This window comes from Phascolarctos cinereus, unplaced genomic scaffold (assembly GCF_003287225.1).
Source record: "Phascolarctos cinereus isolate Bilbo 61053 unplaced genomic scaffold, phaCin_HiC Scaffold_2;HRSCAF=192, whole genome shotgun sequence".
Taxonomy (NCBI): Eukaryota; Metazoa; Chordata; class Mammalia; order Diprotodontia; family Phascolarctidae; genus Phascolarctos; species Phascolarctos cinereus.
This window is the reverse complement of record NW_027555625.1, coordinates 350,499,944-350,621,839: the sequence shown is the minus strand read 5'-3', so window position 1 is coordinate 350,621,839 and position 121,896 is coordinate 350,499,944. Positions and strand designations below refer to the sequence as shown.

General features: G+C 42.1%; 1 protein-coding gene across 2 annotated transcripts; it reads right to left on the bottom strand.

Annotated features, from left to right (window-relative positions):
• Window positions 1-589: 589 nt before the first annotated feature.
• PDLIM4 (PDZ and LIM domain 4) lies at window positions 590-104,237 on the bottom strand. Of its 2 annotated transcripts, none has more exons than XM_020991146.2 (7): window positions 104,010-104,237; window positions 72,902-73,053; window positions 44,530-44,614; window positions 10,437-10,606; window positions 6,539-6,696; window positions 1,786-1,906; window positions 590-1,104 (listed from the first exon to the last, which is right to left on the bottom strand). In XM_020991146.2, exons 1-7 carry the CDS (start codon window positions 104,217-104,219, stop codon window positions 900-902), a joined length of 1,101 nt encoding a protein of 366 aa, XP_020846805.1. In that variant the 5' UTR covers window positions 104,220-104,237; the 3' UTR covers window positions 590-899. The 2 variants fall into 2 exon arrangements, with proteins under 2 accessions (XP_020846805.1, XP_020846804.1); XM_020991145.2 differs by having other exon boundaries at window positions 6,539-6,699; window positions 104,010-104,236.
• Between the last annotated feature and the right edge of the window lie 17,659 nt (window positions 104,238-121,896).

Genomic DNA, 121,896 nt, shown 5'->3' with positions numbered 1-121,896 from the left:
TTTTACAGATGAGAAAGCAGATCTCAAGAAGTTAAATGACTTGCCCAAGGTCTCACAAGAAGGAATTAACAAAGATGAGTCTTGCGTCCCGCTCCTCTGGTTTCAGAGACAGCACTCCTTCCAAAGACTCCCATGTTTTATGACAGATAGAAAGACTTCAGAGAAGCATGAGAAGACTTGTATAAACTGACACAGAGTGAAGGAAGCAGAACCAGAAAAACAATAAGATGATTGTAACAATGTAAGTGGAAAGAATAAGGAAACAAAATGGAAAGGTGTGTAATTATAGTGACCAAGAAAGTTGGCCCTTTCTTTTCAAAGGTGAAGTCTGTGGGTGTGAAATATTGTGAATATGGTCAGACTTATTTTTTTGTGTTGGCTTTCTTTACAAGGAATGATAGGAATGAGGAGGGGAGGAAGATATTTGGTAAAAGGGTGGTATAAATACAAAAGATATGAATAAAATAAAAATAAGATAAAATCATGTTTTAAAATTCAGTGTCATTCATTTAAGCTGTTTCAAGCAGCTCATCTTCTCTTCCTAGGAGCTCTTGAACATGTTCACCATGTCATGAAAAGGAACTCAAAATACAGAACGCTGGTTTTATTGGCGACAAGGTAGAAAAGGCTTCCTATATTTACAGAGAGTCTGGATAAGGCCAGGGCAGAAATGTTAACAAAAGCAGAAATTACAATATAGACAGAGAGCAGCGAGAGGAGCAGGAAATAGCTCTTCAAAATTTGATGCGTTTCCTTCTCCTGAGGGAAAAGGTGTTTTACTGTGAATGTGTCATCTACAAGGTTTGAGCTGTGTTACAAAGGGTGTAGTGTGTATGTGTGCATGGCCAGGGCAAGCCACCCTGTCAATGCCCCTAGGTCTGGGGATGGCTGGGCTGCTCTCAGACAAGTTCAACTTTGGCATTGGGGTAGACAGCTACAACATCATAGCCCTCTGGGGGCTTCACACGGGCCTTGGCATGGGTCTCACAATACAGACACTCCTCAATAAAGAAGTATCCTCTCTGCTTGAGGTTCAGGCCACAGTCACTGCACATGAAGCACTCAGGATGGTAGAGTTTGTCCCGTGCCTTCACAATTGTGCCCCTAGGGAGAGAGGGAAAGGCAAGAAGAGAAATCATGACAGATGTTTTGTAAAAAGATCACCACCTAGCACCAGCTTTCACCTGTTGGCCCTCCCCTGTTTTTTATTTTTACCTCTATTAAGTACATTAAGACTTCAACAATGAAAATGGAAAGAAAGATAACAGAACTCAAAACTGAATGCTTTAAAATTAGAATGACCAAACTTGTCCCTGAAGAGGGACGGGAAAATGCACCTCCTTCTTTTCTTTGTAGAGGTGGAGGACTATGGGTATGGAACACTGCATAGCCAATCAGATTTGTCTGACATGATGGCTAGTCTTGCCAAACTGCTATTTATTCCTCTTTTTAAAAATTCTTTGTTACAAGGGATGGTTTGTTGGGTAGGGGAGATAGAAATGGTTTTGCAAAGTAAGGTAACATTAAAAGACCATATGTCCTACCCCTAAATCTCCCGCAAAGTCAAAGCCTTTGGTGCCTGCATTACAAACCACTGCTCATGTGCCCAATGGTCACAAGCTAGCTGTGGCGTGAATCCTTTCATGGGAGTTCTTAGAATTAAAGAAACATAGATGTCCTTCATGGGAACAGCATCATTGCAAGGGAACCTGGCCTGCATTATCTCCCCCAGCCCCAGACACAGAGAGAGTAGAGGGAGGAAGGAAACTGCATGCATATACTCACACAATGCCATTCCCACATCTGGTGCACTCAGGGAGCAGCTGCAGGCTGCCCATGGGGCCACCTAGCTTGGAGACAGGAGACTTGAGGCTTCTGGGGCCACTTGCCCGATCTGGTTTCTCACCTGCCAAGGGAAGGCACACACGTTGGAAATGGACCAGGCTTGAACTCTGTCCTGACCATCAAGCTGGAGTTTAGGGAGCTGGGCACTTTGGGACAGCAGCCCAGAAGAGAGAGACAAACACAAATCCCATGTAGTCATTTGTACCACAGATGAGAACGCAGGAAAGATGGGGAACATGTGTGTGTCACTTGGGGACAGGTGTATGCCACAGGTCCAGATGGGTCCCATCTGCATCTGTAGGGGCTCAGAGCCACTGGACTCTGAAAAGTCACCAGCTTCTTTTTGAAAACCAAATTATAGCTCCTTTATGGCAAATTTGTGTCTCAGAGACATGAGGCTTTGGGATCCTTGGCTTGGTTTCTGGTACCACAGAGATAACCATGCCTGTGTTCAGGGACTTCACTGTCTGTTCCACCCATCATGTGACCCTGAGAGAGAACCGTACCCATAGGACCCCGTCTTGCTCTTATTCTTCTCAGCCCCCCACCCTTTCCAGCTCCCCATCCTGTCCCACACTCTATGAGAGTCCCAACAGATTCCTCCAACCAATGGACTATGTAATGATAGGAATGATGATTCACCCAGTCTGAGATCACTGTGTATTTTTTTTGCATATATTCTGTTCTCACTTATCTGTAAACAAATTGTGTCCCCCTAGAAGAAGGTAAGCTCCTTGAGGTCAGGTATTGGTTGTCTTACTTTCATCTTTTTATCTCCAACACCTAACCCACTATCTAGCGCACAGCAAGTATCTAATAAATGCTTGTTGCTTGACTGATTAACCTCCCAGTTCTATTCCTATGTGATGAAGAATGAATGAGAACCATTATAAAAAATTAGGGACACAGTGACCTGACCTCCTTGCCTACAGCAGTCAAGCCCTCTCCTCCATGCCCCTTTCTCATCCACATCCTTGGTCTCCCCTCCCCCCTTCTAAGTCATAAACCTGTACTCTAGTGTGAGGCCAGTACACTTGTGATAGACACTACATGTGGACATACCTTCACAAACATGTATATGCCCAGGCATTTTAAATGACACCCCTAAGCCTTGCCTTGCGCATACTATCATGCGTGTAAATGTCATATTTTTGCACATGGGCAAAAATATAGACACAAGATCATAGTTTTAGAACAGAAAGGGACCTTGGAGGTCATCCAGTCCAACAGTCTAATTTTGTAGATGAAGAAACTGAGGTCCTGAGAAGTTAGATGACTTCTCCAAAGTTACTCATAAACATCACAACTATTGGTTTAGGTTTATATCCCAAAGAGATCATAAAAATGGGAAGAGGACCCACATGTACAAAAATATTTACAGCAACTCTATGTGGTGGCAAAGAATTGCAAATTGAGGGGATGCCCATGAATGTAATGGAATACTATTGTGCTATAAGAAATGATGAGCAGGCAGATTTCAGAAAAACCTGGAAAGGCTTATATGAACTGATGCAGAGTGAAATGAGCAGAACCAGGAGAACATTGTACACAGTAACAGCCACATTGTATGATGAATGATTTTGATAGACTTGGCTCTTCTCTCAAGGATCTAAGACAACTCCACAAGACTCATGATGGAAAATGCTCTCCACATCCAGGGAAAGAACTATGGAGTCTGAATGCAGATGGAAACATACTATCTGCTCTCTTTTTCTTTTGTTGTTTTGTTTCTTCTTTCTCATGGTTCTTACAACATGATTAATGTGAAAAATATGCTGAATATGAATGTGTAAGTAGAGCCCGTATCAGATTGCACACCATCTTGGGGAGGGGGGAGAAGTGGGAGGGAGAGAAAATTTAAAACTCAAAATCTTATGGAAGTGAATGCTGAAAACTGAAAATAAATAAATTAATAATTTTAAAAAAGAGGAGGATTCAAACCCTCTAAAAAGGCATTGCTTTTTCCATTGGTTTTCTCCTGTTCCTTTCTAATTGCTAGTATCAGTTGTGATGCTGCCCACCCATTCTGGACTGAGACCTAGAAATGGGATAATTTTAAAATATATCCCAGAGTGGAGGGGCCTCCAGGATGTAGTTATGTGCATCTTTATCCCCACCCCTTACTTCTATTGGTAAACATGGACCCTCAGGTTCATCTTTTTGTGGGTAAAACAAACAAACAAAAAAACCCCATACTCTACTGCCACAAACTTTGGCTTTGGGAGGCAGGGATTTTAAGCTGATTAGTTTGGCTGATTTGGGCCAATAACCCAAGCCAAGGCATGTGGGAAGACAAAGACTGCCTGGATGACCTTTGGCTATTTCCAGGGAACATCTATCTATCCAACTCCTCTGCTTCCTGCCAACTCAGTGCTGGCACTGGCTGTGGGACTCTGTCATCCTTGGCAGAGATCTCAAGGTCTCAGAGACCGTACCTGGCAATCTGATGCTGCCTGACGCAGGAGAGAGGGAAGAAGAACTTTCAGATGCTACATTTAAGGCTGCGATAGCTTTTACTGAGGACATCAGAGCTGGGGCATAGGGGTCTCATTCCCTCACATATTCTGGCAAAGATGTAGAGACACAGAGTCATAAAGGTGATAATCTCAAAATCCTGGCATAAATATGGTAAATGTCCAGTTCTTGGGGTTGTGGTGGCAGAATTTACCAGGGCAAATGCCAGGTTAGGGCATGACCTTGCATAGACTCTCAAAATCACAAGAGTGAAGTCTAATTAGTTCTCAGCCCAGGTGCTTAGAATGTCCTGTACATATAGATTTCTAATCTGCCCTATAGGATATATAGTTTGGGATGTCCAAAAGGCAGTTTGTGATTCGACTGCCTTTAGAAAGATTAAGGCTGGATAAACAGATCTGAGGATCATCTGTATTAAGATGAAAATTTGAACCCATGGGAGCTGATGAGATCACCAAGTGAGAGAATATATAGAGAAAAGAAAACCCAGAACACAGCATTGAGGGACACTCACCATTTTCAAGCAAAAAAAAAAAAAAGACTGAAAAGGAGAAGTAAAACAGATAGAAAGAGCACCAAGTGAGAGCAGACTCATGAGAACTCAGAGAGGAGGTAGCATCCAGGAGATGGTCAATAGGGTTAAATGCTTTATAGAGAGGTTAAGGATGAGGGTTGAAAAGAGGACATTAGAGTTGTCAATTAAGAGATTACTGAGGAGCAGCTAGGTGGTGCAGTGGATACAGCACCAGCCCTGGAGTCAAGAGACCTGAGTTCAAATCCAGCCTCAGACACTTACTAGATCTTACTTAACTGACTGCCTCCAAAAATACCCAAAAACCAAAAACAAGAAGGAGAGAGAGAATAGGGTAAAACATATCCTTTGAAAAAAACCCCAGAGGGGTCTCATCTCAGCCCCAGAGCTCTTGATCACCCACACAGATAAGGTTAGCTCTCTCTGATGAAATAATCAGCCCAGTCAAGTACTACAAGTCCTAGTGTCTGACCTGCACTGTCTAGTCTTACAGTCAGTCTGTCCTGTCTCAGATGGATTACTGTTTAACTAAATCTGGGCCAGGAGTCTTGTCTATCCCCCCTCCCCTGAATGTGAGCTCTCTGAGGGCAGAGTCCAAGGCTGTGCCTCAGTCTCAAAAGGAGAATAATGTCTGGGTCAGGAATCCCTTGGGCAGTTCAAAATAATAGCCCAGGGTTGGCTTGGTGGTGAAGTGGATAGAGCTCCAGCCTTGGAGTCAGGAGGACCCGAGTTCAAATCCAGCCTCAGATACTTGACACTTACTAGCTGTATGACCCTGGGCAAGTCACTTAACCCCAATTGCCTCACTGGAAAAAAGAAAAAAAAAAGGAAGAGGAACCTTTTTACAATTCCTCTGTACCAGAAAGTCACTCACACCCTGTACTCCAAAAAACAAAACAAAACAAAACAAAAAAACAAACAAACCAATACCCCAAATGCTCACAGTCTCTCTCTTAAGTGCTCAGCATCTTTTAGTTTTTCTTAAACTCCCATCAGTGGCACACAGAGAGCCATTTTATCGGTGATGACACTGTGTGATATCGATTTCATATACAACCCTTTTAAAAAAAAAGTTTTGTGTATTGAAATGCTTACATTTGCTCATGATTGTTAGGTTCATGATTTAAAAAAACATTTTTACAGGCTTAAAAAAAGAGAAAAAAGAATGATAGGGTGTCACTTCAGACAGGTTACTTAATCTCTCTGGGCCTAAGAGTGAGGAAATGAGCTCAGAGGAGAACCCAAGGTTCCTGGCTCTCTGTCCAATGCTGACCGCATCAGATCGTGGAACTCCTAGCTCAGAAATGAGCAATCCACAAGTGTTAACTAGATGTCTACAGGGCAGCATTTTTTTTTGAAAGCTGTATTTTGAGCCCCACCCCTTCCAGCCCCTACCTTACTGCTAATGAGTGACTGTAGGCACTCAATTCATTTAGCCCACCCTTATGAGGACACTGAGACCCAGAGAGGTTATTAACTATACTAAGGTCACACAGCCAGTCAGTAAGGGGCAGAGACAGGTTCTGAAGGCAGGTCATCTGATTCCACAGTTTGGACTTTTCCTGTTATGTCATACTTTGTCCTAGGCAAACATAAGACTGGGTAGAGGGAAGGGTAGGGAAGGTGGGACATAGAGCAAGAAGGGAGGTATAAGTGGAGAACCCTGGGTACATGAAGACTTCTTACCATTCTCTCCAGCTTCTAGCATGCCCTGTAGGTATCTGAAGGACCCAGACTGCTTGGGCTCTGAGGCAGGTTCTCCATATTCCTGGAGCATCTTATACACATCAGATTCCATGTCAATGCCATTCCTGCTTCGTGGGAGGGATCTTGTAGAGTCGGCACTGCTGGGAGTGAAAGAGAGAAAAAGCACAGGTTCCATGTGGGAACTTTCTGGCTGCTACCTGCAATGGACCCTCATACTCTGGCAAGATGGCTCAGCCCAACTGGAGGAGCTGTCTGTGGTCTGATAGAGAGACCCAACTCCTCATGTGTTTGTATCAGAGCTCAGCCTGGTTTGGGCCAGATGGAGGAGTGGGGAGGTGGTTGGTGGTGGGGGCAGAGTGGCCTGCTCTGCTCTCTCTCCTAGAGAGACTGCTCTCCTTCTAGGCCCTAGTAATGCTTCGTCATACCTCTAGAGGGAAAGAGAGCCTTCCCTCTGCTATCCTGACTGGAAGGAATCCAAGCTGTTTAGAGATCAGGAGAAAGGATCGTTATCTATGAAGGGTTATGGATTTGGAGCTGGACAGGAAGGTAGGGGTTATAGAATCTCACTCCCTTATTTTAAAGATGAAGATACTAAGGCTAGTCAGATAAAAAGTGCTGAAGTTCCGAGATCTGAGCTCGGGTTCTCTGCCTCCACGTTTAACATTCTTTCCAGCGTATCATGATACTGAAATGGGAGTGTCCTGGCTACGTGCTGTTTAGGAGAGAGACCTCCCAATGTGCACTTCTGGCCCTTCCCTCCCTCACTGGGGACCCGGAGGAGATCAGGGCTCCCCCTTAGGTGATACAGTCATCAACTTCATGGAGTTCCTTCCTTTCCCATGTCTGTGTGTCTTCCATCCTATTCAAATCCTACATGAAATCATGGCTAAGAGCTCCCCATGGTTTAAGGAGTGGAGAGCCAGGATCTTTACGAGTTTCACAAAATCCCTCGGGCATCCTGGGGGAGAAGCCAAAGTAAAGCAGAATGATTTAAGTGCAGTATTTGCAAGCCTATCCTATGACTGAGGCACTGTGGCACAGTGTAAAGTGCACTTGCTTGGGAGTCAGAGAATCTGCGTTCCATCTCCCAGTGTAACCTTGAGCAAAGCACTTCAGGTCTGTTTCCTCTTCTGGAAAATGAGGCGATTAGAGCAGATGGCCTCTAAGACCCTTTGTAGCCCTAAATCAATCACTTACTACCTTTGTGACCTTGATCAAGTTACTGCACCTCTGGGCCTCAGTTTCTTCAACTGTAAAATGGGAGTGGCGGGGGGAAGTTGGACTAATGCAGTATTGTCAGACTCTTATAGTAATGGAACAGCCACATATTGACTTAGAAAATCAGAAATTAACACTTTCTATATTGTATTGTAATTTTATTTATTTTGTTAAACAGTTCCCAATTACATTTTAATGTGGTCCAGCCAGAGGAGTTTTGAAGGCCTTAACAACTCTGGATTAGAAAAACTCAAAGGTCCCTTCTAGCCCTAAATCTATTTTGCAAGCTGGCAAATTATCTAAATTTTTTAATAGATTCAGCAGGGTGGCTCTCAGAGATTCAACACTATGACCCAGTGCTGCTGAGAAGGAGGCCTCATTGAGTCATAGAGTTGGAACTGACCTCAGAGGTCATCTTTTTATTTTTCAGATGAGGAAACTGAGGTCGAGGAGATTGGGGAGGAAAAGGATATTCTAACTATAGTTTTTAAAGTTTTTGATAGTGCAAGTCTTGGGACAAAAAAAAAAGCTAATAAAAATTAGTTCTGACTGGTAGTGAGGAAACACTGTCTTGTTTGAAGTGGAAGGGCTGGGTGCCTAGCAGAGGGTAGGGTCACAACCCCAAGTCCTGGGTGGAAACCCAGACCCAAAACTACCCATGTCTCTGGTTATCTTTAGGTCCCCCAGAAACTCCGACCCAGTGCACACCTGCCCCGTGTACCTGTAGCAGAAGAAAGTGGATGACTGGAGCTGTGCTTTCAGCGTCACCAACAAAATCTGAGCAATTGCTTGGGACTACCCTTGATGCCTCTTGTCCAAAGAGAGATCTGCTTCTGCCATGCCCAGAGGAAGTTGGAAAGGGTTGCTTTTGTTGCCAACCTGTGGTCAGGAATTGGAGGGGGGTCCAAAAAGCCCCACCTATCCTGTTTTTATGGCTAAATTAGCATTTAGATTAAATGAACCCTTCCTCGAAGAAGTGGGGGATGATAAATGCAGAACATTGCATACACTGTCCAATTAGTTTTATGTGTTGGGTATTTTTGCTGAACCACCTTTTTTTTTTCTTCTTTCCTTTTTATTTTTGTTATAGGAGTGGTTCTCTGGGTAGGGGAATAGGGAAGGAATTATTTAGAAATGAAAGTGATGCAAAAATAAAAGATATCAGTACAATTTTTTTTAATAAAGAAAACAATGTGTCTAAGAGCTGATGAGAGATGAAATAGCGCCTGGCAAGACCTTGCCTTAGACCCAGACCTCTATCCTAGACCTCACAGGACAGCTGGAATCCTGGGCAGAAAAAAATGAACAATGAGGAGACCAGTTAAAAATCAAGTCTGGAAAAAGGGAGATAAGTCCCAGGAGGGGCTAAAGAACATGGAATTCTAGAAAACATAATCAGAGCTGGAGAGAGAGGCAGATGATTGTGTCTTTGATGGCTAAGTCTGTTGGTTGATTTATTGAACATTTAGCACCTGTTTCTTTCTGTCTGAAAATCAAAATGCAGCAAGTTTTTGCTTTTCTGCTCCACTGGAGGTTTCTCTCCTCCCTGAGCTTGGCCTAGGATGTATATTTTATTGTTTGACAGGCAGCATGGTGTAGTAGATAGAGAACAGTTTCAGAACCAGGAAGTCCTGAGTTCAAGTCCCATCTTTAACACATACTGGCTGTGTGGCCTTGGGCAAGTCATTTCATCTGTCAGTAACCTAGACTGTTGAACTGTGGAAGACTATAAATTGCAGGGAAAGTGCTGACTTGCTTTGGTGGAGGGAGTTCTTCACTAGGAGCCAATAGTCAAGCCAATGAAGTCACAGGTCTGATCCCTATTCCTCCTTTCTAGGAGAAAGGTCCCAAAGGACAAATGCTCATTTATGGACTCTCAAGGTACCATGAAAAATGGGTCCACTCATAGCTATGCCCCACTAATTTGTTGTTGTTGTTAACTGGATGTTTAGCATCTATTTCTTCTAGCCCCAACCTGCTTCTCAATGTCTGCCTGACTGGGATGGGGGCACCAGCTTCTGTATTATATCTGAGATAACAGGCTTCTCAGAGGAGAAAGTGTCTAGGGCTGCCCCTTCTCAGGAGGGTGTCCTTTCCTTGCTTCTGAATGACCAAAGGGATTCACTTGAGACTAAAGCTCTACAATTGAAGAGGTAGAGTCAATAAAAGCTAGGGTAGGATAATAGAAGCCCCAGGAAGGCACAAAAGTAGGGCTAGAACTGTGGAGTTTTGAAGGAGAAATGAGAAGCAGCCCAAAAAAAAATCATTCCTACAGGCCCAATTTGGGTTTGGGCAGGGGTGGGGAACCTGTGGCCCTCTAGGTCCTCAAGTGCTGCCCTTTGACTGAATCCAAACTTCGCAGAACAAATCCCCTTAATAAAAGGATTTGTTCTACAAAACTTTGACTCAGTGAAAAGGCTGCACCCAAAGACCTAGAAGGCCTCAAGGCCCCAGGTTCCCCACCCCTAGCTCAGAGGATAGAGTAGGGAGGAGCTGAGACTAGGACTATATTCCTGGAGAAGGGGAAACTTATCTTGGAGAGCATCTACCCCAAAGGGTAGAAGTACTCATGGCGGACCCTGAGACATTATGGCATGTCGGCACCAGCACTTTTTAGGGAAGTGTTAGGGGAGTAGCAAGGGTCAGCAGTACCACTTACCTGTGGGGTGGAGACACATGGAGATTGCTCATCTGTGCCTGCAAACTGGCCTCACTGTTGTGGGGATAGAGGCGGGAGGGCGTCCCATATTGGAGGCCCAAGCTAGTCTTGCTGTCAGCCAGGCTCCCTCCTGAGGCTGAAGACCTTCTACTGTGAGTGAATCCATTGTCCTACAGGTAAGAAAATGTTGTGAGGCTGAGGACGCTCAGGAGAGTGGGGGTAAACTGAGGCAACAGCAAAGCACACATCTACTCTAACACAGACACCTGAAAGAGACTGCTGCTTTTGCCGGCATCTACTTGGCCACTGGTTTTTTGGGTCACTGTTTTCTGTCCAATTCGATTTTGACAAGTGGTTATTAAGCATTTGCTAGAAGCCAGGCACTGGATGAGAAACACAAAAATGTGAAACAGTCCCTGCCCTCAACAAATACACATTCTGCTGGGGATAACAATATCATCAGAATATGTTTCTGGGACTAAAGGGGCTTCACAGAAGCATTTGATGAACCTAATTAGGTTGCTGGAGTGGTAGACACTTTCATGACTAAGACCCTTTATTCCTCTTTCATGTACTTGTTCACCTAGCACTGCGGAGTAATTACTGCAACTAGGCCCTTTAAAAGGCCTAAGGTATGATACCATTTGTACCTCAATTGTGACCGAAGGTGTGTTGTGCCTTCTTGCTTCGGAGGCAGTGAGGTGTTGGTAAATGTTTTACAAATTGCTCCAGGCAGGGGGAGAAGGTAAGCAGGACCTATTTTTAAGTTTAATCTGTTTTCTCCATCACTTTCTTAAGTCTAGACAATCCAAAATAATAAATCAAGCCCCACTGATTTCCAAGGTGTGAACACTCACACTGAAAATTTAACATTTGTTTAGAGCTGTTAGAGCTAGCTTAGACACACTAGGCAGTGGGCAGCTCTGCCATTCACAAAGTGTTTTCTCAGGGCAGAGATTATCCAATACTGATGGAATATAGTGAGACATAAGCACTTTCTCTGTACTGGGGATAATAAATACAAAATCGAGAGAATCTTTGCCTCCAAAGAGCTCACATTCTAATAGAGGGACACAGCATACATAGGGGAGTGGAAGCCAGAGAAAGAAGTCTTAGTGTACTGAGCCCCGGGGATTGTGGGTAGAGCCATTAGACCAAATGCCCCTTTTGGCTGTAGTGGTAGTTCTGATTTAATTATCACTCCTAGAACGGGGGCAAGCACAAGACACACGTGGGTTTGTATCCATGTGTGAGTCTATGCTCATGCTTATGTGTGCATGTGCGTGTGTGTGTGTGTGTGTGTGTGTGCATGTGTGTCCTACTGGATGAAATTAGAAGCATGGTTTGGGAATCATTGTACCTATTTTAAAGAGGAAACTGAGGCTAAGGAGGGGGAAGGGACTTACCTAGAGGCAATCTGTGGCAGAATCAGGACTAGTGTTAGCAATCCCTGAACCTTATCTGTGTTTGTCTGTGCTCTTTCCATTGGCAGTGGCCCCAGAGCAGCTGATGACCCTGTCTCCACTCTCTGAGAGCTCCCTTATAAAATTTAAAACAAGGGCATCCAAATGTGAAGCAAATTGGAAGAGGGAAGAACAGAAATGCCTAGGCTTTGCATGTGAATTAGCACCAAAGAGGTTGAACAGTTGTGTCTGACTCTTCATGACCCTAGGAACCATAGTGTCCATGGAGATTTTCTTGGTAAAGATACTGAAGTGGTTTGCTATTTGCTTCTCCAGCGGATTAAGGCAAACAGAGGTTAAGTGACTTGGCCAGGGTCACACAGCTAATAAGTGTCTAAGGCAGGATTTGAACTCAGGTCTTCCTGACTCCAGGCTCAGAGCTCTATTCATCAAATCCTCTAGCTGCCTTGAATTAACCCTACACTCCTCTAGAATCTCAGCTCCAACTCCTATGGGAGCCTAAGCCTCTAATTAATATTGATGTAATTTGTGAGCAGTCTTATTTCTTCCACTGGCTGGAGGACCAGCGTGAACCATACTTCCCTATAAGGGAACTGGGTTGGGACTCAAGTTCTGAGTCATGACATTGGACAAGTCCTCTTCATTCTTTGGGCCCTAGCTTCTCTATCTATAAAATGAAGGTCTTAGACCAGACAGTCTCTTCCATCATCAAGATTCTATGTTAAGCTTTTAGAGGGGACAAGAGGCTTGAGGTCCAGATTCCTCTGGGCCTGGGGAGGGTGGGAGGGTAGAAGTAAGAACTCAAGGCACTGTTTTGAGGATCACTCAACCTCTGCTGTTTCAGGAAGGGATAAGGCCTTCCTCCCCACCTTCCAAAGCCCTGAGTCACCAAATCCCTGTTTCCTGGATGAGGGGCACCCCAGAATTGGAAACTGGGAAGCTTTTGAAATTGGTTTGAGCCTTGAGGTTGGGGTTAGAGCAGGATTACAATGACTGGGAGGGTTACAGACAATTCAGCTGCAGCAGCTGAGAAAACAAAGCCAGCCTGGGCATGACAGCCACCTGCTCGGCCCTTTGCGATTATACTCAGTTCTGCTGTTATCCTTTATCCCCACCCATCCAGAGACTCCTGAGCACCAAGCCTGACGCCAGTGCCCTAGTGGGTTGATTAAGGGGGGAGGGGAGAGACTGGGAAGGGTGAGAGAGTACATGTGAGTACTGAGGGCTTACAGGGTAGGTGGGAGGAGAGTAGCCTATAGAAATCAAGAGGATATCTTTACATGTAACTGGAAAAAATAAAATACTATTAAGTGGGGGAAAAAAAGAAATCAAGAGGATAAAAGATTGAAGAAAAATGCCCCCAAAGAAAGCACACACTCGCTGAAATACACACACACACACACACACACACACACACACACACACACCCCACTCAAAGGTGTACATATAGATATATATACCACTCCCCACCCCACAAACACACAAAATTGTCTTGGAGATCATCCAGGTTACTGCAGTGTCCAAAAGAGAAGTTAGGATGGCAAAGGCTAACAAACACCAGGGGTTTTCCAGCTACTCGCAGCTGGCTCGCCACACACCAAATCTGCCTAAACCCTTCCTGTGGTGGGTCTGCATTTGTTTGAATGAATTACTTAAAAACAGCATTACAGGCCAGGCCAGGCTTCTTCCAGCCAACAAGAGAGCTTCTTCTGGCCAGCTGGGCCCTTGTGTACACAAGATACTTCAGTCCAGGTGCCCATGGAATACCTCTTAGGGCCTGTCTGACCGTCTGGAATGGGATTGTCTGAAGAACACTGACAAGCTGGGGACCGGGTCTCACACAAGACACTGTGGCTAATCTGCAAAGCAGATGATGATGATAGATATCTGATACATTCCCCTTATGAGCAAGGGATCTCTCTGCCCCTCTTTCTCTCTTATCCTTTATATTTTGGTATACATTTTCTTCTTATCTCTCTGCTTCCTGAAATATTTCTTTTAAATTATGGTTAAGATGGCCATGTTAAAGGTTGCAGAGGAGTCTGGCTCTCCCAGGTACACAAGTGTACCTGATGGAATGGTGTTCAAGAAATGCAAAGAGAAAATATAGTAAGCACCTTCCTCTAACCTACAACTGGGCAAAGAGACAGCCAGAAGCCTGCAGGCATGGGGACAGAGCATGTGCCAGTGGTCAAGCACAAAAGAGAGAAAGAACATGGTGAATAAAATGGGCAGGCAACTAGAAAACCAACAAATCAAAAACTCTGAACTAAACATTAAAATAGAAATTCTGAAAAATCAAAGGAGAGATTAATAAAAATGAAAGCAAAAAACTCATTTTATGAACAAATAAAACTCAGAACTGTTTCTTTTTTTAACTAATAAAAATATATTAGCTAACCTACTTTAAAAAGAGGCAAGGAAAGCAAATTGACAACTTAAAAATGAAACAAAGAAGTCACAACTAATGAAGAAGAAATAAAGGAAATTATTAAAAACCATTTGGTGAAAGGATGGAGCCAAGATGGTAGAGTGAAGGGTCTCCCAAATTTCCCTGCAGAGAACATTAAAGTAATGCCTCAAAATGAATTCGAAGTGGCACAACCAACAAAAAGAACAGGGTGGAACAATTTTCTAGTCCAAGACAACTTAGAGTTTTGTCAGGAAAGGTGCGTCTCACTGGAGTGAGAGTGGATCACAATCTAGCATAAGCCACGCCAGTGCAGGCTGTGTTAGCCAAGCAAGCAGCAGGCCTTGGGGGTGATTGAATTTGAAGCTTCTGGAGTTCTCAGCCCATGGACAGTGAGCGGGTCTGACAACTGGTCAGAAGGAGATTATGGGGGACCCTTTGCTGGCACCCCGAGCAGACCTCTGTTGCATTGCCCATACAGAGTTCCAAGTCTCAGTCCCAGGGTAAGTAGGAACACTATCAGGAGCAGGGACCCTGGACACAGTTCTAGGGTGGAAGAGAGTGCTTGTGGCTGCTCACAGACCAGAGCACAGGACAGGAGATCAGTGACCACATCTTTCTTTAGATTATACCACCTTGGAAGAACTGAAGATGTACAGATCCACCAGAACTAGCTCTGAATACAACGGTACAAAAACCTGAAGTTTGGGACAGTGCCCTCTCCACTCTGGGAGCAGGGTCCAACTTTAACATAAAGTTAAAAGTCGAGAAATAGGCTAGAAAAGTGATTAAACAACAAAAAAAGAACCTGACCATAGAAAGTTACTATGGTGACAAGGAAGATCAAATGTAAAGACAGCTACACACAAAGCCTCGAAGAAAAATATGGATTGTTCTCAGGACCCAAAAGAATTCCTCGAAGAGCTCAAAACACATTTTAAAAAATCAAATAAAAGAGATACAGAAAAAAGTGGGGGAAAAAATGAGAGTTATGCGAGAAAACCATGAAAAAAAGAGTCAACAGCTTGGTAAAGGAGGCACCAAAAAATACTGAAGAAAACAAACCCTTAAAAAAACAGAATAGACCAAATGGTAAAAGATACACAAAAATACACTGATGAGAAGAACTTCTTAAAAAATCAAAATTGGCCAAAGAGAAAAAGACATACAAAAATTCACTGAAGAGAAGAACTTAAAAAGTGGAGTTGGCCAAATGGAAAAGGATGTACAAAAGCTCACTGAAGAAAATAATTTCTTATTGGGTAAGAATTGGGCAAGTGGAAGCTAATCACTCCATAAGACATCAAGAAACAATAAAACAAAATCAAAAGAACAAAAAAAACCAGAAGAAAATGGGAAATATCTCATTTGGGAAAAACAAACTGACCTACAAAATAGGTTGAGGAGAGATAATTTAAGAATTATTGGACTAACTGAAAGCCATGATCAAAAAAAGAACCTAGACATCATATTTCAAGAAATTGTAAAGGAAAACTGTACTGATATTTTAGAACCAGACAGTAAAATGAAAATTAAAAGAATCCACTGCTTGCCTCCTGAAAGAGATCCCCAAATGAAAACTCCCAGGAACATTATATCCAAATTACAGAGTTCTCAGGACAAGGAGAAAATATTGCAAGTAGCCAGAAAGAACAAATTAAAATATCATGGATCCATAGTCAGGATAACACAAGATTTAGCACTCTATATGTGAAAGGATTAGAGAGCTTGGCATATGATATTCCAAAGGGCAAAGGAGCTAGAATTACAACCAAGAATCACCTACCTAGTAAAACAGAATACTGTCCTTCAGGAGGAAAAATGGATATTTAATGAAATAGAGGACTTTCAAACATTCTTAATTTCTGACCAGAGCTGAAAAGAAAAGTTGACTTTCAAATGCAAGACTCAAGAGAAGCATAAAAAGGTAAACAGGAAAGAAAAATCGTGATTCAATATTATTATTAGGGTAGTTAGGAGTCTATGCAGACACCACCATCCATCTTCCCCTCCACTATAAAAGCTCTTTTGTGCCTCTTTTATATGAAACAATTTACCCCATTCTACCTCTCCCCACTTCTCCCAGTGCATCCTTCTTTCTCACTTCTTAATTTTATTTTTTTTAGACATCATCCTATTATTGTTAACTCACACCTGTGACCTCTGTCTATGTAGAGTCCTTCTAACTGCCTTAATAATGATAGTTTTTAGGATTTAAAAGTATCATCTTCTCATGTAGGAATGTAAATAGCTTAATCTTATTGAATCCCTTATGCTATTAAGATATGCCAAATCCCGGTCTCACTAGGCTAAAGTGAAGATAACGGCATTTGCTCCTACCTACCTCATTTGGTTGCTGTGTGAGTGAATTGAAAAAATAAGTACACACACACACACACACATATATACCTTCACATTTATACATTTTATATAGTAGCAATAAAATTGTAAAGGAAAACAACTTTGAGGAACTGTGACAAATTCAGTGATCTACCATGACTCCAGAGGATCCATGAGGAAGCATGCCACCCATTTCCTGACAGATGAGTGATGGACTCCAGGTGCCAAATGATACATATATCTTTGGACATGGCAGATGGAGTAATTTGTTTTACTTTACTGTGCTAATATGTTAGAAGAACAGTGTTTTCCTTTTTTAAAAAAATGCATAGTTTGTTTGGGGGAAGAGGGAAGTAAGAAATAATTTTTAAAAAAGAAAAAGAAAGAAAGAAAGGAAATGAAAGCGGGTCATTGAAACATTGTTTTAAATGCACAGAAGAGAAAAGAAGGAAGTTGAGAAAGGTAGAGAAGCAAGACAGTTTTGAAAACATGCCAGTTATATTCCTTTTTTGAAAAAAGAAAAGCAAGCTGTACTTAAATAGATTTGTGAATTCCACAAAAATCTTCTTCTGTTTTCTTTAAGATGGAAATGTTCTCTCTCTCTCTCTTTCTCTCTCTCTCTCTCTCTCCCTCTCTCTCTCTCTCTCAGTGTGTTGGTTAAATTCTATGTTCACACGGGTTCTATGTCTAAGTCCTACCATGAATCCTCCTAAAAGAGTATGTTCCCAATGTATTGGAAGCTTTCCTTTAGATTTTTTTTTTAACACTTTATGAGTATCACTGCAACACTTGTCCATGCACTCCCTACTTGATTGACATTTTTCTGTCATGCAATTTCCTTGATGATAAAAATTGACTTTTTTAAAAAAAAGGCAGTCAGGGTTAAGTGACTTGCCCAGGCTCACACAGCTACTACTAAGTGTCAGAGGTCACATTTGAACTCAACTCTGCCTGACTCCAGGGCCAATGCTCTATTTATTTATTTACTTTTTAGGAAATTGGGGTTAAGAGGATATAGTTATGATAGAGTAGCAATATAATCACAATGGAAAGAATAGATGACTGGGATGCAGTAGACCTTGGTTCAAATCCCACCTCTGACTCTTATTAATTTTATGCCTGGGGTCAAATCATTCCATGCCTCTGAGTCTGTCTCCTTATCTGTATATAGAGATAGTACTTCACAGGGTTGTTATAAAGATATATTTAGAAAGGTTTTGAATTTGACTGTGATAATAGACTATGCCTGCTGTTTAAGAACCAACCTTTTAGGTCCTGGCTCTTCACTAATAGGTGGGCCACTGATCAATTCTTTGACCATTTTCCAACTCAGAAAACAAGGAAAAATTGAAACTGGTTCTTAGTTCTGGGTGGCCCCATTTACATCCACAATGAAAGTGTAGACAGGCAGAAAAGGGGACAAATGATGCTAAAAACCCCATAACTTTTAGGCTGTCTATAACCATCAATTGTTCGTATTTTAAATGCAATATCTTTGTCCAATGAGCTGATACACTACTGGGGGAACTGAACCACACCCAGATAGACGTGCCGTAAATGGAACCAGAAGGTATAAGAAAATCATGGCTAGATGGTAGGCAAGCTCATAGGTTCTTTTTGGAAAGGCAAATAAAGGAATTGGTTTCTTCAATGAGAAGAAACTGATCATTTTTCCATGCCATGATGAACACAAGCAAAAAGAGCGTCATGAACAATTTGGGTACAAAATGAGCAAATGTCATCAGAAATGATCAGAGTGTTGATTTGTTTTCTTTAACTGTACTTTATTACAACAGAAGATTCTATTTAGGAAAGGGGAAGGTACTATGAAATGACTGATGTAAAAAACAACCTATCAAAAATATTTTAAAAAACCCAAAAAGCCCAGCAAATGAAAGCAATAGCATCTTATTTGAGATCAGTTGAAGAGTATAAAAAAGTAGAGAAATTCTACCAGTATTTCTTGCAGAGTGGGAAGTAGAGAGTAATTCAATGGCAACTTGGCAAGGCAATTCAAACCAAGTCAACATGAAAAGGTGAGTTCAGGGGAGGAGATACTTAATAAAAATATTGATCTTAGATAATTATAATCTAGACCTGGTTGGGGCTTCAGAGACAGTCTGTCAATAACATATATTATATACGCACTATGTTCCAGGCATTGTGCTAAGTGCAGGGAATACAAATATAGAAAAGAAAATGATCTTTGCAGTCAAGGAGGTTTAATCTAGTGGAAGAAGATGGGAGGAAAGTAGGGGGTGGCTAGGGGTATGATGGAAAAACCCAAAGGATCATAGGCAGGTGAAAAATGAAGAGATGGCCAGCCTGGGACCCCATCTTTAAATGGAGCTTCTTGGAGGATCTTCCATCCTCCAATCAGAGTAAAGGGCAGAGGGTACTGATGAGGTGTGAATTCCAGGGCAAAAGTGAACTTGCAGGATTAAGAGGTTCCTGGGTCATGATGAAAAAGTCCAGAAGAATGAAGCTAGGTGGGAAATGACCTCTTGTTCAACCCATTCATTTTTCAGATGAGGAAACATAAACATCAGAACTGAGACTTGAATCCAGGTCATCTGACTCTAGAACTAATGGTTTTTCCATGGTCCCATAATGTCTTTCTGCAATGAATTGAATCAAAGGTGATGCTGGCTCTGCCAGCAACCCACTGTGTGACCTTGGGCTAATCATATCCCTTCTCTAGATCTCAGTTTTCTTCTCTATAAATGGAAAATAATTTGTTTATCAGCAAGAGATACCATTTTCCCTTCTAGTTATAAAACCCTGTGTTTGGCAGAGACTGGGAAATAAAGATGAGTAACTGTTAGTCCCTGCCCTGAGGAGCTCAGTCTCTTAGCAGGGTTTGGAACAAGCATAAATACATAGGATAATCTCTCCCTACTAGACTATTGTGAAAGTAAATGAGATAATGGATGGGAAGTCTTTAAACAACAGGTAGACTTGAGAAGTTAGTGGAAGAATGTGAGATCATTGTCATGGTCATCCCCCACTGCCATCTTGGGCCCCATTCTGGATGAGATCATTCATTCAAGTGCAACATGCTAATATACTGCTACTGTACCTATCGTCTCTGTGGGAGAGGCTATTGATGCTGGTGTTACACAAGGAATATTTATTATATAACTCTGGGCAGAGGAGCATGCTAGGCTCCGGAAGAGAAAACACATAGTCCTTACTCTTGTTGCATTCCCAATTATTCAGAAGCACTCTGCTCTGGACCAGTCAGGGGGTATTGTCTCTGCTGCTAGAAGCCTGGGAGCCCAAGACTGACTTGAATAATACTTTCTCAACCCAACTCAGCCAGGTTTGTAGTATCTTCATTCCTGTTTTGTGCCCCTGCTGATACTTAAGAGTCAGACAGAGGCAGCTGCTCATTCAATGACTGCATGATTGCGTGAGGAAGAATTCAACACCATGACATTCTTGTTAAATAGAGAGAAAACTTTTGTTATTTTTTGATGTATGATGCTGCCAGGATGTGCTTTGTAGCCAAAAAGGGAGTGTTCTCTTATACACACACACACACACACACACACACACACACACACACACACACACACACATGAATAATAGCTGAAATTTATACAATGCCTACAGGCTACAAACACATATGATCTCCTTTGGATCTCATGACAGCCCTATGAAGTCATCTGACAAGGTATTATTATCCCCACTTTATGGATGAGGGCTCTCAGGTTCTAAACTCTAAGTTTACAGCATACAACTAGTACGCGTCAGAACCAAGACATAAACCCAAGTCTGGTGCTCTTTCTGCTGCTGCACTGTATATGTTTCCATACACTCACATACACATGTATAGCTCCACCCCTCACACCAAGATTAAGCCAAATGCTACCTCCATGGAGAGACCTTTTTAAGGCCCCACTTCTGTTACTTAGGGAAAGGGGGAGATTAACCATGTGGTTTAAGACATGGACTTGAACTCCTCCTTACTCTTTTGTTGGGATCCCATTGTGGGATCCCAACTCCCTTATTAAGTGTCTACTATGTGCCAGACACTGTTTTAGGTAAATTGGAGATATAAGTTCCAAGTGCAAAGATGGAAATAATGCCGCTCATAAGCAGCTTATGTATTACTAATAGAGACAAGTACATATATAGTGAATAAACACACATATGTATATATATGTATGTGCATATGTGTATGTGTGTATATATGTGTGTGTATGTATATACGTATATGTGTGTGTGTATATATATGTGTATATATGTACGTGCATATATATATCTATCTATATATACATATAGATATAGATATATATATATAGTACTTAAACACGGAGTAGATTCAATGCCATACCAATCAAACTACCAGAGAATTATTTTATAGAGCTAGAAAAATAATAACAACATTCATCTGGAAGAATAAAAGGTCCAGAATATCAAGGGAATCAATTAAAAAATGTGAAGGAAGGAGGCTCAATAGTACCAGATTTCAAACTATATTAGTTTGAAGTGGTATTCATCAAAATAATCTGGTACTGGCTAAGAAATAGAGTGGTGGATCAATGGAATAGATGAGGCACACAATACATAGTAGTAAATGACCATAATAATCCAGTGTTTGATAAACCTAAAGATCCAAGCTTTTGGGACAAGAACTCACCATTTAACAACAATTGCTGGGAAAACTGCAAAGCACTTTGGCAGAAACTAGGCATAGACCAATATCTCACATCACATACTAAAATAAGGTCAAAATGGGTAAATGACTTAGACATAAAGGGTGATATCATAAATAAATTAGGGAAGCATGAAAAAATTTACCTTTCAGATCTATGGATAAGGGAAGAGTTTATGACCAAACAAGAGACAAAGAGGATCACTGGTAGTAAAATGGATAATTTTGATTACATGAAATTTAAAAAATTGCACAAACAAAACCAATGCAGCCAAAATGAGAAGAAAAGTAGAAAATGGGGGGGGGGAGCAGGGAAGATTTTTACAGCAAATTTCTCTGATAAAGGCTTTATTTCCCAAATATATATGGAACTGAGCCAAATTTATAAAAATAAGAGCCATTCGCCAATTGATAAATGGTTAAAGGATATGAATAGGCAGTTTTCAGAAAAAGAAATAAAAGCTACCAATACTCACACAAAAATGCTCTAAAAGTCACTATCAATTACCAAAATGCTAATTAAAACAACTCTGGGGTTCCTTTATATTTATCTGATGGTAACATGACAGAAGAGGAAAATATTGGAGAGGATGTGGGAAAATAAATACACTAATGTATTGTTGGTGAAGTGATCCAGTCCAACCATTTTGGAGAACCATTTGGAACTATGCCCAAAGGGCTATAAAACTATGCGTATCTTTTGACCAGAAATAGCACTATTAGATCTGTATCCCATAAAGATCAAAGAAAGTGGGAAAGGGACCACATGTACACAAATACTTATAAAAGCTCTTTTTGCAGTGTCAAAGAATTAGAAATCGAAGGGATGCCCATCAACTGGTGAATGGCTGAACATGTTGTGTATATGATTATGATGGAATATTATTGTGCTGTAAGAAATGATGAGCAGAATGGTTTCAGAAAAACCTCAGAGGTTTATATGAACTGATGCAAAGTAAAATGAGCAGAACTAAGAGAACAGCGTACACAATAACACTGTAACAACGATCGACTCTAAAATGTTATTCCCATCCAGAAAGAGAACTGATGAAATCTGAGTGCAGATTGAAGTATACTTCTTTCATTTTATTTTTCTTACTTTTTTTGCAAAATGGCTAATATGGAAATATGTTTTGCATGACTTCACATGTATAATCAATATCATATTGCTTGTCTTCTTAATGAAGAGAGGAAGAACAGAAGAGAGGGAGAGAATTTGAAACTCAAACTTTTAAAGAATAGATGTTAAAAAATAAACAAATGGAAGGTAATTATGGAGAGCACTAGCAATAGGGGGCCCTAACTTCATACAGCAGGGTGTTCTTAGGCTCCATTTTAGAGGAAGAGAGGGATTTTATGAGGTGGAAATAAGGAGGTAGTGAATTCCAGGCGTGATGGCACAGCTCACATGTCACATCCTAGAGGAAGCCCTTATGTGAACCCCGAGTTTTCTTTCTTTTGTGACTCCTCAAATCATTAAATCTATACTTAACTGGTTATATGTTATTGAAACCCCAAGTGGAAGGCAAGTTCCCTAAAGACGAGGAGTTGTTTTGCCTTTGTATCCCAGAATCTAGCACTATACTTTGATATATATATATACCTTGTAAAGTGCTTTGCAAACCTTAAAGTGCTATATGAATGCAAAGCCAATTATTGCATAGTAAGTACTTAATGCTTGCTGAATTGGATTGGAAGGGAGGTCCTCCCCAGGGTCAGACAAGCAGAGGCAGGTCAGGACAGGACTATTGAGGACTGGCCACAAAGGGCTGGGAGAGGCCAGTGCAGACATAGCCCCAAAAGTGGGGCTAATTTTCCAAGCATTCTTAATTTACTAAATCATGTAAATTCTTAACTCATTAAATTATTATTAACTCACTAAATTACGAATATAAAGCTCATTTGGGTTATAAAGTGTATTGTGTACTATAGAACTCTATACCATCCCAGGTACCATGGAATCCCATACCAGCCTCCATGTTGTGTGTGTTATCTCACCTAACACTGTAGTGTGTACTACTCTTTTCCTGCCTCCCATAGATTTTGAGCCCCTTGAATACAAGGTACAGGCCTATATTTTCACTGTCTCTCTCAGGCTATGACCTCCATGAGGGCAGGGCCTGGGTCTTCCCCTGTGTCTCTCACAGACTACTGGCCCTCGGAGGGCAGGGTCTATGGCTATTCCTTTTCTGGCGCTCTCCAGATTTCATTCTCCCCATATCACAGCAAAATCAGAGAGCAGAGTTCAAATCTGAGGATTTGGAGCTAGAAGTCATTTTCATTTAGACCAATGTTCACTTTTACAGTGAGGATTCTGACTCAGACAAGTTAAATGATGTATTCAAGGTCATACAGATAGCAAGAAGCAAAGCCAGGATTTAAACCTAGCTCCTTAGACTTCAGATCCTGGGATGCCTAATGGCCCTTCATACACTAAGAATATACTTTTTTTTTTGGCAAGAAGCTTAGCACTACAAAGAATCCACTAGAGAGACCGACTGAGATGCTTCCCCAAACCCCAGGAGAGGATATGTGGCCTGGGAGGTGGATGGGATCTATCCTGTGGAGAGTGGCCCATTCATGACAGCAGGGAAGACTGGGTCCATCCCAGAGCTAGCCATCCAGATTTCAGAAGAGGAGAGAAAAGTCATATTGGTGTGTTTGGTGGGGCCTATGAAACAGTGCAGTCACATATTTAGTCACAATGTCTAAGCAGTGAAGTCTTAACTACTTGCTGAGCACAGCAGGCACCTTGCTGTCTGCTTGGGGAGGATAGGCCGTCCACAGAGACATTCAGGGGCTTAATTAGGGCTTTGTGTCTGAGCCTTATTCTTGGCAAGATGAGGCATCCTCCTTCCTGAGACATGACTATATGGGGAGTAGATGCCAGGATGCAATTTTCTCTCTCCATGTACCTCTTGGACTTTGAAGGGGGGAGGGGAATAGAGTCTCCCTGCATTTGACTCCACATCTGAAAAGACTTCGGAAACTTCTTATTCTCTGGAATCCCAAATTCCTCCTGTATTTCAGTATCCCTCCCTTGAGGGCCTTCTCCACCTCCTCCCATTTTTTTTTTTGGCTGGAAACTATTTAAATGAAGATAAGTTGTGGAGTTCAAGAGTTCTACTGGAACCCATATTAATCTGCATTTTCATATCCTCCTTCTTACTTCCCCCGACTGCCCACTAAACTCCTACCATTATTCCAGGTGTAAAGACTGCAGATGATTCAGTGTAGGGTTTCTCAATGATGAGAGACCTTTTCAAGAAAGGCCACACAGAAACCAAGCCCCTGGCCCCCCTTTCTGGACTTCTCCCTTCTCCCACCTATCATGTCATGAGCTACCACAAAAATCCTCTGATGCCTCATTGACACTTGTCTTGGATTTTCCAAGGCTATGTATGCTGGGGGTGTGGGGGGGGCAGGGTGGGAGGTGGAAGGAGACAAACTATGGCAGGTAAAAGGGTCACAGGATCATACAGCTAGAGTTAGAAGTCATGTAGTTCAATCTTCTCATTTTACAGATGAAGAAACTAAAGTCCTGAAAAAATATGAGACTTATACAAGGTCATATAGGCAGCTAGGTGGCACAGTGGATAGAGTGCCTCCTGTATTTGGGGTCCAGGCCCAAGCTGAGGAGGTCTGGTCCTCCTTTGTTAGGCAATTGGTATAAATTGGTTAATAAATCAATACATTCAGAAGACTAGGGGGAAAAAAAGTCAGAAAGGCTCATCTTCTGAGTTCAAATCTATCCTCAGACACTTCCTAGCTGTGGGACCCTGGGCAAATCACTTAATCCCATTTGCCTCAGTTGCTCATCTGTAAAGTGAGCCGGAGAAAGAAATGGCAAACCACTCCAGTATCTTTGTCAAGAAAATCCCAAATGGGGTCATGAAGATTCGGACGCAACTGAACAACAGCAAATGTTAGAAAGTTTTCCCCGACATTGCACTGAAATTGGCCTCTCTATGACTTCTACGTGCTACGCCTGGTCCTGCTTTCAGGGACCCAAAGAACAAATCTGATTCTTCTTCCATAAGATATTTAAAGACAGCCGTCAAGTTTCCCTGAAATCTTTGAGCTCGGTGCACTAACAGACGGTGTCTGAAGTCTAGCCTAGACACATGCAGAGACTAACCAGAATATCTGCCATCAAGTGATGAGTTTTTTCAGGTACAGCAACTCAAAAAGATGCTTTAACAAGGAACAGGGGTTGGGAGGTTGCAACATCCGTCAATGGAGAGAAAACCTGCGCTAATGAAACTGGGAACTCTGAAGTTATTTTTGTTGTTATTGTTGTTTTGTTTTTTGCCCCATGAGGCTATTCCACTCAGTCGTCTCTGGCTCTGATCTCTGATTTTCCAAATAGCCTTAGATCAGCCAGTCTGTGGTTTCATAGCCATTTTAATTTTTAAAGGTTTGATGTGCCTCATGGGATTCAGTTTGCCATGAAGAGGAAAATGTTTGAGATGAACAAAACAAACAGAAGATTTCAAGAGTTATTCTGATCAATTTTCACCTAAGTGATATTAAAATTGCTAATCTGATCTATCAGAATTTAAGTGTTTCTAGTACAATTAATACACTCTGCTGATACTATGTTAAATAAAATCACAGAACTTGATATTTATGATATATTTTTCGTACATAATACTACAAAAGTCAAGCTTAACATTTAAAAGTCTATCAGAACAAAGTCAAAACAATCAGTCACATAAGAAAATTTATTAAGCAAGATTATGTTATTTTAGGTATGTAATTTATTACCTTCAACCTTCCTCCTTATATGAAAACATATAATACTTAGAAATAACTCTGTATATTTGTGATTTTATCAATGAGGCTTTGAAAGTAAGTGATACACTAACACCATAAAGCCAAGTAACTGTATCTTAGCAGAACATTATTGTTCAATAACTCAAAATATTCACATTTTGTTTGGTAGATTTTTTTCAGACTACTCCATATTAAACTGGGCAGACTGATAGTATGTGGCATGGTTCAAAAAAGACACAATACTAAGAAACCTGTCTGGTGACTTTGTTCCACAGAAAAATATACTATCAGACCAAGACATTTAAAAATTTCAAAATACAATATCAACTGCTAATGTTTTAACAAATAATCTAGATGCTTTTCCTCTTTTAACCCACCTTTTACATTCAGTCCTCACTGTCTGAAGAAACTAATTCTAACTTCTTCAAAGTCTGCCCCCTGTCCTTTAACATAACATCTCTTCAGTAACAGATTGTGTAACTTGAGAAAATTTTCTGCCAATGTCCCTCTCTGTATTTTTTCACCCCTGATTGCAGTTTCTTGTCTTCATCCAAACTCCATGCCCTCTATTTTCATCATCCAGGTCTCAGTTGTAACTGCAGCCAACTGGGAAGTCTCATTTTGGCCATTTCTACCGCCTTCCTGAAACCCTAGCCATCCCCTCAACCCCTCTATTGACTGAGCCATCTGTCATCCAGAGGTGAAACTGGCACTGATACCTAAAGGCGTAAGCCATGGGGAGCACAGGCACTTCCATACTACTCAAAACCTTCCCTTTTTTACTTTCTTGGTATCTTCAACTCTTAGCAGAGTGTCTGGCATATAATGTAAGCATCTGTTGACTGACTGACTGCTTTCTCCTTAACCCTCTGATAAAGTATCTTACAGAGCTGGAATATCTTCAAGCGGGTATGGGTAGCCCCCAAGTTTGGGCAGAGCAGGCTGACTTCTTACACGTTCAACCCAGTCATCACTAAAACACAAGCCCGCTTGAGGTTGCCTCTAAATAGGTTTTGCTGGGTTTCTCTGTATTCTCCTGTAGGGCAGCTCAGCACATACTAAGTCAGAAGCATAGTGGACTTTCTCCAAGCTCTCAGAAAAAGTTTAACTGCTTAGTCAGTGAATGATCTCAGAGTCCATGGCTCACTAGCAAATAGTAGGCCCTGGAGTCCTTTTATTCTCCTTGATCCTGACTCAGGTGGGTTATCTGAGTTCAAACAATACAGACACCCAGTCTGGATCCTTCAAGCCCCAAATGCCTTTCCCCTCAAGTCACAGCTTTTTTTTTTAAATTTTCTTAGCACATAAATATTAACATTTAACATATGCAGGTATCCTTGACTTCATTTGTATTTAGTGATTTTCACAAGATTGCATGCCCACTGTCTTCACTCCACCCCACCTTCACATCACCCCAACCTATGGTACCCAGCCCAACACAAAGCACAGAAGTATCCACAGACAGAAAGGAAAATTACCCATAATGGCCTGATCTCTGCGAGGTCTTGTACCCAAGCACTCTTCTGAACTGTTATCTTCATCCTATCTCCCACTTAGAGATCTATGCCTCACGGTGTTTTTGAAGCACAATTGCTTGAGGGTAAGAGGAAAGAATCCTAGCTTCAGAGATATTACCTGGAAGACTTCCACTTCAGGAGGTAGACCTTAGCCAAAACAATTGGTTTGGGTCTCATTTCTTATCTCTTACATTCATTTCCCCCATTTCAAGATTCACGCTCCACAGCCATTGGCCATAAAAATTGATCAAGAGGTTGAAGAAAGGTCTGGCCTAATTTGATGTGCTTTACAAGTTAACATAAACAGCACATTTATGGGGTCTTGGCATTCATTATCTCACATATTTTATCGTGTGTTTGGGAAGAGAAGAAGACAGCTTCTTATACTTTGAGACCTATTACAAAATTTAGGAATAGAATAATTAGGCAAAAATGTCATATGTGTGTATTATAACAACCTGCCCCATACCTGAGTCATTATAGACCTAAACCATGGGTGAGGGCCATCTCCAGTCATCTTAATCTATATCTGGCCACTGCAAGTCACAGCTTTTACTCTGTCCTAATGATACACCCAGGCCTACAGCATCCTGCCTTCTCTGATGGCTCCTCTGCTCCTCTCCTGACCACTGCTCCCTTTTCCTTGATAACCTGACTTCCCTCTTCTTTCTCTACCTCTGCTTCCTCCTCCCTGATTTCTCTTCCCATCCTGTTCTCAGTTCATACCACTCAGAACTTAAAGACAAGCTGAGGATTCAAGTGAATCCAGGTGTTTAGTGACATGCAATTGCCTATGGTTCTAAAACCATATGTTTCTGGGTATCTATCTTCACGAATCCAAGATTCTCATTCTCTCCCCGCCACACACACACCTTAAGGGACTAAGAGTTTTAAATCTCTCAGGGTTCACTCCTTTATGCAGCTTTGCTGAAGCTAATTAACTTTGTCCCTTAGTGAGGACTTGTTAGCCACAGAATATTGGCAGCTCAGAGTCAGGTAGGGAGTCCACAGGTGAAATGTCCATTAAAATCTTGGGAATGAGTCTCCTCTTGCTCATGTGTCTGCTATAGAGATGGATCAAAGGTTTTTTTGCACAAAATGTTGAAACCAGTGGTCTTGTATGTCTAAATTAGGTGGTGGTTGTAGGGGTTTAAGAAGTCAGAGGGATAAAGATAGTCCTGATTTGAGGGGAAAACAGGTTACAAATAGGCAAGAGCATGGAGCTGAAGCAATTACCTCTCATCCAGTCAGAAAAATGAAAGTCTAGATCAAAGTTAATCACTGCAGAGAAAGAGAAGGTTACAACGTGGTCCAGTTTGGTCCAATTCACAGTCACCCAGCCCTGAAGACGGGACCCAGGTCTGCCTCTCTTCAGTTTCTTCTTAGGCCATCCACTGTCTCTCCCAGACCATGGGCTTCCTGAGGGCAGGACCCAGGCCTATTTCTCTTCTGTCTCTTCTCACAATATGAGAATTTAAGGAATAAACACAGTGCTGGACACACAATGGGTAGATAAGGCCTTAGAACCTGATTCACTGATAAAAAAACAACAGTAGCTGCTCTGGAACTCAGTTTGAGTGTCAGGCCCCTCTGGAATAAGGTGGGGTGGCCTTTCTCTAGCCCTCCAAATCATACTACCCCTTCCTCAAGTTTCCCTGACAAATAAATCATTTTGGTCCTATGTTCAGCTTCACATTTAAGTTTGAAAGGCTTTTAATTCTTTCCTCCCCACTCCCCGCCTCCATCACCTTTTATTTTGTTAACAAAAGAGCAGGAAACCTTCCAGTGAAACTTGACTCCTCTGGAGGCTGTCACAAGTAATAGGTCTATATCTGCTCCTAATAAGGTTTGCTGGAATTCATCCTGAAAAACTTCTCCAGCTAACATGGAACAGATGGGGTCTGAGGCTGAGGAAAGGCAGAACGTCTGAGCAGGGACTCTGCTGCACATGGCTGGTCAAATGCCTTTAACTTTCTAATAGCTAGAGAGAAGGGCCAAAAGGACCTTCATTTCTGTACTGAGGGAGGGCCTAGAGCTGGCAAACAGCACAGAAGCGTGCTGGTGGAGAAAGCACCCACTGAGCTGGCCGGGAGCAATCTTTCTAGAGGAGCAAAGTGCAAAGGTGCTGGGAACTGGGTTGGCAGCCTCCAGGAAGATGATTTGGTCACCACAGAAAACATGGCTCCTGTTCCATCCGTCCCTTCCTTCTTCCTCCAAAGCTCACTGGACCTAGGTTTTCAGGCACCCCTGCATTGTCCAGTGGGGACATCATTCTTTTCACTGAGGGTCTATGATAAGAGGGCTCAGCTCAGAATTTTCCAGCTTGCCTTAGCTTTTCACCATTTTCCATTCATCTAAGTCTTCCATGGCCTGAGTGCTACCTCTGCCTTCTGACACCCAGGCAAGGCCAGTTTTTCATCCAAGGCCAGAGTTAGCACCTATAAAGACTCCATCATGGAAAGTATTAACAACCAATTTGCCTCTTCCCCCTCAAAATTCTGCTGGCTGTGTGTTTAAGTGGGTGATGGCAGTAACCCTCCCTCCCTAGCACCATCTAAGAGGGAGTTCCTGACATGAGGTTTTTATTATAATTTTTTGATGGAAATACCATGTGCTCAGTACCTCAGTCAGCAAAAGGACTGAGTGATTTTTCAAAACAGAAAAATAGCAAGTTTTCCAAACGGGGGGTGGGGAACAACAACCCCCAAACAAAACAAATCAACCTGAAATCAACTGAAACTGATTGGGTGAGAGGTACTATCTATGACTTACCAACCATCCTCAGCAAGAAGAGACTATCTCTGACAGATGAATATTCCTAGAGGAGGAAGAAATATCTCTGACTAACCCAACATCCTTAAGGAGAGAGGTACATCACTGACTGAAGACACAAGCAGTGCTGTCAGATTTGTCCCTGCCACTGAGTCCCAGCTGGCCATTGTCAAAGCATCATAGGATCATAGACTTAGATCTGGGAGGTGCATTGGAAGTCATCAGATTCACCCTTCTCATTTTACAGATGAAGGAACTGAGCCCCAAGAAAGTTAAATGATGTATATAAGGTTACCCAGGTAGAAAGCGTCAGAGTTCTCACAGGGCTGATGTCTTTTTTACATTAAGATCAAAGAGGGACATCATTCCAAGACCTCTTTGGAAGTCTGAGCCCTCGTCCAGTCTATGCCTGCCCCTGTCCCTGCTCCTGTTTCTTCTGTCTCATTTTCTTCTGATTCTCCTTGGAATTTCCTTGTTTCAACTGAGTAAACCTCCTTCAAATTCCTCTTTTCTTCTTCCTGGGTCTCCAAACAACTTCAGCTCCCTTCTTCCCTAAAATCTCCTTGTATTAGAATCTGAGGTAGGTCAGTGACAAGATATTCACTCTTGTCCACTTCAGTCTACCTTCAGTGGTACATCCTTTAAAACAGTATTTGTATAACACAAAAATATCCAAAAAAAAGACTGTGTGCCTGTCTGTGGCTGTCTTTGTGCTACTGTGTGAGTTCATCAAGGGATCCTTGGTCCATAGAGAGGCTAGCATGTAGAGAAGGGATGTTTGATAAACAAGGCTTGCCAGACAACCACAGACTTATTGCACCTCTCAATAAGTTAGAAAGTTAGACCTTCAGATACTCAGATTTTCAGACATTCCTACATTTGAACCCCCAGTCAGTCAGACAATTGGAATGTCAGAATCTCCTCTATCAGTCAGGAAACAATTCTGAGACAATGTTCCAGCCAAAAATAGATGCAATCTTTGCTCCCAAGGTGGGTTCAGGCCAAAATAAGTTTGCTCCCTTGCAAGCTTTTGCTTCTCATTCTTAAGCAGGACATTTTAAACCCTCTCTGTCCTTATCAGGTAGTAGAACACTAACCAAACATATATACACATACATATATATGTGTGTATGTGTGTATGTATGTATGTATGTATATGTATAACTTATAGAGCTGCCCTTTTAAATATGAGGTTGTCTCAAATTTAAATTCTTCTTTTTGATTCTCAACATTAGGACTTACCTGGGGCTACTCAGATAAGCAGAGAGCTTGAGGAAGCAATGGATAGAAGTGACCAGGTAGGAGGTTAAAGATTTAGGCTAGAGATAAGGAAATCTTTTGGGAGGAATACAATAAGCTTTTTTTTTAAAGAAAAAATCGTGGATGATTAAAACAACTCAATCCTGATCTATTCATGTAAGTTACTGATGATAAAAATGGGATATGACTGGAAAGAACATAAACACAGATTACAATAATTTGGTGCAGAAATTTATCAAATGATATAAGAAGAAGACCAAAAGAACCTAAAAAGCACCTTAGCAAACACTTTTTTACTTGTTTAACAAAGAGATATGATAGCCAATGGTAATTCCCATTTAGAATATTAGCTTTTTAAAAATTAACTTAAATTTTTCTTCTGAACTCTACAAACACCAAATAGAAAGGACATTAGTTATACATAGTAGAACAGAAAAAAAGCACTGCAGACTTCTATTATGTATAGCTTGGTTTTTAAAAAATATGTAATAAGCTCAGCTTATAGCTTTCAAAACTGTCCTGCTTGTCTGGAACTCACTAGTACAAATCTTATGAAGAATCATGTTGGACGATTATGAGCACAATTGTCTCATAAAATAGAGAGCAGCCATGGAAATTAAAACCAGTTTAAAAAAAGTATGGTCAAGCGGCAGCTAGGTGGCGCAGTGGATACAGCACTGGCCCTGAAGTCAGGAGTACCTGAGTTCAAATCCGACCTCAGACCAAACATTTGACACTTACTAGCTGTGTGACCCTGGGCAAGTCACTTAACCCCAATTGCCTAAAAAAAAGAAAGAAAAATTAAAAAAAAGGTCAAAACAGCAACCAAACCAAGTCATTCTGGAGGCATCAAAGAAAGAAAATGGAAGGGCAACAAATAGATGAAAAACAGCCATGATCTACAAAGATTTTTGTGAGGAACTTTTCATCATCAAGATAAATGGAGCCATTCCTTGGTCTCTAACGCCATAGTCCTCCATTTGCTTATAGAGGAGGTAGAAGTAACAGTAATAAGAATAAAGATGGGAAAAGCAAATGAATTTTGAAGGTAGGGAATAGAAAATGTCTATGGGCAATATTCCATAACAGACCACATATTTGTTACCTTACAATTGATTAAAAGATATAGAGAATATAAGATCCCACTGTGCTTACTGTTTATTATTTTTTTGTAAGTAGTATTTCATTTTTTTTTCTAATTACATGTAAAGATAGTTTTCAACATTAATTTTTGTAAGATTTTGAGTTCCAAATTTTTCTCCCTTTCTCCTCCTCCCCTCTTTTCAAGGTGGAAAGCAACCTAATATAGGTTATACATGTGCAATCATGTTATTGTTTGTTTATTATAAGAAGCATTTGGTTTGGTACAGTAAAATGCCCCTTAAAGGCTCTCTCCAACAGGATGTTTTCCATCCTTATCCCAAAATTTTTCAAATTTCCTTGAAAGGTAAATAACAGATACAACCTTGTTGGGTGACCCATGATCATCAGCTGAGGTAAAAATCATGGAAGCATGTTCCTTAAAGGTATTTGCCACTGTTGTAGAGGAGATCCATTGCAAAATTGAGGTATGGATGTTATTTCCTATGGACATCAAGTCCTCCAGATGATTTGTCTGTGGAAGACCATGCTAGTTGTATCAAGCCTTAGAACTTCTGTCTTTCCACAAGGCTGCCTGACCCTTTAGAGGTCTGAGGGTGGGAGAGGAAGCTGGATGCAAAGTCATGACTCCAGTTACTCGGAAAAGCCAGTGATTCAAAATGTTCCCACTTATCCTGCCAGCCTGAGCCCTCTTGAACAAGATCTGAAACCACTCAAAAAAGTTTCATCTAACCATCCACAAAGGAAAAACCAAGTGGATATAGCATGTCTATTGTCCGTCCAGGTTTTGATTTTCAGTTACACGGACAATCTATAGAGTTCATTCATCAGTAAATTGTCTTGCACAGATGGTGCAAATGGACAAGCTGGGCTCAGAATTAAACAAGAGGAAGGGAGAAGGTTGAATTGCCTGCAGGAATTTCTTCCAGAAACAAGGGTTTTAATGCCAACATTCTTTCAGTGCTGTTGTATGGTGGTATGGTTGTGAACATTGCAACCTCTGAAGAATCAAAAATGAATATTACTCAGAGTGCAATGAAGAGATACATGGATGAAAGCAGGCTTAGACACATAACCAAGAAACTATGAATAAGAACTGGAATAATAAGGGGAAGCTAGGTGGCGCAGTGGATAGAGCACCAGCCCTGGATTCAGGAGGACCTGAGTTCAAAGCTGGCCTCAGACACATAACACTTACTAGCTGTGTGACCCCGGGCAAGTCACTTAACCCCATTGCCTAGCCAAAAAAAAAAAGAACTGGAATAATAGATGTCTTCAAAGAAACGCATCATTGAAAAAGAAGATGGGGTGGTAATAAGTCAAAAACGAGAGATAACCCAAGGGACCATTTATGTGTTTTACCAGCATTTCCTCAATGTCAGGAGAAAGTAAGGAAGATCCCTAGTGCATTGGATAGATCCTCATGAGAACTTCTCATGGCTGAGAGTTACACACGATGAGCAGGAATGAATAGGTAACCTTTTTTTTTTAATCATGAAGGGAACATCTACATTCTTAAGATGAAGGATCCATTTTTGATAGTACTGACAAGTTCAGTTGCTTTGAGAGGAGTACAGCCAGGATGGTGAAAGGCCTTGAAGATTATATCACTTAATAACTGATTGAAGGAACTGTAGGTGTTTAACCTGGAGAAAAGAACACTCAAGGGAGATAATTGTCTCCAAATATTTGAAGGGCTGTTATTTGACAGTGCTATTAGTTTTATTCTTGGTCTCAGAGGGGCAGAATTAGGAATAATGTATAAAAATATTTTTAGTGGCACTGATTGTGGTAACGGCTAAACAAATTGTGGTATATGAATGTAATGGAATAATACTGTACCGTAAGAAAGTATGCGTGTGGTAAATATAGAGAAGCAAGGAAAGACTTACATGAACTGATTCAAAGTGAAGTAAGCAGAGTAAAGAAAACAATAAGCACAATGACTACAAGAATGTAAACAGAAAGCACAATAACATGAAAATAATCAAAAATAAATGTTGCAAAATTGAAAAGAATAAGCTTGATCCCAAAAGGAGACATTTCCTCTCACTCCTTTACAGAAAGGGGAATGATTCACAGGTGTAGAACATCACATACTGATGTCAGATTTATTTTGGCATTGCTTTATTTTGCAGAATTTGCTTTCTCTTTCAATCTTCTTTTAAAAATTATTTGTTATGATGGAAAGGGGGAAAAGGAGGGATACAGAGGGAAATCTATAGAGACAGAAAGCATCAATAAAAAATCTATTAAAAAAGTAAGAAAGCAGAAAATTGGGGGGAAATATAAATAGTTTTAAAAAGAAGTAATGAGTGGATATTGTGGAGAGCCAGATTTTAGCTCAATGTAAAAAAAATCTTAATTAGAGCCATCAAAAAGTGGAATTGGCTGTCTGAGGAGGCAGTAAGTTCCCATAAATTAAAAGTCTTCAAGGAAAGGTGAGCTGGCCACTTTTGAAGAGGGTATGCTAGGTGGCTCAGTGGATAGAACACTGTGCCTGGAAGACCTGAGTTCAAATCTGGCCTCAGACACTTACTAGCTGTGTTACCCTGGGCAAGTCACTTAACCCATTTGCCTCAATGCATTGGAGAAAGAAATGGCAAACCACTCCAGGGATCTTTGCCAAGAAAACCCCTTGGACAGCATGGTTCGTGGGGTCACAAAGAGTCAGACACGGTTGAACAACAACTCAGGCTGAGAGACCCGTAGTTAGATTTTCAATGTGAGAATTTACATCCAGAAACTTGACAACCTCTACAAACCTGGCCTTGATTTTATTGTTTTGTTGATTATCTAGACTCAATAAAGCAAATTAGAAAATGTCAATGTCAATCAAAATTCAAAGTGTATTGGGCATGCTTTTTTTTTAGAGTTGATTGTTTAACATTTGCCAGCACCCCCTTGGATGTAGTGGGAATTCTTATTCGTATATAGCTTGGATGTGATGGCCTTCTGAGGCTGACATTCTATGACTTGGTAAAAAGTAAAAGGGGTGCTTTGGGAGGCAGTGGGTTTCCTTTCACTAGAGAACTTGTAGAATAACTTGAATGACAACTCATTGGGTATATTAGAGGACATTTTTGGGCAGGTATGGGTTGTGCTTGATAACCTCTGATGTCTCTCCCAGTTCTGATACTCTGGGGAACATTCTGGATGGAAAGTACCTGCCCTGTGCCAGGCCCTGTGCTGACCGACAGCTCAGCACTTGGTTGCCAGCCTGGACTCCAGACCCAGATGGAACTTTCAGGGCTCTGAAAGTCTCTCCAGAGGGCTGCCTGGTCTTTTAGGGGTCTGGAGGGGAGAGGAAGCTGGATTCAGAGTTGTGACTCCAGTTACCAGGAAAAGCCAGAGTGATTCAATATGTTTCCACTTATTCTGCCAGGCTGAGTGCTGTGTCTGCCGACCACGGCTTTCCCTTCCAAAGAACACAGAGACCTGCCCCCCAAAGCAGGCTAGAAGGGCTCCATGTGCCGCTGCCTCCTCCCAGGCTCCCAAGGTTAGTTTGAGTGTCAGTATCCCTCCTTCCAGGGCCCCTAATGTGCTCCTTGAATCATCTGCTGCTATATGAGGACTTGATTGTTGTAGTCTAACTTACTGCACTTCTCTCTGGCCCCTGGCCAGCTCCCCTTTTGCCCCCACCTCCTGGAATACAAACATCTCCAAACTGCTGTCCGGGCACTTGAAGCTCTGTTTAGTCTAATTCTCCTACAGCTTCCCAGGGGAGAATAGTCCTTCTCTGCTTAACAATGAGCTCTCTGTTAGCTGGTAGCCTGGGGTGAGCCCTGATGGGCCCTAATACTCTGAAAGACACTTCTGCCTCCCAGGTTTCCTCAGGAATGTGGCACCAACAGGCCCAAAGAGGAGCTCCCTGGGAAATTCTCCAGGGCTATTTCTTTCCCTGGAGGTGAACACGAAGTCCCTGCTATTGCTCATCCCATTGCCCGGGGTGGCAGTGCCCACTGGGCATACCAAAAGAAGCTTAATGTCTTTAGCATTTCTGTGGTCAAATTTTATGAGTTCTTCTGTAAAACCACACAAAAGAGTTCACTCAAGGGGCCAGCGGCAGGTGATGAGTTAATTCTGTCCTATCACCCATGGATAAAAAAGGAAGAGTGAAGCAGTCAGAGCAGCCTGAGTCATCCCAAGATGTCTCCATGGGGAGGAAAAACTGATGAAGAAAACAGTGACCTTTCAAGACTGGCTGGGGACTGGAGGTGAGGGGGTGGGGAGAGGGGGAAGAGGCCTAGGGTCAGTGTTACTGCCACCCCTGGAATGTGGCTAGTGGGAGGCTCAGGACCTAGCTTTCAGAAGGAAAGAGTCTCCCCCTCCTGAACCTGACTGTCATTCTTCATTAATGGTCCCAAATCTTCCCACGATGACAATAACAGAACTTCACTCTGAAGGGAAACCCAGGCCCAGTTAAGCCTCCAGATCTCAATTTTCTTCTTTCCCTACCTGGGGAACAATAGAGTTTGCAAACATGGACTCAGAGGTCTGGTTCAAACTTCCCCAAGCAACTGTGAATTCCCCCAAAGGCCCAGGGAAGACTTGCTGAGCCCTTTCTTATCAAGGAGCAGGTCAGAATGTTGTGTAGGATGTCTGTGTGTGTGTGTGTGTGTGTGTGTGTGTGTGTGTGTGTGTGTGTGAGAGAGAGAGAGAGAGAGAGAGAGAGAGAGAGAGAGAGAGAGAGAGAGAGACAGGGAGACAGAGAGAGATTCATAGGCTACATTACAGTCTCTAAAAGCACAGACGTTTCTCACTATAGGTCAAACAGCTCTTGATGGGGGCGTGGGAGGGTGCAGAGAAAAGAGAAGAGATGCAGAAATGTGGATCTCAAAGCCCATAGCTGAGAGAGAGCATTGGACTGGCAAGCAGTCAAGAGACCTGGATTCTCATCTTAACTCTGTCAATTACTGGCTAAATGACCATTGGTGAGTCCTTTGCCCCTCTCTTGGGGCAATTATAAGGAGTTATTTTGCCCACCTGTATGCCAATAAATTTAACAACTTAAGTGAAATAGAAGAATATTGACAAAAACAGAAATTGCCTCAATTAGCAGAAGAGGAAATAGAATATCTAAATAGACCTATTTTAGAAAAAGAAATTAAACAGACTATAAATGAACTTCCTAGAATTCTATCAAACATTTAAAGATCAACTAATTCCAATACTGAATAAATTATTTGGAATAACAGGCAAAGAAGGGATCCTACCAAACTCCTCTTATGAAACAAATATGATGCTGATACCTAAACCAGGAAGAGTGAAAACAGAGAAAGAAAATTATAGACCAGTTTTGCTAATGAATATGGATGCCTCATTCCTTCTAGGGAGAATGTTCAAGAAGGCCAGATAGCAACATTGCAGGTTTCAGAAGCCAGCAGGCCCCGCGGGTCAAAATGCTCTCTGATTTTGCCATTCTAGTGCTAAGCATTTCTTTCCCCAAAGATGAAAATACAACAAGGCCTTTTCATAATAGTAATTCACTGACAAGATGCTTCTCTCTCCATTCATTGCGGAGGTGGGGAGCTACAGGTGTGCACCATTGTATATGCTGTCAGAAAGGGTCAAAAGATCATTTAGTTTGCTGACCTGCTTCCCCTCCTCCCTTTCTTTATTCATCTTTGTTTCAAGGGATGATGGCTCATTAGGGAGGAGAGAGGGAAGGGATATATTTAGAATTGAATATATTGTAAAGACAAAGGGCACCAATAAAAATAAAAGTTTTTAAAATAATACCTCACATTCAATAGACTCATAGATTTAATGTGGTAAGAGATTTTAAAAATAATCTAGTCCAACCCCCTCATTTTACAGATGACAAAACTGAGGCCCGGAAGAATAAGGTGAATCGGGCAAGTCTGCATAAGTAGTAAATAAATAGGAAGGGGTTTGAACCTGGGTCCTCAGTCTCCATAATCAGTATGCTTTTACCAACATCAACCCCAGCTTTTACTTAAAGCAATTTGCAAATTTCAGGCTGCCTTGGAAAATAGGTGGGGCCAAGTTTTATCTCTGTTTTATAGAGAAGGAAACTGAGGCTTAGGAGGGTTAAGGGACTTTCCCAAGGTCACACATATAGCGAGCAATAAAGACAAGACCAAATCCAGGGCTCTTTCCATACAACTCTACCTCTAAGTAATGGGCTGATTCTATACCTAGAATATTCTTCAAATCCGGTGCCCTGCAACCGAACCACCCACCACCTAAGTTCCTGGTGAAGAGATCATATATCTCTCCTTGAAGCAGAGAGGTAGGGAACTCCTAGGGCAGGCAGAATGTTCTATACATTGTTAGAGTTACTGTATAGCTCAGAGATTACTAACCTGAGGTCTGTGAACTTGTTTCAGAATTTTTTTAATGTTTAAAAATATTTTTATAAATATATATTTTATATGGGTTTTATATACATTTATATGTAAACTATATATAAAATACACATTTGTATATGTTATTTATATATAGTTGAAGCAAAACTCAAGAATTGCCTATCCCTCAGACCACAGAAAATGCCTGTCCCGTTGTAATAATTAGAATAAACTTTAGTGCCAGAGCCAGCTCACAGATGCCCTGCCATTTTCTACTCTTGCCTGTAAGGCAAGGCTCTTGTCACTTGAGGTGCTGTATGAACACCTAGTCAATTCACTAACACCTGGTGAATTCCCAGCTGACTTGTATTTTTAGCAGTTTTGTGTTAGTTCTGACCACAAGGGCTTTGAGAGCCCTGGGAGAGAGACTCTAACTTTGGGCCAGGACACTCTCTCACCAGGGTTTCCCCAAAGAGTGAGCTGCAGCGTCACTTCGGCTCAGCAGTTCAGTCTGGTCTGCTTCTGTCTCAAGCCAGCAGGAAGCTTTCAAAGGCAGGGAGGAGAGACCCTGATGGGGCCAGCTGTCCTAGTGACTAATGTACTGCCCATCCCCCCCCAGTTCAGAAGGAAGGATTGTATCTCAGTAGCTCTCAGGCAATCCAAATGCTCTGCCAGCTATGGTGCCTGCCCAGGAGAGCCAGTCAGCAGACCTGTATAACTCTGGGAGCTCCTGACACAGTCTACTGGCATCCAGACAGGTCATTATGCCTTGTGCAACATTCTGGGTCACCAGAGGAACAACAGGCCAGTGAATCATCCTTGACAAGCCCATGAATGCTGAAGGATCAAAGGTGAGAGGGTGGGATAGAGAGTGAGGTCTGTGGCATGGGGTCTGACAGGCCAGGATAGCAGGTGATGCCCAATGATAGGCCCAACCTTAGGCCAGCCAGAAGACAGACTCAATGCAGCACCTGGGGGGGACACACCAAGCCAGGCAAGTGGGGGATTTCTGAAACCTGCAATGTTCCTATCTGGCCTTCCTGAACATTCTCCCTAGAAGAAGGAGGCCATTATCCCTTCTCTGGGATGCCTGTGGCTTTCCCTCCACCCCCACCCCTAACTTGTGTTGGCCTGAGGATGGACTCCACGCATCCAAATCCTCCCCCTCTGTTAGAGTCCAACTCAAATCCCATCTGCCCCTCAAAGCCGGCCCTGGGCTTACTGCCGCCTCCCCACGACCAGGTATCCCTCTCCAAGTTCCTATAACCTTTACAACCTTTGCCTTTCATTTAGAGCTTATCCTACATAGCCTCATGGCAGATCTGCTGCTGTTCTGTGTTGCTGTTTAATTATTCTATAAGAATGACAGGACTCTGGAGTCAGAGGGAATGTTAGAGGGTAAGGAGACCAGCCTTTCCCTCAGGAGGGAATCCTTCTACAATTATCTGCAATACATGGTCACTGTCTGAAGGGCCTCTAATGGAAGGGGAACTCACTACCTCCTGCTCAACATGATTTATTTTGGTACAAATCTAATTGTTAGCAAATTTTTCCTTACATGAAACAGAAATCAGCTCTCTGTAATTCTATCTTTGCTGTTAGCTCCTTCCTCAGGGCCAAACAAAATTTAGTCTAATTTCCCCATGATAGCCCGTTCAATACTTGAATACAGTGGCTGTGTATCCCACTGGCCCAATCCCCTAAACATTTTCTTCTGCAGGCTAAACATCTCTATTTCCTACAATCTGCTCATCACTATGGCATCCAGTTCCATCCCCATCCCAGTCATCACAACTCCAGTTTGTCAATGTTCTTTCTAAGATGTGGCCCTCAGAATGAATCAGTCCAAATGTGGTCTGAGGAAGACAAAGGACTGTCATCTCCCTCACCATGAACGAGGCTCACTGTTTTCCCCCTTTCTCAAATGTGAATTTATTCAAAGCAGGCTCTGGGTTCTGTTCCATCTGTCTCTCCCAAGAATATGAGTTCACTGAGGAAAGGACTAGGCTCATTTTTCTCTGCCTAACCCTAAGCAACCAAGCATAGGGATAAGCATATAGTGAGGACCAGAAAACATCACTGAATCAATAAAATGATACTTTCCTTGTCTGGCCATACTAAACAGCCAGGCAGAGTATAAACATTTATTAAGCACCTACTATGTGCTTTGAGATACAAAGGAAAGAAAAAGGCAGTCCCAGTTCTCAAGGATCTTACCGTCTAACTGGGGACTGCATACAAACAGCAAAACAAAATATATACGGGACAAGTCAGGGATGCTGGCAAAATGAGTCCCCCTTTCCCTACCTATAAGGCTTCCTTTTTCTCAGAGACACCTTTTAGACCTCAAGGCCCTCCTGATCCTCTGTGTGATCCACTACCAAGATTTTCCTTCTAGGACCCTATTCCCTTAAGCTCGGCTCCCAGGTGCTATAAAATGCACGGGAATGATCTAATAAACTCACTCACACTCTGCTTTGAATGACTGATAAGCATCTCATATATGTGTCCTCAGAAGACTGAGGAGAAAAACCCATAGAAAGGAAAGCAAAACTCCAGGCATTGGGGCAGGGTGCTAAGGGACATCAACTGGGGTGGCAGAGGGAGCCTCCCCTGTGCCCTCATATCTGCCCAAGCATAGGATTGACCTTGAGCTTTCTCTCCAATGGCCTTTTAAGGCAACTGATAGCTACAGGGTCTCTTGCCCACTTGAGTCAGTAGGGACATGAGACAGTAGGCACGGCCTCTTAAGTCTCTTCATGGCATAAGTGGTATTTAGGGTCTTCCTTGGGGATCTGGATTTGCAGGGAAAGATCACTTCATGTTGTTTGGACATATAGATTGTTTTTGGCTATAGTTTCAGGAATTAGACATCTACCCTGTGAGACTAGGTTTCCACAATTCCTCACAAGGAGCTTAATCTTACTTTTCCCAAAAAGACCAAAGGGGGCTATTGGTGCACAAGTTCTCAAATCTCTCTTCCCCTCCTGGTCCTCGCCCCATTTATTACTACCAAATACCTATGTGGGGTCTATGAGGACACAAAGAAGGAAGGAAGGAAGGAAGGAAGAAAGGAAGGAAGGAAGGAAGGAGAGGGTCAGTTTTTCTTGGCCTCAAACATTATCAGTATCTTCTCAAGACAAGAGGAAGAGATCTGGAAGGCATAGCCCCATGCCAGAAGTGGTCCCCTTAGGTCGAAAGGATAGAATATGCTTGAACTCTCCTAGGGGGTCCTGGGTCAGCGATGAATGCTGGGACCTACTGACAGCCTAGCTAGAGAAAGGGAGGGAGGGCACAGAACTGCTCTGGTTTTCTGAACCCAGGCTCCAGTCTCTCTTTTTGATGTGGTGAAGCAGATTGAGATGGGGGTGGGGAGAGAGGGATGCGGGAAATCCCAAAACCCAAATGATCTGGAGCATTTCCCCAAACATAAAACATGGACTCCTCCCCAAGGGCAATATTTGGGGGCGGGGGATGCCTCCCCTCTCCCAAATCATTTGGTGTCTCATTCGTCTTGCTCCCATAAAGAGGCCTGTAATAATGACTGCTTTGCCATCTGGGGAGGGGGAAAAAAGTAACAAAGGTTATAATTTCCGAGCCAAATTCTTCTTTTACAATGGTTCCTTTCTTTAGAGAAACTGTGAGGGCTGTGGTTAGACAGGCAACAATGAAGCAGTATGTAACAGGGACTTTAAAAATTAATATGGAACCCTGGCATTTTCCAAAGATTAGATCTTAATCTTAGGTGCCCCTGGGGCAAGTGAAGAGGGTAACTGAGAAAGCAGGAGGTTTTTTTTTTCTTTTATTAAAGGGGGGGGCACGTGTAAAGAATAACAATGCAGAGTTGAAGGCAGAGCCTAGCAGTTGGGAACATCTGGGAGGCCTTGGATGGCATTTAAATGTTCCACCCAGACTTAGCTGCTCCATACATGCATATAGGCATGCCTATATACATATACACACATATGTTACCAATATAGCCTGATGAGGACACATAGTAGGCTTTAGATACAACAAAGAGTAAAACTGGGGGCTTTTGAAACCCCACTGCCTTTAGCCCTCTGCCCCTGCTTACATACCCACAAAAAGCCTTCTGTAAAGGTGGAAGCAGAATGAGAGGTAGCATGTTGGAGTGGAAAACATACTGGCTACGGCAAGAGGAAACTGAGCTAGATGACCCTTCTAGATGCCAAATTTATGATCCTATGAACGGTTTCTTGTTAATAGAGATGAGAGCATTAGCACTACCTTAACAGAAGGTTGCATGGGAGCACTGATGTGCTCTTGAGTGGTTTGGTGCTTCTAGTCTGTCAGTGACACATGGGGTACACGCCGTTATGTTTCATCACTGGGGTCTCTAGGGTCTGTGGAATGTTCTCTTTGGTATTGAATAAAACATTCATACAATTGTTCTGTAGCCAGCTTAATACACAGTCCATTGTCACTGCTGGGTGAGGGAGGGATAGAAGGTCCATCATTACTCAGAATCTACAAAGGCTTGTGAGCTGTTGTTCACAGGGCAAGAAGTGACCAAGACTGAAAGGAGTCAGGGCAGAGAGAGATGAGTGAAGAAGGAAGCAGAGAACCTTGTCTAGGGACCCCTAGTTCTTTCCAGCTTCCATCTTTGTGTTAAAACAGACATGTTCCCTTTATCTCTGTTACCTTTTGATTCCCTGTTCTTCTTGTCCTGGGCAGTTCTTTTGCTCAATCCCAAACCTGCTGACCAAATTACTTGACCATTAAGTCAAGACAACTCATAAACTTTTTATTCTAGGCATTGTAGATAGATCTAATGGTATGCCCAATAATCAAATTATTTGACCAAGATAACTCACAAACCTTTTATTCTAGGGAACATAGATAGCATAATGGAATACTCAATCTTAACTTAGGGGCAAATAAGAGAGCAGGTGGGGGTTCATTGATACTCTCTCAGATACACAGAGATTCTAGTGGGACAGAATCATCAGAACCATGAAAGGTCTAGACAAACACTGGATATAGCTCATGCTTAAAACTAGCATTATGGGAGTTGTAATGTATGGAGGTAATGGAATATAACTATGCTATAAGAGAAGATGAAGAATTCAGAGAAGTGTGGAGAGACTTAAATGAACTGATGCAAAGTGAAGTAAGGAGAATCAGTTTTAAAAAAAAGGTAAAACCAGTAAAACAAGGGGAGGGATATATCTATATATCTATATATCTATATATATATATGAAAGTGATGTAAAAACAAAAGGTATAGGTTAAAATTAAAAACAATCACTCAGGTTTAGGATTATGATGACATTTCCTTGGAGTCTGTGGATCATTAAACAGGAGAGGTCCTAAACTTCTGGAAGATTTGTGAAACATTAGCAAGGTAAATGCAATTATCATCCACTCCAGCATGCTAGGAAGGGTCCCAACTGATCCTTCCATAGTCCTCTCTGGGAACCTGCTGAAACACCCGTGAGGAGATAGCCATGTGTGCACCCCATGACTTGGGACTGAGAAGGATGGACTCCCACATCACATACCTGTGGCTCTGAGTCTATATTGATTCTGTAGGCTTGTGCTTTGCCATCATCAGGATTGCTAGATGACCAGGGCTTCCCTTCAGTTCTACAATAAAGAATTTAAGAGAGTTAGTAAGTACTATCAGGGTGCAATCTGATCAAATTGTCTAGACAAGTAGCTTGTCATCCATTCAAAGTCACAGTCCTCGCAGCTCAATGAGGCTCAAACCTATTTAGGCAATCATGTGAGGCGTGGGGCGGGGTGGGGGGGGAGTGTCAGGATGCATGGGAAACACTTGTGGCCTTGGTGTCACTGAACTTAAACAAATATTCGATGCAGGCAAGGCACCAGGAAACCACAGAGGCTCTGCAGCCCCCTTTCAGCACAATTAGATGACTTCATTCCTGAGATCTCAGAACAACTAGATTTCCTAAGTAATCAGACGGAAGGATGGAAGAGCTACCTGACATTCCCCTTCCCCACCCCTCCATGTCATTGTCCCCATAGTCTCTTATTGGAAACAGAAACCAAGAGAAACAATTAAATATGGGAAAAAATAAGAGGAAGACTTAGTACTCCCAATGTCTCATCATGTTATTGTCTGTGGTACAGTCCAGCCCTTAATTACACACTGCCATATTTTGTCTTTTGTGTGAGCCCTGTTTTCTTCCCAGGTTGGGAACAGCTCTTTGAAAGGAGGGCCTGGCCATCAGTTGGGCAAAGCTAACAAACTGCAGCATATTAATATAATTGAATTATCGTTGTGCTGGAACAAAAGACGAAGACTACAGAAAAGCACGGGAAGATGTTTACGAACTGATGCAGGGTAAAGTAAACCAAAGTAGGAAAACAACATACACAGTGACTAACAAAATCCCTGAAACTGAATGTCATATGATTATAATGCACAGATTTGGCCCTCTTCTCTTTGCAAAGGTGAGAGACTCTAGGTGTCAAATATTGCATATACTAACAGATTTGTTGATGTGCTGATTTGTTTTCCTAAATTGCTTTATTTTTCCCTCCCTCTTTTGTTTTCTTTTACTCTTTGTTACAAGGGGTGGCTCTCCAGGGAGGTGAGGGCTAGGGAGAGTAGATAGAGACATATTTGGAAATGAAGGTGATGTTAAAAAAAAAGAGCAATAATTTTTTTAAAGAAAGAAAGCAAGGGGCTAGGGTTTCTTCCTTTTCTAGCTTTCCAGACCCCAAACTTCCTGAGGAATAGGACTTAGGTCTACTTCTCCTCTGCTTCCAATGAACTCTTAGCTTTCTGGGGGTAGTTCCCAAGTCTGATCCCCCTTCTATCTCCTTCCAGACTGTAACCTCCACAAAAGCAGGGTCTGGGTCTGCTCCCCTTTCTGTCTCCCCCACAGAAGAGACTGTCATGAAGAGGCTGAGTGCACAGGCATGAGCACAGTATGCTGAATGACTAATTGGTTTTGCTGTTTATTTTTCTTTCCAAGGAGATGGCTAGAGGAGCGTGCTTTAAAAAAAAAATCTAAGAGAGCTTCAAGGCAAAAACAAAGGGAAAAAAAAGCTAAAGAGGCAGAAGATATATCTTGGCAGAGGCTGGAGGAAAGAAGAATATGACACAGGGAGGAGGAAGGGAAGAAGAAGGACCATCAGGCATTTGGAGCTAAGTAGCAGATGAAGCTCCTGCCGTACATAGATGAGGAAACTGAACCCTTTCAGGAAGAGTCAGCTACTTGTGTCCCAAGAGATGATGATGTAGATCTAGGGGGGTTGTTACGAGAAAGATCGACTTATAAGAAAGAAGACCCAAACAGCGGTGGCTGGTAGCTCCCTGTTCAGTGGTAGTTTCAAGGCGACTATTTAAAATAGTTTTTTGTTTTTGTTTTTTGGTCTGGACCCTTGATTTATCTATGTAGGGAATTCCCATTTCTAATGCAAATCAGTAACTTACAGTCTTACAGAGGAAGTATTGACAGGTCAAATGACTTGCCCAGGATCACACTGCCATAATGACTTGCCCAGGATCACACAGCCATTATCTCATAATGACAGGGACAGGAATTGAATCCGCATCTTCCTAATTCCAAGGCCAGCTCTCTATCCACTGCACCACACAGCCTCTCCAGCTATTTATTAATCTGTTGCTAATAATGGAAAGGTCTGCTATTTTTTCATTGTCTGTAGAATAAAATACTAACTCATCCAGAATTCAAATTTCACATCCTCTCTGTCCCAGCCAAATCAGAAGACCAGCTGGTTCTGAAACACAACCCACCGTCTCCTCATGCCATGCAGTGACAAGCCATTCCCCATGCCTGGAATGTACTTCCTCCTCATCTCTACCTTTCAGAATATTTCTTTTCTTTCAAGGCTCAGCTCAAGTGCCTCCTCCTTTACGGGGGTTCCCCTAATTGCCTTCCCCTTCTAATGCTCTTTGCCTTCTCAGCTTTCCTTGTACTATGCTATTTGTGTATTCCTCCCCACTTCCTAGTCAAATACCCTAAAGGTAGGAACTTTCCCTTAGGTCTCCTAGTCCTCTAATAGTAATGTTTCTTGAAGTAAATGAACTTCCCACAGCACATAGACCTAGGGATGTGGTGGAGAGAATCCCAAGGCTTGGCAAACCTGCTATCCCCAACCCACTCTTGGTAATCCACATGAGGACAAATATTAGCAACAGAAGGAGCTGAGAAAATACTGCTAAGACCAATGAAGTCTTGAGCAAGAAAGACATTAGGACACATGTGGTATTCTGACCCCTGCTGTTGATTAGAGGCAGAGAGGCTTCACAAAGGAAAGGCAGATTTGGGAAGAGACAGCTAGTTAAGGACAATATTTGGATTTTTAGATCAAGACTTAAAATATAGGGATGGGCTTGGCCAAAGATGTAGTATGTTCAATGGGCATTGGTAAAAATATATTGCCTGAGGTCTTACAAAGCTTTTTGAAATAGTTTTAAGCTAAAAGGGAGGGGGAGGGAGAAAACAACCTATATGTCTACAAAGCTAGATATCATAGAGAGTAGCAGCTACAACATAAGGAAAAGGGCAGCAGAGATGCCTGATTATTTGCAAGACAAAAAAAGCCCCCAAAAGGAACCAGCAATTAAACCAAAGGCCTTAGTGGTTTATGTACAAAGTAAGGGTAATAAGCAAGGTGAAACAGAAATCCTTACTCAAAGGGCAAATTTGACCTCATAGGCATTGTTACACTTTGATAGCATAAGATTCATAACTAGAATATCTCTGGACAGTTATATCTTATTTAAAAGCAATAGAAGAAATAAAGGATGATTGGTCAAGTAGTATTGAGATGATACATTGATGTGATATAATCTAGCAAACAGAGGAGCAAAGCACTAGATAGAAAATTTGGATAAAGATTAACAAAAGGGAGAAACTGAACTGATATTGCCATGCAGAAACTGAGGTGTTCTATAGACCACCTGGACAGAAAGAGGAAATAGATGAGAAATTAAGAAAATAGATCACAAAGCTGGGACATAGCTATGACACAGTATTTGTGAGATACTTCAATTATTCAAACATTTGGAAGAGTTTTCCCTTGGCCAAAAGTATACTGGCTGATAAATCATTGGCTTGCCTTAAGGATGATTTCATCCTCCAAATTGTGGAGGAATCAAGTGTGTAGAACACCAGACCTGGAGTCAGGAAGACTTGAGTTTAAATTCAGCCTCAGATACTTACTTAGCTGTGTGATCCTAGGCAAGTCACTTCACTTCTGTTTGCCTCAGTTTTCTAACCTATAAAATGGGGAAAATAATAGCACCTACCTCCCAGAGTTGTTATGAGGATCAAATGAGACAATAAAAAAAGCACTTAGCAGTGCTGCTTGGCACATAGTAGGCACTCTATAAATGCTAGCTATACCTATATTTATTCTGGAAATGATTCTGATGAATGGGGATGGACTGCTTGATGAAGTCAAAATAATAACTTTGGAGAGAAATGACCATTCCATGTTAGAATTTTTAGTAGAGGAAAGTGAAGTCAAGCATCATCAGACATGTACCCTAGATTTTGAGCAGGCATATTTCAAAGGATTCAGAGAAAGGATAAGTAGAATCCAGTGACTTGAAATTCTACAAGGAATTAAGCCTAAGAAGGATAGAGAATTCTCAAGAATGAAATTCTGATGGGGGAAACGAAAACAATTCTAATGAGGAAGAAACATGGGAATTCTTTAAAGAGGGAATTCATCAATGTATATTTTTTAAAAGATATAATAAGCACAGATGATGGTAGATGAGTTAAAAAATGTATTTACAGTCTTGTGAGAATTGTGTCAGAAGCACTGAAACTCAGAATGAGCTCAGTCTGTTGGGGGTAGGTAATGTCAACGACAAGGTGTTTTTAAATGCCCATGTCAGGAAAAAGAGGAAAATAAAGAAGGGCTGCAAGTAGCACATGCTCAGGGTACAATGGAACACTGACAACGGATGATGGAGAGGAGACAGAACTACTCAACTCGTATTTAGCTTTTCCTTTCTCTGCTAGGACAAATAGTCTTTAGAATGGGAAAAACAGAACAAAATGGTTAATAAGGAGTTGGAACCCAAGGCAATTAATTAGGTGATGGTCTTCAATGATGGTTACCTGACTCTGATAAGATACATTGTAGGGTGTTGATATAATTGGTAGGTGTGATTGCTAAGATCTTTCAAAGATTATGGAGAATGGAAAAGGTGCTTCGGGACTGGAAAATGGAAAATGTTCAAATTTTAAAAGGAGGAGGAAGTAGAGATTGCAAACTGTGGACCAGTGAGGTTGACTTTCATTCTGATTAAATTCCTGATTGTATGGTTAAAGTGACGGTAGTAAATGAACATCTAAAAAGAGAAGCATTGATCACTAAGAAAAAGCATGGCTTCATCACAAGCAGCTCATGCCAAAAAAGAAACTTAATTTCTTTTTTCATAGTTATGAGATTTGTAGATGAGTAGAATGCTATGCACATAATTTACTTGAATTTCAGCAACCAAATCTATCATATTATCCTTGAGGACAAGACAGGGATGGGCAACTAAGCAATAACTCAGTTGAGTAGATTAGGAGATAGTGTTTAAAAATAAAAGTAGTTGTTAACAAGTTAGACGTCATCTTGGAAGGAGGCTTCTTTGGTTCAGGGCTATTTAACATCTTTGTCAGTGACTTGGGTGGACACATAGATAGCAAAGTTAATAAATTTGCAGATGACTCAAACCTCTGAGGATAGGCAAACATGTTTGAAGATAGATTTGGGACCTAAAAAGAACTCAGCAGGTTTTAATGGTGAGCCAAAGCTATTGAGATGAAACTATATGGAGGTAAATGTGAAGTGCTTTATTTGAATTTTTTAAATGAACAGCAGAAGTACAAAATGGAGGCACAGTAGCCAGACAATAGTTCTTGTGAGAAAAGTCTGAGATTTTTGTTGGAATGTAAATTTAATACAGCACCAGTATATCATGAAAGTAAGGGAAATTTAATGCAGTCTTTGGCTACACGGAAAGGGTTCCACAATAAGGGAGGTGACAGTCTTGTTCTACTGAATCCCGATTAGACTATAACTGAACTGTGTTCAGGTCTGGGCATTACAGAAGCTGGGTGGCTAAGTAGGTAGAGTGCTAGGCCTAGAGTCAGGAAGACCTGAGTTCAAATCCAGATTCCGACACTATCTGTGTGACCCTGGGCAAGCCACTTAACCTCTGTTAGCTTTAATCCACTGGAGAAGGAAATGGCAAACCATTCCAGTATCTTTTGGGAGCAGCTAGGTGGGGGAGTGGATAGAGTGCCAGCCCTGAAGTCAGGAAGATTCATCTTCCTGAGTTCAAATCTGGCCTCAGACACTTAGAAGCTGTTTGCCTCAGTTTCCTCATCTGTAAAATGAGCTGAAGAAGGAAATGGCAAACCACTTTAGTATATTTACCACAAAACCCCCTAAGGGAGTCAGTCATGAAGAGTTGGCCGTGACTGGGCACCACATTTCAGGAATGTACATTGATCAGCTGGAGAGCATCCTGGAAAGCAAGCAAGAAGGCATGGTGAAGTAGAAAGAATACTGAATTTGGAGCTGAAGGACCTCAGGAGGAATTCTGGCTCTGCTGTGGGATACCTTTGTGACCTTGGGGAAGACCTGGGGCTCAGTTCTTCATTTATATAATGAGATGGTTGGATTAGACAGCCTTTTAGGTCCCTTGCAGCTCTCACTCTCATCCTATGAATCTAGATACTATACCCAGAGAACAGAAGAATTAGGAGGGAAATTGTCATAAGTGTCTTCAAGTATGAGAAGGGCTGTCATGTGGAAGGATTAGAATTGCTTTGTTTAGACTTAGAGAGAAGAATCAGGGGCAATGGGTAGAAATTTCAGAGTCAGATATCTAAGGAAAGACTTCTTAAAAATCTAAAGTGGAATGGGTTGACTCTGGAGGTTCTCAGTCATTAGAGGTCTTCATGCCGAAGATGTCGTGAAAAAAATTCCTTAAAATCTCTTTTGATCTGAGATTCTGTGTCTCTGCATAGCAAGGGGAAGCACAAGGTAGCCACACCTGGCACTCAACAGATGCCCCTCTTGGGTCAGGAAAGAGGATGATTGCACTAACAGGCCCCAAAGTCCCATGTAACAAAAAGATTGTCCTAAACCAATGTCGAACTCGGCCCTCAAGGGCAGACACACCAGCCTTCGGCAGTGCTGATGCCAGGACCTGGTCACAATCAGAAAAGGGTTGTAGATTTCTGCAGAAGAGGATTAACTCATTTTACCTTTAAGGAAAAGAGAAATCTGCCAGTAAGGAGCCCATCCTTTAGAAATAGGAGCTAATCATGGAGCTAAGACCCTAGCCAGTACATGATTGGAAATCCAGAAAATTCCTGATTAGAAAACTAATTTTGAAGGCTGAGTAACATTTCCTACTTCCTTTCACGCAAGCTAGAAAGGGAGCAGATGAAAGAGATAAAAACAAGAACAAAGGAATCCTCAGTACTATTAGCATATTGAAAATTCTTATAAATATTCATAGAACTACAAAACGTCATGGGTAGAAGGAACCTTAGTGATCGAGTACAAGTCCAGAGAGGGGAAAGAACTTACCCAAGGTCACACATGAAGACAGTAGTAGAGTTGGGGCTAGAACCCAGGTCTCCAGACTCTGGTACACTTTTTATTATGCCATAATTGGAGATGAACATTGTTGAGGATTGAAAGACATTATCCCTAGTTGGAAGGTCCTTTGGCTCCAAATCTTTCCTTGCTATGACCGATCAACCCCAGAGGGATGACGATGAAACACAGCCTTCCTACTCTTGATACAAATGTAAAATGAGACATCCTCTGATAGACACTAATGTGTCAATCTGTGTTTCTTAACTATGTTTTTTTGTTACAAGGCAGGGTGTGTGTGTGGGTGGGGTGGGGTGCAGTGGAAGTTACTGGCAAGTAACATTGATATTAAAAAAAAGCATCAATGAAACATTTTTTTCAAAGCTGCTTTGTTGGGAGAGTTATTGATGTTTCAACTTTAATATTCTCTCCCTTAGGGAGGCCTTGGAAATTCCCGAGAAAAAAAAGTTTCTATCAGAGAATGGCCCCAGTCAAGCCTTTGCCTCATAGGGCTCACTTTGGCAGAGGATGTGTGAGAGAGATGCTGAGATGAGGAGGCCCTTTCTTTTTCCCAAGCTCAAACCTCCCCACAGGCTGAAATATACACAGTATTCAGTTCCATAACATTCAGTGCTTGATAGATATCACTTATGCTTTTGTATTCATTCATTCTTTAGGAATGTATCAGAATTACCCTTTGTATCAATATTCCTGTTAGCAAAATGGGACTGAGTCCTGCATATATGTAACTTGGCTTGGAGACATTCTTTTGCCACCTGAAGCCTCAGGGTCCTTCCAGGGACAGCATTTTCTGTTCAGCCTTAAAAGGAATTCATTGAGAGACATGTGTATTCACCTCAAGCTTTTTGAAGGCAAAGGATTGTTTCGCTAAAGTCTTTGTATACCCAGAACCCAGCACAGAGCCTGGTACACAGTAGGAACTTAATAAATACTTGTTACCTGATTGATTCCTGTCTCAGCCCACAGAATGTTGGAGGTGGAAGGAACCTCAGAGATCCATCAGCTAGTCACAGCAAGCACTTAATAACTTTTAATTTGTACTATGGAACACAGGAATCATAATTATTGTTAAGGCCCATGGGAAGGGGGGAGATAACTCAGCACTCAGAGGGGTAACCAACCAGGGACTATTAGATCTCAGGTACAGTTGGACTCTAAAGTTACCTGATCATAGTTAGGTAAGTTAGAATCAGAAAGACCTGAGTTCAGATCCTACCTCAGATATGTAAGTAGCTGTGTGACCCTGAGCAAGCCGCAGTTTCCTTCTCCATATAATGGGGGGGAGGGGACATTTATAATAGCATCTACGCTGCAGGGTTATTGTGAAGTTCAAATGAGATAACATGCACATATACAGTGCTTTGCTAAACTTAAAAGCTCCATATAAATTCTAGCTATCGTTATTATTATTGTTGCAGAGCGGCTAGGTGGCACAGTGGATAGGTGCCAGACCTGAAGTCAGGAAGACTCATCTTTCTGAGTTCAAATCTGGGCTCAGACACATATTAGCTGTGTGACTGTGGGCAAATCACTTAACCTCGTTTGCCTCAGTTTCTTTATTTGCAAAATGAGTTGGAGAAGGAAATGCAAACCACTCCAGTATCTCTGCTAAGAAAACCCCGAATGGGGTCATAAAGAATTAGACAAGACTGAAAAATGACTTAACAACAACTATCATCGTCATCTTTTCTGGTGTTCAAGTGGGGAGGGGATTGTTTCCAGGAATCCTGCAGATTTTCTACCTGAATGCTCTTTCCTTCTCCTTCTCTCAGCTGTGATCAGAGAGATATAATGACTTATTATTGGGATTCTTTAGGAGTGTCAGTATGGTATAGTAGATAGGAACCAGGCCCTGGAGCCAGGAAGACCTGAGTTCAATTCAAGTCCTGCCTCTCAAGTACTGGCTATGTGACTCTGGACATGTCATTGAATCTCTCAAGGCTTTAGGCTACTCTTTAAGGCTATAGTTACAGAGAAATGCTGACCTGCTTCGGTAGAAAATGTTTCCTCACTTGGGAATTCCCTTATGCTAATGAAGTCACAGGTTCAGGGAGTGGGAAACCGGGAGCTATTGGGCCCTGTTCATTGGCTGTTGTGGGTTTTTTTGTTTTTTGTCTTTTTGGCCATCTCTCCACTGAAACATTTGACACTTGCTCTGGGTCCAGATAGGAAACAGGACGTTGTGAAATTCCTGTCTTGCCTTAGAAACCAAATACACAGAATGTTTAGAATAGTTTCCAATAACAGAAAGGATTAGTAAGCAGGTTGAATCCTGATGATATTGAGGGGTGGCCCAGCTCTGCTTTGAGGGGGCCAGGAGCCTCAGGTTCCTTCATACCTGGAGTAAGCAGCTCAGAGGCAGTAGGAGTGTCCAGTGTCCTCAGTCCATAGGTAATAAGGGAATTTGGAAATGTACCTTAGGCCTTGGGTGAATCTGTCTGAAGGGGTTTTTATCCAGAAGGATAGGATTCTTCATCCTACTTCACTCCTTTTTCAATAAGCTTTATATAAAAAGTCACCTTGAAATTTGTTCAGATTTCAGCCCTGATTCATGAAAATCCCCAGGTTCTCACAGATCTAGACATGGTGGTTGTGCTTTGTGGATCAGTCCTACCTACCATTCTTACCTTACCTCTTCCCCATGGCCTAATCCAGTCCAGGCTCCTCTCTGTTCTCTGATTGGTACAGAACCATTCACATGCCTTTACTTACAGCACTCCTGTAGTCCCACCAACACCTCCTGCTCCCTGGCCTTTAGCTTCTGCTAACTTTGCTCTCACTTACCTCCTTATGTGTATGGCCCTTTTCTGGGCACACTCTCAGCTAATGGGCATGGATGAGATTGTCCTCATTTAGCAGAGAAGATGGAGACTATAGACCTGACTTAGTGAAGGTGCCTGGGAAGGATGTGTCTCACAAAGGGATAGCAGGACCTAGGCAGCCCAAACCTGTTGGGGTTTGAGGACCTCCAGGTTGGGCTCTGCCTATATCTTTGGGGGAACCTCAGGGTGGGTTATCCCCACAGATGCAAACACTGGAGGAAATCCCCAAAGGGAAGATCTAAAGCCCCGTGGCCCACCCAGCTGCCCTCAGGTTAATGCCACAGGCAACTAGGTCCCTAATTCTCCTTCTTATTAAGTGATAGGAAAGCCTGTCTATTTGTCTACTTCTGTTAGAAGGATTTAATTTTCTGACTCTGAGGGAGAAAATTACTTTCAGATGTATGTCCCAAGTTGGAAGACATTAAGCTCAGATATATGGAAATCATTACCCAAATAACACTCTAGTTTTATCTCTCCTTTCTAATTTAGACTGATTCCTGCTTTGTGGATTCTGGGTGGGGATGTTGCATCCTCAGTCAGCTCTAACCTATCTCTCTAACCTTACTTTCCTCTCTGCCCCTTTAGGCCTCCTTGGCTCCAGGCTGGCTAGTTTGCTCACAGTTCCCTACATAGGCTCATTGTCACCAATGTGGATTTACTCCCCACCAAGCCAGAAACCCAGAAGGGGGCACACTCATTAAACCTGGATAATTAAAAAGTTCAAATCATCACCTCCTTCCATCAGGACTGGAACATAGGCTTTTGGCAGGTTCTTTCTTAAAGCACATTCAGGAAAACAGCTTACATACAAGCCCCCACAGTACTTTACATCAAGCAGCCCCATCTGGTTACAATTCCACTGGATTGCTCTTTCTGATTTAGGGTTTCTCATCAAAACCCAAAATTCTGGTTTGTGTTTTCCCTTCTCAGGGTGCAACACAGAAACATTTGTGTGGATGATGGGGTATGTGACAACCAGCAGGAGATTGTGAGGGCCAGAGGCCTCTCCCTTCCTGAGCTATTTCAGTCTTCTTTGGCCTGTCTGGAGCTCATCTCTTCCACCAAATTGTGATGGAGATGTTGCAAGGAACCCTTTAGCCAGCTTGTGTGCGAGCTACCAGTTTGTCTTGACTCCAGGGACTGACTCCCTCAGTACGGCCTTAACTGGGAAACATGAATCACACCATGTGTTATGTGGACACCATTCTGGGCCACCAAGGGAGAAGGTAGGAAGGGCTGTCACCCTTTCTGGCCCTCAGTGCCCTGCTGTGGCCAGCCAGAGAGCAAAACCTCACAGCCCGTGTATGCTGCAGATGGCTCTCAAACATTCCTTACAGCCCCAGCTGGCTGCAGCTGTCTATGTAACCTTCGCACTCGCAAAGCCAGACCAGACCTACCCTGCTTTGTACACAGGGGAATGGCTGCAGCTGGGAAGATCAGAAGGTGCTTTCTTCTGTCCCTGTTTTCTTCATCATCATAGTTTTTAGATTTAGAGATAGAAATTAACTTATTTAGCCCAACTTCTCCCCACTTTATTTTATAGTGGAGGAAACTGATGCCCAGAGAAATCAAGTGGCAGAAGGGAAATTTGCACCTGGAGCCTCTGACTACAAGTCCATTGCCCTGTGCTCCATTCCATAGGATTTTCTTCTCTAGATGTTGGGGAGACTGACTGCCTCAGCCTCTCCAGGAGCTACACATGCATTTTGTTAGCCTGTCCGTGGCAAAACTGGGTAATGCTGCAAGCATAGAGTGACCTCTCCTGCACCGCCTCACCCATGCTTGAACACCCCAATACTGTCTCAAGGGAAGCTTTCACCAAGGACAGCAGGAGAGTTGCATTGATCATGGCTGGTCTACGCAACATGGAACATGAACCAAAGATGACACACCATCTTTTCTAACAGCTATGGCTCTTGTCACAGAAGGTCCAGAAACCTTTTTATCCTGGAAGATCACTTCAGTCCTGGAATCAACAGCTTAGAAATATCCTCCACCCTCCTAGAAGCTCCTAGAAGGAGGGCACCCTGGCCAGAGAAATATAATTTCTCACCAGGGTGTACTTCCAAGCTTCTCTATTGTGCCCCTGTCTTGGTAGCTCTGTCACACCACACCCCCTTTTAGCTTCCTTTTATATATTATCTCTCTCCATTAGAATGTAAGCTCCTTGAGGGCAGGGACTGCCTTTTCTTTCATTTTGCTTGTATTTCTGTCTCCAGCACTTAGCACAGAGCCTCGAACTTAGTAAGTGCTTAAGAAATGCTTGCTTACTGACTACTTTGATCTACTGCAAAGAAAACACTCTCAGGAGGCTTTTGGAGCTGAATGGTGGGGAGCCAGGTGCAGGGGATAAAGGCTGTGTGAGGTATGTCTACCTGGGTTAGCAGAGGATAGGGAGATGTCAAGATACTGTTGAAGAAAGGCAGGAAAAACCTGGAATTCTGATGACCAATATCAATCTCATTAATGCAAAGCAGAGCAAGAGATTTGATTGGTTTTCAAATGTGAAGAATTTCTAGTGTAGCCTCTTGCTTTGCATAACAAAGGTGTTTGGGCTTAGGAGAATCCTATGGTGGAAATAATGCCAAGGAAGTCCCTTAAGAGCATTCACTCCAAGTTTGATCCTGGAGAACAGATAAGAAAATGCACCGTTATCTCTTCTTCACAGAGGTGGGGGAGTCTGTGTTCAGAACACTGCATATAGTGTCAGAGCATATGTGTTGGTCGATCTTTAAAAATTATTCTTTGTAATATCAAAGGATGGCTTGTCAGATAGAGGAAAGGGAAAGACTTATTTTGAATGAAAATAATGGGGGAAAAATCAGTAACATTTTAAAAATAAATTAATCAAATGAATTCGTAGACTATCTTTGCACATAGTACATTTGTTAAAAGTTCATTAGAATAGAAAAGTCAAAGATGCTTGTCTGGCAACTCCTACAACCACGCATAACTGCAGCCTGGAGTGCTAGGTTTGGAGTCAGAAGACTTGGGTTCAAATCCTCATTTTTCCTCTTTCCATGTAACCTTGGGCAAATCACTTCCTGTCTTTGGGTCTGTTTTCTCATCTATAAAATGATCACTTAGAGGTGTCAAACTTACTGCCCTCAGGCCAGCAAAATGCCTGTGTATGTCACCTGAACCAAATTAAAATGTAATCGGGAAAAGTTTAACAAAATAAATGAAAATACAATACAATGTTGATTTGTGGTTTTTTAAGTCAATATGCCACCAGCAGGGATCTCTTTTTATTTGGATTTTATACCACTAACTTAGATGACTTCTAAGGCCCCTTCCAGTTCTAGATCTGTGATTCCACAGCAATGGCAAACACTCACATATACCTGTAACATGACCTCTCCATCCACCTTACTCTGGTATAGCCAGGAAGGATCTCGAGTGGTCTCAGGGCAGATCCTAAAGCTAAGAGAAGGGAGCCATAGATTCTGAAGTAAAGCTGTGAGGAGAGGATGACAGGAGATAATTGAAGGTCTTAGCCAGACTAAAAGAAACTCAAAGAAAAGGATGAGGAAGCCCTAGAGAAAGAATTAAGGAAATGGTTGTAGGTGGGAGTGAGAGAGATGAGAAGACTGAGTCAAAAGGCTAATTTCAAAAGCAAGAGAGTGAGGGGTACCCAGATGCATGTGTGGACCTGTCATTTACTGGTGTCTAGAGGTCTGGAAACAACTATATTAGGAGACAAAGGAACAAGTGATCAGCCCTCAAAGGGTAGCAGCAGCTGTGGTGAGGCCAGGATCAGACCCATCTCAACAAACAAGGTGCTGGCTGGGGGCAGGAATGCCCAGAAATTGTGGGAAGCAGGAAGGGTCTTAGAGTTGGAAGGTCACCCACCTTATCTAACCCCCATCTGAGCAGGAATCACCCCTAGGACACCTCCAACAAGTGATCAGTCTCCATCTGAAGAAAGGCGGGGCAGCTAGGTGGCACAGCGGATAGAGCTCCAGCCTTGGAGTCAGGAGGACCTGAGTTCAAATCTGGCCAAGTCACTTAACCCTAATTGCCTTACCACAAAAAAAAAAAGAGGGAGAGCAAAAACAACAACCAAATCCACAATTATTTTCACCTTTTAGTGAGTAGTTATCAACTACTCACTAAATATGAGAAAATACCTAGTCACAGTGACATCTGTATCACAGATGGCTCTGAGGGAATCTTTGATCTTATAGGTAGTTGATACTGTCCAAATGTGATATTCAAGGGATAATATTTAAAGTTAAAAAAAAAAAGACACCAACAGTTAGGTGGATTAGTGGATAGACCGCTAGACCTGGAGTCAGGAAGACCTGAATTCAAATCTCATCTCAGGTGCTTACTGGCTGTGTGATTCTGGGGAAGACACTCTGTTTGCCTCAGTTTCTTCAACTGTAAAATGGAGAGCATAATAGCACTTAGCTCCAGGGTTGTGGTGAAAGTCAGGTAAGATAATATTTATAAAGCCTTTAATGCAATGCCTGGCACATCATAGGAACTTAAGAAATGCTTATTTCCTTTCTTCCTCTCACCAGAATGGCTGTCAGTATATGAGAGGATGGGGAAATACTACTTGTGTTTCCCACAATTCTTCTCCAATATCTCAGAATGATCTGGAAGATACTTCAGTGCTGCTAGGCCAAAAAAAAAAAATGCAAGCTGACTTACAGATCCAATCTTGCAAGAAGGTTGAGGCACATACCCAAATAACAAAACTGAGTTTCTGGATTTCTGTAGTTGTTAGCTTGGCGATGTTTCTGGCCTTGGAGTCAGGATAATACTAGCACATAGCTGAGGATGGATTCAAATATAGACCTCCTGACTTTAAGTATATTGCTCTACTGCCTATATCACACTACCCATCAAAGGGTACCCCCTTTTCCTAAAGGTTGCTCAGGTCCCCAGGGAAAAAAAAGGGGAACCTGTCTAGTGGGCCCCAGTGATACAGACACTGCTGAGACTGAATCCACAAGGCTATATTTTTCTGACCTGCTTTTCTTTGTCCAAAGTACCAGTGGGACATACCAACAAATTAGCATGAAAGAAAGAAATTGATCCCAGGTGAGGTGTTCATAAGCTATATGACTGAATACCAAAGAAGAGATACCAGGTCAGAAACTTACCTCCCAATCCACCCTAATGCAACTCAAGCCACAGATGTCTGTGTGGGGAAAATTGCTTAAGAAGGATAGAAAGAAATTATGTTTTCCCAGAAATTTTTGGCAAAGATGTGAGGACTCCACAAATCAGTCAGGCTCACATGTTGTCTATCTCTCATGTTTAGTTGGATTATTCGATATTCTAGTCATCTGTGAGTGACCGAGAATGTGGGTACTTCTTCATGCCAGGTTCTGGTTTACATGCTAATAAATTTTACCTGATCGACTCCTCTGAGTGGGACACTGGATGGAAATTAGGCACCTTGGAAGGTGGCAGGAGAAACAACAGGTTAGATTCATTATCCCCTAATATTCCTGGCAACTCTGTGATTCTGTGATTCTTTGGTGGGTTTTATCCAGACTAAAGAGCCTGAAATACCTCTAGGTCACAGATCAGGAAATCGTAGCCAACCGCACGTCCCAGGGATCAACATGAAACAGGGCATTTCACCAGCTTTAGACAGGCCAAGCAGTAACATTCCAACATAGCTAGAATGCCTGATTGTCCCTGAAAAATGGCCAGAGCCCAACCTACCCTACTGTGGGAAGTGAGGAGTCCACAGATGTTGCACATGGTTTGGGGCTTTTTCAATGTATTGACTAGCTGTGCTGATTTTTTCCTCTTTAAAAATAACTATTGGTTATATGGAATGTTTTTTTCTGGGAAAAGAAGAGAGGGAGAATGGGAAAAACTGTAGTCATATAAAAAATAAGACATACAAATAAAAACTTATTTTAAAAAAAGAAAAAAGATGGCCAAAGGTGAGTTGAGCCATAGGAAAGCCATTTTCTTGTAGGGAAAGATCCTCTCTTTCCCTTCTGCTGAACAGGCCCACAGAGAATAATCAGAAATTTGTTCAGACTTCCAAGTCTCCCATCAGCACCTTTCCCTGTGTACCACTTCCTCTCATCTTTGACTTTAGAACATCTAAATTTTCACTTTTATTGAATATGCCAAAGGGTAATATAAACAGGGGGCTTTGGCCCAAAAGAGCAAGGTCTTTGCTGTATCTCAGGTGCTGCTCTGTGATAAAATCTGAAGACCAAATCTAGTCCAAATTTTGGACATGGAGGATAGGATATCCAGAAACATTTCAAATTCAATTTGTAGTCTGTCTTGTCTACATGGTGGTTAGTTGGTTTTCCAATGGACCTCTGTTATTCTGAATGATTTCATTTGAGCCTTGCCCATGGGTGGAAATTGCAGGGACTATACTAACCAAATGAAAATGAAATGTAGGTCTGTTAGACTAGCAGTTTTGTGAAAACTAGACCTTGGGTATGAAGATGTGGCCATGAGGATTAGATCCAGGTCTTTTCTCACTGAATGTACCACACGAATGTAGGGCAACATGTTCAGGGCCCCAGAAATGTTTCTTTTTTCCTCTTTACTCACTTAGACTTTGGTGGAGTCATTTATCATTGGAGATTGTGGAGATTATTAACTCAGGTTACTTAAATTCTAGCTTAGGTACATTGAGGATCCTTAAATGCAGAGTTAGTTAAGGAATGAGTATTTACTGAGTGCCTTTTGTGGACAAAGATGGCTACTTTACGTGATGTGGAGGAATATGAAAGAAAATGGAAAAAAGAAAAAGGGCCCAAAGAGATGACCATAGATAGAGTTGGGAACAATTAGCAAACCCCTGCCCATAGGACTTCTGTTTTCTGTAAAGGCTTAGGTTTGGTGTTTGGTCACACTTTTTTCAGTTTTGGAAAGCACAGATCTCAAAGAGGGGTTTGAGGCTGACGGAAATGTGGTGTCCAAAGGCTGGGAAGACTGAGTGGCATTTCCCAGACCCTTGAGGTGATGCCCCCTGGCACAAATCCTCATTTATTCTTCCCCAACAACTGGAAAAACAGTATTCATCTCATAGTTAGAAGCTACCAGTGCCTGAATAAGGCTGTTTCATGGAGAAAGGGCACAAAACAGGAAGTGCTCACAAAGTCACAAAGACAGAATGGAACAGTGAGATGTAATGGACAGCTTCTCCCACTTGCCCTACTTTGGGAAAAAGTGCCATCAGAAATTCCAAAAGTCTTAGCCAACATGTTATTTTGCTTTGTTTTGCTGGGTGGGGTGAAAAGAGTCAAAGCAGACCACCCATCCTCACTTTGGCTAGGGGGAAGCTCGAATCCAGTTCAGGCCAAACCTAAAGTATCTGAATGATGCAGTGGAAAGAGCCCCGAATGTGGGAGCTGCGAACTTGGGTTGAAATCCCATCTGCCCTTTACTAGTTATGTGACCTTGGGCAGGTTTTTTAATATCTCTGGGCCTTTCTCTGTTTCTTGAGCTGCAAAATAAGGGTTTCAACTAGATAGCTTCAATCCCTTCCAATCCTAGAGTCATATGTTCCTGTGATGCTGTCTAGGGAGGTAACATCCACAGATTAGGAGATATTTGGCAGAAGCCATGTGAATATGTAGCCTTGCCTAACTGCTTAACCTCCTTCTTTAAGCTGATCACTCCCAGAGAGGAAAGGACAGGGCTGAAATGGTGAGATCATAGATTTAGAGCTAAAAATCAGGACATTATCTAGTCCAACTACTTCATTTTGAAGATGAGAAACCTGAGACCCAGAGAGTTTAAGAGACTTAACCAAGGTCACGTAATTAGTAAGATGTAGAGCTAGAATTAAACTGAGTTACTCACACTCTGAACCCAACACTTTTCGGCAGCACCTTGGGCACAACTGAAATTCTGCTGCTGTCTCTGGAGGTTTCTGGAGGCTTGAGTCCTCTCTTCATGGAATGGCATCCCTGAGAAGAGGTGGTGCCCTATCTCCCCACTGTTCCTCTCTCCTCCCCTCCCTTGTGGAGGGGTAGGTGATTGTCAGAATATCAGCATCTTGGTACCAGCCCCTAGGGATACCAACATGGTCAATTACTGACTCATTATTTCTTAAAGGGTGCCAGAACTTAGCAAAATAAATGGCAGCAAGATTTTGGGATGGATTTTTAAAAGAATGACTAATGAATGCTTAGAAAAGGCAGCAATGACCACATCAGATGTTCATTAGGAACAGGTCATGGAAGACAAATCTCGTTCCCCTTTTTTTTTTCTTAACAGACTTGTAAATGGGTTGGTAGGGGTGATGTTGGAAAGATGGGTGACCCAGCTTTAAGTATTGGTTTGATAAAGTTTCTTATGTTATTCTTGCGGACAAGTTAGAGATCTGTGGGCTAGATGATAGTATAATTAAATGGATTTAAAACTGCATCAATGGCCTGACTTACACCAATGGTTGGAGGTCAGCTTGGCAGGATTTTTTCAATGGAATTCCCCAGGGGTCTGTGCTACGCTGCCTTGTGCTGTTTAATATTTATTAAAAGGACTCAGATAAGGCGTGCTTGTCAAATTTGTAGATGACTCAAAGTTTGAGAAACAGCTGATACACTAGAAGACAGAGTCAGGATCTAAAAAGATCCTGGCAGGCTAGAACATAGGACCGAATTTATTAGAATGGACATTAACAGCAATATGTGTAAAGTCAGACGTGTATTAAAAAAACAGCAACACACAACTTCACAGCTACAAAATGAAGGAAATATGATTAAAGGCAGCTAGGTGGCATAGTGGATAGAGCCCTAGACATGGAGTCAAGAAGAAGTGAATCCAAATCCAACCTCAGATACCTACTAACCTGTGTGACTGTGGGCAAGTCACTTAATCTTAGTTTCTTCATCTGTGAAATGGGGAGAATAATAGTACCTATTTCCCAGAGTTGTTGTTAGATCAAATGACATAATATTGGTAAAGTGTTTATCCCATTAACTGACATATTGTAGGAATTTAATGAATATTTATTCTCTCTGTCTCTGTCAGTTTATTTGAAAAAGATCTGGGGCTTCGGTAGATTTCAAGCTCAATATGAATGAACAGTATGAGATAACAGATTTTTTGAAAAGCTGTGATCTTGGACTTCCCAGAGAGGCATATTGTTTAAGACTGGGTTGGTGATAGTTCTGGTGTCCACTGACCTGGTCAGAACACATTTGGAGTATTGTTTTCAATGCTGAGGTGCAGTGGATGGAGCACTAGGCTTGGAATCAGGAAGACTCATCTTCCTTAGTTCAAATCTGGCCTCAGACACTTATTAACTGTGTGACCCTGGGCAAGTCACTTAACCCTGTTTGCCTTAGTTTCCTCACCTGTAAAATGAGCTGGAGAAGGAAATGGCAAATCATTCCAGTATCTTTGCCAAGAAAACCCCAAAACGGGGTCATGAAGAGTTGGACATGACTGAAACAATTAAATAAAATTTTCAATACTGGGACACTGACAAGGTGGAGAACATTCAGGAAGGCAATCAGGATGACAGAGAGTCTCAAGATCATGCCATACAAGGATCAGTGGAAGGAACTTGGGTCCTTGGATGATGTATGCTGGAAAAAAGACTGGTTTCTCTCTCTCTCTCTCTCTCTCTCTCTCTCTCTCCCTCTCTCCCCATACACACATACACATACACACGTACAATATTGGTGTATATATATATATATACATATGAAGGGAGACATGATAGTTCTCTTCAATCATTTGAAAATCTATTATACAGAACAGGGATTAGATCTTGGCAACAGAGGCCAAATTTAGGAGCAATGAGTAAAAGAAATTGCTAGTGGCCAAATTAGGTTTGACATCTGGAAACAATTCCTAACAATTAAAATAAGTCAAAGGTGGAATGGGTTGTTTCTGAGTGTATGAGGTTTCTGTCTGACCCGCCTCTCTATTAGAAGTCTTCTAACAAAGACTAGATGACCAGGTTATTTTGAAAACAGCCTTCCTATTCAGGTGCAGAATAGCCTCAGTAGCTTCTTAGGTCATGAGGTTGGAGGTGGCCTCTATCCCTGTGATTCTGTGACCGTATCAATAACCAAAAGGATAGAATTATATCAAAAGATGCAGCAAAAGCATTTGACAAAATATAATATGCGTTAAAGATTTTTCCTTAATGTGATAAAAAGCATTTATCTGAAAGCAAGAACTAACATTATTTGTAATGGAGAAACACTAGAAGTTTTTTCACAAGGATGAAGCAACCCAGGAAGTTAGCCTTGACTGTTTTGACCTCCTCTATTCATTCAGATTTATTCCACCTCTGTAACTTCTCTTGTAGCTTTCCCCTCTTCTCAGCCTACGTTGCCATCACCCCAGCTCAGGGCCCTTTGCTGGGCTCCTCAGGTCCCTCCCTCTTTTCGACAGAGTCCTCTCCAATTCAGCCTCCACATAGTTGCCAAAGTTATCTTCCAAAGGAACATGTCTGAGGTGTGAACATGTCACTACCCTGCTCAAAAGTCTTCAGTGTCTCCCTATTGATGATAATACAGAATTTAACTTCTTCCCTCTGCCATTTGAGTAAGGTTCTCCACAATCTGCCTTCCACCCACCTTTTATTTTTTACAATTTTATTTATTTATTCTGAACTGAAGAAATAAAACAAGCATTTCCATAACATAGTAGACTAAACAAGAGGCCATCTACCTTTCCAGTTTTAGCTCATGTTATATCCCTAGCAACCACTCTCCCTTCCAGCCACAGTGGCCTTTTAGCTGTTTCCCAAAATCAGGGAGTCTGCCATTTCTCACCTCCATTCCAGGCATTTGCACAGCCTACCTCAAAGTCCTAGAATTGATTTCTTCATCCCTGCTTCTCAGTAGCCTTAACTTCCTTCATGGTTCAGCCCAGGTGCTACTTCCTCCTTTCTGAAGCCTCCTCTCACCCCACCATTGTTATTATTCTCTCTCTCTGTAAATGATTTTTTATTTATCTGTGTATATGTTGAATCCTCTCAGCTGAGTTTTTTAGGCTCAGGGGCTGTTCCATTTTGATTCCTAATCCTCACACATAGCATCTGGACATGGCAGATCCTTAGTGCTTATTGATTTGAACTGAACAGAAGGTCAAGAAATAAAGAAAAATAATAATAAAATTCAATGCCAATATGACTTTGGAAAAACTGATGCCTGAATATTGCTGGTGGAGATGTAATTTGTTCCCACTTCTTTGAAAACCTATATAGAATTATATAAGAGGAAGTATGGCTTAGTGGATGGAGAACTAGCCTTGAAAGCTGGGAGATTGTTCCGGGTTCAAGTACCACTTCTAACTGTATGACCTGGGCACATCTCTTAGCATCTCAGGGCTCTATGCAACTCTCTAAGAGTCTAATTTGCAGAGAAGGTGCTTGGGAGTTCACTACTAGTAAAAACATAGTTTCTAACCTATATAGAATTTCATTTACCCCTACACATATATGTATGTGTGTATGTTTACACACACACTCACACATGTATGACCTACCGGTACAGAAAACATTCCTAGCATCACTATTTGTAATAGCAAAACAAAACAAAAAACTAACACAAATAGTAACCAATAACCAGGGGAAGAAAGGCTAATGAATTATGTTATGTAAATATAATGGAATATTACTGTGCCACAAAAAAAATTGGATATGAAGAATTAAGAGAAATATGTAAAGATATTTGATGTAATGCAGAATGAAGAAAACAGGATTAAAACACACCCACTCCTACACCCAATATGCACGCTGACTACTAGTGTGGAAATAAAGTCGACACCAAAAGGCAACAAAGTATGGGTCAAGTATAGTAGACAATGTTGATACCACCACTATCAAGGTTAAAACACACATCCTTCCTGTTAACAATCAGTAAGTTGCAAAAATGGAAAAGTGACGTGTACTATCAGTCTCAATCTTGCCATTAGGCAATTTTGTTTAATTGTTGTCAGGAAATGATCTTGGTAGGATGAGGTTATTTGGGTTGGGAAGTGTCCGCTGTGTCAAAACAAAATGTAGCAATGAGTTAAAGAAATTACCCATATGAATAATTCAAAGGAAAATGAGAAAACTCACCTGAAGCAAAGAAGAGAGAAGAAAGCAGAATCGTAAGAACAATATAAACAGAACACAGCTGTGTAATGAAAACATTAACAGGGGAAGAACGGCTCTATAGACTACAATGGACACTTTGTTACTTCCTTGTTTAAGTCACTATACACAGAGTGTTTCCTTTAATAAATGGTACCTGGTCATTGAAGTATTTAAAAAATACTCAGAAGAGAACAGAAAAATGGTCAGTAGGAAACACAGACAAGTAGGACAGCTTTCAAAATGACATGCTGAATTTGTCATATACTTGGAGGGAGAAGCAAGCATGGTACAAATTCCTGGCTGCTGTGTAATTCACTTTTTCTGCTCTACTTTGTATAGGGAACTATTAATCTTATTTAGAGTTCATCAAGTTCAAAATAAAAAGTAAAATTTAAAAAAGAAAAAATAACTAGTAAATGAAGAAAAGCATATAGTTATATTTATGATCACTTTTTATTATTTTGTTAAATTTTTCTTGTCTTTCTTCTGTTTCTATTTATACTAAAGCATCCTTATATTGGTAGATGAAAATTAAAACAAAATTAACTAATAATAAATAAAAATAAAAGGTGCTAGTCTGATGGTCCTGGCTTTTAGGGTCCTGGGAATAATTGTGTACCACAGACTGGTGTCTTTTCAGTGCTTGCCTTCTCTGTTAAAAGAATAATACTTCCAAAAGTGTATTTAAGCTCCAAGCTCTAGCCCTTCCTAATGAACCCCCCAAGCCTTGGGAAAAGATCACCTGAAACCAAATCTTCACTCTCACTTCCGCACCTCACACCCTAGTCAGGCTTTGTCTCCTGCCTTCCTTCTGTCTCTGTCAATGGTAATACTATCCTTCTCATCAAGCCAGCTCAGAACTTCAGTGAGCAATCTGACCCCTCCCTCTTTCTCATTATTTCTTTCAATATTGTCCCATCCCTCCATACCTTGCCTAATTCAGGTCTTCATGTCCTTCCTTTCTCCTGGGTTATTGTTAAGAGTCTCCTAACTGGTCTTCCTGACTCCAGTTTCTCTCCTCTCTAAGCCATCCTTCACACCATTTCCAGAAATATCTTCCTAAAATGCATCTTTAAGCACAGTTCCCTTCAGCTCAAGACGGTTCCATAGAGCATAAAGACTAAAGTCCAGACACCATGAGCTGCCATTCATCAACTTCCATAATCTAGTTTCAACCTGCTTTAATAGTTCATTGTTCCCTCCTCCCCTTCCCACACTCTGCTCTGGCCAGGCTTGACCTCTCTCTTCTCTATACATACTCTGGGCTCATTCCCACTAGCATTCTTTTGGGTTTTTGTTTTTTGTTTTTTGGTTTTTTTGCAATTGGGGTTAAGTGACTTGCCCAGGGTCACGCAGCTAGTAAGTTTGGTCTGAGGCTGGATTTGAACTCAGATCCTCCTGACTTCAGGGCCAGTGCTCCAGCTCACTGCCTCCCCCACTAGCATTCATTTGCCCATATTGCTCCTACCACCTAGAATGTTCCTCTTCCCTCCCACTGAGTCTCCAGCTTTTATCCATCCTTCAAGGCCCACCCTATAATTTCTACCTCTGATATGAGGTCTTCTCTCATTACTCTAGCCAACGATAATCTCTCTCTTCTCTGAACTTCTGAATAATACAGAGATTGTGTCATCAAATAATAAATTGCCTTGTTCAGACTGTGTTGCCTGTGGTTACATTTTGTGTCCCCAGCTAGACTGGGAGCTCCTCCAGGCTGAGGCTGTATCTCTGTTAATCTTTTCCGTAGGAGATCAGGAAGCTGGGTATAGGGTATTGGGGTTTGTTGGTGAGAAGTGCTTGAAAAACTTTGCTGCTTTACTGAAAATGTCAGTTCATGAAAAGCAGTCAATTCCCACTAGCCTGGCCTAGACAAGCTAGCTATATATGGTTTAATCAGATGCCACCAGTTATGGCTGCTACCTATTGCTGCCTGAGGAACTTAGCCTGCCTTCTACAATCCTTCTCCTGCTGCTATAACAGGCTTATGCTAACAGATGAATAGCCAAGAAACTCATTCACCATGGCCTGTCTATTTGGGCAGGCAGACTAAACCTGTGATGTTCAATACTGTTTGTGGTTATGAGAGAAAGGTCCTCAGTGTCCCCCAAATGATTACAGAGCATCCCTTAATAGCAGTCAACATTGTTACGGAAGACTCTGTTCCCAGCCTCCAAAAAAAAGATCACCCAACAAATAGACCCTGGTCTACAAACAGGGACTGTGTCAATGTCTGGGGAGCTCAGTGTGGACAGCCTGATTGTATCTTCTCCTGATCATTATCTTCTTCCTTCACTGCTCTCCCCACATGGCCTGCTTTTAGGACGGCACTTTCTTTTGCTAGTCCTTCCCAGGTTTGGGGGACCATGGCAGGCCAGATGGCCAGACCGAAAGTTTATGATCTCTAGATGGAACCTTGGTATTTAAAGAGGAAAGAAGCATGATGGTGGTAGGGGTGAGGTACCCATACCCCTATCTGTCCCACTCCTTGTCCCTGGACATATTCCTGATGCTCATATTGAGTATCTGTCCCATGGAGCAAGAGGGGTATTATGGGGAAATGAATACAATGCTGGCTTTGGAGCTGGAAAGATTGTAGGCCCTTCATAAATGTTTCTTGAATGAAAAAGAATTGGACCTCTACCATATACCAATTGCATGACTCTTCTCAAGTGTCTCCATATACTTACATACTTATAGGCCTTTCACTGGGTCCTTATAATATTCCTGTAAGGCATGCAATGTGACAGATTTGTAGGATCATAGATTTGGAGATGTAAGGGATCTCTAGTCCCATTTAATTCTAATCTCTTCATTTTTCAGGTGAAGAAACTAAGGCCCAAGGTCACACAGTTACTAGGTGTCCAGTGGACTCCCAAGTCAGTCCCTCTTTTCACTGTACTGTGCTGTCCTAAGGCCCAGAGAGGGGAATGACTTGTCCATATTCATCTTGTGAGTTAGTGGCAATGGCAGGATTTGAAATCCAAACATCTCAAATTCTGGTTAATGCCTTCCCTGTCCCCTTCCCCTCATACTCCAAAGGGATCTAGACTCTGAGAGTAATTCCTCCTCCCCTCCCTCCACCAATCCCAGGTTGGATACTGGCAGCTGGTGGTGCAGACCACTTTATATCTGGTTCAGACCAAGGACTCAAAGTAAGTGAAACACAAACTTGGCCAAAAGGAATTCTGGGTTGTGTTTGTTCCTACCCAGTAGTTGGAGGAAATGGTGAGATTCGGTGCTGTTCAGCTGGCTCAGTGGGGTTTTTGGTTTGGTTACTATTACAGTAATAATATTTTTCTTTGGGTCTGGGTTGGTACTCAGTATAGGAACAGCTCCAGGCTCTAATTTGCTTTGGTTCAAGCCTTGTTCAGTTTTGTGTACTCCCTAGTAACTCTCCTCTTCTCTCCTACCCCATCCCAGCTCTCTGCCACAGCCCCAGGGAAGGAACAGCAATGTGGTTCTAATCAAATAATGGTAACCCAGCAGGAACTTCCCCCCCTAGACTTCACCCCCTCTTTTATTCCCCCCTTCCTTTTCTCTCTGTGCCTCGCTCCCATAATTACCCCCCCTTTAGCCCCTGAGCTGAGCCAGAAACCCTGGGGTCTCTGGGCCACAGCCAAAGATTGAGCTCATAGAGGGCTTTTTTCTTGGGTGCATGAGGGCACAATACCCCAGTCACAGCTGTCTGCCTCTGGAGTGGTTTTGTGGAGTGAACCTCTCTGCCAGCCAGCTCTGGTTTCACTGAAAGGGATGGGTAGTCTATGGTCAGATTCATTATTCAAGGACCTTGTTATAGCCACTGCTTACAACCTGCTACTCTCAGTTCCCACAGAAAACTTCCCCATGACTCATATACTCCTGAAGGGACTAGGCCTCCATGGCTTCCTCACCCTAATTTACTGCTTCCAGCTGATAGACCATGGACCTCTGCAGTCAGACTGTCATCCTTCTGCACATTGGACTTATTAGCTTCGTGCTCCTCAAGAACCAGGGGCCATTCACTTGGGTTCTTACATGGAAGCAGGGAGGATAGGAATACTTGAAAGGTCCCTGCCACTCCAAGTCCTTCCCACTGATACCTGAAAGTTGACCCTTTGAGCCTTAGCTGCCTCTTCGAGGAGAGGTGACACCAGGACAGCAACTAGCAATGTTTGGACTCGGCATGGCACAAACCATGCCCCAGCATATGCCCTTAAGCTCTCTAAGTCTGAACACTGCAAGGCTTTGGCTGGGGAAGCTGCCACGGGTTGTAAAAAGTCCAAAGAAGAGGAACTCATGGAAGGTGTAGACACCAGATTGCAGGGAGAAAGTGGCTGCCAGGGTAGAGAGAGGTAGAATATGGAAACTTCCTATTTATGTATTTATTTTATTTACACAGATTTTGACTGATATCTTGTTTTTTACATCATCTGCATTTCCCCTGTATTCCTTCCAACCCCCTCCCACAGAACCAATCCTTACAACAGAGAAGAGGAAAATTGGCAAAATCAATGAAAAAGCATGATGTTAAATACAACACTCTGTACCTGAGGACTCCCTATTTCTGCAAAAGGGGAAAGGGAAGTGTCTCTTCACATCCCTTCTTTGAGACCAAGTTTGGTCATCACAATTTTACATTATGCAGTTTCTAATATTTTGTTATTATTGCCCTTTCCATTTGCATTGTTGTAGTCACTGTGTATGTTGTTTTCCTGCCTCTAATTACTTTGCATTAGTTGATATAAGACTTTAAACATGGCTTCTTATTTTCACTAATTCTTCTCACTAACTCGACAAACTCTGTTGATACTTTGCTAAAAGATGTCCAGCATATCATTAGCAAATTAGGAGAGAAAGGAATAGTTTACCTGTCAGATCTATGGAGAAGGGAAGAATTTATGGCCAAACAATAGATAGAGGACATTATAAAATGCAAAATGGATAATTTTGATTACATTAAATTAAAAATGCACAAACAAAGCAAATGCAACTAAGATTAGAAGGAAAACAAAAAGGAAACAATTTTTAAAGCAAGTGTTTCTAATGAAGACCTGATTTCTCAAATATATAGAGAATTGAGTCAAATTTATAAGAATAAAAGTCATTACCCAATTGATAAATGGTCAAATGATATGAACAGGCAGTTTTCAGATGTAGACATTAAAGCTATCTATAGTCATATGAAAAAATGTTCCAAATCACTGTTGATTAGAGCAATGCAAATTGAAACAACTCTGATGTACCACACCACACCTATCAGATTGGCTAATGTGACAGGAAAGGAAAATGATAAATGATAAACGGGAAAATTTGGACACTAGTGCATTGTTGGTAGAGTTGTGAACTGATCCAACCATTCTGTAGAGCAATTTGGAACTATGCCCAAAGGACAACCAAACTGTGTATACCCTTTGATTCAGCAATGCCATTACTATGTCTGTATCACAAAAATCATAAAAAAGTGAATGTGTACAAAATACGTTCAAATATGTACAAAAATATTTATAGCAGCTTTTTTTGTGTTGGCAAAGAATTGGAAACTGAGGGAATGCCCATCAATTGAGGAATGGCTAAACAAGTTGTGGTACATGAATGTAATGGAATACTATTGTGCTATAAGAAATGATGAGCAGGTAGATTTCAGAAAAACCTGGAAAGACTTGTATGAACAGATGCAAAATGAAGTGAACAGAACCAGGAGAACATAGTAACAGCAAGATTGTGCGATGATCAACTATGATTGACTTACCTCTTCTCAGCAATCCAATGATCCAAGACAATTCCAAAAGGCTCATGATGGAATATGCTACCCACATCCAGAGAAAGAACTATGGAGTCTGAATGCAGATTGAAGAATGTTATTTTCACTTGTGTGTGTGTGTGTGTGTGTGTGTGTGTTTTCCCTTTTGTTCTGTTTCTTCTTTCACAACTTCATTAACATGGAAGTATGTTTACATGATTGCACATGTATAACCTATATTTGATTGCTTTGCTGTCTTGGGGAAGGGGGTGGAAGGGAGAGAGAAAATTTTGGAACTCAAAATCTTATAAAAAATGAATGTTGAAAACTCTTTACATGTAATCGGGGAAAAAATAAATTTAAAAAAATGTTTAACAACCTCTCCAGGAAAAAAAAATGTACCCATGACACACTTCAATCTGCATCATTAAAAAAATAAAAAGACTCAGAACACTGAGTATCCTCTAAATTTAACACTCCAGGGACAAGTTCTGATTGCCTGACAATAGCTGAAGTTCTGGGTAACACCAGTGCTAAGTCCCCAGCACTTCAGTGTGATTGAATTCATCAGCTCTTCTTCCCAATTGCAGACCTGAGGGTACATGTAGGGTGGAAAACAAACTTTGCTAACTTCACCCCCTTGTCAAGGCCCACCCTGATCCTGATTCTACTATATTTGGTTCCCCCAAGTTCCAAAAGCCCTTCCCTACCTGTTCACAGAGAGTGTCAACTGGTCCAGACATGCTTTGATCTTGTTCTGGGCTTCCAGGTGAGTCATGCTATCTGCATTCTCCCCATTAATGGCCTGGATCACGTCTCCTGGGCATAGGTTGGCCAAGGCTGCCTTACTGCCTGGGTTTATCTGCAGGAGAAGGAAGATGGGTTACTCACTTCCTGGAGCTGAAACATCATAACCCCCAACCTCTCAGATCCCATTTTCCGGAAGCTGGAAGTGGCAGATCCTTATTTTACACTAATGATGGCAAATTCTTTTTTTGGGATATTTTCTTTACCTCCCCCCCCAAAAAAAAGTTGTCATCATAGAGAAAATCTTTAGAGTGGTCCTGTACTTATTTTGCAGATCAGGAAACTAAGGTGCAGAAGGGAAGAGGCTTGCCCAAGATCACTCAGCTAGTGAGTGGCATCTAATGACTCTTAAGTCAAGCACTCCTTCCATGGTTCCACACGCTCCCAGGCATGTGTTTTTCAAACTGAGAACATCCACAGAGATACTCAGCTGAGCTCCTGTGGTCAGCCCTTCCCTTGTATAAACTGTTGGCCTCAGGCAGGGGTCTGTCTGGTCAGCCTGGGGAGAAAGGCAGACAGGGTCAGAAGGGGACAGAGATGGTCTCCAGATCCCTAAAGATCAGCCCTTCCCATAAAGCAGTAACTGTCTTGTTGGTCTGCAGAAGCAGCTGGTGGTCTAGCTGGAGACACTGTTTATTATTCCTCTATGGATTCCTCACCCTGTTTATTGCTTCCAAACAACAGAGAGTACCTCTGTTGCCTTTGATGGTCCTCCCCATGCATGGTGATGATGCACAGATAGAATCTTTCTAGACCCTAATGATTTCTCTGACAAACAGCTCACAAAGAAGTGAGAAAGTCATGATTCATTTAGACTGTGCATGGGTACAGATATACCCTTAAGGAAATGGCAAGTGAAAACAAAAAGATCAGACTCCACGAAGAATTGGGAGAATAGCAACACCAATAAACAGTACAGCTCCAACAACTCTAGGAAAGCAGGGGGGGAAATAAGCATTAATATAACACCACTATGTCCTAAGCACTTTTTTACAAATATCTCATTTGATTTCAACAGCAACCTAGTGAGGTAGGCAGGACAGCTACATGGTACAGTGGATAAAGTGCCAGACCTGAAGTCAGAAAGACCTGAGTTCAAATGTAGCCTCAGACTGACTCCTGAACAGGTGCTCTCTCTATTATGCCGCCAGCTGCCTCTAAAGAAGGGACAAATATTGGTTTCCATTAATATCTTTGGAACTTTCAAGATGGACCCTAGAAGAACTTGGCTGTACAGGGCATTTCTAATGCTTACCGACAAAGGCAGCAGGGACAAAGCCCTGGTTAGAAAGCTGTCTGCTCAGGGGCAGCTAAGTAGAGAAGTGGATAGAATGCTGGCCCTGGAGTATGGAAAATTTGTCTTCCTGAGTTAAAGTATGACTTCAGACACTTACTAGCTATGAGACCCTAGGCAAGTCACTTAACCCTGATTGTCTCCAAAAGAAAAAAAAAAAGAAAGCTGTCTGATCACATCTTTCCTTCATTGTCTCCATATTTATCAGGACCATTACTATTAAAAATGAAAGCATGGCTCGTTAGCACTTTAGGCATGGATCTAGAGCTAAAAGGTGACTCAGAGGCTATCTGATCCAATCCCTTAATTTTACAGATGAGGAAACTGAGGCCTGGAGAAATTAGGCAACTTGCCAAAGGTCACCAAGTAGTTAAGAATCAAAGGAGGGGTTTGAACCCAGGCTCTCCCTTTCTGAAATTAGCACTCTGTCCATTATACCACAGTCTCTCAGTCCTTTGGTTCGAAAATACAGCTGTATCTCTCTATTCCTTTGTTTTGATCCTTGCTTTCTTTCTGTCACAACAAGCCTGTGAGGTAGGCATTTATTTGACAAATCATAGAATTATGTCTGTCTCTCTGCCACAGCAGCTGATCCAGATGGTTTAGAAGATAATTGCTTGATCTGTGTTAAATCATGACTCCAAAAGGAAAAAAAAAAGTTGAGGCCCCTTAATCTTAAAGCTTAAGGAGCCTATTTGGGCACAGGGTTGGTTACTGACAAACGAACCCAGGCTGGACAGCATGCAAATTGGAGGAGACAACGGTTGCTGTAGCCCTTGTCTTACAATTGTCCTAGGAGAGTAAGAGAATGAATAACTCATTGCAGCCTGCTCCATTTCTGCAGACAGTTCAGGAGCCAGGCCTGGTAGGGCCTGCTGACAGTCTCAGCCATCTCAGTAGGATGAGGAGGGGTCTTTTGTCCTCCTTGCCTTCCCTCAGCTCAGAAGACTTCCTTGCAAAACCACTCACTGATATCCTGGGGGTGAGGAGCATATGTGACTTAAAGGCTGGAGCCAAAGTCTATTCTCTATGACCAGAGTCCGAGCTCTCAGAAGTCACACACTGGGAACGCAGTCTTCTGGGAGAATGAAGATGGTCTTGGTCTAAAAAAGCACAGCCTTACTGGGCCCTTGTCTTCAGTGACTGCTTGATGGCACAGGAAAGCCCAACCCATGCTCTCCTTCCTTGGGGAGGTTTTCAGGGGTGATATGGGAGGGTTTGTCTGAGGCTACAACCGATGGTCTGATGTCAGCAGATGATGGTTTCAGGAAGTGGGGTTGTCACTAGATGCTTCACAATAATAGTGTGTGAATCAAGCACCTTCTTGTAATCCATGTCCCCCACACTTGTGCATGCACACATGTAAATACATATACTCAAGTATACACTGGGTCCAAGTGCATTTGGTTGGAGATGAGTTGTGGGATGAAGTTCTATTGAAGGCTCCTGCCATACCAACCCAATCATTTGACTCTGATCCTGAGGTCACTTATGACAGTGTGACATGCTTGTTCAAAAGGCTAGCACAATCTTACTTAGATCCCTTTGTACTTCATCCTGGTCAAACCCCAACTAAAGTAGTTGTTAATTCCTCACATGAGGGATGAAGTACAGGAGGTTGACAAATTGTAGGGCAACCAGAATGATAAAGAGACTGGAATAGCTAGACTATTATCACTCAGTTAATCATCAAGCATTTACTTAGTACCTGTAAAGGCTAGGCTCTGCAAAAACAAAATTGTCCTTGCCCTCAAGGAGCTTCCATTCGAGAAGGTGACATGTACAAATATAAGTATATGCAACATAAAGTGGGGAGAGCACTAGCAGCTAGGGAAGGTCAGGAAAGACTTCACATAAAAGATTGACCTTCATTCTGAAGGATACTAGGAAGATGATAATAGCTGGCATTTATATAGCACTTTAAAGTTTGCAACGTTTTTTACATACAATGTATTTACATACATTGGAACACTACAAGGGTCTATAATTTCCATTTTATAGAGGAGAAAACTGAAGTTTAGAAAGGCTAGATGATTTCTTTATAGTCACACAGCTAGGAGCAGAGGCAAGATTTGAACCTAGGTCTTCCTTATTGTCTTCTTGTCTACTTACTTTCTGGCTATCTCTCTGGAGAAGACACTAGTGGAGGGAATAGTTAATCTGTGCCTTAGGGTATTCAAAAGGCTGTCATATATAAGAGAAACAAGATTTTGGGGCAGCTAGGTGATGCAGTGGATAGAGCCCGGCCTTGAAGTCAGGAGGACCCGAGTTCAAATCCGGCCTCAGACCAAACACTTGACACTTACTAGCTGTGTGACCCTGGGCAAATCACTTAGCCCCAATTGCCTAAAAATTAAAAGAGAGAGAGAGAGAGAGAGAGAGAGAGAGAGAGAGAGAGAAGAGAAGAGGAGAGAGAGAGAGAGAGAGAGAGAGAGAGAGAGAGAGAGAGAGAGAAACAAGATTTTGCTTGACCCCAGAGGGCTGAAGTAGAATGGAGGTGGAGGGGAGCCAGAAAAAGGGAGAGAGAGAGAGAGAAAGAGTGATTGAGATTTAGTCTTGATGTTAGGAAAATCTTTGGAATAATTAAGAGTGTTCCAAAAATGAAATGGGCTATCTCCATAGATAGTGAACAGCACATCACTGCAGGTTTTCTAACAGTAGCTGGATGGCTACTTCCCAGGTATGCTGAAGAAGGAATTACTACTCAGGTGGATTTTTTGTTCCTTCTACCCCTGAGATTCTGGGAAGTTCTATTCTGAGCCAGGGGAAAGCCCTTTTCTAAATGATGGTTAGCTCATAGCAGGAATAGACCTCTTTAGAGAGGATTTTATTTTTCTTTCCCTCCTTGAGTTAGACAGGGTTGTTTCCTCCAACACACTCTCCTCCCACCTCCATCCCTGCCCGTCTCCAAAGCAAAGAGGGAAAGTTCTTCCATGGGCACATTTGTCCCTTTGTAGCTTAAAAATGTTAGCAACTTGATAATTGTGCAGAAAGGGAAAAGGGAAAAGAGCTTATCCAGTCTCCAAAACTGTGCACAGAGAAATGTGTTAAACAGATATCTAGGCTGAGATATGAATATGGCTTCTGGAATTTTTCTGGAGAGCATTTTGTTTAGGGAGCTCAGCAAAGAATGAACAGAACCCACAACAAAGGACCCACCACAGTGAAAAGAGTTCACTGTCATGTCGCTTTGGGGCTTTCAAGAATGCTGGGCATGGAAGCAGAAGAGATCTCAGTTTTCATCTCACCTCTGACACTTGATAGCATCTTAACCGTTCCCATGACTTTGAGGGGCAAATAGTCAGAAAGCGAAGGAACCCAGGGTTTTGATGGTTCTCTGGTTACAGAGGAACACAGGAATATCCAGTGACAAGCGTGTTGTTTGGCTCTAGTCTGGCACAATGCCTGATATATTTGTTGTTGTTGTTCAGTCATTTTTCAGTTGCGTCCAACTCTTCTTGACTCTGAGGTTTTCTTGGCAAAGATACTGGAGTGATTTTTCATTTCCTTCTCCAACTCATTTTACAGAGAGGAAACTAAAGCAAAGATCATTAAGTGACTTGCCCAGGGTCACACAGATAATGTGTCTGAGGCTGGATTCAAACTCAGGAAGATGAGTTTTTCTGATTCCAAGCCCAGTGTTCTATCCATTGCAACACTTAGCTGCACTATGTCTGATACATGAGAAGCAATTAATTAATGCTTGTTGACTAACTCATCCTTTTGCATCAGTAGGCTGTCAGCAAAATAATCAACTAAATTGGTTCAAGTAGTACTTCCTCAGTTTGCTTCTTCCTCAAGCAGGCTGCTCATCCCTGATCAAATGACCCTGATATGCCTGGGCTGGCTTATACAGTGACCAGATGTTGGCCCCTCTAATATTTCCTCACCTCAAACTTTACAAATACCTCTGCTAGAAAACATTCCTGCTTCTTCTCCTCCAGTGATGTCTCATAATATTCTAAAAAGTTTAAAGCATCTCACAGTGCCTGTGAGAAGGGGAGCCTTTTCCTCCAGCCACACCTGAAGGGAATCTCCCAAGTGGCCTTATAAAGAAGAGCCCTGGATCTGTGATCAGTTCAGGGACCAATTATGATTCTAGAAGACTGATAAAAAAATAAACCTGCTGTCTCTTGACAGAGTTGAGGAATGTAGAATGGACACACATTTTCAGACAGGGCCAACGTGTTGTTTTAAGGGCAGATTTCTTCTATCGGGAGAGGGGTAGAATTAGTGGATAATAATAGAGATGCAAAAATAAAATAAAATAAAAATATTCAATAACATTTAAAAAATACACAGAAGAAAAAAAGAAATTTGGAAAGGAACACAAACAGGGAAATTTTGTTATGACTAAGTTTAATATAAACTATCTTTAAAAAAGCAAACTATTCATAAGTTTATAGTTTTATATACTAATATTTTATATTTATTGTTTCATATATATCATATTTTAGTATACAAAGAACCTTTCATTCTCTGCATACTAAAACATTCATGCCTGATGATGGATTCAAAATTAAAAAAAAAACAATTAATTAAAAAATATAAAAAGCCCTACACTGTGAGGCTGGTGGCCAAGAGACTAAGTTCTAATCAGTCCTAGGCTTTCCTACTAATTTGCTCTGTGTGGCCTTGGACCAGTCCCTTCCCTCCTTTTGAATTCAATTTCCCCATCTGGAAAATAAGGGCATTATGACTATGTAACAGACATGCTCCCTCTCTCCCCTGGCAGTGTGTTTTCCTTTAATAACTAAGCATAGTTTGAGGAGCTGTGTAATCTCCTCAAAAGGCACAGCAGCTAAATTGTCCCCTGTGAACATGGCTCATTTCACAATCCTTCCAGCAGAAGCCTTGTGGGTCAGAGGGAGGAGTGCTGAACTTTCCTGTTAAACTCGGAATTGTGAGTCCCGAACCCCAGCTCTGCCAAGGTAACTTGTGTTACCTTGAGAAGCCATTTGATCTTCCTGAGGATCAGTTTCCTCATCTGTAAAAAGATGGACTAGATGATCTCTGAGATCTCTGCCTGCTCTTAACATAGGATCCCAGAATCCAGTGATCCTTTATTCCCCTTCATCTGGGTGAGGACTGTGATACCAGCCAGGATGCAGGACACCACATGCAGAAGTGTTACCTTACAGGCCTGTCTCACAGTGGCTTTCGTCAAAAGCTGGCTTTAGTTGTTTCCAGTTATGCTTTTACTTTGTCACAGTGCTGCTGCCAGGCTTCAGGGAAGCAGCAGAAGCCTGGGAGGTGGGGGTTTGGCTCATGATGTGGGTCAACCAACACTGAAGGGTAGGAACTGATGGGGCTTCACGCATGCAGGTAAAGGATGAGCAGGGATGTAGGATGATGGGGAATCCACAGTATCGGAGTCACAGACCCTGAACTTCTGTCTGCAAGGATCTTACCAAGGTGGGAGATTTCCCTTCTAAACCTGTAGGAAGTCCAGCCTTAAATCTTAGATTAAAAGCTGGAATGGATATTAGGAACCATTTAACTCCTTCATTTTATAGATATGTGCATGCATGCATGCACATGGACCCTGATGAAGTGAATGCATAGATCTTGACACATCAAGAGAAGAGTGGCAATAGCCATGCCATAGGGTGCATGGATGATCAGAGAGTTTGGTGCAGGATCACTAAGTCTATGTGGCAATGTGCGTCACCTTAGACAAATCACTGAATCTCCTTAGACCTCAGTTTCTGCATCTGTAAAATAGAGGATTGAACCCATTGGCCAGTGAGGTCCCTTTCCATATCTAAATCTATGATGCTTTGCTTTTCTGGGAACAGGAGGGAAGAAGCTCATCTAATGAGGTATTAGGGAGGAGATGAGGCACCACACATCATCAATTTAGGTCGACGGAGTCTTCTTAATGGAAAGAGCCCTTATTCCATCTCCATTTGATCCACCTGGCACAGGTGGTGGGCTCCCCAAATGACCTTGACTTTCCTCTCTCTGTGCCTCAGTTTCCTCATCTACCAAGCAAGGTTAATAACTACATAGTTCACAAGGCTGTTGGACCATGCTACATATTGGAGGAGGGGGAAGGGGAGGGTATTCCTGGTCACAGCTTCTTAAATTAAGACATATTTTAGCCTTCCTTTGTGGAAAAATGGGGGAGGAAAGGGAGAGGGAGACTGTGGTCTCACAAAAAACGTTAGCCTCATTTTGCTAAACCTGACTAACTTTTCACTAGTTATTCCAACTGAGAAGCATTTCTCTTTCTTCTAGTAGAGGAGTCAAAAATAGCACAGTGTGGGGTCAATAGGAGTTTCATGGTCCTTCAGCCAGACTTTTAGTCATGACCATGATGCCCACTCAATCAAGATGCCTGAATTTTCACTGTTAAAACACCATTTCCATGGTTGTAAAACATTACCCTCTCTAGATGCCTTTTTAAAAATCATTATAACACCTCTAGGGCTGTATCCCAAAGAAATCATAAAAATGGGAAAAGGACCCACATGTACAAAAATATTCATAGCAGCTCTTTTTGTGGTGGCCAAGAATTGGAAATTGAGGGGATGCCCATCAATTGGGGAATGGCTGAACAAGTTGTGGTTTATGAATGTAATGGAATACTATTGTGCTATAAGAAATGATGAGCAAGTGGACTTCAGAAAAACCTGGAAAGACTTGTATGGTCTGATGCTGAGTGAAGTGAGCAGTACCAGGAGAATGTTGTACACAGTAATAGCCATGTTGTGCAATGACTAACTTTGATAGATGACTAACTTCTCAGCAATGCAATGATCTAAGACATCTCCAAAAGTCTTATTATGGAAAATGCTATCCACATCCAGAGAAAGAACTGTGGAGTTTGAATGCACATCGAAGCATACTATTTGCTCTTTTGTTTTTCTTCTGTTTTGTTTTGTTTCCTCTTTCTTGTGGTTCCTCCTATTGGTTCTAATTCTTCCTTACAGCATGGCTAATATGAAAATATGTTTAATAGGAATGTATATGTAGAGCCTATATCAGATTGCATGCTGTCTTGGGGATGGAGGGGGAGAAAAATTTAAAACTGAAAAGCTTATGGAAGTGATTGTTTAAGACTAAAAATAAATAAATCAATTAAAAAAATAAAATAATTATTATACAATAGGATGATTCACCAAGTAAGAGAGGAAGAGAGATATATTTGAAAATGAGAGTGGTATAAAAATAAAAGATAAAAAGAGAAATCAGATTTTTATGATAATTCATTCTTTCCCACCCAGGAGTATACCTAGTCCCTAAAACAGGAGTGTGAGTTTATTAGACACCTCTACATCCTGGAGGAGATAGTTAATGTGAGAGTCCTGGGGTGGTGGTAGGGGTAGAGAGGTGAAGTCACTGAAAGAGAGTTGAAAAGAGAGGCAGGACATGTATAACCTATATCAAATTGCTTGCTTTCTCAATTCAGGAAAGAGGGGAGGGGAAGGAGAAAGGGAAAGAATCTGGAACTTAAAAGTTTTTTAAATGAATGTTAAAAATGGTTTTTACATGTAATTGAGAGGAAAATAAAATGTTAAATTAAAAAAATAGAAAAGAAAGCAGGGAACTTGGGAGACAAGGAGTGATAACTTCACCAGCTGTGCTAGTCCCCTGTCTATACCCACCCAGCTGTAAAACACAGAGTCACAGACTCTGAAAGCACTTCCATCACCCATCTGTTTGCACCTGTATCTGAATGAGGACTATTTTCTACAACCTTCCCCACAGACCTCTGATGAGAGGGAAATCATTACAATCTGAAGCTGTCCATTCCACTTTTGGACAGCTCTAATTATTGGGAAGGGTTTTTCTTCTTCTCCGTCTTCTTCTTATATCTAATCTAAATCTGTTGGCAATTGCCACCCCATTGCTCTTTTGTCTGTCTTATGGTGGCCCGCAAAAAGGTTCCAGTTCTCCTTTCATGTGACAGCCACTTAGTTACATTAAATTTGGCTACCTTCCTCTCCTCATCCCCTCCAGGTACACACACACACACACACACACACACACACACACACACATCCGGGAGGAGGGCACTAGTGGCCAATCCACCAGCCTGGCTGGTGTTAACTCATGATTTAATAAAGTAAACAAGGAAATCAGGTCTGAGGATATATCAAGGGCATCCTCTTTGTGCTAAAGTCCCTGCATCCTAGGAAGACCAACTCTCCAGTTCCCTCATAATACTGGTAGGCCTCCTCTGGATATGCACCACTCTACCAGTGTCCTTCCTAATAGGTATTGTTACAGGGGTGGGGTTACAGGGGTTGCAGTTGTGAAGTTTGGATTCAGTTAAAGGGCTACACTTGAGGACCTAGAGGGCCACATGTGGCCTTGAGGCCACAGTTCTGCCCTGGTTTACAATTTAACAAAGTCCTTACTCTAGAAATGGCCCGACCAAAACCAAGTTCAGCTGGACTAAAGCCTACCTCTCTTAACAAAGCATGAGTTCTGCCAGTTTTTTTAGCTGCTATACTACTTTTTGACTCATATTAAGCTTATATTCAGAAATGTGCTGTTCGGGGAAAACCAGCTCTTCAGGGGAAAAATGCACATATGACACACCTAAAATGTAATCTCTGGGTGTCCAGCAGAGAACAAAAGAAAACTTACAAGGAAGCAAAGATGGACAGCTCTTAACACAACATGTAGTATTTATTATATAGGCTTTCTTGAAATGGAAATCTCTTTTTTTTTGAAATGGAAATGTTATATTTTGAATTCTCTCTTACATTCTACTATGTGCATGGCAATGCTTTTTTTTCTTTTCTTTTTTTGTATTTGTTTTAATATTTAAGTTCATAAAATATTTCTTTCTCCTTTCTTAAAAAATTTAAGTTCTTATTAACATTTTCATCATTTTTTTAACTCTAGACAACCAACAAAACAATAAATTAAGCCCTGATCTGTAGCTTTGCTGATTTCTGAGGCATAAATAGTCACTCCGAAAATTTAACACTCAGTTCTCAAGAGCCAGTATGAGCTGGATCCCGCAAATTCTTATTAAAACCTTCATACCTTTTTTACGTTAATTGTCTAGCGATGCTATCCCTATCTTGAACTTACAAATTTTTTCTTTTTCTTTTATTTTTGTTTGAGATTTTAAAGATTCTAAAGTCAAACACCAAAAAACTATTTCCATATGCCCAGAAGAACACAAAGAAGATTCCATATGAAACCCTGAGTCTCAATCAACTTTATACCCCTTTCTTTTCTTTAAAACACATAATAAATTCCCCAAGATACATTCTTGTTTGTACTTCTCTCTGAACTTCCTTCTATTCTCTTCTGGGTATCATTAGAAATGTTAACATGGCCATCTTTTGGGGAACATTATTACTATTGCTAATCCTCCATTTTCTCTCCTGAGCTACTTTTTCCAATTGTTTCCTCTAGAGCATTTATTTCATTTGTTACCTCTTGCTTTATTTCTTCTAGGTATTTATTTCATCCTTGTAGAAGATCTTTTTTTTTTCCTTTTGAGTCTTTGCTTACAATTGTTAAAGAGTTAGATTTGCAACAATTTCTGATATTGCTTAGTGTTTTCTTAGACTGACTCATCTTTCTAGCTTGAGTTCCTGAACTGGATAATTGTGTCGGGGCCAGATTCCTCCTCCTGCTGTACTTTTGGATGGGGTGGTTTGCCTTGCCCCAAATCTCCTGGATTCTTGTGCTGACCCACACCTCCCAGTCTTAGGCTTCCCTGGATCTTTGAGCCTTTAAACACTGGAACTTCAGGGCCCGATTTGGTATCTTAGGACAGAGAGTTAGGGACCTCAGTGTCCAGTGTGCCTGGACTGTCTGGGTCTGAGCACTGAAGCACTGCACTGTCTGGCACCAAGATGTCTGCTGCCATTCCCAAGGGCTTCCCCGCCCTACTTTCAGCATTCTGACCATCATGGGGCCTTCTGCACTTGCTATGTCTAGACACAAAGCCTTACTGACTACATACCTTTGCTACCGCCCATGAGCTTCTGGCTGACTTTTTGTTCCGTCTGGGGTTGAAGAAGTCACTTATTTTAGTTTTCTCATTGGATTTCTTGATCCTTATTCAGTCTGATGTGAATGTCAGGGTTTTCCTGGACTAAGAATGTGAAAGCTAGGCAGTGCCTGCCTCCTATCTTGTCAAGAAAGCATGAAATTGTTGGGGCTTTTTCCCCTGAACCCAAGTATAGGACTTAAATTAATCTTCCTACTGGGTATTTTGAACTGGACATCCAATGTCATCTCAAATTCAACATGTCCAAAATGGAACTCATAATCTTTTTTCTCAGACCTACTCCTTTCTTTAAATTCCCTATCTCAATCTGGGGAACCATCATACTTCTAATTCCATAGGTTCATAATCTTCATGTCGTCCTTAGCTGTTCAATCACCCTCGCTGCATATATCCAATCAGCTGGACATCAATCTCATCATTTCTACCTTCATGTCTCTCATATCCAGTTCAGGTCTTCATCACCTGTTCCACTGCATTTGCCTCCTAACTGGATTTCCTTTCTCCCTCCAGGCTCTGCCCTTCCTAATCCATCCTTAATACAGCTGTCAAAGTCATTTTCCTTAAGCACAAATCTGGCCATGTCACTCATCTACTCAATAAACTCTAACGGTTCTGTATTACCTCTAAGATCAAATATATACTCTTCTGTTTGTCATGTAAAGCCCTTGATAAACTTGGCTCCAATCTGCCTTTCCAGCCTTTTTAACATTATTCTTTCACACAATTCATTCAAGCTAGACTTCGTACTGCTCCTTACACATAGCACTCCATTTCCCATCTCCATGACTTGACAGTGACCATTCCCCAGACTTGAAATCACTCCCTCCTCACCCTCACCTCTCAGAATATACCTAGCTTCCTTGAAAGTTTAGTTCAAGTACCACTTTCCATATGAAGTCTTTCCTGGTTGCCCAAGCTGTTAGTGTTTTTCCCTTCAAATGACTTTGTATTTATTTTGTGAACATCTGTATATGAATATATGGTCACCCTGAGCCAGACTGTAAGCCCAAAAGCAGAGAATTTTTTTCTGTGCTCATTGTATCTCCATTTCTGGTGTTTAGTAGGCACTGATTACTGACTGACTAATCCCTATTAAATTTCATCTCCTTAGCTTTGGCCCAGTGTCCTAGCTTGTCATTTTGGATCTCATTGTTAGCTTTGGATCCCAACTCAGTGTCAGCTGCAAATTTGATAAGCACGCTCTCTCTGCCTTCATCCAACTCACTGATAAGAATGTTAAACAGAAAAGAGCCAAGGACAGATCCTCAGGGCCTTCTCCAGAAACCTCTCTCCAAGGTGAATGACTCAAGAATGACTACTCCTCCCAGTCAGCCAAACAATTCCAAATCTCCCTAACTGGTCCACAGTTCACCTTGTCAACAGAGATAACATGAAAGGCTTTGTCAGGTGCTAAGTAAACAGTTTTCTACAACATTCCTTTATCTATTGATCTAGCTAGCATCCCTAACATAAGAGAAACGAGGTAGTTTTGCCAAGACCAATTTTTGACGAAGCTACGCTGACTTTCCTCTTTCTAGATATTCATAAAACATGCTTTTAATAATCTTCAATGAGACACACATTTTTGAACATGGACTCTATGAGGATGCTTAACTCGCCTACACATATTTGTTACATGAAGTTCTTTTTTTTCTTTTTAAATTGAAGGGGTGTGAAAGAGAAAAAAATGCTTATTAACTAAAGAATAAAATGAAAACAACAAAAACATGTTCCAGGATTTTGCCATGAATTATAGTCAAGTTAAATATCCCCTACTTCGTACATTCATATCACCTTCTCTTTTAGGAAAATCAGGACATCTGGCCTTATCTATCAGGTGGCAGCACTTGTCCTATTCTCCATGGTCTTTCAAAGATAATAATGGCTTTGTCATTCTATCCTAAGCTCTTTCAGTACCCTGGGATGTATTTCTTCTAGGCCCAGGTATTCAAACTAATGGATGGCTGCTCAGTGTTCACTTAACTTCTCACTTCTCTGTGGTTTCAATCTCTTAGTACTTTGGTTTTTTTCTTGGTACTTGGATCTCTGGGATCTTAAAATTTTCAATAGTATCAATGGAACTCGAATCAATATAATCATCATTTGATTTTAGATGGTACACAGAAAAGCTCCTTCCCTCCCTTTGGCAGAGAGGTAGAGTACAGTTTTAGAAATATGGAATAAGAAAATATCAGACAGGGCCAACATGATAAGTCAAATTAACAGGTACCTACTCAGTGCCAGGCACTACGCTAAGCACTAGGGCTACAAAAAAAGTATTAAAAGATCCCAGCCTTGAAGAACTCACAATCTAATCAGGGCGACAATATGAAAACAACTATTTACAAAAAAGTTATAATCAGGATCAATTAGAAATAATCTCATAGGGAAGGCACTAGCATTGTGGAGGCTAGGAAAAGGCTTCTTGCAGAAGCTGAAATTTTTAGATGAAGCTTTAAGGAGGCCAAGTTTGGCATATTTTGCTTAACTTTGTTGCAAGGGAGGGTTCTTTCATTTTTTATTTTTGATGGGGGTGTAGAATTGGGAAATAACAGCAATGATTTTTTAAAAGCATCAATAAAACATTTCTTTATTTTTTCCCCCCAGCAGTCTCCTCCTGGCACATTCAGACTCCTGCCTGTGCTTTCCATTGCAAAGGAAAAGAAGCTAAATATTTGGAGGTGAATACTAGGTTACCAGGACCAGGGTTTCTTAGGTTCAAGTACCTCCCAGCAAATTCCATCCTGACCCACCTTGGATGACCTTTCCTCTGTTTACATAGCCAGCAATAAAGCAATAATTGGGTTTAATAAACTTTCTGAATGTTAAATGTATTTGTGTGTGTATATATGTATGTATATATACATACATATACATATATACACGTAATACATATGTATATATAGATATAGATATAGATATATTCTCCCCCCATTCTTTCCCTTTCTTCCTCAATTGAGTTTTGTCAGCTCCAATTTTTTCCACCTCCCTTTTCCTCTCACCAGACCAGGAAAGCACTATCAATGAGTCTTTCCACAGGGCTGGCTCCAGCTGCTAATGTGTGGATTGGGTCATCTTAACTATTTGCTCCTGAGACAGAACACATTTCCTTCTGGAGTCATGGGTGGGGGGGGGTGGAAGGAGGAGGTGGGGGAGAGAAGGCCTTGAGAGGTCTCTAGTTTAAAGGCAAGGCCCTCACTGTGTCTGCTCCCCACCAGCCTGGCTCTTGTTACCCATGATTTAATAAAATAAACAAGGAACTCTGTGAGCAGGTCCAAAGATAAATTGTCAGCATCTTATCTGTGTTCTGCCATGCCTTGTCGTCAGCCCGTTTACAAGGAACATTTGTCTCTAGGAGTCTGAAACTTAAGCCTTGCTTCCCTCAGCAACTCTACCGCAAGCTTGCTGGGCCCATCCTTACAATAGGGGAACCTTTCATGAGGAAGATTATTTAAAATCAAAACACTCATCATGAGCCCACACAGGGAGAGAGGACAAGCCGCAACTCAACTCAGATTAGCCTCTGAAGCAGGCTGACAAACCTCTGTGGGGATGAACTAGTGGCCAGGTGAGGTTGCCATAGGGAACTGAATCCTCTCCACTGAGAACACACTGTTTTGTAAAAAAGTAATCAGTGCCTCTTCCTCCTGGCACCTCCCCCTCTGGGTTTCCATCTAGGGTCCACAAAGTGAATAAAAGACAAAGGTATTAAAAAAGGAACTCCAAACACTAGTGGTGGTGGGAGGTTGAAGGAGCCCTCCAATAGAGTAAACACAGTTAATGGGGGCAGGGGTTCATTTTGGCTCCACTCTGGTTCAGGTCACAGATAAGAATGCACTTTGTCTGATAAAAGGGTCTCACCCAAGGTCAATGCACTCTGAAAATCTGTGGTTCCTCTTTCCTGATTTCAGAACTCCAGCTCCTTGCCCTAATATCTCTGAGAGTCCCAAAAAATCCTGGCCTCTGTTCCATCCTCAAGCTCCCAGAATCCTTAGTGACTTTGAACAAAAAGATATTTTTCAGACAAGAAAATAGGTGGCATGTCCACCATTCCCCAGAACAGCTGCATTTCTGCTCTCTGGAGTTAGGGTGAGCTCACTCTTCGTCAAGTGTACAATGGAAAACAATACTGTATTTGGAGGTTGAAGGGGCTTGGGTTCAGATTCTGACTCTGTGTGACTGTGGGCCAGTCACTTAAACACTGCACCTCTTTTTTTTCCTCTGTAAAATGAAGAGGTTGAACTAGCTGGCCTTGGAGATCCCTTCAAGTCAAAATCCATCACCTTGTGACTCAAACAAGACTCTGTGTACTTCTTGTACTTAGTACTATGTACTTAGCACTATTGTACTAAGGCAGGCCATATTCAGTAGAGATAGGGAGTTCAGAGGCCAGCCAGACATCCTGGGTCAGTGGGCAGCAGAAGAGTCTCAGTGCTGTCTTTACACTGAAAATTCCGTTCAAGCCCACATCATTCAAAGCTGTCATTGGGTCAGTTTTCATTAGAGAAATAGGATGGAAGGGCGGGGCTCAAGCTTCATTCCAGGGCTGATGAACAAATCTCAAAGGGTATATATAGATCTAAATATTAGATCTTAAGAGTCCAGAAGCCAAAAATGGCCTAACAGCAAAGGGCATATGTAGGTCTGTGGCTATCATTAGACAACTGGGTGGCCCAGTGGATAGAAAGACCTAGAGTCAGGAAGGCCCAGCCTCAGACATTTACTAGCTTTATAACCCTGGGTAAGTCAGGTAACCTTTTTCTGTCTCAGTTGAAGAAACTTCAACTATAATATGCAGATAATAATAGCATCTATCTCTCAGCCTGGCATCTAGTAGGTTTTTAATAATTGCTTGTTTCTTTCCTTCCTTTCTCCTGCCTTCCCCTCCTTCTCTCCTCCCTCCTTTCCTCTGTTTCCTTCCCCTCCTTCCTTCTTTCCCTCTTTCCTTCCTTCCTTCCATCCGTGCATCATAGCTGGTAGGTACTTAGGAATACAATACTGGTTTCCCAGTCTCCAGAATCCTGGGGTTACTGAAACTACATTCTTAAGGCTAAAATCATCTGGGCCTGGAAGGTATGAGAGCCGCAAAAATGGCAATGAACAAAAGTCTGAGAATCTACTTCAAGGTTACAGAAAACCACATGGGAAGAAATCAGTATCTTTACTCTGTGGTTTCCAGGAAGAAATGCAGGGCTAGGACTGGTCACTAGACACAGTTGTACATTCAAATGATGGGGGCTAAAGAGCAGAGACAGCCCAAGGCACCAGTATTCCCAAAGTCAAGCTGATGACTCCAAAGATACTCTAGGAAGCAGTATGGCACAGTGGAAATGCCACTAGCTTGAGTCAGAGGACCTAGTTTCACATCCTACCTTAAGCTATCTTCACATTCTTGGGCAAGTCAATCTCCCAGGGGACTCAGTTTTCCCCTTTGTAAAATGAAGGGGTTGAGTGCGATTTCATCAGGGCCCACCACTACAGCTCGGGCCTCCATCATCATTTTACCAAAGCTTTCTGTTTGTTTGTTTGTTTAATCTTTCCCAGAGTACTTTCACCATGGGTTCCCGAATTCAATTGAGTTCCCACAAAAATTTATCAGTCATCTTCTGTTTTTTGCCTTTCAGGAAAGCACCAAGGATTCCATTTTTCTAAAATATATTTCACTGTGAAATCTTTTAGAACTTTGAAGTGACTTTGAGAAGGCCATGGATCTCAGTTCAGTAGAGAGCATCTTGCAGGAAAATAAGTGGACAAAATGATGTGGACTTTGGAAGGGGATTAATTATGTTGGATCTCAAGCCTACAATTTTAAACTGCATTTTTCAACATTAAATAGCCATCTAACTAAAATGCATTTAAATGCATTTTCTTCCCTTTGAAAGGCAGATAAATGCAGACTCTGAAGGTGTGCCCTGAATTCTTGTAATTTCTTCATTCCTACAGGGAAAGTAAATGTTGTGCCTTGTACCTCGTGAGTGCTGGGTAAATACTATAGATTGGTTTGTGGCTGATAAGATTGAACAGGAAAATTAGTGAATAGCCAGTGACTTAGTGGATACCATGTTCCTGCCCTCCATTCCCACTGTTTCTCTTTCTAGGGATAGTCCCATGGCAGGTCACTAGCTATATCACTGAGGCCAAATCCCCTTTTGGTAACCCTAGGACAATGTTCTCTGGGTCTCAGTTTCTTCACATGTGAGATGAAGAGGTTTGGCTAGATGACGTCAAGGTCTCTTCCAGCTATAGATCTATGATCCTACGACACCCCCTCCCCCACTTGAAAAACACCAGGTATAGAGAATTTCCTTGTCCAGTGCTTCAAGGTCTGGAAAGTAGATTGGAATGAAATCCCATCTGACCCCTTATCTCCATGTGTGTTCAACAATGTTATAGCTCCAGCTCCCAGTCATCACACTACACTGAGAGATGGCTCCCCAGAGAGGAAAGGGACTGCATTAGTATCGGGTATGCTGACTCTGAATAGTGTGAATAAGAGAAGGGAGGACTTGGATCAGTGAACCCTGAAATGAAGGGAGCTGTAGTTCTACTCACTCTTACAAAGGAGAAAGGGAGAAGTCTGGAGTTAAGTAACCCTGGCATTAAATCAGAGGATTCATCTTTGGAAAATGAGGCAAAATCCCTGAAAAGAAATTTGTACGCTGTCTACTACAGAGAGAAAACAAACAACTTCCCGTTCTGCGTGTACAAGGAAAATAAACAGAGTGAAGCTGGCTTACAGAAAAGGAGGACTTCACTTCTCCTTTTGGACCAGCTTTTGACCATCTGTGAGCACAGGACTGGCACTCAGTTTGGTTAAACTTCCTTATAAGTCAATTCCAGAAGGTGTTTCTTTAGACTAGTGAGTCGGCAGAGAAAAGGAATATCAATTATTATTTTGGAAAGGGAATTTCTAACTGATGTGTAACAGCATGTATAACATGTGACATGTAAACTGTTAAAGTCCTTCACAGGCCAACTGAAGTGTTACTTGCTCTAGGAAATCATCCTTGATTACCAATCACCACCCCCCACACACTTCCCAGATAAAAGTCTTCTCTTCCTCCGCTAATATTTATTGTATTTTGCCTGACACCTTCTTTGTATTTCCTTCACTCTTCCTCATATCACTGTTACTCAGAGACCTCTCACATCCCAGCCCATTATTATCAGCTACTTGTGAACAGGGCTTGTGTTCCCTTTTGTGCCTCCTGTATCCTACACAGTGCCTTACACTGAGAAGGTGCCTAATGTTTGTTGAATTAAATTGGACCTTAAATTACAAGAATCTTTATATCTTATCCTTAAATTTTATCGCTACTAGATCTTGTTTGGTCTGGACCTGTGATTTTATCCCTATGGGGAACTTAAAGGGTGGAAATTCCCTGCCCCAGTAGAGACTGGTAATACATCTAGAACTCAGACTTAAAGTTACTTGGGGCATGAGATGATCCAACATTATTCAGAGTTTGAGTTCATTATGATTGTTTGCATGGTCATGAGGTTAATAATCTCTCATTCAAGGGAAATGCCATATGCTACCCAGAGACAGTGCAGTTTGGGAACTATTACAGGTGGGATGTCTATGTCTGGGAAAGCTAAGAGGACAGCCTTGGCATGGCCAAAGGTAAGATTATCTTGACTCATTTCCCCATTGTGTCACTTGTTTTGAACAGAAACATTTCGCAACTGATTAAATCCTGAATCTAGCCTTGATACCCTGTAAATGGAAGTGGGACTTTGTATGATTGGCTATTCCAGAAACTTAACTGTGACTCCTACCTGAATTCAAACAGAGCTATGGATGCTTTAATCTTGCATCCCTGGGTTGAGTCATTCGATATTGTTATGGCCACGTCCCTGTTTCTTCCTCTCATAGCAAATGTATTTTATCAGGGTAGGTGAACAGTGGAAGTTTGTCATTGCAATAAATATTAGGCTAATACTAAGACACCTCAATTGCTATAATAAACTGCAAGTGGGAAAGATCTTGCTGTTTTGATCTGAATTTGTAGTCATTCCACAGTCTAAGCAAGAGTTAAATTACTGCTTGAACCTGTCATATGTATAAGATTAAGTTCCTGAAGTATCTCATTCTTTCAGAATGATATGGGAATAATTAGACAAAGATGAAGAAGCTTGTGAAACAAAGGTGAATCTACCAATCTGGGAGGTTAAAGTCAGGAACCTCTTTTGGTTTTCCTTGTCTTGACTTTTCTCTCACCACTGGACTTTGATGACTCTGGAGGGGAGAGTGAGGCCAATGACTTTGCATAGCCCTGCTTTACTTAATCCAAATCACTCACAAGTCAAGATGTCACCCTCATGATGTCATTGGTCATCTTCAAGAATGAAGGATGAACAATGACAATAACTTGGGGCACAGAGAGGTTCTTTAATTTTCTCAGAGTTGCTCTGCCAGTAGAAGTCACATATAGGATTTGAACTCAAGTCTTCCTGACTCCAAGGGGAGCCCTCTATTCACAAGAGCAGGGGTGGGGAACCGGCAGCCTGAAGGCCACATGTTGCCTTCTAGGTCTTTGGGTTCGGACTTTTGACTGAATCCAAGTTTTACAGAACAAATCTTTTTATTGAGGGGATTTGTTTGGTGAAGTTTGGATTCAGTCAAACGGCCACACTTGAGGACCTAGAGGACCACATATGGCCTCAAGGCTATAAGTTCCTCTCCCCTGCACTAGAGGCTTTATTGCTGCTGCTGCCTCTAACTCTTTCTATAGCTTCTCCTTATATTTTACATTTTGCTGTATTTGCTCACTAGCTTTGATTACTCAAACTAATTTGAAAGCAGAAATAGAAATTTTAATTCTTCTATTCAAGAAGCTAAGTTGAACTCTTATACCTGCTCTCTGATCTAGAGGCTGAGACATGGGAGGTTGTATTTGGGGAAAGGGGGGAGAGACAGAGCAGTCCCCAGCTGGAGTTAATGGTCCTGATTCTGCCCGAGCCTGAGCAGATACTGTGTATGTGACATATATATTGGTGCTTTGGGGCAATTTTGCCTTTAATAAGCACCCTTCTAGCTCCTGAACTGAGCATGATGGGCAAATGTGAGGTTCAATTAAGCAGGCTTCTGCCTCCATCTATCCCACTCCATGCATATACAAACCCTAGAACCAGAGGGACCTTTCAGGGTCTGTGCAAGCTGCCAAGTAGTGATCTGAGCTTTCCATAGAGCAGGAGTCACTGGAGAGGAGGGCAGATTCCAGCAATTTGGACCTGGTCCAGTTGGAACCAGTATCTGCAACCACCTTAGACCCACAGGAATCGATATTCACTATTTATGCTTATAGAAAGCTCATCAGTGCCCTCAGAGCAAACTCTCACTTCTCACTTCAGCCTCTCCTGCTGGAGTAGCACCCAGAGCTATAGCTAGGAATTGTTTTTACCGCCTGAGGCAGAAAGCTGGTGGGAACTGTTCCACTGCAAGTAAGTTTGTCCCCTTGTGACAAGAGCAGAGAGTGTCTATTCTCCAGAAAGTCTGGTCCTCAATAGAAGGAGAGGAAGAACCTAGGAGAATGACACCCTGGCACAGTCGTGAGATCCTTGGAGTGGTTATATTGAACCCCAAAGGAAATCTCACTGGCTTGTGGAGAATCAGACAGGTGCCACAAACCCAAAGAAGGGCATGTTAAAAAAAAAAAAAGATAATGAAGTCGGCAAAGCATAGAACAGGGAATTTAACTTCAGTTACTGGGGAAAGGCTAGAATCTAAAGGATGATTAGCGAATATTTAGAAAGAGAAATGGTAATCACAAGGAGCTAGCATGGCTTCATCCAAAACAAGTCATGCCAGGCTAACCCCATTTTCTTTTTTGGCCAGGTTATAGACTGTGAAAGGGGCATTTAGGTGGCACAGTGATTACAGTGCTGGGCCTGGAGTTAGGAAGACTTGAGTTCAGACACTTATTAACTGTGTGACTCTTGGCAAGTTGCTTAATCCTATTTGCCTCAGTTTCCTCATCTGAAAAATGAGCTGGAGAAGGAAATGGCAAACCACTCCAGTATATTTTCCAAGAAAACTCCAAAGGGGGTCACAAAGTGTCAGACATGACTGAAATGACTGAGTGACAACAACAAAAAAATAGACCATGAAATGCTTTGCTGAGGTCTAGGTAAACTATGACTATATGCATTTCCTTGACCTAAGTCTCTCACGTTGTTTGTTCTGGGACATGTGATTAGAAAGATGCAGGCTAAATGATAGCACAAGTAGGCAGATTCAGAACTGTTTGAATGACCAAACCAAAGGAGTAATCACTAATGGGATAGTACATACTTGGAAGGATATCTACAGTGGAATACCCTTGGAGCTGTACTGTTTAACATCTGTATTAGTTATTTGGATGAAGGCACAGATGGCATGTTTATCAACTTTACAAATAACACAAATCCTTAAAGAGTAGATAATGACTGTATATTTGTCACAAGGGAGGATTCTATGCAAAGGAGTCATTGGGAAGTGACAGTAATATACACACACACAATCTAAACATCTAGATATACACACACACACACATATATTTAAAGAAAGGATAGCTAATATATTTGCATCACGGAACCATGATCCAAAAATACTTCAACAGTCTAGAGTATCAGACTACATCTCTGAAGATGAAATTTAATAGAGATAAATGTAACATTCAAGAAATCAGCTTCACAGGTATAACATGGGAGACACATAGCTAAAGAGTGGTTTGTTTGAAAAAGAATCCAGCCATTTTAGTGAACTGAATGCTTAATATAAACCAACAGTGTAATGTGCTGGCCAAAAAGAATGTGATCTTCAGTTGTATTCAGAGACGATGGTCCTGCTTAACCCTGGCTTGGTCAGACCACACCTGAAGCAGCCTGTCTATTGCTGGGGGACACATATCTTACAGAAGAGACCAGCAGAGGACAGAATCCAGGTTCTAAGACTGTAAGCCATGACATAAGGAGACTGTTTAGTCTGGAGAAGAGAAATCTTTGAGATTTCTTAAGTCACAATGGCTATCTTTGAGCATTGAAGGCCTGTTATATGGGGAGGGGGAGATTATATATATATATATATATATTTAGTGTATATATATATAGTGTGTATATATATAGTGTATATATATTGTATATATATAAATATGTATGTATATGTATATATGCCTTGTTCTGCTTGGTCCCAGAGCACAGAACAAGGAGCAAAGGGTGGAGATTTCAGGGAGGCAGATTTGAGTTCCACATAAGGAAAAACTTCCTAACAATTAGAGCTGGAAGAATGTGGAACCGACTGTCTTGGGAGGTAGTCCCCCCACCATTTACAATCTCCAGTTGAAGGCTGCTTTGACTAGATGGCCTGAGAGGTCCTTGCCGACTGGAGATTCTAAAATTCTATGACTAAACTTTATATCTTCCCTAGGGCCTAACAGCACGTTTTGCACACAGTGGATGCTTAATACATGCTTTCTGATGTGAATTGCCCAACCTCCACATTGTCAGCTCCTCAGACTCTTCAGCCCCAATGCTTGACTGACTTTAATCCCAGCCTGGCACGTTCACCCCACTGTAAACAAAATGCTGGTTTCACCCGAAAGTCAAGCCAGTTAGCTCATCGAAGCCCCATACCAACCTAGACAGGGAAAGAGTGGCTGAGGGTGCCTACACCATGGAAAACAAATTATTGCTAAGATTTAACAGGAGCTATTTGAGAAAACCTGAAACCCTTACTCACAGACTGGCAAAGGCCCCAAACCAAGCCTCAAAGCCATTTCCTTGAAGTTAGCACTAACTTGACGGAGGGGGTATTTTTTTTGTTTCACATCAGCACCAGGCAGGGTGCAGACTGTGAGTAAATAGGAGCTCGCTGGATATTAAAACTTACATTCCATGTGGAAGTTGGAGAAGCCACAAAGGAACTGGCTTAATCAGAAAGCTGCTCAGTGAAAAGAATTAGCAATGAAAATCTGGTTTGGGGGGGGGACAAGGAAAGCCCATGAAGGGAGAAAAAAAAACAGGCATTGACCAAATTGCTGGACCTGATGATGGAGGGCTGTGGGTGGAGTTTTGTGTGACTCAGCATCTCAAAATAATTTAACAGAGTTGTGGCCTCTAGCCCTAGTCAAGTAATCACTCTGATTGAAAAGTTTGCATTTGGAGACATAGGCCTTGGGTTCAAATACTAGATCGGTTAGGTAAGCTTGTTAACTGGGTGACCTTGGGAAAGTGATTTCACCTCATTGGGTCTTAGTTTCTTTGTAAAATGAGGGTGGGTGGGATGGGAGCAGTGTTTAGAGGACCTCCAAGGTCCCTTCTAGTTCTAAAATTTTGGTCCTATGATCCTAAGTGATTTGTCCAAGATCATAATCATCAATCAATCAAGCATTTATTAACGCCCTACTATGTGCTAGGCATTGGGCTAGATCTGGGGATAGAAAAACAAAAATGAAAGCTCCCGACGAATGTTCATTGATAAGTAAATATGTAAGTGAAATATACTGTGATGGGGGGGGAGGCGTTCTCTCTAATTACTAGTTAAATCAAAGAAGGCCTCACGAAGGAGGTGGTCCTTAAACTGGGCCTTGAGCAGTCAGGAGTACCAAGAGGAAGAGGTGAGGAGGGAGAAAATTCCAGGCAGGAGGGAGAGCCAGGGCAAAGTCACAGAAGCTGGAGATAAAGTATCAGAACTTCTCCAGGATTGGTTACAAATAAGCCTAGAGCAAAGTTCAGTGCTATTGTTGCCAAGTCCAGACACACTGAATAAGCACCAGATACAAAACACTGTTCGAAGCCCTGGGGATACAAGCACAAATTGATAAAGAATTCTTGCCAGGAAGAAAAAAAGGGAAGAAGGGAGGAAAGGAGGGAGAGAAGGAAGGATGGCAGTATCTACTGAACATGGAGCCCTTCCACAGTTGGTAACTGCAAATGCCTTGTATGGTGGACCCAGGAATCCATACATGGGGCTACCAACAGTCACTATATGCTCAGTTATTTCATCCATGGGTGTAAATGATTGTGAATCATCGTAGTGACCACAATGAGATCTCGCTTGATTTTAAATACTATATGAATGGTGCTACTAACATTGCTAGAATCAGCCCAAGTGTGTTGTGGAAGAAAGCTGTAAGGGAAGTTATTTTATCAAACCATTTTGTAAATAAATAAGGCAGAGTTTGAACTTGAGGAAAAAAAAGGAAGGAAGGAAAGAAGGAAAAAAGCACTTATTAACCACCAACTGTGTGTCAGGCATTGTGCTAAGCCCTTTCCAAGGATTCCAACGATTTCATTTGATGCTCATGGAATGACTTGCTCAGGGTCACCCGGCTAGGAAGTGTCTGAGGTTGGATTTGAATTGAGGTCTTCCAAACTCCAGGCTCTATGGATTGTTCTCAGAGACCACCTAGCCAATTCTTTCTAAGGGGAGGGGTGGGAGTGACATTTAAATAAACAAATAGGACAGAGAAAACACAGAAAGGTAGAGGGGCTTATGAAAGGTTTCCAACCTTAGTTAAGGAAACTTGAAGGAGACTGAAAATTCTGAACAATGTTAAGTTAGAAGCTAGTGTATTCCAGGAACAAGGAACATCTCAGACAAAGGCCTAAAGAAGGTTGAATTCTGAGTTTGAGGAGCAGTACGAAGGCCAGTTAGGTGAGAATGGAAGGTGTATAAAGGGGAGCAATGTGAAATAAGTCTGGAAAGGTAGGGTGGGCCCAGACTGTGAAAGTTTTTAAATGCAAAGCTGAAGAATTTGTTTTATTCCAAAGGCACTAGGGAGTCACTGAAAATTCTTCAGCTGGGGAGTGACCAAATCAGACCTCTGCTTTCAGGAAGATTATTTTGGCAGCTACTTGAATGATGGATTGGAGAGGGGGAAAGACTGGAAGAAGAGAGACCAATTAGAGATTGGAGCCATAGTCTAGATAAGAGAGGGTCCAAACTAGTGGTAGCTTTGTGGGTGGATTAACTGCTTCCTACATGCTCAATCAACTCATCATCAGTGGGATTTTCAGTTTAGTGCCTCATAATTGTGCTATGGGGGAGTCTCAAATGAGCATCTCCTGGCCCCGAGGAACTTCATCCTCCTAGGGAGATAAGAAAACTACCAAATAGAAAATGAGGTAGTTGAATTAGAGGCCCTCCAAAGTCTCTATGGATCCTGATTCAAAGTGACTCACCCCAGACACAGCAAACAAACAACCAGCATTTATTAAGTGCCTACCCATGGAACAACTAGAGAAGAGGCCTGAGTAAAATGGACACACTGATTACTGAGTCAATGACCTAAAAGGGAATGTGGGCAGTGCCCTGGTCCTGCCACTGATTCATTCGGTAGCACTGGCAGAGCGTCAACCTCATTCCTCTCTTTTCAGTCCTTTATTTTCTGCTTCTTCAACAAGTAAGGAAGAATTGAATGGGAACTGGAGAACTGGGTAGCAGCTCATGTTTGTTTTTCCTCCCCTCTATAGCTCTTTTTTTTTTAGTCCAGAACTATGACTTCATTGGTAAAGAAGACTCCCAGTGAGGAAATTCTACCTATCAAGGCAGATGGCAACCTGTTCTGCAATTTAAAATCTTAGAAAGGTGCCCAAGGCACTGGGAGGTTCAGTGATTTGTTCTGAGTCCTGTAGACACTATGTGTGAGAAGCAGGACTAGAACACAGGCTTTCTTCACAACTCTGAAGTCTAGTTTATTAATCCTTATGTTCTGATGCCTCTCCCAAACTCTCTCTCTGTCTCTCTCTCTCTCTGTCTCTCTGTCTCTCTCTCTCTGTCTCTCTCTCTCTCTCTCTCTTTTTGGAGTCAACTGGGGTTGAGTGACCTACCCAGGGCTGAACAACTAGTGAATGTCTGAGACTAGATTTGAACTCAGGTCCTCCTGACTCCAGGGCCAATGCTCTATCCACTGCACTATCTAGCTGCCCCCTAAGCTCTTAACACTGAAAGGATTGCCATAGCTGAGCATTGGCATTTATGAAGCACGTCCAAAATACTAGGCAGTTGCAGCCACCAAGCCCAAATGCCCGGGAGGGCCAACTGGGCTGGATCAAGTTGTACTAGAGAGACACTGGAGCAGGGCCAAAGAGACCGCCCAGGTATGTTAGATAGGAACAACAGAACAAAGAAAAGTAAGAGTATGTTTAGCAATGACTTAAATGTACTTTAGATTAGAGTCTATAAAAAATATTTTTTCAACAGGAATAGAAGCCACACCTTCTTTCCTTCCTTTTGTTCTTTGTAACTGATGTTCTTTTGTGAAAAGATTTGGCCAAATTGTGCCTTAGTTTCCCCCCCCTGAAAAAAAGGGGAATGCTGAAAAAAAAAAGCTAAAGACCTTTACCAAGGTCCCCTGTGGAGACAGGAGATTGGGACAGGGTTGTCTCACCTGGAAGAGGAAGGGTATACCTGGGTCCCACCAACACTAGGTACAAACTTATCAGAAGACTGTCAAGGAACCAGGAGTAGCTAATTTAAGGGAAAGGTAATCCTTGGTGAATGTTAGCAGTAGCTCTCAGGAAGACATGTCAGGCCCCAGCTTCAGAGCCTCAGGAGCTTTGAGGTAAATGGTGAAACAGAAAAAATGGTGAATTCTTGCTTCCCTTATGACCTTGGGCAAATCACTTCTCCTCTCTGGGTGTCAGTTTCCTTTTCTGTACAATGAGAGGGTTGGACTACAGAAGCTCTCATTTCTCTCCCAGCTTGAAATAAATCCTACTCTTTGGCCTGGGTCTGGCATTGCCTACACCCACCCAGAGGAACTAAACACTGGACTCTCCCATCCTGGCCACACCCTGTTTCCAGGGTCTGCTTTCTGAAAAGCCCTGGTGCATATATACTTAAAAATCAAGCCTCCCCTTCACCCCCAGTGCAGCTGATTTACATTTTCCCATCTGTGTAATGGGCAGCTCCTTCTGATGTGGGTTGAAATCCTTGGGACAATTAAAGGCCTGAGCATCTGACCAGCTTCCTCCCTGAGTAACTGTGTGCTGAGACTCGGCTCAGCCTTCCACTAATGTTAGTAAATCGTCTGCTTCAAGGGCCACTTCACTATTTCGGTAATGCAGCAATACCCACCCTGAGCCAAACCCTAAACCCCGCCTGGTCACAGTAAGCACATATGTACATCCAGCACCAGGAGCCACTGATAAAGCCACAGCCCACATGCCTTTGGAGAGCAGTTTCACTGTCAGACATTCTATTCAAGGACATAAGTGTTGCACGGATCCTAGAAACTACCCCATTTGCTAGTGACTCCCCCTATAATCTTCCAGTGCTGGGCATTCTTCTAGGAAACAGATTAGTATGAAGCAGACAATGCTCCCGAAGTATTATTCATTTCTCAGTCCATATATGGCCACTTACGCTGGGGCAGTGCCTTACACTGAAGCATAAACTCAGTGTTTGGCTGACCTCAGCTGCTTGTAACACAGGCAAGGACAATTTAAACTAAACTACTGGGGAAAACAAAGTGCTGGAGATCTCAATAGTTTGTTGACTCTAATGGAGCAGAGAATATTTAAGACCCTGGAGACAACCTAATCCAATCCCTCATTTGACAGATAAGGAAACTGAGGCCCAGAAGAAAGGAAATGGCTTTCCCAAGGTTGCACCGTTATGCAGAACTGGATTTGAATCCTGGTTTTTGGACTGGAATCCAGTGATGTTTCCATAAAACCATGGATCCCTGCATCCCTCCTACACTACTACCTGCTTGCTTCCTGCCCTCTATTTGAGACTTGACTAGAGACAGTGGCTCTCTGACAATCTACACAGTGATTGTAAACCTTAAGACTAAACAGATCAAAGCTTAATGCTATGTAATTACAATGACCAAGCTTAGGTCTGAGAAAAGTTGAGAAAATGCACCTCCCCTTGATCTTAGGATCATCTCGCTAATTTCCACTCTGCCATGAGCAGCAAGTGGAGGAATGAATGGACTGAACCAGGAGGTGGTCCGAGAAAAATCACAGAAGCAGAGATGTAGAATTCCAGGCCCCTAGTCACACTTGGCTTAGGCCTTCTGGGCCTTACCCCGTCAAGGACAGATCCAGCTTCCACCTCTGATCCAGAGCTCCTGTCTCTACCATCTGATATAAGTTGAGTCTCATCATTTGAATCCTCCCTGACACAGAACGTTCTTTCTTCTAAAGCAAGATCTACCTACCTGAAATCAATTTACTTGATTACAAACCACTAGATCCTCTAGCATTCCAAACTATTTTTTTCCTTTGTAGCACTTATAAGTCATCTCCACTCTTGTTGGTTAAAGAAAAAAAAGACAAAATATACCTCTCTTTGTTGCAGAGGTGGGGGACAATGGATATGGAATACTGCATGTACTGCCAGACAAAGCGGGGGGTGTGTGTGTGTGTGTGTGTGTGTGTGTGTGTGTGTGTGTGTTTCCTCTCTTTCACTTTAGACCTTCATTGCTGGGTATTTGAAGGGGAAGGGTACATTTGGAAATGGCGATAGAAAAACAAAATATCAACAAAAACAAGATTTTTAAAGACAGTTGGGCTAGATTTTGAAGGCTTCCAAGTCCCACAATATTTTTTTGAAGCATTTTCATAGTTTTTTAGAGTGAAATAGCATCTTCCAATCCAACTCTTTCCAATGGGGCAAATTCCACAGACTAATACCAGAATGAGAACCCTCTAGGCCTTGCATCCCCCAACCCAAGCAGTCTGTGAAATTCCTTAGCCTAAATGTTGATGCCTGGAAGGCCAAGGACTCCCCCAAGGGCATATCTAATTTATGTTGTTTTAACAGATGTCTGTGTTCCTCAGCTCACTCTGCATGAACAGCTAGTCAAACCCCATCAGCTGCCTTGTATCCCCCCCCCCCCATAGACCAAAGGGCCCAGACAAGTACCAGCACAACAAGCAGCTTCTGTTTCCAACTGCATTTTCTGGCCCAGCCAGGGACCCTCACTCAGGCACTCTGACGCCCTTTACCCTTTGGGCCAGTGTAGATTTCATGAACAATCTTCTGTTTAAAGAAAAAGGAAAACTCCATCCTTTCACAGCTGGGTTTTCTCCTGAGGCCGATGGCAGTTTTATGGGCCATTCTATCCCCTCTGTTCCAAAGGATTAGATGCCTACAGAGCTCCAAGGACACAGGATTTTCTCAAAGACAAAAACTCTACAGCCATCTCTAAGCTCTGGGCCACAGTCCAGTCCCTGCCTTGCTCAGAAACTAGGCAAACACTGCCTCCTTCCCACTGCCAGCTCCTAAGGTCAGTGAAGCTGATTAAACAGGAGCTGACATAGAGATGTGAACACCTTCTGCAAATGTGTGACCCGCGCCTGCCCTCCAGAGCAGCTGGGGGTGGGGCCGGAGGAGGGGGAGGGATGTAAGTTCTCTTCCGTGCAGTTGTCCACACTTAACAGGGCAGGAGAGGAGGCTTCAGATTTCCCACTGCCCTCCGCCCACAGCATCGTCTCCACCAGGACAAGCCCAGTCCTACCCTATACCAATTTATTAAGTACCTATTACCCACATTTTTACGCCTTAGGCACTGGAGATCAAAGAAAAAGAAAAATCGCCCCAGCCTCTAAGGAACTTGGGGAGTGGGGAGGACGAAGAAAGTCCAAGTACCCAGTGATTTCCTAAACATAAGTTTATAGCAAAGGATTTCAGGGCATGAACCTATGGACTGTAGGCCCAATTTTCTTTCGCATATCCACTCTGCTATGGAAAATAGGATTCAAGCCAGTCTGAAAGGTGCCGGCTACGTTAGCCGATCACCTGTTGCCAAGGCTGCTGGCTACTTCTCTGTTTCTAACAAGCAACCCCAGAGAAGGGGTCATTGGCTCGCAGTCCCGTCTCCCCATCAGTCTATGAGCTTCCGAAACAATCAGGTCCCCTTCTTCGTCTCCTTCCCACCACCTAAGCAGAGGGCTAGTCACGTGGCTAGGCAGTACGGTTCTTCTAGGACTAAGACTGATTGTGTGAGGGGAAATAAAATGTTTTTTCCTCGCAAAAAACAAACTGCGGGCAGACCTAACCCGCCAGGGGCCCATTCCTCATCACTTCTCCCCCGGAGTCCCAGAAAGGTCAGGGATGTGCGGGATGAAAGGGATGTAGAAGTATCCTAAACCTAGCCAAACCCTCTCCCGGACGGGAACCTGGAGGATTAGGAAGGGTGTTCCGGTGAACCTGGAGGACCTCAAAGACCCCAAGGGTGACAGTATCAACTCTACGGGGCGTCCAGCTTGGTTAGGGCCACAGAGAGTTGTAACTCTTTTGATCCAATAACACTTCGTTGGAAGGGCACACACTGGGAGCTCAAAGTGGGTTCTGCCGGCGTTATACTGCAAGGGAGAGGGGGATGGATGCTGCAGACCTCCCTGGCCCGGCGAGGCTGGCGGGTCCGGCTGGCTCCGGGGCGGGGCGCAGCGCGGAGCAGTGAGCGCCTGGAGCATCGCGCCCAGTGCGCACTCTCGAAGTTCCGCAGCTAGAAGCGGCGCAGACCACGGACCCGTGCCTCCTTCCCCCCCAGCCAGGCGCTAACGGGGCAGAAATCTTGGAAGAGGCTTTTTCAGGGCAGGGGCTCAGAGGCCAGAGGTGGGCACTAGCCTTTTTTCACCTTCCCTCAGTACTACGGCCCCAGTCACAGTTCACCACTCTGTGTTCGTCCCCTACCCCAGCTAGTTCTGCGAGAGCCTTTGTTTCGGGACCCCTCCCAGGGATCCCCCTCCTACAATCCTCCTCCCCGGAATCCCGTCTCGCGGGCCCCGGACTCACCCGGGAGATGGTGAGCGCGGTACTAAAGTCCTTGCCGCCCACCAGGCGAAAGCCCCAGGGTGAGGGGCCCTGGAGAGTGACTGTGTGGGGCATGGCGCCTCCGGGGGCTGGGACACCGGGGGGCAGGACACCAGGGGCCGCCGCCGCGATCCCGCCACTGCCGCAGCTGCCGCTGCTGCCTCCGGGGCCCCTCGGTCGGCTCCGGTGCATCCCCTGCCTGCTCCAGCCCCTCCCCCTCTCTCCTCCTCCTCCTCCTCCTTCCCTCTCTCCTCTTTCTTTTCCCTCTCTCCCCCGCCTTCCTCTAGCCCAGGGAACGCCTCCCTAGCCAGTCACTCCCAAAGCCTTGATCTCAGACTCTGACAGGTCAGACAATGTCCGGGAAAATTTCGGGGGAGATTCCCCCTCCCACTGGGCTAGAAATCAAACTGTGACCCCGAGGGAGCCGGGCTTCAGAGCATCTCGAACCCCCCATCCTATCCGTCCCAGGACCCACTTCTTTCTCCCTCCTCCACTCCCATCCCCCCTCTCTAGTAAAGTCCGGGTTAGAAGCGCCAGCCCTGGGATGCGGGGGTTGCACACCTGCGAAAGGCGAGGTTGGGAGATCCTAGGAAGAAATCCTGGGCATCTCGTGCTCTCCGCAACTCCCCAGGCAAAGAGCCAAGTCCATTTCGTGGACCCTCGACTCCAGGGGCATCCTCGATTCACCGCCCTTGGGGGCAGGGGTGCAGATAACCCGAAGCCGAGGTAATCCAGAAGCCATTTAAACTGTGGTTTTCAGTCTCCAGGAAAGTCTGTGTTTTTGGAAAGCAGGAAGTCCAGGGGACAGTGACTAACTCATCAAACCACCCGGCTCCCGCCCAGCATATCTGGATGATTAAAGGCCCTTGTTTGAGCTGACAGCTACCTTTATTTGCTCTATTCACCCTTCTGCCTCTCCCTTCTAACTCCCCAGCCTGCAACTCTGATTACCCTGTCCAGAAGACAAGAGATGTAACTGATGCCAGATTCTAAGGGAAATTCCCTAGGAAGCTTCAGGTTAGGAAATCCCCTGTTCTGCAGGGAGTTCCTGGGGCCGTTGTGTTCCCCTCACAGGTGCTTTTTGAACCCTGGGTGAGAAGGGCTGGACTCCAGACTGCTTCATACAGTGGTGGGAAAGTTAGGACTGAATAGAAAGCAGAGCTCAGGAACTCGATGGCTGAGACCTCTCTGTCCTCCTTGTGGTAGCTGAGAGAGTAGAAACGAGGCAGCTAGGGATGGCCTGGCCTAAAACCGTTCCTGGTTAAAGGCGGTGGTCATAGGAATAAGGAGAAGGATATACACACATATGTATACATACATACATATGTAAGTATGTATAGGAGGCATCTAGGTGGCTCAGTGGATAGAGGGCTGGGTCTGGAGTCAGGAAGACCTGTGTTCAAATCTGATCCATGGGGTCATGAACAATCAGACAGGACTGAACAACACATACACATAAATACATGTGTGTATATACACACACCACACACACAAAATATATACAATTTTGCTGAAATGGAATTGGCTGAATACAAACACTGAAATGGAATTCTATTAAATGAGCATTTATTAAGAACCGACTGGATATCAGGAATTTTTGCCATAAAGAACTTACATTGTATTAGGCAGAAACAGTTTGTACATAGAAAATTAGATACAAGAACAGTCTGTGTTAGAACAAATGGTTCCAAGAGTGAGGAAGAAATTACTTTTCCGCTCTTATGGACAGAAGAAGCATTAATAACTAAAATGACAGAGAGTATCATAAAAGATAAATGGGACAATTTTGACTATAAAAAAGTTAAAATTTTTTGCACAAACCTAGTCTAGTTAAAATCAGAAGAGAAACAGCAACTTTATAGAAAGTTTCTCTGATGAAGATGTCATATCTTAGACATAACTGATAAGACTGAGATCCATTCACCAAGAGATAATTTGGCAAAGGATATGAAGAAGCGGGTTTTCAAAAGAAGAAATCTAAACTATTTAAAACCAGTTGAAAAAAACCCCTCTAAATTATGAATAATTAGAGATATGCAAATTAAAACACACATCAGATTGGCCAAGATGACAAAAGAGGAAAATGACAGAGGGGTGATGGGAAAAACCACCTCATTGGTTCACTGTTGGCAGTACTGTGATGGGTCCAGCTATTCTTGAAAGCAGTTTGGAACTATACCCCAAAAGTTATTAATGTGTGTATTCCCTTTGACCCAACTATACCATAGGAAAAGGACCTAAATGTACAGACGTATCTATAGCAGCTCTTTTGGTAGCAATCCCAAACTAGAAACTAAGGGGAAATGCTGTTGGAGAATAGCTAAAAAAATTTTGGTATATGATGAGAATATACGGAGAGATAGTTTTATCCTTGATCTTGCCATTATCCATAAGAGTTCCACTTCCATATTCATGAACTCTGAAGTTCCTATTTGACCATAATCTTTTATCATTCCATCTTTGTCTCTACCTTACAATGCTGCATCCTCACTATAACCTTTAATCCCTTGACTTCTCAGTTCTTCCCCAGGCTCTCAATACACTCTCCTACCTTTCGCATTTTTACCACTTGGCAAAGCAGTCTAACTCTACAATATCCTCTTTTCTCAAAGTCCCTTGTCTTTTATTCTATAGATGATCTTATCCTGCCAAGGACCAATCTTAGATTATTTCTACCACAATGTCTTCTCTCTTACACATGCACTACTGAACATAGCCAGAAAAAAAAATCACGAAACAACTCAGACTGGGTTAACTAAAAATTTGTTATGTAATTTTAACTGGGCGCTCGCCGCAGCAATGCAATTCCTTTGTATCTCCCTAATTGATTCTCTATCCTACTCACCACATCAGTTTTCCAAGCTTTCTTCATCCATCCTTAAACCTCCTGTGACTCCCTCTCCCCCACACCATCCCTTTACAAACCTCTTGCCCTTTGTCCCTGGCACTGGCTAGGAGGAGTGGGGTGGAGGGGAATTCAGAGAAAGAAGAGAAATAGTCCCTGCCATAAGATGATTACATTCTATTTGGTGGAAATGCTTTGCACATAGTAAATTAGATACAAGGGCAATGTGTGTTAGAACAAGCGTTCCAGAGGACGTGACAAAAAGGTAGGGTAGAGTGGTATGGGGCTTACATAGCCCATTCTCTATAAAGCTTCTGAGTCCCACAAAAGGAAAAGTCCTGTGTTCTCTCTCATTCATTTATCCCAGTCACAGTGTTCTGTCTTTCTCCTCTGCTCTGTTACTCACTTTCTGTGGCTTTCTTTGTGGTTTTTGTTGTGTCTCTCTGGCTGTTTCTCTCTCTCTCTCTCTCTCTCTCTCTCTCTCTCTCTCTCTCTCTCTCTCTCTCTCTCTCTCTCTCTCTCTCTCTCTCTCTCTCTGTCATAGTGGATAGGTCACTGGGCCTGGAGTGAGGAAGATGAGTTCAAATCTGGCCTCAGACACTTACTACCTGTGTGACCCCTGTCTGTATCAATGTCCCTGAATTCAAAATTAGGACAATAGTAGCACCTTCCTCCCAGGATCAAATGAGATAATATTTGTGAAGTGCTTACTTAGCACAGTACCTAGCACAAAGTAGGTATGTAATAAATACTTTTCTTTTTCTTGGAAAAATTTTCTGCTATCTTGTTTTATATCATCTTCATTTCTGAATATATCCCTCTTCTTCCAATCAGCAAGCTATTCCTTGTAATAAAGAAGAAAAAGAAAAAGAAAAAAGTTAGTAAAATTAGTCTACACATCAACTGAAACTGATAGTACATATTTTGTCCCATATCCATAGTCACCCAACTCTGCAAAGACGAGTGTCTTCAACTACTCTTTTTCTTCTTGCTTTTCCACTTTTAAAAGCCCCTTCCAATTTCTATCAATTCTAAGCAGTCTCTCCTTCAAGAATTGTGCTTCTACCCCTCTCTTCCCAACTATGGAAATCTCTACTTCTTTCCCTCAGAGTCATCTGTTGTCCTGGCCCACATGTCCATCTACGCAGAAATCAAAGCTACACATCTGGTTCAATCTAAAACCCCCAGGAAACCAGAAGGTAAATGGACTCTGAAGCTTCTGGGATGTTGGGGTCCCTCCTTCCCAGGAGGAAGTTCATAGCATCATAGATTTACATTACATCCCCAAAGGATGAATAAGGTTCATGAGGGCAGGTGTTGTTTCACTTTTTGTATGTGTTTCCTTATCATCTAGCACAATGCATGATAACAGTTGGATAACAAATGTTTGTTGAATGATTGGTTGGTTTAAATTGGAAAAGACCTGAGGGGTCATCCAGTACAATCTTTTCATTTTGCACGTAAGGAAACCAAGAGAAATGAACCAACTTTTCCGTGGTCACATTCTAAATCAAGATCCAGACTTATCCTAAGAGAGCATAGTGCCATCAAATTGACGATCCCCAAGCCTTGATATAGAAGTACGCACGTGGGAAGTGCTCTGACATTGTTTGCTGGCTCTTTATTTCTCCTGAAAACCTTGTGGTGGGGGGAAGGAGAAGAGGTGGGGGAGGCATTGTTAACTTCCCTAGGTCTGAGCAGCCCCATCTCTAAGGAAGGGTTAAGTAACTTGTTTGTTCTCTGGGACAATCTTACTGCTGGTGGAAAGTAGCCATCAGACAACAAGTCTGTATCTTGCCTACTGCGTACCCAGCCTTTTGTGTGAGGGGACAGATGGAGAAGGAGCAGGAAGAGACCATATCCTCAGGATCTCCCCCAGTACAGAGACAGAGGAAGAGCAGGACCAGGCCAGGCTCTCAGAGAACTCCCAAATTGGGGGATGTGGAGCCGGTTGAGGGGTCAAAGGGAGGCAGATGGACATGAGTCTGGAAATAGTGAGAGAATGATACCAGAAGATGTGGGGATTAAATCTAGCTGACAGTGGCAGCATTGAACTCATCCTCTTTTGGAGGGGAAGAGGAGAATGGATGTGCCACACGTGGACTAGAGCCAGGAATTCTGAAAGAGTTCTGAACTCACTGGAGGGGTTTGGGGAAGACAAAGAAGGCATTTTGTCTGGCTTCTTTCCCTGCTACCCCTTTGTGTCTTTTTCTATGTCTCTGTCATGTCCATATTGCTTTGTCTTTCTCCCCCTCCATCTTTGTCTCTGTTTTCTTTGTCCCTACATTCCTCTTGAGCTAGAAGCTTGACTGTCTAGCAGAGACAGGTGAAGAGAGGGCTTCATGGCAGCCTCTCCCAGTTCTCTCTGTTCAATGGCTTAAAGGCCTTATCACCAGCTGCTTTCTTTGGCCAGAGGAGGTGTGAGAGGCTCACAGCCAGGAACTGACTTTGAGAAGAATGACTCAATCAATCTTTCATCCCAACCATTTTCTGGCCAAACATATGCTGGACTCTGTTTCTGCTCCTGGACCATGGGCAATGAAAGAGGGGCCTGGGCAGAGGCAGTTTCCCAGAGTCAGTGATATAAGCTTATGCCCCCAGAGTGCCCTTCTGTTTCTGCAGTGATGGATGGGGGAAATGCCACTGAAGTGGGTTGCCAAAGTTCCTCCCTCTTCCTCCCTCAGGAGGTCATAGCAGTTTATGTGCAGATTGGCTTTACAATGGGGCATTCCTGGAAACTGTCTGACTAGTCCCTTGTAAGAAGTCCTGTCCAGGGAGTTAGCGAAGGAAGTACTCACGCTGATGGAGCCATAGATCCTTGAAGCTGAAATACAAAGTGCTGTGTGAGATTCAAGAAAAGAAAGATCATTTTTTGCCTAATGGATTGGGGAAAACTTCCTGGAGAGGATAGCTTTTGAGCTAGACTTGAAGACTGGGTCTGTAACTGTCAGTAAACACTGGATAATAATAAAAGCATTTTAATAAACTTTTTTTTGAGGGGGGAAATCTAAAACTGAGATTTCATTGGTGCAGGGAATTTTAAGGGAAGAAACTCCCTCTTATAATGCAGATTAAGCAACTGTTAGGCAATTTATAATCTTAGAGAGTTACCTGGGGGCCATGAGGTTAAATGATTTAGCCAAGGTCACTGTCAGCCTGTTAGAAACTGAGGCTGCCTCAGTTACCACTCTGCCAAGCTATCTGCTTCATTATCTTAAAAAAAAAAAGTTTTATTGATAGCTTTAGTTTTTACATCAAAATTAGATTTTCTACCCAGTGAACTTTCCCTTGTAACAAACCCAAACCAACCAAGTCTGACAGGGTATATACACCATACCACACCCATACTCTGCCATCAATTTATATGTGTCTTCCTGTGCTTCTGTTTCTTATGTTATATCATATACCAAAACTTGTTCTGTGATTTTCATTTGTTATTGGTGGAGAGGCAGCATAGTATGGGGGACAGAATGCTGCATTTCGAACTTGGGCTCAGATTTGGGCTCTGATATTTACTAGTTGTATGGTCTTGTGCAATTACTTCATTTCTCTGATGTTCAGTTTTCTCCTCTGCTAAATGATGGGATTGGCTTAGATGTCCTCTAAGGTCTCCTTCTACTCTAAGTCTATGAACTTATGATGAGCAATACTTTGTTTTCAAATGAAGATTTTTATACATTGAGACCTTTCTGTCTTCACCTTCCTTGAGTTTTATGCCCAGTAATCTCTGTGTTAAAGGTTATAAATTGTTTTAGTGACTTTACTTTTTCTCTTGCTGTGTCTCTCTCTGTCTCTATATCTCTCTGTCTCTCTTTGACTCTCCCTAACTCTCTGTCTCTATCTCTCTTTGTTTCTGTCTGTCTGATCTCTATCTCACCTAGACTGGAAGTGCAAACCCAATTCTAATCTGCGTGGAAGCTTTTAACCTGTTCCATTTTTTCATCCTGTGATGTAGCTCAGATCCCCCAAGTTCAATCCACCAATCTCTTCCTCCTCCTCTTCTTTCTCCTCCTTCTCTTCCTCCTCCTCTGCCCCAGCCCAGAAGAGGTTAAAGGAATGTGCCACATCTATTAGTGACTTTTCTCAAGTAAGAAGTAGTACTCCTCTGGATTACTTTCCCAACTGCTACTTAAATTGGCAAACCAGGACCCCAGAAGGTGGTTTGCTACTACTCTCCTCAAGGTTCTAGAGGTAATCTTGAGGGGCTTAGATTTTTCTTTTACTCATGAGCCTCCCCTGGCTTGCTTCCTACTGATTATTAGACAGACTTAATTAGCTTTTAGAAACTATATTTACTGATCAGGTATAACCAGGACAAGTGATACAGAAACAATCCTCCCAAACTTGAGGTGCAATTTTCCCTTGCACATACAAGGTCCCTGGAAAGACAGGACCCAGACTTATACTAAAATAGTAGTGAGACACATATGTAGGGAACCTATGTGGGAAAAGGGGAACTCCTGGTTATTGGAAGTCTTTTTCCCCTTCATGGAATCCTCAAGAAGCTCCCCTTAAGTGTAGCTCTCTACTGGGCTCTAAGGGTTGGGCTCTTAATAGAGTTCAGAAGCAGCCTTTCCTTGGTATGCCAAATTCATCCTTGGTATGTTTCTCAGCTGCTAATGCAGATGCTGCTGCAGGCCGCTGCTGCTGTGGGGACACTTACACCTTGAGAAGTTCACGACATTTCGGCCCTTAAATAGCTTATTGTTCTTATAAATAGCCCCACAGAGCACGATTGATTCTCTTTGATCAATCATAAGACATGTCCTATATAGCATCATCATATACTCTCATCCAGGGACCCAAAACTCTTATGATCCTTTCAGATTAATCAAAGATTTATTCATACTTAGCTTATTTTTGACTGATTAATTCAATTGAGATATCTAGGCCTTCTGTGATCAGTTAATTGGGGTAAAGGTAGAAATACCCACCTTCCCAAAAGTAAATTGCCTCTTTAAAATGAGAATTGGATTGGGTACTGGGTAAAGGGAGGCAGCTGCAGTTCCTGCCCCAGAAAGCTGATGGGTTGAAAGACATCACATTGACACATACAACAAACAGACGAAACAGGACCACTTCCTACATAAGGCAGAGAGCCTTGTGGCAGGAAGCTTGGGTCTGTTACTAAAAATGCTTTTAGGTACATCCCTTCTTCTCAGTTTCCCCTTTTCTAAAATGGAACAGGGGTGGAGGAAAAGTAAACTTGGTTTTTAACAGCTTTCCTGGCTCTAAAATGCATTGGTCTCAAACTTTAATGTGCTATTATGTAAATAAAGGGTAAATGTTATTTGGTTGGGAAATGAGGAAGAGTACCCAAAATTTGAAGTTTGGGTTGGGGAGAAAGGGAGAGAGGAAGGCTGTGGCCAGAGCCACTCCTCAGCAGATTTGTCGAAGAGAAAGAAACTTCACCTTACTTTAATAGATTCTGAATTCTATTTCTACATGACTTGCCCAACTCGAGCACCAGTTATTTTCAAATGACCCTCAGTTATCTTTGTACCCATGGACAATCCAAAGAGAGGGCTTTTGATGGTCAATAATCCATCCCAAAATGGCTTCCTGTCTCCTGTGACTTTACTCCTCTACTAGTAACTAAACAAGTGTCCAAGTCACCCTATTAGCTTTAAGTAAATATAGTTGGGGTTAAATCTGCTACAAAAATAATTTAGAAGCCCTCCCTAGTGCTGGTGAGTCTCTTTGCTCTTCCAGTATGTTTCATTTGCATCATTTGCTCTAGAACCTTATGGTAATGAATCAGCTAAGAAGGTGTGGTGGTCCCAGAGAGCTTATATATTCTTAGTTAATATTTTATTTTTTCCAATTACATGTAAAAACAATTTTTAGCATTTATTTTTTAAAATGTTGAGTTCCAAATTCTTTCCCTCCTTCCCTCCCTCCCCCCCCAACTGAGGAGGCAAGTAATTTGATATAGGTTATATATGTACAGTCATTACATATGGTTCTTAGGGAAGAAAAGCTCATTTTGTTCCAAGCAATTGGGAAAAGTTAGTATAGTTATGTTGAGGCATACACTATGTGAGAAGTAGTTCAGAGCCCATGTTTATCCAGTTACTAAAAGATGGGCTCTTTTGAAAAGTAGTTTGCAGTTGAGAATGGGAACTGCCTGCTTAGTCTCTTATAGGAAGCAATGGTGGGCATATTCAATAATAAATTCAAAATGGATATATGATTTTAATAAAGATGCTACCATTAAAGGAAATAGAAGAAAAGCAGATCACATAGTTTTCACAGCTATGGAGGAAATGAATCCTTAACCAAACAAGGGATAGAGGCAATTATAAAAGATAAAATAGATAATATTGATAATGTGAAATTGAGAAGCTTCTGAACAAACATAATTAGTATATCTGGGATATGAGGGGAAGTGATCAAATGGGAAAAATATTAGTATCAAGTTTCTTGGATAAAGGCTTGGCATTCAGGATATATAGACAACACTCTAATAGATAAAAGGTCAAAGGATATGAACAATTGCAAACTATTAACAACCATATGAAAGATACTCCAAATCATTAAGAGAAGTGCCAGTCAAAACAACCCAGAGTCAGCAAATAGGCATAGTGAATATTTGATGGGCTGTAGAAAGCTTGGAACGCTAACACATTGCTAGTGGAGCTGTAAATCAGCACAGTTATTTTGAAATATAATTTGAACCTATGAAGATAAAAAGAAAATATAGCTTTTTACCCAGAGATTCCACTATTACACATATATTACACAAGGAGGTCATTGATTTAAAAAAAAATCCCCACATACATTAAAATATGTATAGTACCATTTTTTTTTGTGGTAGAAAAGAACTGGAGGGGCAACTAGGTGATGCAGTGGATAGAGAACCGGCCCTGAAGTCAGGAGGACCTGAGTTCAAATCTGCCCTCAGACAAAACACTTGACACTTACTAGCTATGTGACCCTGGACAAGTCACTTAACCCCAATTGCCTTAAAAAAAAAAGAATTGGAAATAAGGTAGATGCCCATTGATTCACAAATTGTAGTATATGAATCTATTAAAATATTACTGTGCTATAAGAAATGACAAATATGATGAATACAGAGAAGTTTGGAAAGATTTGTGTGAATTAATACGGAGTGAAGTAAGTAGAGCTAAGAAACAATGGGAGATGGAGTCAAGAAAACAGGAAGAACTACAGCAACCTCTCCCCCTCCTCCCTCCTACAATAAATCAACTGTTCCAAACACATCTAAAAAATGCACTGGATCAAATCCTAGTTGGAAAATCCAAGAAAAAAAATCACAGTGAGTCATTTTCCCAACCAAGATCAGAATAGGGAGTCAGACAGAGAGGTCTGTGGACACTAGGGTTGGGATTTGGTCAGGAGCAACTATGTTGGAGCCCAAGGACAGGCCATGTACCAGAGCAAGAGGAGGTCCCCCACTCAACATAAAGGGGCCTAAACTTCTCTACAGGTGGGGGAAAATGCCATTTGGGAGGTTTTTGCTCACTGCCAGGTTCCTACTCCTAATTTCACTACCCAGGTCAAGGGCAGATTAAAGAGGGAACCTGCGTGGTGTTCCAGCATAAGGAGCAGTTATAATTTTGGTCTGTGTACCAAGCAAGCAGCAGGTTGAGAAGAAAGCAGCTGCTGTGTGGCTTGAACCCCAGAGATGGAGCTGGGTCTCAGTTTAAGCTTCCAACTGAGTCTTCAGCCTGAAAAAGAATAACCAGAGCAGGAATCCCAGGTCAAAGAGAAGCCTACAGTTCTATCATTCTGAACCATTAGAGGTTCCCAGCTGGCTGATAGCAATTGAGTCCAGCAGCACACTACTGAAATTCAAAATGGGCAAGCCCCTTGTCTTGCTCAGAGTCAAACTAAGGTCAGGAACTTGCAGAGCTCAGACCAGGGGGCCAATGGTCAGACTTCACCCTGGCTCAGATCACTTTGGGAACACTGAGAGCTTGCAGGTCCCCAGCCCGAGCCATCCCTAACATCTTGGAGCACAATACTCAATACCCCAAGAGACTAGCATCAAGACTAGCCCAGACATTCTTTCCAGAAACACATAGAGTCTGGAGACCTCAATGTCTGAAGTCAAGAACTAGGCTAGAAGAATGAACAAACTAACAAAAAGAATCTCAATCCCACTATAAAAAGTATCCTATTAAGTATAGATGATCAAGACACAAACTCAGAAGAAGGGAATGACTCTAATTAGTGAGTTAGTAAACATTTATTATGTACCTACTATGTGATGGGCACTGTGCTGAGTACTAGTGATACAAAGAAAGGCAATAGGTAGCCCCTACTCTCAAGAAGGTAACAGTCCACTGGGGGGAGACATGAAAACAATGATGTTTAAACAAGCTATGTAGAAGGTAAGTTTGAAATAACCAACAGAGGGTTGAAGAATAAGGAAAGGCTTCTTTGTAGAACATGAGATTTTAGATGTGATTTGTAGGAAGCCAGAAAGTGGAGATGAGGAGGAAGAGAGTTCCATTCATGGGGATCAGTCAGTAGAAATGCAAGTAATAAGGAGGTAGAGTATCTTGTCAAAGGATAGCAAAATGGGTAGTGTCATTGGATCAAAGAGTACCTGGTTCGGGGAGCGGAGTTAGGTATAAGAAGACTGGTTGTGAAGGACCATGAATGTCAACAAGAGGATTTTGTAGTTGTTCCTAGAGGTGATAGTGAGTTATTGGAGTTTATCAAATAGAGGTGACATGGTCAGATTTGTGCTTGTACCAATTTGACAGCTGAGTAGTGGGTAGAACAGAGTGAGGAGAGCCTTTAGGCAGAGAGACCAGCCAGCAGACTACTGCAATAGTTCAGGCATAATGTAATGAGTGCCTGCCCCAGGATGGTGGTATTATTAGAGAAGAGAAAGGGATCATAGGTGAACGATGTTATGAAGGTGAAACAAACAGAACATGGCAACAGATAGGATATGGGGAGAGTGGGAGAAAGTTTGGGGTTGGGGATAACAGCTGGGTTTCAAGACTGAATTGATAGGATGATGGTGGTACTCTTGATAGTAATAGAGAAGTTCAAAAGGGGAGAAGGGTTTTCAGGGAAGGATAATGAGTTCCAGTTTGAGATGTCCAATACACAGTTGAAGATGTGAGATTGGTCAGCTGATTGGTTTAGGCTGGACAAATTATTCTGCAAATAATTAGCATAGAGATGATAATTGAAATTATGGGAGTAGATGACATCACCAAGTGAAATAGTATAGAAGGAAAAGAGAAGAGGCTCAGGACAGAAGTCTAAGGACACACATGGTTAGTGGCTGTTACTTGGGCAAAGATTGAGCAAAGGAGACAGAGGGTTGATCAGACATTTAAAAGGAGAACTAGGATAGAATAATATCATGGAAACTTGGAGAGAAGAAGTTATCAAGGAGAAGAGGGATAATCAACAGTATCAATGGATGCAGAGAGGTCAAGAAGGATGAGGATTGAAATAAGGTCACTAGATTTGGCAATTAGGAGGTCATTGGTAACTTGGAAACAGCAGTTTAAACATCTACAAATAAAGCTTCAAAACACATGCATGCATGTGTGCGTGTACACACACACACACACAGAGCTTGGGAACAAACTTAACTAGAATGTCTGGAAAAAATAAAGGAACTAAGTAAAAAATGCTTTTGTAAAGGAAATGAGAGAGTTAAATGAAAAAATGGAAAAGAAATTGTAGTTGTCAAAGAAAGAATTGTGAAAAGGATTAACAGACTGGTACAAGAGGTATAAAACCCTTGTTTAGTCATGTCTGACTTTTTATGACCCCATTTGGGGTTTTCATGTCAAAGATACTGGAGTGGTTTTCTGCTTCCTTCTCTAGATCATTTTACAGATGAGGAAATGGGCAAACAGGGTTAAGTGACTTGTCCAGGAACACATAGCTAGTAAAAGTGTCTGAGGTCAGATTTGAACTCAGAAAGATGAGTCTTCCTGACTCCAGGCCCAATGCTCTATCCATTATGCCACCTAGCTGCCCTATCCTTATTCAAGCAACAAACTCCCTGAAAATTGGAATAGGCCAAATAGAAGCTAATGACTCCACAAGACAAGAAAAATAATAAAATAGTCAAAAGACTGAAAAATCAGAAGAAAATATCCATATATATATTATACATATATATATGTATATATACATATATACATATATGATATCTTATAACAACAACAATAACGACAACAAAATGAGTTGGGGGATAAGGGAGAAGAAGGTTAAGGAAAATTATCTCACATAATCAGTGTGTACAAGTAGAAGTCTCTACAAACAGGGAAGAATTGGTGGGGGAAGCAGTAGATACTTGAACCTCAATCTTCTTTGAAGTTATCAAAAGATGGAAGAACACACACACACACACACACACACACACACACACACACACACACAATTGGATAGATTGGAAATAAGGAGGGAGTTGAAATAAATATTGGCCCCAGAGTCAACAGAGAGGCATGCTAATGGGAGCCTGGTGGTGGTGGTGGCCTAGAGCAAGGGAGGAGGATTTCACTGTGTATTGTAGGACATAAGGCATAAGTATAGCAATACCTGGAGGTGGTTCTGTCTGGGCTCCTAAGGAGAGGAAATGCTCTCAGGAGGAGGTATATCTCTCTTGATGGCAGCAACCAGGGGAAAAGACACAGTTGCCCTATTCTAGTTATAGCTGGGAAGAGGTATCACTTTAAGGGAATTTTAATATTTTATTTGGTTCAATCCTATTTCCACTGGAACCCAAAGACTTAGGAGAGAATCTCTCCTCTAGACTTCATACTTCTCAAGGTTTCATTTTTTTAAGGGGAGGTGGGGAAGGATGAACAGCAAACTACATATATTTTCTGCCACAAATGACTTATGATAATAACTTGAACATTTCCCAAAGTTACTCACACTTGTAGAAGGAAGAGACCTTTCAACATCTATTCTCTCTCCAAGTGTGATGATAACACACCAAGGACAATACATCTGAATCAATACATCTACTTAGTTGAACTTCCTCATAGAGATTCACCCCAGACAGTGACACCATAGTCATTTCCCACTCCCATCAATAACTTCTTTTTTTAAAAAAATAAATTTTACTGATATCTTTTGCTTTTATATCACCTAAATTTCCCCTTCTATCCCTTTCTTTCCCCCTTCCCAAAGAGCCATCTTATATAAAATAGAATGCTTTTTAAAGAAAAAGAAGAGAAAAAAGACAAGCTGATCAATAAATCCAATAAAATCTGAAAATCACACAATATTTCACTCTCATGGACCTCCCACTTCTGCAAAGAAGTGAAGGGTGGTGTCTTCCCATGTCTCTTCTTTGGCACCATGCTTGTTCTTTGTAATTTTGCAACATTCATTTTCAGGAGGTCTCCCCTAAGGCAATTGGTGATGTTGTTTCTACCATAGGAGGAAAAGAAGCACTGGAGTCCCATGTGCCCAGTGAATGTGCCTCATTCTCATTTCCTTTCCCTTTCTTTAAGCCTGTGAGAAGAGGTAGAATGGATGGAACAGAGAGCCACTTCTATTCTTCCTGCCCTTCTCCTCAAACTCCTGTGGCTTTTTGTTTGCTTCCCCAGTGGGCTGACCCTCCTCATCAGGCTTTTGCTGACCCCATCTCAACTCAGGAATTTGTCAACCCCATTTAGTTTTTTTGTTTTTCCTATAGGAAAACTACAAGCTCTGGAGACCCATGGAAATCCCCTCTGCCTGACCAAAAAAGAAAGAAAGAAAAAAGAAAGAAAGAAAGAAAGAAAGAAAGAAAGAAAGAAAGAAAGAAAGAAAGAAAGAAACAAAGAAACAAAGAAACAAAGAAAGAAAGAAAAACCAGTCTTTCTCCTCCCTGATTGTCTCTGGGAAAGATTCACCAGTGAAACTAGATCCTGTTTCCCTTCATTTTTATTTACTTTCTGTTTTTCATTCTTTGGCCAAGGCTCCAAGCTCAGGACATTTGGTTTCTTTTTGACTCTTGATTTTAAAGGTGGTATTAATCATTCCTGTAGCACAGTCAGCCAAACGACTCTGAAAAGGGACCCTTGAGCCTCTGTTCTTAGGTGAAGGACTAAATATCCCTTCTTCTCAGTGTGTGTATGTGTGTATGTTCACTTAAGCCCTATGCTATTGGAGTCTTTCAAAAAGCCTGAGATTAGTAGCCAGTCCACCACTCCTGCTGGGCTCCACAGCCCAGCCTTTGGAAAATGGCTACATTGGTAGATACAGGGATACAGTATGGGTGTTGTCACCAGCTAGTCATTGCTATCCTCCATCTCTAACCTCAGATGTTGAAAGGTCTTTTCCTGCTAGAAGTGTAACTGGGAAATGTCCAGGTTATTATTTTAAGTCACTTGTTGCAGGCAGTATATGTAGTTTGCTGTTCATTCTCTCCCTCCCCTAAAAGATACAACAAATTTAAAAAATGAAATTTTGTTAAGTATGGAGTCTACAGAACAGTTTCTCTCCTAATTTTGTCTGCTAGAGGAGGGACATTTAGCTTGGGTTCCAGCGGAAATATTATCCCAGACTCTGGGATGGGATTGAACCAAACAAAATATTAGAATCCCCTTAAAGTGTTACCTCTCCCCAGCTATAACTAGAATAGGGCAACTGTGGGCTTTCCCCCTGATTGCTGTCACCAATATTTAATATTTAAACCTCCTCTTCCTTGTACCCCAGGGAATGAAAAACTGACTCCCGAGGGACAAGAACTATAGCAGTTGCTTAATGGTCCTCTTCCAGAATGAAGCATAAACAGCAAGGATTCTGAGGGGATGTAGAGGCTACAACAAAAGTCCAGGACCTGAAAAATGGGCTTACAACAAAACCCAACCCCACATTCCGGTCCCTCCGCCTCTTTCCAGTGCCATGGAGATCCCAGCTCCTTGATAATACAATGTCTTCTCAGAGCTCAGCTATTCTGTCAAGGACCAAGGTGGGGATACAATATACACACATAAATAAACATAAAGTAAAACAAAGTAACTTGAGGAGGTAAAGGATTAACCACTAACAACATGAGGAAAAACTTCATGTCAGAAGTGCCATGCTTGAAGAAGGCTAGGGTTTCTGTGAGGCTGGAGTGAAGAGGGAGTATATCAATTAATTAACAAACACTTATTAAGTGCTTACTATTTTGGAGGCACTGTGCTGAAGTCAAAGGAGGTAAAGATAAAAGTGAAATAGTCTCTCCACTCAAAGAGCTTACATTCTAATGGAGAAGACAACAGATACACATATGAGTAGATATAGAAAATATGCAAAATGAATACAAAGTAGTTTGGGTAGAGGGTGTCCTAATAGCTGGGTTGGGGGAGGACTATAAGAGACATCATTAAAAAGGTAGCTCTTGAACTGAGTCCTGAAGGAACCAAAGATTCCTGGAGATAGAAGAAAGGAGGGAGTGAATTCTAGACTTTAGTCAGTCAAATGGCATAGAGGTAGATGAGGGACAGCAAACAGGCATTCTAGTTAGATCATAAAATATGAGGAAAGGATTGAAGTTTAAGAAGAATGGAAATGTGGGAATGGTCCAGGTGTGAAGAGCTTTAAATGGAAAATATTGTTTACATTTTAATCTAGAAGGGAATGACATGGTCAGATTTGTATTTTAGAAAAATCACTTTGGCAACTATGTGGAGGATGGATTGGAGTGGGGATGGACTTGGAGGAAAGAGACCCAAAAGGAGTAGACCCTTGGAGTAGCCAAGGGAAAAGTAATGAGGTTCTAAACTAGGGTGGTGGCTGTGTAAAGAGAGATGATGAGACACGTAAGAGATCTTGTGAAGGCAGAAACAACAGCATTTGATAACTGATGATATATGGGGTAAGTGAGAGAGGAATGGAAGATTGAGATTGTGAGTCTGGGTGATGGGAAAGACCGTGGTGGCTTCTGTGTAACAGGGAAGTTCAGAAGAGAAGTTTGGGGATGAAAGACAGTGAATTCTATTTTGAACATGATACATTTGAAAGGCTAATGGAACATCCAATTTGAAATGGCCAAGAGGCAGTTGATGATGTGGAACTGGAGCTTAGGAGAGAGCCTATGACTGCATAGATAGATCTGTGAGTCATCTTGAATCAGTGGGAACTGATGTCATCACCAAAGGAGAACATAGAAAGAAGGGAGAAGAGGGACAGTCTTGGGTACACCCAGAGTTAGAGTGTGACATGAATTCAGAAGACTCAGAAAAGAAGACTGAGAAAAGCAGTTGGACAGGTACGAGGAGCACTAGAAGAGATCTGTGTTCCCAAAGACCAGGGAAGAAAGAGTATCTAGGAAAAGAGGGTGATCGCAGTGTCAAATGCAACAGAGAGGTCAAAGAGGATGAAAGTTAAGAAGAGCCCACTAGATTTATCAGTTAGGATCTGGTTGTTGGCAACTTTGGAGGAAGCAATCAGTCAAGTGATGATGCTGGAAGCCAGAGTTCAGAGGGTTAAGAAGAGAGTGAAAAGAAATGTACAGTTTGCATTTTGTCTCCTCCATTAGATTGTGAGCTCCTTGAGATCAAGGACTATCTTTTACCTTTCCTTGTATCTCCAGTGCTTATCAGTGTTTGTCACATAGTAGGCGCTTAAATGTTTACTGACTAACTAAAGAAAGGAAATTGAGACATTGACTGTAACTGGTCCTTTCAAGGAATCTAGCCAAGAAAGAAGGGAGAGTTTGAATAGTAGTTGAGTGGGAGGGGTAGTAGGATCTAGGGAGATTTGTATGTGTATGTTAATTAGGGACTGGTACATGTACAAATGTGAAGGAACCGATAGAAATGGAGAGACTGAAGAGTCGAAGGGGGTGGGGATGATACTGTTGACAATCTGTTGGAAATAATGGGAGGGAATGGAATCAAGGGCTCTTGTAGAGGGTTTGGCCAGTGAGGACCAGGGTTAAACTTTCATCAGAGAATGGAGTAAAGGAAGAAATGGTGAGGTGTGATGTCAAGGCATTATGAGATAAAGATGAGGGGTTATGGGGCAACTAGGTAATGTAGTGGATAGAGTACTGGCCCTGGATTCAGGAGGACCTGAGTTCAAATCCAGCCTCAG

Bases quoted from the DNA above. Each gene is read 5' to 3' on its own strand.
- PDLIM4 (XM_020991145.2), bottom strand. From the start codon at position 104,219: ATGCACCGGAGCCGACCGAGGGGCCCCGGAGGCAGCAGCGGCAGCTGC. The intron at 6,700-10,436 runs GTAAGTGGTACT...TTTCACTCCCAG, and splicing joins CATGTGTCTCCACCCCACAG to CAGTGCCGACTCTACAAGAT. The intron at 1,105-1,785 runs GTGAGTATATGC...CTCTCTCCCTAG, and splicing joins AGATGTGGGAATGGCATTGT to GGGCACAATTGTGAAGGCAC.